General features: G+C 45.5%; 1 protein-coding gene across 3 annotated transcripts; it reads left to right on the top strand.

The window, feature by feature from the left end:
• Positions 1 to 8,393: 8,393 nt before the first annotated feature.
• On the top strand, positions 8,394 to 88,135 carry FAM81A (family with sequence similarity 81 member A). Of its 3 annotated transcripts, none has more exons than XM_058665766.1 (9): positions 8,394 to 8,536; positions 29,277 to 29,344; positions 30,320 to 30,593; positions 52,917 to 53,035; positions 63,288 to 63,417; positions 64,742 to 64,848; positions 73,058 to 73,193; positions 74,716 to 74,911; positions 87,960 to 88,135. In XM_058665766.1, the coding sequence occupies exons 2-9, from the start codon at positions 29,298 to 29,300 to the stop codon at positions 88,007 to 88,009; spliced, it is 1,059 nt and encodes a 352-aa protein (XP_058521749.1). In that variant the 5' UTR covers positions 8,394 to 8,536; positions 29,277 to 29,297; the 3' UTR covers positions 88,010 to 88,135. The 3 variants fall into 3 exon arrangements, with proteins under 3 accessions (XP_058521749.1, XP_058521747.1, XP_004578092.1); XM_058665764.1 differs by lacking the exon at positions 87,960 to 88,135 and adding an exon at positions 79,086 to 79,232; XM_004578035.2 differs by lacking the exon at positions 87,960 to 88,135 and adding an exon at positions 79,086 to 79,232 and having other exon boundaries at positions 8,420 to 8,536; positions 29,277 to 29,373.
• Positions 88,136 to 126,535: the final 38,400 nt, after the last annotated feature.

Genomic DNA, 126,535 nt, shown 5'->3' with positions numbered 1-126,535 from the left:
TAGAACCGGCGCCCATATGGGATCCCAGCATATTCAAGGCGAGGACTCTAGCCACCAGGCTACCGCATCGGGCCCTGCTTCTTTGTTTTTAATCACAGTTTTACCACCTGTACTTTATGTGGCTTGCCATATAGTCAGGTCGATATTTCTCACAAATTCCAAATGGTGTGACATTCATTCGAGTTGTAACACAAAATTACTGAAATTTTCATGATTGACTAGGGTTTCTACCAGCAGGGCCACTGTTTCTTATCCAGTGAAAAAGCCAGGGCTCTGCCAAGTTTCCATGGGGTCACTTCTGCTATCCTGGCATTTCTCAGGCCTTAACATTCATGTGACCCACCGAAGGATCTTGACAGACCACAGGTTGTGATTGTGTGCGCCCCCGCAATCCTGTGCTTCCAATATAGTTGTAGCTTAAGTAGAACTGGAGTTCACTAGAAAAGTTTCTGAGTGCATGGCTGCAGATTCTGATCTGGAAGCTGATGTAATTCCTGGCACTGAAGGTTGGAAAGGTTCTTAAGTTGTGGAGTTCCTGTTTCACAGGCAGGGCTAACTGCGGAAGATCTCCACTTCTGGAGGAAAATGGTCAACTTCTTGGTTGACCTTGGTAGGCTAGGGAACAGTCGCTGCTGGGAGCTCTCCCTGGTGCTGCTTAAAACCCCTCCCAAATCTTTGTTCTTCATGAAAGCTGAATTTCTGATGTTTTGTGTAAAATGTCAGTCTAAATTTTTACATCTAATTTGTCCTACCTTGATGTCACTGCATGACTATAACTTTTATAGAGTGTGTCTTGTATTCAATGCATTGGTTTGGATTGAAATGATAGTCAAATAATGTTAATCACTTAAAAGTACTCCATTCTGTGACATTTAATGTGCTCATATTTTTATCTAGTTCCAGGATGTTTAATGCATATATTTTGAAAGGTACATGAAAACGAAGTTGAGGATTACTTGGGTGATTCATGAGAAGAGTTCTGTCATTTGTTGACTGTGCTAGGTAATTCACAGACTCTGTAACTGCAGTTTCTTATTTTCTAATTTTTCACCCAATTTTAATTGCTTGCTGTTAATGAAGATGCTATTGATAATAACAACTATTATCTACAGAATGATCTTATATGCCAGCTTATGTACATTTGCTTATTCAATCTTCACACAAAATCTAATGAATCAGGTTTTATTATAAACCTTTTTTTTAATTGGAAAGGCAGATATACAGACAGAAGGAGAGACAGAAAGATCTTCTACCTGTTGGTTCACTGTCCAAGTGACAACAATGGCCAGAGCTGAGTTGATCCAAAGCCAGGAGCCAGGGGCTTCTTCCAGGTCTCCCATGCGGGTGCAGGGTCCCAAGGCTTTGGGCCATCCTTGACTGCTCTCCCAGGCCACTAGCAGAGAGTTGGATGGAAAATTGAGCAGCCCATATGGGATAATGGCAGATGCAAGGTGAGGATTTAGCCTTTAGGCTGTTGCTCCAGGCCCTATTATAAACTTTTGATAGAAAGGAACAGTAAAGGTTAGAGTGCAATACATTTTCCAAGGCTACACAGCTTCTACTCCGCTGAGCCGAAGTGTAAAGCAACTGACTCTAGAACTTGATCTGTCAATGACATCAAGGTCATCAATGTCATGCTATTTGCTCTTGACAAACCCCCTGGGAGTCATCGCTTGTGGAGTTTTTCAACAGCCTTTGATCTAGCTGGCCTCGAAGTTCTTGTGGGTTCTGCATCACCACACTTTCCTAGCTTTTTTTTTTTTTTTTTTTAACTTCTCAGGCTCCCTCTTCTCAGTCTTCTTTCTTGGTTTGGTTTCTGACTTCTGGTATCTGGTGTTTCTTTCTATACCCAGCTTGATTCTGGGCCCCGCATATTTTTGGATGTACTTGTCCTTCATACATGATAACATCTTATTCTGTGTCTGTGAGTACCTCTTGTTTGCTAATGCCTGTCAAAGGATATCTTCTCCCTGTGTGTTCCTCCAAATGTTAAACTCAGCTCCACCTTCCACCTTGCTATTCCTCTTGGAGATGTAGGAGGCATCACCAATCTACATCCAACACAGAGATCTCAATTTTTGCTCCTGACCTTGTTCCTCGCACTGAGTTCTACATTTCAGAAATGCCATCATCGATGATCCAGCTGCTCGTGTACAGAAACAACAACAAATCCAAGCTTCCTCTTCCCTCCACCCCTAGCTATGCACCACAAGTCTGCTTAGCTTTACTTTCTCCCAAGTCTGCCTGCTTCTGTTTCCATTTTCCCTTCTACCATCAGAATCCTAGTCATTATCATAAGTCCCATCCACAACCACCTTGACATTGGTTTCTCTACTTTCCTTTATTCCACCTGTTATCCATTCTCCAGTTGACTACCAGAGTAAATCAGATTGGGTGACTCCTGTGCTTAAACTATGCAAGCCAAACTCTTCACTATTGCCTACAGTCTCCACATGGTCTTGCTGTAAACCCATTGAATACCCTGCTCTTGCCATCCCTTTCAAAACACAAGTCATATTAACTTTCTTGCTGTTCCATAGATATGCCTCCTCTTTAGATTGACTGTCCCTTCTGCCTAGAATTTTCTTTCCCTAGACCATTATATAGCTAACTTAAGTTCCCCAAGTGTTATTGAGAACCAAGTCCACCCTAGCCATTCTTCCTAAATTCATCACCCTACTCTACATCAGTTATTATCTTGCAACCCTTGCGTTTTTTCCCTGCAATCCTCATTGCTATTGCGAGTCCCTCCTTAGAATGGTAGCTCCATGAAGCCCCAGACCATGCCTTGATGACTGTGTCCCCATTCCCCTTCAAGCAGTGCTCAACAGATGGGAAGTTCAGACTCAAAACATATTAAATGTCATCCATTGAGTAAGAGATGAAGTCCGATGTGAAGTTCAGTTCTTGACTCTGAAGTTTAGAATCCATTGCATTATAAATCAAAGGTTATACATTCAGCATGTAATTATTTTCATTGTTAGAGTTGTGGAAAAAGGTTAACTGTCTTTTTGTTATTCACAATGCTTACAAAAAAACCAAACTAAACGATTTTATTCTTTTTCCTTGTTCAAAAATGTGATTGTTCTACACTCTGAGAAAAAGCATACTTAAATGGATTCTTTATGCATCTGAAGAAAACATTTTTTATTAATAAAGTATCTTGATAATTCTATTATTCTTTTTTCATTTTTGATAATTCTATTATTAATTCTATTGTTAGTGGGCTAAAACTTTCAGTGAGAAGCATACACTGATCCTTCATCAGAACATATTAAAGTATATGTGGAAGAATCTGCTATGTAGTCAATGGGTTTATTTTTTTGAGTGAAATTAGTTTTTAAATTACTGTCTTAGTCCTAAAATTGTTTCATAATGCCATTCTGAAATGGAAGGATTGTGGTTTGTTAACCACACATTTCAAATGCGCTCAAAATAGAAATGCAGAAATTCATGTCCTAGAAAAAAGGCACTAATAAGACTCTTAAATAAATAACCAGAGGAGTTTAAAAATAATAAGACCTTGTACTTCAAAAATGCTCTCTGATTTTTTTTTCTCATAACTCTGGATTTTTCTGCATCAAATAAAATAGATGCACATAGTTTATAAAGGCAAACTTGTTTACTCTGGTCTTTCCTGCTCTTTGCCTGTCAGATAACATCTACTGGCTTCCTGGTGTTGACAACAAGGATGCTACTCTAGTGCATAGCCTAGCCTCCCTTGTGCTCTGATCTGCCTGCCGACTCACTCCCCAAATGCCTTCATCAACCAGAGCTGGGCTAGGTTGAAGCCAGGACCAGCACACCAGGCACTGCATGCGCATTTTACCAGAAAGATGATAGCTACATACAAAAGAAAGAGATGGCTTGGGGTGTGACAGGCATCAGGAGGGTTGCCATTGTTCCAAGACCAGCAACGCCAGTGACAGGGTGAGAAATGAGTCAATCAGCGTAAAAACCAAATTCTCTCTCCCTTTGTGAGTTGTGAGTTGAGCTAATATTAATTTTATCTGCAACCCTTCTGATTGGGTTTTGCTAACAAATAACAAACTTATGTGTTAGACATAAAGAATAGTGTGATAACTAGTAAGTAAGTTGTTCTTAGCTGTGTCTGTGAGTCTTCAATGGAACCTAATGGAGTAGGAGCTGCATCCCACTCATTTTGCAAAGGAGAGCACTGAGTTAAAGGGAGGTTAAATCACTTGTCCAAGCATACAGAAAGGATTCCCAGCATCTTCACAGCATGAATTTCTCCAAGAGCACAAAGAAAATGTCAGGTTTTTTTTTTTTATTTATGCTTCCACCATGAAGAAAAAGCTATGTTCTGTGGCAGCAGAAATGGCAGCTCCACTACATGGCTAGGTGAGGTTCTAATACCTGATAGAGAATCCTTTCAACTCAACCATCTTTACTAAATCATGTTAATAAATGTAATGTAATTGTTTTGGGGAACCTGCATTTGTGCATGAAAGCTATTATAAGGTATAGATGTTGAAGTGAAAACAAAGAGGATTGTACTTAATGTTTCTCTACTTCAGAGCAACTGCATAATGTTCATTTTGCTTTACTTTAAGGTCAGGATATGTGTTATTTGCCAGTTATGATTTTTTTTAAGTATAATACTTTACCTTTTACTGACGAGCATATTTTCATAAAAACTGACTTTAGTTTGTTAGGAATATAATTACATTTCCAAAATATGTTGTCTCTGTATATTTTACACTAAAGATTCTCTATGTATTTTTCTCTCTTAAACATTTATAATTTATTTATTTATTTAGAGGACAGAGTAAAGGGGGTGGGGCGAGAGAATCAGTGGCTGGTTCCCCCGATGCCTGTAATAGCCGGGGCTGTGGCTGGCCAAACGCAGGTTGTTGGGAAGTCAATCTGTGTCTAAGAAGGCTTTAAGAGGGACCCGGTCACTTGAGCCATCACCCAATGCATCCCAGAATTTGTGTTAGCAGGGACCTAGAGCAGAGGTGGAGGAGCTGGGACTACCTAACTGGGCCCTTTGAGAGCATCCTGAGGGAGAATTTAACCACTGCACTAAATACTATGCAACTCCAAACTTTGAATCCTTGAATTCTCTGAATAATTTCTCTAAATAGCCACTCCTTCACTAATGAGGTGAGTGTGTAAGAGATCACATGGAATGCTAAAATTAAGTTGCTCCTTCAAAATAACTTTTAAAGTTACCATGCATATTTTTTGATGTGTGCTTCCTTGGGGGAAAAGGGGAGAAGGGAAAGAATAAATAATGCTTGCTATGCCACACATTTTATCTACAGAAGATGGTGATGCATTCTTCCTCATCTGTCTCGCGTGGTTTTTTTTTGGGGGGGGGGGAGGCTATTTAGCACCTGGTTAAAGGCACAGGCTATGATGTCAAGTGATGCCCAGGTTTGGATATTGGCTTTAGAATGTAGCAGACCTGGGACTTTCCATACTCCCACACTGCGTCTAAACCTCAGTTTATCCATGAGTTGTTGCAAGCAAGAAATGAAATACTATAGGTAAGCTTTTAGCACAGGGCTTGACACATACACCTTGGCCTCCATAACATCAGGACCAAGTGGGGGTGTTTTAGGTGCAGAATTTAAGGGGGTGCCACAAAATTTCAAAGATCAAGGTAAGTTCTAATTGATACAATACTCAAGAACTCAAAACCAATGCAAAAAAAATTCACAACATAAGAAAACTTTTGATAAGGACTGGGTTCGTATTCCTGATGTTACCACCTGGTCTCAGCATGACTTGTCAGGATCCTGTGTACCTACATAGAGCAGATATTGTCATTTTTTGTTGTGGTTGAAAAGAAGTGAAAGTTGTCTTTTAATTCTAACACCCAAGGAGGCCATCATCCATCAGTGTATTCTCTGGGAAAGAAGTGGAAACAAGAATATCAGCTTACACATAAGCTCACTTTTTAAACCGTGTTGTCATGACTGGCTAATACAAGGTAGTCCCTGAGTGTGTGCTGAACTATACTGAATTCAAGCTTTATGGTTTCAAATTCCAGACTCGTGTGTGTATGTGTAGCAAGGTACAATAGAATAGGCTTTGATGAATCAGTTTTTCACTAAGAGGTTATTCTAGATTTTCTAGCTATATTTTCTTTAGGCAAAGCCTTCTTTATTTCAGACTTCATGCTCTGGTAAGTAGTATGTTCAGGCTCAGTTGTGTGCTACTTAAACATACCCTCAGGTTGAATTTGCCCTCCTCTATACACCAACAATTATCTAAGCTAAGATATAAGCACTATTAGCTGGGATCTTCCCACTAGTTTATGTTTTCTCTGATGGTTACACCTTAATTATAGCTACTTTTAAAAAATCCTTGTGGGACCAGCATGGTGACTCAACAGGTTAATCCTCATCCTGCAATGCCGACATCTCAGGTGGAGAACTTGTTCTAGTCCAGGCTGCTCTACTTCCGGTCTAGCTCCCTGCTTGTGGCCTGGGAAGACAGCAGAGAATGGTTCAAGTCCTTGGGTCACTCTATCCATATGAGAGCTCTGGAAGCAGCTCTTGCCTCCTGGCTTTGGATTAGCTCAGCTTCAGCCATGATGGCCCTTTGGGGAGGGAACCAGCAGATGGAAGATCTCTCTCTCTGACTCTTGTTCTCTCTATAGATCTTTCAACTAGAAATAAAAGCAAATTTAAAAAACTGTGTAATTGGTATACTTCAACAAGTTAATAAGCAAAGCACAGTTTTTGAGAGAACAGTAACCACCTGAAGAACAATTAAGAGCAAGAATCTTTAAATTGGAAGTTTTATGTTAATTGGTATCATTTTTAAAGAGGGAAATTGAAGTCAGTCTATCTACAAGGGTGAGTACAGCTATGCTTTGAAGTCTGCAGAAAACGGCAAGTCTGTGTCCTGTGTTACAGGCGCTCCTCTGGTTTACCTCAGAGACGCACATCTCATGGGGACATAAGTATTCCGAGTCTTCCTGCGGACCGCGGGGAATGTTTCCTGGGGTTCTGCGTTTGAATACGTGTTTTTTGGTGATGCTGGAACACCATTCCAGAAACTGGGGCAAGTTTCATGTGTACAGTATATTTTAAGTGGCAGAAAGTATTGCCTGAGTAATACTGTCATCACCATGACATAGGATCCAATTCACTGTGTGTTTGAGGAGTAGGTATCATGCATTCGACAGTGAGAATCTAAAAGAGGGGAAAAAAATCACTGAGCTTCCACGGTGCCCAGAGATGTTGGTAGGTCCATCTGCCCACATCACAGGACTCAAAACCATGACTCTCTGTCCGTCACATGGGCAGTTTCAGTTGTCTGTGGTTGAATGAACTTGTGCCAGGCTGTAAACTCTGTGAAAGCTTAAGCCATCTCCCTCTTCACCATTGCTCTTAAAGCTTAGCCTAGTTTGTAGCACCTGACAGGTATCCCACAGATGTTGACTGAAACGTCGCAGATGCATTAGCTGCGACTGTGTGTGTGTGCGTGCGTGTGTGTGTTGATGGTGGTGTGGAATTATTGTCCTGTTTCACAGGTGACGAATAGCTGCTGGAACCGGGATACCTGCAGCCCGGATCCCTCCTGCCGAGATGCGCTCCTTTCCCGGGGTTGCACCTGTCTCCGTAAGCGACAGCACCTACGGAAGAGCCGCGCGGCAGACGCACAGGTTGAGTCCCGCCTCCGCAACGGGTGGAAGCAAAATGACGAAAGGACGGGCTCAGGTATCCTGCTGTGAATCTAACACAAAGAGGAAGGCGAACTGGGACCGCAACGGCAGGACTGCGGGTGGGGTTGGTGGGGTAGAGAGGCGAGGAAGGCTGTGGAGCCTCGGCTCTGTAACGGAGACGCGTCCTCGGTCCCCGCTGTGGGGTCCAGGCGCCTAGCTGAGCGACAGGTGGTGGCCCCGGGGGCTCAGTCCCACCTTCCCAGGTGAGGCGTCCACCTGCGAGCTGTTCATCAGACCGAGCTCCCCTCCAGCAACTTCTCTTTGAGGTAGGGAGGAAAGAGAACCATCTTTGCGGGAAAGGGGGCTTAGCTCGGGAGAGATTTCCACGCAGCCAGCTTGGGGCCCTAGCTCCAGCCCTGTGAAACACGGCTGGTTACCTCCAACGGACCCAGCCCGCCCCGAGACACGATCTATTTCCCCATCAGCGAAATCCTCGGCGCTGGGACGCCAGCTCTCCGGCAAACAGCAGAACCCAAGGAGGAAAAAGAGAGAGAGAGAGGCTATTTTGGGTGTGGGAACGAGGAGGCAGCAGGGGCGGCGCCGCCGGGCTGGGCGCGGGTGCGCGGGGAAAGCCTCCAGCTCGGGCTGCCACGGCAACCGCGTCCAGGCAACGCGCCCGGAAGGCGCTCGGGCGGCGCGCGACGGCTCGCGCTCCTCCTCCCCCTCTACCCCGCCGGCGCGGCGAGCCGCGAGCCTCGAACCGCTGATTGGGCGGCGCTCCCCGCGGCGCGGGCCCGCAGCCGGGCGCCCCGCACAGCCCCGCGCCAGCGGCCGCCGCACCCAGCCGCGCCGGCGAGGACATGGGCTGCCGCGGTGCGCCCGCCCCCCGCGCCGGTGAGTGCCAGGTCGGACCGCCGCTGACCTTGGGGGGCAGCCGTTCGGTAGACACGCTTGGGGTGGGGGGGAGAAAGAGAAGGGGGAGAGGGACCGAGAGCGCTGCGTGTGACCCGTGTGACGTGGTGGAAGGCGAGAAGGGTTAACTGCATGCTGACGCGAAGAGATGAAGTTGGGCATGGAGCGCCGCTGGCATGGCATTTTCGCGGGGGCTGCATGCTCGCGGACCCCGCAACAGCTCCTCCCCGCCCCCCGCGCCCACCTCCTGGGCACTGTATGGGGTGCGGAGAGCTGGGGCGGTGCACACGTTGCCCTGGGCGTCGGGGCGAGCCAGCCATCCCTGCAACCAGAGCTAAGTGACCTTGGACAGGTGAGCCGTTCTGCCGCCTCGCAGCCCCTTCTCTTTTTTTCCCCTCGCTGGTTTGGAAGGAGGGGCTTGGGTGTTTTGCAGCTCGCAGGTGCTGTGGTGCCCTTGTGCTGAAGCTGAGGAAGGGCCTCCGGACTCATCCTGTTCTGTAGGGTCTAGGGATACAGGCTTAACCGTGTGTATTCTGCCAGGACTTCCCATTCATTAGTTCTCAGAGCGCCGAAAACAGGGTTCGCATTTTCATGCCAGGTTGTGGAGGTGGGTTCAGAAAGTGGCTTCTTTAAACGCACAGACTAAAACCCCTGAGTTGCCTGCAAGTCAGGAACACACAGAATGAGTACTTCTCCCCTGTAGTTAATTGATAGGAAACTTTGTGTTTGAACAGGTGAAATCAAAACCCAATAGTGGCAGGTAGCAGCAAGTTAAGTGAGTCATAGCTTCAGAGTGCGCACACACACACACACACACAGATGCCTCTCTCGGCTTAGAATCTGTGAATGCTAGTGTTGGAAATTCTTTCATCTGGGTAACCCAACATAAAGCTCAAATGTTTCGCATCTCCACAAGTGCCCTTCTCTGAAATGCAGGGTAAGCATGTACTCTTCGGATAAGAGGTGGGTTTGGGGACAGGAAATATGGTCTTCAGTAAGAACCATCCCTACGATGTGCAGTTTATATCTGCTTTCAGAACCTGTCTGGGTGTGCATGCAAGTGTGTGAGTGTAAGGGGGCTGTTCCTAAGACCCAGTAGGCTGTAGCACCTCTTCTATTTTTGTCACTGGCTGATACTAAAAAAGACAGTCTCTTCCATATTCTGTGTGCACCAGCTTCCCTCTTCTCCCAAGGTAGGGGGAAGGAAGACGGCCTGTGTGCTGTCTTCCCAGAGTGTCTCCTTGCCCCTTCTGACTTTCTGCATCCAGGCTCCCCTTGACATGCATTCTGATCTCACGTGTTTGAGAATGTGAGCTGGGAAGACAGACTTCTCCGTGTTAATGAATAAGCTTCTGCAAGGTTGTTTACTTTGGGGGGGGGGTGTTAATACTCTTTAATGATTTACAGGCTAGAAATCTGACTGCCTACAGTCAGTAAACTCCTTTCTGCTCAGGAGTTCAACCATGAAACCCTATACACCTTTTAAGGAGCCACACCTGGTTGTACTTGAATCCTCCTCCTTAAGAACTGTTCAGCCTTGTGTCTTTGCCGCTGCTCACCGGCACGACTCCCACCTGGGTCGCAGTGGTGTTTGCATCCTGCAGCCATACTTCTATGTTTTCATGTTTTTGTGCCTGAGCCCAGCTTCTCTTTCTCCTGTAGCACCAGCAGCTTTCCTCAGATCAGCCTCTGCTGTCCTCTCCCGTCTTAGCCTAGTGCCAAACCCTCCACCGACAGGTCAGTGTCGCCAGCCAGGTCTTCCCTGAGAAGGTCGTGCTGTCTGCTCGTGCCTCCATCCATCCCTCTTTCCTGATGTTCTGGCTCAGCACTTCCCAAACTTGGAGGCTGCTCAGAATCTCCTGGAACATTTTGAAAAACAAGGCTTTGTAGACGCTCAGATACACTAAATTAGAATTGTCAGGCTGGTGGAGTCCTAAAAAAAAAAAATCCTCCTTTTAAAAACAAACCCAAAAAAGAGGAGGAGGAGTGGTGGAGGAGGGAGGATGACAAGAGAAAACAGAGCTCTCTGGATGATGCGGATACACACCCGGGGTTGGGAATCACTTCACTCGATGCTAAAGTACTAAACAATGGTCCAAAAATGTGAGCCACTAGCTTCCTCTCTTCTCTGCCTTGTCTCCTGCCAGTGACTTTGGGGAGCTGTGTTGGGACTTCTTCACTCATCGACCTTGAAAGCCCTCAACATCCAAAGCTTCTTGGTTCCATTTTCACTTTACTTCAACTGCTGGTTTTCTGGGTTTGGCGTTGTCTTGGGAATTTTCTCTTTCAAGATCTGGAACTTGGACGTCTGCCTACTTTGCAGTTAATTTCTACTGACTACACCTGCTTGTAGCCATCATTGAGGACTGTGTCTGGTTAATCACTTGCTGTCTCAGTTCCTGAGTTCCTGGCGACTCCCATTCTTCCCTCGGAGTGTGTGGGTTGCCACTCGCTTCAATTCTGCTGCGCGAACTCCCGGAATCCTTCCTCCTAATGTTACTGGGTTTTTTATATTCTGGTCTTCAGGTACTCCCCCCAACCCCACCAGCTTGCCAGGTTATCTGGGAGAAAGTCATAAAGCTCTTTGGATCGTTTCCACTGCAGATTTATGCTACCTCTGATTTCATCTAGGTCATGCTCTCCTATGGAGTATAAGAAAGAAAGGTCACCTTGTATCAACTCTGCCTTTAGACACATTGTCTGTTCGGTTACTTACACATCCAGTTGGTTCTCTTTCAGGATGTAGCCTTTTGTCATTGATGAGATCAAGAATGTCCCTGTTTGAGCTTTCTGTGCTTCATTCAGTGTAATTTCTCAGCATACCTTCCTCCCTATTGTAGACTGCTTCCCTCCACTTCTTGTTTGCTGTTTCTCAAAGGAACTTGATATCTGCGAGTCCCTTCTTTGAGATTAATCCACAGACACTGTTCTGTTCAGCTTCTGGACTTCTTCCTTCATGCCTCTCCTCCTCTCTCTTTTTTAAAGATCTGTTTCTCTTTTTATTTGGAAGTCAGAGTGACAGAGACAGGAGAAACAGAGAGATCTTGTCATTGTTTCACTCTCCAAATGGCTGCAGCAGCCAGAACTGGACTGATTGAAAGTAAGGAGCCAGCTGCTTCTTTTGAGTCTCCCTCATGGGCGCAGGGTCCCAAGGACTTGAGCTATCCTCTCCTGCTTTCCCAGGCAGTGAGTAGGGAGCTGGATTGGGAAGGAGAGCAGCCAGGGCTTGAACAATATGGGGTGGTTGGTACCACAGGCGGAGGCTTAACCTACTGTGCCATGACACCGGCCCCCACCACCCTTCTTGCCTCTTTAGGGAACTTGATCTACCTGTTATTCCCTGTCTTTGGTTTTCTTGGTTCTTTCTTACTCTGCTCCAGCCCTCATTCCACCGCATGTTAGAAGAACATTCTCATACAAGACAGTGCTGGAATTCTGGTTCTGCTCAGAAGCACTTTCTGCAGTGAGGAAGATATTTCCTGTCTGCCCTGTCCCCCTGGGGTAGTCAGCCACCACATGTGACTTTTGAATTCATGAAATCTGGCTAGTGTGTATATTTCAATAGAGTTTCAGGCATCCCACGGGACCAATGGCTACCTGTCTGGGACAGCACAGCTCCAGACCCTGTTACTTTGCGGAATAGTTGTGGGGATTCTCTTCTCTCCTTTGCCTGCCTACCCACTCCCTCTGGCTTCACCCCGCCTTTCTGTTGCACCTGCTTCCTCATGGACTCTGCGAGAGGTGTCATGGCCACATATCTGAACCTCTGCTCCACCCTAAGCTCTCTGATCCTATCCCTGTGTCTGTTGCCTCCTGAGCCAGTCTCTTCCCTGCACCTGCTCTCTGGGTTCTTGGTGGGCCTCAGCGGTCTCCTTTTCCCTCCTGGCCCCAAGTCGGGGATTCCCTGAGGGTGTTGGTCTGTTTCTCTCCTATCTTCTCCCTTCTCCCTCCCACCCTCACCCTTATCTCAAGGCCACAGCAATGAAAAAGAGGTGGTGGGGGACACTTTTCTCACCAGTGCATCGTTCCTGCGGTGCTTGCCCGATTCAGTAAGGCAAAGAGCTTTTGTTTTTAAAGATTGATGGATTGATTTTGAAAGTCAGAGTTAGACAGGGGCCTTCCATTTGTTGGTTCTTGCCCAGATGGCCTCAGTGGCCAGGGATGGACCATGCCAAAGCCAGGAGCTTCATCCGAGTCTTCCTTGCACTTGGACCATCTTCTGCTGCATTTCCCAGGTGCATTAGCCGGGAGCTGGATGGGAAGTGGCATAGCTAGGACTTGAACTGGCACCACTATGGCATGCCAATGTCACGGGCGTAGCTTTCTTGCAATAGGGTGAAGTAAGTGTGACTGAAGTCAGGTCCTGCTTATTGAGGAACCCTGGGGTCGCATCCTTGAGCCTTGCTTTGAATCCTACTTTGCTTAGGCATTCAGATGTCTGTACACCATCCATGATATCTGTGCTGATCTCTCTCCCAAATTCTGTTCAAATTTGAATTCCCAGAAGCCTGGCTGCTTTGTCTCTATGTTGTCATTCTGGCTTCCTTAATTATTTCCCTGCTTCCCCTCTTACCCTGTTAACTTTGCATTTGGGAAGGATTCCAATATGTAGACATGCTGTGAGAATATTAAATTGCTCCAACATGCTTTTCAACCAAACTCTGTGAATATGAACTTTTTTTTATCACACTTGCATTATCTTTCTCAGTCCTTCATATTCTCTTTCTTCTGCATGAGTTTTGCCTTCCAAACACATACATAAAAATATGTGTATACTAACAGGTGCACGTAGAATTGTTCTTCCCTTAAATACTAATGTATTTGTTTCCTTTTCCAAAAGAACATTTGCTTTATAACAAGTGTGTAAATTATTTAATATTGATTCTGTAGTATTACCTAGTATGTCTTATTTCAAGGAAAACGATTGTCCTAAAAATGTCTTTTTTTTTTTTTTTGGAGAGAAATGTATGTGTGTGTGTGGAGGGGATCACACACACACACACACACATGCACACACACGCACATGTAAAAGCATCATTTTAGTTCAGGATCCAGTCCAGGACCTGTTGCTGCCTTACTCGTCATGCCTCTATCCTCTCTAACCTGGTATGGTTCCCGCTAACAGTTCCCCGGTCCCCCTTCATCACCTTGACACTTAGCAGGGCTCCTGTCTGGTTCCTTCACAGAATACCCTTTAACTTGAGCTTGTCTGATGACGCTTCTCCTGCGTGGGGGTATTCCTTGATGATTTTAGGTGTGTCATCTTTTCCCCCTGAGACAGGGCCTTGAACCCTTGGATTATTCCTTTTATTTATACCTCTGTATCCGGTTGTCCAAGGAGGCCTGGGTTGCTCCCTGCACCATCTCCACCTCTTCTGTGCCTCCAGTCTCTCTTGCTTGGGCTGTTGTGGAGTGCAGGTCTCCATGCTTGGCCTCAGCCTGCCTTCCAGCAACTACATGTGTGCCTGGTGGTTGTCACTAGTGGAGATCCTGCTCTGTGCCACCCTTGCTCATGCCATCCTGTTTACTTGACTCATTGCTTTGAAGATCCGATGCTCTTTCCTTCTGCCTTGTCCCAGTGGCGATGCCTGGTTGGTGGCACTCAGGCAACGCTGGTGAGCCACTCTACTCGTGTTTGGTGACTTGCTAGTGTCCTCTTAGTGAGTTGAAGTGCTTGCAGTATGGGACCCAGCTCTTGTTCAGGGCTGCAGATGCTCAATGGGTATTTGTTTTGACTGCTCTAATTTATTGGATTAAATCATACGCGACGGTGCAAGTGGCCTTACGTTGAATCTTTGATGGTGGACGGGAGGCCCATCATGTCTTACCTTGAGAGTCAGCTGGGGGTTGGCTCAAAATAGTTATCTCCCAGTAAAGTATTGGATACCTTGCAAAGATATTTCCATGTAGTAGGTGACAGTAATGGTTTTTCCCTGATGACATTTAAAATTTTTTTTTCTTTGTTTTTGACTATCTTTACATGATTAATTAGGGCAAAAAGGCTCAAGGGCTACAGGAAAGTGTCTAAGACTATTATTTCCACATTGTTTTTTTTCCTGTATCTGAGGTAAAGGGGGAGATAAAGGGAGAAGCCACACCTAGTATCCCACCTATCCCAGGTCCCTGGTGTGGGGCATGCTCTGAGGGTGCTGCTGAAGTGGCTTTGATAGTTCAGCAGTTATGAACTGCTGCTAACCTCGCCATTCCAAGCACAATGAAGTCGCTGTAGAATCCACTGATTGACATAGTCCACCTTAGAGTTCCCGTTTGCCCAGTTTTTCTCTGCCACATATGGCTGGGTAGTTGATTGATTTGTTCTGTCCTCTGTTGTGATGCCAGGTGTCCACTGCAGGTTCCGATAGACTGCCATATCCTCCATTTTCCCTGATGATATTTTAATTTTGCTACATATGTCCAAAGAAAGAGTGTATTTGATTTAAAAAAATAAAGTAGAGAAAACTAACACAGCATAATAAAAATGGCCCATCTAGTTCTTCACACCTTAAATGAGCAGTGGAATGTGAGAGACGTTTCTCAGCCATGTTCCTCCATGTGGAGCCTCCAGCCACCTGTCTCCTCTCACCCCTCCGCTCCGCCTCAGCATTGCCTCTTCTTCCTCCATTCGCTCTTTCTCACCCTCTGTCTTCCCTCTGCCCATTCCTCTCCTTGGCTAAACATTTTTTAAAAAGATTTATTTTTAGTGCAAAGTCAGATATACAGAGAGGAAGAGAGACAGAGAGGAAGATCTTCCATCTGATGAGTCACTCCCCAAGTGAGCGCAACGGGCTTCTGCTGTGCTGATCCGAAGCCTGGAGACTGGAACTTCCCCCAGGCCTCCCACACGGGTGCAGGGTCCCAAGGCTTTGGGCCATCCTCGACTGCTTTCCCAGGCCACAAGCAGGGAGCTGGATGGGAGATGGAGCAGCCGGGATTAGAACCAGCGCCCATATGGGATCCCGGCATGTGTAAGGTGAGGACCACTAGGCCATCACTCTGGGCCTTAAGCATTTTAATTAATTAATTAATTATTGTTTGAAAGACAGTGAGACAAAGAGAGATAGGGAAATAGATTTTCCAACCACTGGTTCACTTGTGAGTTATCTCACCAACCAGTGACTGGGCCGGGGCCAGGCAGAAGAAGCCATAAGCCAGCAGCTCTACTGGAGTCTCCAAGGGTGCATGTCAACCAGAATTGGAGGTGAGCTGAGACTCTGCTATGGAATGCACAGGTGCCACGCCAGTCCTTACTGCTGTACCCAATGCCTGACCCTGCCTGTTGCTCTCTCAGTAATTCTTCTATTTTCTTCCCTCTCCCTGTATTATTTATTTTTTACTTACTAGATGTGGTTTTAGGTTCTATGAGTTTTTAATACAAATGTGGGTGATTTTCGAAAAAGGAGAACACTCAGTTGTGTTTTGTTCCTCGGTGGTGTTTTGCTGCTTTTCTGCCATGGCTCAGTGATCCCAGGTATTTCAAAAATGAAGTTAGCTGTGATGATTCCATGGCTTATCAGATCATCGTTTGTTTCTCTCTGGCCTGCGGGGAGAAATGCCTGGGAGTGTGCCGGTTCACAAACCCTGAAAGGCCTGCATTTTTCAGTCTCTGCTAGAGCCACACTGGAACTTGAGGACAGAAACCAGATTTTGGGGTATAGAGTTGTGGGGTTACTGGGCCCTGCAGGATCCCAGGCTCAAGATATGTCTGCACCTGTGGACTGGAGAACCCCCTTGCCCTTTGGGTTGCCCCCCCAGGAGAAGCAGGTCCAGAGCTGAAAGCAGCCGAGGGTCTCTGCTGATGTGTGTCTCTGTGTGGCTTCACTGAGAAGTGTGTTTATGTGGGAGAGAAAGTGTGGGGGTTGCTTTCGTGCTTTGGAATTCTGCACATTGTTTAACCAGGAGGATGCTGTTCAGAAACCCCTGGTGCCTTCAGCTTGTTTTCTGTGTTCAGCACAGATTTCATTTTTCTTCTCCTCCCCTCCCCGCCCCGCTTTTAAGCATCTCTGAACCATCTTGCTCCCTTTAAATAGTTATGCAGTGAATGAGCTGAACTTACCTCATTCCCCCAAATCAGAGGAGCTCTCGGAGATTCCCAGGTGAAGAAGACAGGTACAGGCCCCTCCCTCTGGGCATCAGCTGCAAGCTGCCCCTTTGATCCTGGGCTGTGCACTCAGAGGCACATCCATGGCGACAGGGGAGTGCACAAGTCCCAGGTAGCATGGCGTCATCGGCGCCAGCACTGCCTGCCCCTCCTCTCCGTGAACCCTGGTGCCTTTGAGGGTGTGGGTAGAACATTCTGTAGGTAGAGAGTTTACATCAGCTTTTAATAATATTTTTTTTTCTGTTCAAGCGATTGCATTTGGCAGCTTCCCTTTTTAACATTTGGTTATGTGTCTTCTCTAATGCTCGAAAGAGAAGTTGCCAAATATAGCTGTTGATCATACCAGAACACCCTCGGAGTCAGAGTCACTGACTTTTTTGGTGAGGTTACATGCGCACGTGAGCAGCTTGTTCCCTGCACAGTGACCTGAAGCAGTCTGCCCAGCTCACAGCTGGAAGGCCCCCTTGAGTCAGCTGGGAGGATGTCACTTGGGCAGAACCACTCAATAATTAAAACGATGGGTCTTCCCACATGAGCAAAACAAAAAGGCAAGCGAACAAATATTTATGAGCCTCTGCGAGGAGGCACTGTGCTCAGCTTCCTGGCATTACAGATTCTTGTAGGGGATGGTCGTTGCTGCCCCAAACCAGCTCCATTGGAGAGAAATAATCCTTGCAAAGTTCAAATAACAATAGGAGACTTAAGTAGCATTTCAAAATAGTTGTTAATAATAGAACAAAAACCAATCTGTTTCTGCAAGGGTTCGCCATTAAAATGTTAACATCATTCCAAACTTTGGGGATTGGATTAAAGCAGTGCTAGTGGCCACTTTTGGGGTTTCTAGGATCTGTCTCCAAATCCATCTGGAAACGACAGAAGTCATGTGCGTTTGATGGATTTCCTGGGCCCCTTCAGTTATACAGTGAAGACTGCACTGCCAAGAAGGCCACCGTTTAAAACGTCCTGAAGTACATCTGTATGAATCAGAAACACAATTAGTGGCAGGTGGTTGATGCAATGGTGAAGATGCCACTTGGAATTCCAGCATCCTGTGGCCGAGTGCCTGGGGTTGAGTCCTGGCTCTACTCCTAGTTCTGGCTTCCTGCTAATGCAGATATTGGAAAGCAGCAGGTGATGGTTCAAGTGGGTTAGGTTGTTGCCATCCACATGGGAGACCCAAATTGGGATCCTGGCTTCTGGCTTGGGACTGGTCTGGCCTCAGACTGTTGTGGGCATCTCGGGGAGTTGAAGCAGCTGGTAGATCTCTGCCTGTTTCTGCCTCTCTGCTCATCAGTTAAAACAACAAAAACATAGTCACCCTCGCCTTTCTACCACCAGCACAATTTTCTTCTGCAAAGTGAAATTAGAACCATTTTGACAAATTGCATTGGAAGTCTCCATTGTGGGACCCGGTAGAGGAACTCACTCACTTTCCCTGGAGCCCAAGGCTTGTGGGATGCTTGCTGGTGGCTCCTCTGACCTGCACCATACAAAATAGATCCGAGTCTCTGAGGAACAGGAAAGCCAAGGGGAAAAACTGACAACAAACTCAGTTTAGATGAACCTTACGGGCTTCTAAATCCCAAGGTTTCCTTTTTGGTTTTGGTAGCTCTACATGAGTGACCTGTGTGTATGTGTGTGTGTGTTTGCTGTTCATTCTTTTTTTTTTTTTAAAGATTTATTTTTATTACAAAGTCAGATATACAGAGACAGGAGGAGAGACAGAAAGGAAGATCTTCCGTCCGATGATTCACTCCCCAAGTGAGCCGCAATGGGCCGGTGCGCGCCGATCCGCACCGATCCGAAGCCAGGAACCTGGAACCTCTTCCGGGTCTCCCACGCGGGTGCAGGGTCCCAATGCATCGGGCCGTCCTCAACTGCTTTCCCAGGCCACAAGCAGGGAGCTGGATGGGAAGTGGAGCTGCCGGGACTAGAACCGGCGCCCATATGGGATCCCGGTGCTTTCAAGGCGAGGACTTTAGCCGCTAGGCCACGCTGCTGGGCCCTGTTCATTCTTTTTAAGACATGTTTATTTAAATCTTTGTCATTGTGAAAACAGCGTGCTTTACTAAAGTAGTTTGGAAAGCAGATGAAAAGGACACCAAATGTCACTGTTTATCATTTAATTTATTTCTTTCCACTGTCTTGAAAAATAATACCGTGAGAGCACTTCCAGTGTTGGTTAGCATCCCTGCCTCAAGCTCTCCAGGTGATTGAGGGCTTTCTGGGTTGCCAGGGTTATTTCTGATGGAAAAAAATCAGAGTGTTGATTGGACAAGCTTTATCTGTCCTTGACCTTCTTACAGGTACAAGGACAGACATTCTGTATGAAGATGCCCATTGTCTCAGAGGCCACATAAAGCCCTAATTAGGATGTCCCCAAGTCATCTTCACAACTATTTATATCACTGAATATGTTAGCTCAGTGTATTTCTCCCAAAGAATGCTCACCCATTCCCCAAAATGCTGGCCAAGAATGTGAAGGATGAATTACTTCTTAAGGAGACAGGATGGGGCTAGTGCCATGGCTCAATAGGCAAATCCTCCCCTTGCAAGTGCCAGAATCCCATATGGGAACTGGTTCATGTCCTGGCTGTTCCACTTCCCTTCCAGCTCCGTGCTTCTGGCCTGGGAAAGCAGCAGAGAATGACCCAAGAGCTTGGGCCCCTACATGTGCTGTGGAAAACCAGGAAGAAGCTCCTGGCTCCTGGCTTCAGATTGGCTCAGCTCTGGCGATTGTGGCCACTTGGGTAGCGAACCAGCAAATGGAAGATCATTCCATCTATGTGTCTCCTTTCTGTAAATCTGCATTTCAAATTAAAAAAAATCTTAAATTTTTTTAAAAAGAGGAGACAGGACTTGCTCTTCGGTGCTGTTTTAATTTCCTTGGCACACACTTTGGAGACACTTCCATCATCTAAGCTTTGTTGTGAATATGTGGAAGACTCCTGCTGACAGTGGTGGGTCTGCCTTTGGCCTTACCAATCTGGAGCCATTGTCTTTGGTAATTAGGCATTCTGGACTCAGCTGCACAGCTGCCTTCTTCCCCCTTCTGCCAAAAACAAACAAACAAACAAACAAACAAAAAAACATAGCCACCAAATGGTTTAGCTGGATACCAAGAATCTATACTGAGGAAGTAATTCCAACAATTGGACATGAGAACATTGTATGGGAAGAGAGACACAAGGGAGGGAGAAACAACGCTAAAAGTAACCTCAACTCCATGGACACACCCTCACATGGGAGTAGAGGACTGGAGGGGCGGTCAGTTAGGAAAATGGGAGAGAAGCAGTTAATTGGTTTCTGTGGTTGTCTTGCCCTTGCCCTGTCCTTGGTCCCCTGTTCTATCCATGTCTATTGGTCAGGGTCAGGCAGACTTCTCACTGTGTTGGGGGGAGCAGGATGTGGCAAAAGTGGCAGCCACAGTGGTCAAGATAACTGAAAATTTGCAGGGTCATCAAACTTAGAAAGTTTTCACACAGCCTCAGTTGAGGTGCCATTGAACAAATCTCTGGGGTCCAGGTCTAAATTATAGTCTGTTTGGTTCCTCCAACACATCTTTTTAATTTTTAAAACTTTCATGATACAGCTAACATGTTTATGTTGCATGTGACTTGATAGTCTTTGTAACCATTATTTTAAATAGCTAGTGATACTCTTAAATGGACATACCAGGTTCTAAGGAACTATCTTTGAACTGTTGTGCCCTTAACCCATAGCCATTTATGCAAATGGTATTTAGCTAAGATCCCATGTGAAGCATGGACGAACTGGAGGAAATGAGTCACTACTGCCGTGATTTCCAGTTCTGTGGTGCTGGAGTAGGGCGCGACTGACATCTTTGCATGCCCTGGAGACATAAAAATTTGGGTCTTCTTCAAATTCCTGTGATCTCCTGGTTCTCATATATTTTATCTTTTTCTTTTTAATTGTGGTTTTCTTTCTTAATGATATTATGGAAAAATTAAGTTTAATATATAACACATTATACATTCAGTTGGTGGTCGCTGTATTACTTTATCTGATTCCCCTCACCCAATCCTGACTTTCCCACTTTGAGATAAATATTTAGAGTTTATTATTTACATGTTTGTCTTTAGGTATTGTACATTCAGCATATTATTTGGTATATTGTAATTATTATTATTATTATTTTGGTTGCGAGGCATAGATCTACCATCTGCTGGGTCCCTCCCCAAATGCCTGCAACAGCTGGGGCTGGGGCGGGCTGATGCCAGGAGCTGGGAACTCCATCCAGGTCTCTTACATGTGTGATATGGGCCCAAGTGTGAGAGCCGGCATCTGCTGCCTTCTAGCATGTGCTTTAGCAGGAAGCTGGGCTTGTGGAGAGAGCCACTGTGCACCCCAAGCACTCCAGTGTGGGATGCAGTATCCCAAGCGGTGTCAAACCTGTTAGGCCAAATGCTCAACACTATTTGAAACGTTTTAATTCTAAAAATAGTATCATCTTTTGCTCATATCCTTCTTCCGTTTGCTTCTTTCCTTTAATATATGCGTGAGCTTCATTCACATGGGGACTTTGGAATTCTTTTATTTATTTTCATTTTATTTGAAAGGTAGAGAGACAGGAATGGGGAGAAAGAGAGAGGTTGGTCTTTCATCTGCTGATTCATTCTGCTCATGCTGAAACCGCCACGGCAGGTCAGGCTGAGGCCAGGGGCAGGACTTCCAGCTAGGTCTTCCACATGGATACCTAGGACTCAAGTGTTGGGCTATTATTTGCTGCCTGCCAGGTGCGTGTTAGTAGGAAGATATGTGGAAAGTGGAATAACCAGGACACTCTGATGAGGATATAGATATCCCAGGTGGCTTCTTAACTGGGACTTGGAATTCTATTTTATTTATCTTCAGCACTGTTTATTCATTTATTATGTGAATTTATCACACAGCTGATTCCTGCAGTTGCCTGAGTATTCCCTTCTGCCCTCCACAAAATGCTTTTTGAGTATCAGAAACAATATTACCTTCATTATTATTGTAACTATTTCCTTGTGAGCCCATTCAGAAAGTTCCTGTTTCTTAGTAAGAAAATTATTGGTTCATGGAGTTTGTGCATCTTCTGCTTTATTAGATAGTGAATATTTCTTTTCAAAATGATGTCATAAATTCACAGTTCCATCTGGCTTTTCCATTGCTCTGTGCATATTTTTGGCCAATATTTAGTCTCATCAAGCTATCTTTATACCAGTCTGTGGGCATCAACAATATCTTTTGTGATTTTTCTCCTAGGACAAATTAGGTTTGCTTTATAATTTGCCTTCACTGACCAAAACAGGGCCAATGTTATGAAAAAAAAAAAACCTTTAGAAGTTCTTATGCTTCCTTCAATATCCTTTGAGATGTTCTAACCATGACAACCACTTGGAAATTTGTTCAGTGACTTAAAAGTTATATTAACAAATGTTCAGTTCCCAGTGAATTCTACTGGTGCTGATTGGCGTGGTGTCAGAATGCCAGCTGACTACAGCTACCTGCTGAGTATAGGTGACAGGTGGTGGGCCGATGTCTGGTGCTGTGGTGTGATGGCTAAGTGCACATCCCAGGTCACAGCCATAGCCCAGGGAGAGCAGCACGTGAAGTGTGTACCAGGAGTTGGGGGTCACGGGGGCCATCTTACAAGTCTGCCTTTCCACAACAGGTACGATGTTGTGACCCTCGTGTTTCCAACATTGTGGGTCTAGGTACATTGTCAGGGCAGTCACAGATGGCCAGGCTTCGGGGGGGCTGACTTGCCCAAGTCTTGTTCCCCTGAGAGGACTACTTCCAGTGTATTAGCTTGAAACATGGAAAGAGGCTGGCAGATGGAGTGCCTGTGTTTGTTGATTCCTTCATGACCTTCCTTTCTATACATCCACATAAGCAGGTAAACGACAGCCAAGCTGATGATATGCCCAGGGCAAGAGGGATGGGCAAGGGCATCTGAATGGCTAGTGTTGGGGCATGTGTGCTGCCACCTCCATCTCCCTGCTTCTCCCAAAACTTGGGTGCTTGGAAATACATTTGTGTCTTCATACTCTGTTGTATCTAGATGAACTATGTGGACCAACCCTCCTCATCTTGTGATCAGAATCTAATCCTGTTGATTAAATGCAACATTGGGAAATGACTTTCATTCATTCAGTTAGCCTTGACATTCACTCATCCAGCAAACACGTGAATCAGCCATTGCGCTCCAGGTGCTCAGGATACAGAATGAGCTTGAACCAATGTAGTGAGGCTGTGCTCTGTGGCAGTTCTAGGTGCAGTATTTTTGTCTTCTTACAGTTCAATTAGTTTTAACCTTTTAAAAAAACATTTGTTTATTTGAAAGGCAGAGTAAGAGAGGGAGGGACACAGAGAGCTCTTCCATGTGCTGGCTCACTCCCTAAATGCATGTAGCACTTGGGGTTGGTCCTAGAACCTGAACTCTGTGGGGGTCTCCTTTAGGATTGGCTGGGAACCACATACTTGGGCAGTTCTCTGTTGCATTCCCAGGCTCACTAGCTGGGAGCTTAATCAGAAGCAGAGCGCCAGGGACTTGGAACCAGCATTCTCTGATATGGGTTAGGGGACATCTCATATGGAAGCTCAACGTGCTGTGCCACAACACAGATCTCTCAACCCTTCTTGAGTCTTTGTATTTCAGTGTTAGGGGATTTACCTAAACTTGAGTTTTGAATGTATTTGGCAGTCCACGCCATCAGCTCTCTGTACTACAAGAATGATTTTGTAGAAGAAAGAAAAAAGATATGGGAGGCCAAAAAGCTGAACAATAATTAGCATGCTATACAGGCATTAAAAACAGCAGTGTCTCTCCTCACCTATTGACATGATGTTCCCAAAGTGTATGTTTTTATTGTTTTAAAAAAGGAAAAGTGGGGCCTGGCGGCGTGGCCTAGTGGCTAAAGTCCTCGCCTTGAACGCACTGGGGTCTCATATGGGCGCCGGTTCTAATCTCAGCAGCTCCACTTCCCATCCAGCTCCTTGCTTGTAGCCTGAGAAAGCAGTCGAGGACAGCCCAAAGCCTTGGGACCCTGCACCCGTGTGGGAGACCTGGAAGAGGTTCCAGGTTCCCGGCTTCGGAGCAGCGCAGCACCAGCCGTTGCTGCTCACTTGGGGAGTGAATCATCGGACGGAAGCTCTTCCTGTCTGTCTCTTCCTGTCTCTGCATATCCGCCTTTGCAATAAAAATGAATAAATCTCTAAAAAAAAAAAAAAAGAAAAGTGAATGTGTCCTAGAGCAAAAGATCTCAAAAAAATAAGAAAAGGAAATAGTTACGGGCCCTGTGTGGTAGGTAGCCTAGTGGTTAAACCCTTGCCTTGCATGCACTGGGATCCTGTATGGGTGCCGTTTTGTATCCCAGGTGCTCTACTTCTCATCTAGCTCCCTGCTTGTGATGTGGGAAAGCAGTAGAAGAAGACTTAAAGCCTTTGGACCCTACATTTGTGTGGGAGACCTGGAAGAAGCTTCTGGCTCCTGGCTTCAGATTGGCTCAGTTCCAGCCATTGTGGCCACTTGGGGAGTGAACCTTCTCTCTGTCTCTCCTCTCTGCAAATCTGCATTTCCAATAAAAATAAACACATTTTTTTTTTTTAGAAAAATGGAAGTAGTTACAGCATTCAGTAGAATCTGAGTGTTGATTTGCACTTTATCTTTTATGTCTTCAGATGGAACCTAACTTTAAAATATGACTTCAATCACACAAAGCAATTTTCTTCAGCTTACAAAAAGCTGCTGCTTTTTGAATGTTCCAAATTTCTCCAAACAAAATATGTGTGTGACAGAGTTTTCCTTGCATACGTATGATCTAGTTTCAGAGAGCCAAGGATGGCTTGAGTGCAGCTGTAAGCTCGACTGTTGGGATGGCCAGCGCCAGCTGCGTGCAAGCCTTGGGGTACCTGCTTAATGCTTTTCCCACTGGGCTCAGACAGTAAGCACTAAAATATCTCCTTATGTAAAGCACAGAGAATGCTGGTTGGTAGAAAGTTTTATAGAAAGGTTTATTTTTAAATATTTACATGGTTTTATTTGAGAGGTGCATACGCAGAGAGAGAAAAGACAGGCTGCATATCCTCTGACTAAACCCAAACAAAACAAAACAAAACAAGCCAGCAATGGTTGGTACTGGGTTGGGTCCAAGTTGGGAGCTGGGACCTCTGTCTAGGTCTCCCTTGGGGGTGGCAGAAACTCAGCTTCTTGAGGCATCACCATTCCCTCCGAGTGTCCTGAGGAGCAGGCAGCTGGGGTCGGGAGCTGGAAGTGGACATCCGGCCCGGGGATTCTGGTCTGGACACAGTATGCCAGCTGCCTGTCATCTTCACTGTTAGGCTAAGTATGCCCCCCAGATAAAGATTTCGTTTTTAAAATGGGCGTATTTCCTATGAGATGTATATGTAGGAACATTAAGAAATAGAAAGGAAGCAGGCCTTCCGGAAGGGTAGCTTGCCTTCCCACCACATTGAATCTCGTCCTTCCTGCCCTGGGAGCAAGTCCTGGACCCTTAGCCTGGCGATGGAGACAGTGAGAGAACAGCCCCCACCTATGTTTCCAGACACACCTTCAGCTACTCTCCAACTTTCCACCCTATTTTTAACCATTGTAGAAGGAAATAAGACTTTTTTTAGAACCACCAAATTACAACCACTTTATTCATAAGAGCTTTGGCTGCCTTTTTTTTTATTTTATTCTGACACTCAGCAGAATATATCAACACTGTATTTTAATAGTGAAACTTTGTGTTTATGTGAGTGGCATTCAGTTTCCTATTTGTCAGTTTATTAAATTCATATTGTTTTGCATTAAAATCAGTAGGTAAAATACCCAGTGTCCCGAAAGGATTAGTTGTCTCCTGTTTTACTTAAAATATTCATATGTATATGTGAGTATATCTCCTTCCTGTTTGCCCCTCCCTTCCTCACTGAGTTTCCATTTAGATGCTATTTCCTTTAACTAGTGTGAGAAACGGACAGTCCTGTTGATACGTTGTATGTCTTGAGCAGCGGGAGTGATTTACTTTTTTAAAACACTTGCTTCAATTTTTGTTTCGCTGCATTGCCTGTCTGCTGCTTCTTAACTCACCCATTTTAAACTAATCAAGCAGAGGTGGTTTATTATAACAATGATTCATGGCACTATCAAAATCAAAATGGCCTACAACACAGACCAGCCTAATGAAGTCGTAGGCCCGCTTGCCCATTAACAGTATTAGATGATCAGATTTGTAAATATGTGGGCGTGACAGCCTCAGGGTGGTAAGCCAGCCACAATGGGAAAATTTGGAAACCATGCTTGAGAAGTTATTTGATCTGGTGACTTATTTATTAATCAGTCCTTATTCATTTGTGATATAGATGTACTTGAAAAAGTTCATGAACAAATAGAAGATAAATTTTATTTCGGGGCAAAATATTTTTGAAACCCACACACAGTTTCTTTTATAATATGCGCTTTGTATCGTTCTGTGGCAGGCCCCCAGAGAACGCCCCCTGTTCTGGCCGAGACTCATGACCTGGGCAACCAAGGGAATGGACAGACGAGCAGGTTCCCGGTGCATTCTGAAAGGGCACCCACGGAGCAGGTGTCGGCATGTGTGGTGACCTCACGCCGTGGGAGCCGTAGGAAGCTCCTGCTGGGGAGCGTGCGCAGCACCCGATACCCAGAGTCCTTGCTGCTCAGTAATCATCTCTCACAGTCAGTGGACTCGAGGCTTCCTTTTGAGAAAGTCAAGGCAGGTGGGCTTCTGTCGCTCAAGGAGAGCAGCAATAGATGCTGACTGACTCCCCTGAGAGTCACAACAGCCAGGTGTGGGCCAGGACAAAGCCTCTAGCCAGGAACTCCACTCTGATCTCTTGTGTAGGTGACAGAGGCCCAAGCACTTGGGCCATCCTGCTCTGCTTTCCCAGGTGTGTCAGCAGGGAGCTGGATCTTAAGTAGGGCAGCCGGAAGTCAAACCTGTGCGCCCACGTGGGTTCTTGTGTCTCAGGTTTCGTGGCTTCACCTGAAGCAGCTGAACCCACTGCACCATTGTAATCACCCCCAAATAAAGGTGTCTTGTTTGGGTTATTCCTTACATGAACATCTCAACTGAGGTATCTGACAGCTTTACAATTGCTGAGATTCTAAATGACAGCATGCCCCATCCTGGCTTCATGCTATTGATCAGACATCAGCCATCTCTTTGGTGCTGAAGCACTTGTTGGTTTATCGTCGCTTGTGTGGCATGAACTTACCCCTCCACCACCCCACAAAATGTAATCTGTTGGAATTTTGAAGCTCTTTGTCTAGGAAAGTAAAATGTTCACAGTTTGAAACTCTAAAAATAAAGCACTGATAAGGTGGTGCCAACACAATGGTATCTATGAGAAGCGCCCCGGCAGTCTAGTGGCTAGGTCAGGACTGATGGCTGAATCTGATCCAGGTTGCCAGCAATCAATCAACAGCAGCACTGAGCAAACCCAAAGAAACAAAGTATTTTTAAAAGCCTGCAGTATTTTTAAAAAATATTTATTTATTTTTATTACTAAGTCAGATATATAGAGAGGAGGAGAGACAGAGATGAAGGTCTTCCATCCATGATTCACTCCCCAAGTGGCCGTAATGGCCGGAACTACACTGATCTGAAGCCAGGAGCCTGGAGCTTTCTCTGAGTCTCCCACATGGGTGCAGGGTCCCAAGGGTTTGGGTTGTCCTCGACTGCTTTCCCAGGCCACAAGCAGGGAACTGGATGGGAAGCAGGACCACTGGGTTTAGAACCGGCGCCCATATGGGATCCCAGCACATTCAAGGTGAGGACCTTAGCCACTAGGCTACCGTGCTGGGCCCCAAATCCTGCAGTATTATTCAGATTTCTAACCAGTGGTGGCGATCAAATCATTATATGCAAGATGTTACTCTGATTAATAAGTGAGTGACTGTATCTTATAATACAGTTCTTTTAAAGAAGAATTTATTTATTTTTATTAGAAAGGCAGATTTACAGAGAGGAGAAACAGAGAGACAGATCTTCATTCACTGGTTTACTCCCCAAGTGGCCATAACAGTCAGAGCTGAGCTTATTTGAAGCCAGGTGCCAGGAGCCTTTTCTAGGTCTCCCACCTGGGTGCAGGGTCCCAAGGCTTTGGGCCATCCTTACTGCTGCTCAGACCACAAGTAAGGAGCTGGATGGGAAGTGGAGCAGCCGGGGTTAGAACTGGTGCTCATATGGGATCCCAGCACATGCAAGGTGAGGGTTTTAGCCACTGAGCCATCACATTGAGCCCATGATCAAGTTTTAATGAAAACCATCGTTCTGACCAAGAAAAGACAGAAGACAGAATAGGACAATCATTCATCTCAGCTACATGTTGGCAGCGAAATATGGGACAAATGGAGACTTCATGATGGACCATATCAATCAGTGGACCACCTCATCGAGCGAAACTGGCAGTGACTCATAACTGCAGAACTATTAACTCCACTTGAGCACATATCTCAGAGCATGCCCCACATCCGGGACTTGGGGTGGGCGGGAAACCGGGTGGGGCTTCTCCCTCAATATCCCCTTTTACCTCAGATACATGATGGAAACAATATGGACATAATAGCATTGCCCACCTCCCTATCCCCCTGAACCTTTTTTTTTTTTTCTCTTCTCTTTCTTGATTTTCCTTCAACTATAGTTAACTATGTAAAGATTGTCAACAACAATACAATAAAATGGATTATAAAAAAAAAAAAAAAAAAAAAAAAAAAAAGAAAACCATCATTCTGATTTTTTCTTGTGTATAGGTGGGTTCTTCCCAGTCACAGCCCCACTGATCAAGTTTTTTTTTAAATTTGTTATTATTATTGAAGATGGATTTAGAAACACTTTCCAGCTGTGCCATGGAATTTGCTAAATTTCCTGGGATCAAATTGACTCAGGTTTTTCCCTGCCGAAATGGGAGATGGAATAAGCCATGTAAAGGGAGTATTTTTTTTTTTCCGCCAGGATTTATTTGGTCATTTGAAAGGTAGAGTTACCCACAAAGAGTTTTCTGTGCACTGGTTCTCTCCTCCAAATGGTCGCAATATCTGGGGCTAGACCCAGATGTTAAATAATAAGCCAGAAGCTTTGGTTCTCCATCTTAGCCCCCCCATGTAGCTACAGAGGCCCAAGCACTTGGCCTATCTGTTGCTTTCCCAAGGCACTTTAGCTGGGAGCTGAATGGGAAGTGGAGCAGCAGGGAACTCAAATTGGCACGCCTTTCAGACATTGGCATCGCATGTAGCAGCTTAACCCACTATGCCACAATGCCAGTACTTGTACTTTGTCTCCATAAAAAATGCTTTTCCAAGCTTGAGTGTAGATTCAGTGAGGAAACTTTGGGGAATTCCTATGAGCAAGCTTTACTGATTTTCTCTATCAAGATTTAACAATGTTAACTTTAGAAACACTCTGATTTTGCCATGCATCCATTTTTAAATTAATATTTGGAAACATTTGCTTTTTTATGTCATGTATAAGACATAAGACATTTAATAATCTAATGGATCAGCATGTCCATAAAATTTATGAACCACTTTAGTAACTTAATAATAGCTTTTGAGGTCAAGTTCTAGATACAAGCTGTTAAATAATTGAATGCATGTTTTTTCAACAGATGTGAATTATTAAAAAGAAAATGGCCCAACGGAGCACTGTATTTCCTTCTCTTGTCACCGAGGAAAGGTATAATATATGGAAAATATGCATCTAAGGTATACTTTTCTTTTCCACCAATCCTGTGCGGGCTGCTAGTGGCGAGGGAGGGAGAGTGTGATGGTCATTTGAAAGGAACCCTTGTGGCGGTTGCATTCTCAAGAGTGGCTTTGTTCAAGGGCAAGCAGAGTATCATTGTGCCCCCTCTCCCAGCTTCCATCTGTAGAACACCGTAGCCCATTCAGTGACCTCAAGACATAGAGATGTGAGATGTGGCCGTGTAGGACATTGACCCCAACGGTGAAGGTCCTGCTTCTGGAGGCTTGAGGGTAGTGTGTTGTTAACTGAAATAACAAGCTGCAAACCAAGTTGCCCTCAGACCAGAATTGGCTCTTGGAAGGCGATGCCTTTCCTACGCGATATTACAAACTTTCAATGAATTGTTAGTGGTTACAGATCAGGCACCTATCCCTACAAGTCTGGATTTCCTGGCTCTTTCTGAAATATGAGATGATGTGACAAAATGGACTTGCGTTCTCACGTGGGCACTGAAGAGTGGTACAGAACCGTGCTCCCTTTAGCGGGACAGTGCCCTTCGCCGTTCTCCAGAGTTGCCCATCAAACACCAATCATTTCTGTCACCTGCAGGGTCCTGTCCGTGTAGGAGTTTGTAGCACTGCTTCTGGGCTGGGGGGGGGGGCATGCCATGGAATATTGCTAGAAAGCCTGATGTTGCTTACACTGGGGGAGACATTTTGTGGGCTCTATTCTTGTTATAGAGCCCGCCTCCAGAACTCTTACGGGAATATTAAGGGAATGGATACAGTTATTTAAAGCTACTGCCTGACTCCTCTGGGCAAAAACCCTGCCTCACACCCCCTTAGCTGATAGGGACAGCTCATTTATATTTTCCTGTCTGGGGTGTCTTGCATTTGGAAAAAAAAAAAAACACTACTCTTGCTCCCAGGGAACAATCCCCACCCATCGTGTGATTCCCTCCCGCAGGCGAGTTAGAACTATGCCCCGACACAACCAGTCACTGAGCATGGCACCCTACTCATCTGTAAGCCTCGTGGAGCAGCTGGAAGACAGGATCCTGTGCCATGAGAAGACGACGGCCGCACTGGTGGAGCACGCCTTCCGCATCAAAGACGACATCGTCAACAGCTTGCAAAAAATGCAGAACAAGGGGGGAGGCGACCGCCTGGCCAGGCTGTTCTTGGAAGAGCACATCAGGAACATCACCGCCATAGTGAAGCAGCTGAACCGGGACATCGAGGTAAGGGGTGTGTGAGGTGAGGCCCTGTGCTGCTGTGCAGCCTGGCTGGGGCTGCCCCAGCGCTGACTGTCCTCTGCCGGACAGGAGCACGCTCAACCCCAACCTGCCTGTCTCATCTCTTGTAATGAAGGCCAGGGCAACGATTTGCACAAAGATCCCAGTTAAGTTTATTTCAGTATTCGGTAGCAGTTACTTTTGATGTTATCTATGGCTCATCTAAATTTGCGTTGCTGATTATTAAAATCATTTTGCTTTGTTTGGCTCTCAGTGGAGAACAAGAGAGAGCTAGTCAAGTAGTTTCCTGTAAAATCCTTCAGGTCTTTGAAGATAGCCATTAGATTAATGACAAGGTCAGTTTTTGCTTCTTTGGATGAAATGTTTCTAGGTCATAATGAGGGCATGTAACACGATTTGTCATTCAAGCAATTTAGGATCTGAATTGCTTCTCAGACTCCCCTGTTATTGCTCTATTTTGCCCTGAAATGGGTCTGATCTAAGGCTAATATTATCTATTTTTGGAATCTGTCACTTGGCTGTTCCTGGCTGAGCACTCCCAGGGAGCGCACAATCTAGTTCAGAAAGCTTTCGCTGCCCTGGGGGCTGAGTTCTCCTCCCCGTCGTATTAATGTCTTCCATGTGTGATTATTAGATATACAGATTAAAGATAGTTGTTAAGGAGAACCTTTGTTTCTCATCATGGGGAGTATGTCAAAATGCTTCTTGAAATTAAGTTGCCTTTTTTTTTTTTTTTATCCATTGTCAGGTTTGAAGATTGAGTTGTTTAAAGGCAGAATAACAGAAAGAAGGAGGAAGAGAGGAAATCTGGCAGAGAAGGAGGGGCGGGGAAGGGAAAAGGAAAGAGAGAGAGAGAGAGACATTGAGAGGGGGCTCTCATTTAGTGGTTCATGGTTCACTCTCAGATGCTTGCAGCAGCCCAGGGCTGAGTGAGGTTGAAGCCAGGAGCCAGCAGCTCCATCCAGGTCTGCAAAAGGGGTGCCAGGGCTTCAGGCATTTGAGGCAGCAGCTGCTGCTCTGCAGGTGCATTAGCAGGAAGCGAGGTCAGAAGAAGAGTAAACAGGACTCGAACCAGGCACTCTGATATGGGATGCCAGCATCTCAAGTAGCATCTTACCTCACTGTGCTGTAACACCTGCTGTTTGAATTTATTTGTTTAAATGTTATCTTTTGAAGGTGTATTTATTTATTTGTAAAGAAAGAAAGAGATTGAGAGAAATGTTCCATAGTACTGTTTCATCCCGCTAAATGGCCACAATGACCGTGGCTGGGGTTTGGACTGGCCAGGTCCAAGCCAGGCATCTGGACCTCCATCTGGATCTCCCACCTGGGTGACAGGGACCCACTCCTTGAGCTGTCACCTCCTGTTTTCCCCGGGTGAATGAGCAGGGAGTTGGATCAGAAACAGAGTAACAGGTACTTCAGTAACCTCCAGCATGGGATGTCGGTGGTGACTGATCTACCCACCACAGTATTAGCTCCTGAACAGAGTTATTGGGGTATAATTTGAGTACCACAAAAATCCACTCATTGTAAGTGTGCAGTTAAATCGTTTTTAAGTAATTTGTAGAGTTGCACAATCATCAACAAAAGTTAGTTTGGGGATGTTACTCCCCCGTTCCTGTTCCCCAGTTGACTGTGTGCAGGCATTCCCTGCTTGTACTCTGGCACCAGGCAGTGGCTCATCTACTTTCTGTCTTGGTCAGTTGTTGTGTTTATTCCTCTCCTGTAAATGGAGCTGCTCCATATGGGGTCTTTTGTACCTGGCATCTTTCACTTGTCATTCAGCCAGGTCCTAGTATGTATCAGAGATCTGTAGTGGATAGTTTTCCATTCATTAGTTTAATGTTTGGATGTTTTTCAGTAGTTAGCTATTATCAGTAAAGCTGCTCTGAACATTTGTGGACAAGCCTTTGATTTGGAAACATATTTTTATTTCTTTCAGGTAAATTACTAGGATTGGAATTGCTGGGTCATGTAGTAAACTTCTGTTTGAGTGGCCCTACCATTTTACAAGGCCATCAGCAATACAGAAGGCTTCCAGATTCCCCCTCGCTTGCCATTAGCTATCTTTCGGTTTATTGTCATTCTAGCTGATGTGTAGTGACATCTGTATAATTATTGGCTGTTTGTGTCTTTTTTTTTTCTGGTGAAATGTATATTAAAATCTTTTGCCCATTTTTGTTACAAATTACATTTTTTTCTTGGTGGTAAATTATTATTTTAATCACTTTTAAGTAGATAATTCAGTAACATTAAGTACAGTTAGAATGTTGTACATTCATCACTACTGACTATGTCCAAAACACATTGATCATCCTCAGCAGAAATTCTATTCCCATGAAATAATAACTCGCAGTTCCCCTTGTCATCTCTGTTCTGTCTTCCTTCTCTCTGATTTGCATGTTCTAGCTCCCTAATGTAAGCAGAATTATACAGTATTTGTTCCTTTGCATTAGACTTATTTCACTAGTGTGTTTTTTAAAGTTCCTCCGGATTGTTTTTATCAACATCCATTTTTCAAGTGGGTTATTGTTATTTATTTAGGTTATGTGTCTTACTAATGAGAGCTTTGCACGCTTATTAGGTGGTTTAGATACAAGATCCTTATCAGATACATGATTAGTAAATATCTTTTTCCCAGTAAGTGGTTTCCATTTTCATTTTCCTCATGCTGTCTTTTGAAGCACGAATGTTTTTCATTTCAGTGAAATTCAGCATCGACTTTTTTCTTTTATAGGTTATACTTTTGGTCTTTTGTTTTGAGAATTGCTTATTAGCTCCAATCACAGAGGTTTTCTTCAAAATTTTTAGTTTTTATGTGTAACTCCATGCTCTACCATAGGTTAGTTTTTGTAGATGGTGTGGTGTGGGAGGAGGGGTCTAAGATTATATTTTTCTTGTTTCATATCCAAGGAAAATATGCCCTTTCCCCATTTGTCCCTTTGTAGAAAATCAGTTGGCTGAATTGTAAGGATTTATTTTTGGATTCCATTGGTGTGCGTGGTTTCCCTTATGCCAGTGCCGTGTTGTTTCGCTTTCTAGTTTGATGGCGCGTTTGACATCGGAGCATGTAAGCACTTTTTTTTCTCAATATTGGTTAGGTTCTTTTCTTGTATATAATTTAAAATCTAATAGTAAAATCAAAATAAAATTTTTTTCTTGGTATAAAACTTAAGATTAGCTTGTGAGTTTACATCAAAAAGTTTGTTGTGATTTTGAAAGATTGCTCTTTATGCATACATGGTGGTGAGACCTGGCATTTAAAAAATACTTAGTCTTTGAGTGTTTTAAAGAACCAACTTGGGTTTTATTAATTTTTAATATCTTTCTGTTTCATTGATTTCAACTCTCTATTACTCCTTTGTTTCTGCTTGCTTTGTGCTTAATTTTTCTTTTTCTAATTTCTTAAGATGGAAACTTAGGCAATTGATTTGAATCTTTCCCTTTTTATGTTAATGTTGTTGAATGCAATGCAGTGTCCCCTTTGCACTGCACAAATTTGGTTTATTGTGCTTTTGTTTTCATTCATTCAGAACATTTTAAAATATCCTCTGTGATTTCTTTTTTGGGCCTTGTGCTATTTAGAGGCAGATTGTTTATTTTCCAGATGTTTGCAGTGCCTTCTTTGAGTCCATGTGAAAACATACTTTGTATATTTTTAATCTGTTTTAATGTTTTGAGATTGTGTTGTGGTTTCCTGTATTTTTACTAATTTTCTCTCTTGTTCTAACAGTTGTTGAAATCTCTAATTTTAGACTTGGATTGCCTGTTTTTCCTTTCAATACTGTCATTTTTTGCTTCATGTATTCGTCACTGTTTTGGTTCATGTTTATAGTTACTTATAGTTTTCTGATGTATTGATCTTTTAACATTTTGTCTCATAATAATTCCTGTTTTAATGGCTATTTTGTTTGTTATCAGTATAGTTACTCAAACCTCCTTATGACTACCATTTGCATAGTTCATGCCTTTTTAAAAAAGATTTATTTTGGGGCAGGTACCATGGTGCAATTTGCCTGTAGTGCCTGTATCTCATGTGAGTGCCAGTTCATATGCTGGCTGCTCTACTTCCAGTCCAGCTCTCTGCTCATGACCTGAGAAAGAAGCAGAAGATGGCTCAAGACTTTGGATCCCTGCATGTATGTGGGAAACTTGGAGGAAACTCCTGACTCTTTGGATTGGCTCAGATCTGGCAGGTGCAGCCATTTGGGGAGCAGACCAGTGGATGGATAATAGCTTTATCTCTCCTCTCTGTGTAACTCTGACTTTCAAATAAAAATAAATAAATCTTAAGAAAAAATATTTTATTTATTTGAAAGAGTGACAGAGAGAGAAAAGGAGAGTCAGTGAGGGAGAGATTTTCCACTTGCTTGTGCAAATGCTGAAAACAGCCAGAGCTAGTCAGGCTGAAGCCAGAAACCAGAAGCTTCTAATGGGTCTTCCATGTGGATACAGGGACACAGGGACTTGAGTCACCCTCTGCTGCTTTCCTAGGCGCATAACTGGGAGTTGGATCAGAAATGGAGCAGCTTGTACATGAGCTAACAACCATATGGAATGCTGGTGCCACAGGTAGGGGCTTTTCCCAGTATGCCACAACACTGCCCCCTTCTTGGTAAATATTACCACCCTTGTGGCTTGTGGTCCTGGTCTTATGGTTACCAACTTCAGCTTTTCTTTGGGTTTTCTCACATGTTTACTAGGCGGAGCATTCGCCTAGTGTTGCACCCCGATGGTAGTACCTTTATCTTCCAGGTTCTGACGTGGTGAGTTTGAAGTCAAGGGCTATGTGCTTGTTCTTAAGGGGAGTACAGTGGATCTTTGCTGCATTGGAAAATGGTGGCGTCCATTTCCACTTCTTGTTCACCAAATGTTTTCTTTCCTTTTTGATTTATCTTTCTTCCATAGCATAAAGACAGGGTAGGGCATTAATTGGAGTCCCTTATCAGTCATAAAACGTTTTATTTATTGAAAAGGCATAGAGTGAGACAGAGAGATCTTCATGTGCTGTTTTACTCCCTAAGTGCCCATCACTGCCAGGGCTGGGCCAGGCTGAAGGTAGGAGCTGGGAGCGCATCTGGATCTCCCACATGGGCGGCAGAGCCCCCATTACCTGTGGCATCGTTTACTGTCCTGCAAGGTGCATGTTAGCAGCAAACTGGATGGGAAGCCGTGCTGGGAAGCAAACCCAGGCACACCGATGTGGGATATAGGCTTTCCAGCAGCAACTTAACCAGTGCCAAGGGCTTGATTTTTATCATCCTTTTGGCTAAAAGGGGTTAGGATTCATTACTCAGGCTAGAGCATGGAAGCTCCAGTCCTGGAATTTAAATATTACACAGGAACTGGAGATAACCCCAAGTACCTGAAGTGCTTGGTGCTAAGTGCCTGTAGCCACTGTGCCTGTGGGAGACTGTCAGCTTTGTGTCTTTCTTAGTCTGGGTCCCTGCTTGGATCCCTGTGGAATGCCTCTACCTCTCCTCCATGTCCCTCTAATAGACCCCATGCCCCCACTAAATTTCCTAGAGTCAGGTTCAACTGTCTGCAAGACATCCAATGGCATTGGAGGGCGTAGAAGGCTTCCCAGAAGGCTGTGGATAATTGTTGTTGGGAAGGTGAGATCTAAACTTGAATAGTCTTTTCTGGTTTTGTGTTTGGGTGCCTAGAGCAGTTTTACCCTGGAATGTGAATAACGCAGAAACCTCAAATTCAGAGCTACACAGAATGGAAGGAGACCCACTCAAACGTTTCTGTTTTGAGAAGGGAGGGAGACTGGCTGGGAGGTGGATGGTTCAGCTGCACCCAGAGTGAGAGCGGAGACTGGATCGAAGTGATGAGCATCTGGGATTCCCAGTGTCCATACTCTTCAGCAGTGACAAAAACATGTGTCATCAAGAACGTTACAAACACTCCCCTGTCTCCTGTTAGGAAATAATGTCTCTACCTCCACTGTTTTCATCCGCAGCATCTCCCTTTGGGTGCTCAGCTCAGCTTTGTCTGCTCTGGTGGGCTGAGAGACTGAAGAAAGGAGCTAGATTTGTCTAATGTGACCATCCCCCTCACGCCAAAGTGGTGCATAACTCAACCCTTTAACACTTGACTGTTTCCTGGGCTGGTGTCATGGGCTGAATTACCACCTTTGACGCTGCTGTCCTGGCTGCTCCACTTCTCCTGCGAATGTGCCTGGGAAAGCAGTGGAAATGGCCTCCATCCTTGGGCCCCTGCATCCACATGGGAGACCCCAAATGAAGCTCCTGTTTCCTAGTTGGGGCCTGACTCGGCTGTGGTGATTCTGGCCATTTGGGCAGTCAATCAGCACATGGAAGATCTTTCTATCGCTATGTATCTGTCTCTCTTTGTAGTTCTGCCTTTCAAATAAATAAATGAATCTTACAAGAAAGAAAATAAACTTTTTTTTTTGTCATTGTAAGAGTTGGCAGTTGTACAACCAAGGGATTTTCTCTCTGGTACTGGCTGAGTGCTACAAAGACCTAAATAATAATTTGAGGCTGCAACCCAGCCCTTGCTGCTGTGTATATAGTTCATAAACCCTAGGAAGCCTCCAGACTGCTTCCTGCTTGCTTCTAGTTGAATACCCTTGCCCTTGGTGTGTTCTGAACGCCCAGCACAGCCCCTGTCACCATGGCATTGACTGAATAGGACCACTGTTTATTGACAAGTTCACGTTCACTTCCCCAGGTGGAGTGTGAGCTTTTTATAAAGCCAGGAAACTTGTCTTTGTGATCTTCGTGTTGTTCGGTACAGGGTCTCAGTGTCTGGAGCACAAGGCCGTGGATGCCACCCTGCCCCACTGTGCTCCTCCACCACCTTACCTGTCAGAGAATGGAGGTTTATTTCTCAGTCTCAGAGGTGGGAAGTCCAAGACTGAGGTGTCAGCCTTGAGGACCCAATATGTCTGTGTGTGTGTGTGCGGGGGTGGGGGGGCGTTTTGGTGCTGCATCCTCAGGTGTCAGGAGTCACAAGGGACAAGCGTTGTGCCTTCCCAGAAGGCAGTGTGGAGGACTGTGACCCTGGCCTGGCTTACCCCCCCTCCAAAGGCCCTCCACCTTCATGCCATCACTACAGTGGTTTGGTTTCAGCAGGAGTTTTGCAGAGGGGTCCCCATTGTTCAAAGCACAGCAAATGGTTGTGAAGCCAGTGTCTGCCTGTTTTAGAATAGAGCCATTGTATAGGACTGCTGTTGGCAAAGAGGGTTGGAAGAGACCCTGAGGCACGTGGGCAGAGGACATCCTTTTGGGCAGGTCCAGTGAACAGCATGCGATCCTAGCACCTGCTAGGGGACTACACCCAAGAGGCTTGACTCCCCCAAAGGCTCCTCCCCCTTTTCGGCTTGGTCTCTTGGGAGTTCTCAAACTTTCATCGTATACACCCGACTCTCGAATGTGGCAGGGTGTGTGATTCAGCAGGTCTCTGCTCTCTTGAGTGTTTTTAACCCCTTGGGAAGAACTTGTTCATGAAAGTAGGTAATTCCAGCTTTAGTCCCCCTGGGTTTTCCTCTGCCTCATTATCCCTTTGATGAGCACACACTTGAACTAAGTTAGTAATTAGGGTTATTAGCAAATGTACCTAGGAACCCAGTAATCAATCATTTAGGTTTTTGCTACTTATTTTTTTCTCCATATACAGGCTTTTGAACTATTTACAACGCAGTGAGTTTTAAAGCAATTGCAATTTTTCTGTTTTTCCAACATCTGAAACCCATTTTATGTAATGATTATTCTTGCCTTAACTAGACAGCCCTCTTCTTCATGTATTTTTGGAGCATGCAAATTTTGCCAATGAAAAGATGATGTCTGTTGTAAAAGAAGGAAAGCAGTAAAAATCTAATTTTGGCAAAAAAAAAATTACTTTGGATGTTTGAGTGTCTACTTTTTTATAGCTGGTAATAAGTATAGATCTTGTTAAAGTAACAGCAAAGAAGTCAAATTTAAGATTCCACCGTGAAACTCTAATTATATGAATTTATGTATCATGAACAGAATACTTATAGCCAACATCCGGGAAGTTAGGATACTTCATGAGATATCAGAGTGGCTACATTGTAGAGAATGTGGCTTAAACATCAGAAATTTATTCTCCACACTTCTAGAGACCCAGAAGTCCAAGTTCCAGGCCCTGCTGTCTGTCTAGCAGAGAGAAGCCAGCAAAAGCAAGGCCTGTGTCCTCTTTCAAAACAATTTTATGTCAGAAGTTTGTGCGTGTGTGTAGAAGACAGAGTGGAAGCAAGAGAGAGAGAGTGTGCCTCAGCCAGCCAGCCAGAAGGCTAGGCCAAAGTGGTCTGGAGCCAGAATCCAATCCAGGTCTCCCATATAGATGGCGGGACCCAGTCCTTGGGCCGGGAGCATTGCGTTCCAGGTTGGCAGTGACAGGAATCTGGAATTGGGAGCCAGGACTCCACCCCAGTAACTTCAGGAATAACCAGGGGGTGTCTTTACCACCAGGCCAACACCCATACCCCCTCCTCTGCTTATGCACCCTGATTCCTTTCTGAAGGCTCTGCTCTTATGAACTAATCCCCTCTCCCCCCGAAAGGTCCCAGCTAGGATTGGTGCCCACCTGCACACCAAAGAGTTAGGATTGCTGCTGATGAATTTTAGGAGAACACAAATCTGGATTCATAACAAAAATGTATGACAATCTTTTTAAAGTACTAGCAGAAAGTCTTTAGTTCTAACTCACATACAAATTGGGAGGGTAAGTAATTAGACAGGTGATATTGCATATGTAAAAAGCTAAGGGGTGTGATGATATTCCCATTGTATTTCCATGAAGTGAAAGCTGCATTTTGGCTAGATTCTTCCTGAATTTCTTCTGTACATTGACTGATTTTTCACTGTTGTTTATTTATTTATTTATTTGTTTGTTTGTTTGTTTTTACTGCAGGTCTATACTTGTTTCTCAGTTCACTCAGTAAAATTTTCTGGGTATTGATTTTGTAAGAATCATTCCTGCAGATGATTTTGTATTACAAACCTAAAGCTCATGCCTTTCTCAAGCTACAAAGCTCACTTTCAGCTCCTGATAAAACTAGTCAAATTGTTTATATTTTATAAACAGTTATTTATTTGAGAGGCAGAATGACAGAGCAGGCGACCAAGATTCTGTCCACTGGTTCACTCCTGAAATGACCCCAGTGGGTGGCACTGGGCCAGACTGAAGCCTAGGCTGGGACTCTATCCAGATTGCTCACAAGGGTGACCAAAATACAAACACTTGGGTCATTATCTGCTGTCTCCAGGGTGTGCATTAGCTGGATGCTGGAGTAGATGTGGAGGCTGGACTTGATCCTGGGCATTCCCACATCCTAAGTGGTGGATTACCTCACTATGCCATAGTGCCTGCCCTAAGTAAGGCAAAATTGTGCCTCTGGACACAGTCATATATGGGAAAAAGTTACATGAATTGTCAAATCATTTACCTGTGTGATCCTCAAAAACTGGAACTCTTAATTTTTCCATCTTTAGCACCTACTGCAATGTCCAGCATATAAGAGGAACTCCCTAAGTGTTCAAGCTCTGAAGTCATTGAGCCTTCCAGAACCCCATACTTATTGCCCATAGTCTTAAGCGCTGATTCCAGTATCAGCAAAGATGACTTTTCTGTACTGGTACACAACAGGTGCTTGATAAATGTTGAGTGGAAGAATCTGTTGTTTTAGTACATTGCCACCAATGGCTATTCCATTAGTCTTTTGCCTTGTGATGTGGAATATGTCATCAATTATTTATTCCATAGAAACTTTCCACAAATTATCATTATCAATTTAGAAGAGGTAATGTAGTTAACTATGAATTATTCATGTGTGGATTATCCATACTGACTTTGACTTAAGATATCATCAATATCTGGTGGGCAGCTCTCCCTGTTCCCCCACTTTGATGGCTTGGGATGCAGTTTGCACCCCCACATCTCCTTGGACATGACTGTAGCTTTGGTTTTTGCAGAACCAGGAAGCAGTGTTTGCCCTGTGGCTGGTTAGAATCTGTAAACCTACTGCAGGTGTCCACATTTCTAGACTGCATAATGTCTCGCTGGCTTGGCGTGTTAGTGTTAACCTAGGGATTATGGGAAATTATAGCACACCTTCATCTAATTGAGTGGACTGCACAGTTTTTTAATTGAATAATTTGAAAATAACTACTCAAGAGTTTCCTGAACACAACGAAGGCAACGTTGGGCTTTCTCGTGCCCAAAAAGGGGCATAGATAATGATGTACATGTAGACTTGGACTGACAGACAGGGTGCACTGGTGCAGTGTGTAACTGCCAGTGAATGGGAAGTTCTGGTACCTGCACTTTGTGTGTGTTACCTAAAAGGGAATTTCAACCTGGCTGAGTGGTCTGCATCCTTTGGAGCAAGGTGCAGGAGCAGAGGGAGTCTGATAATTTTCATTCACATTTGTTTGAACTTACTCCCTTGACCTTAGAGGAAGAAGACAGTGAACTGAGTGCAGTTTTGAACTGTTGACAGTGGACATTCAAGGTAAATTAATGCACTGGTGTTCTGGTGTCTGTTGCATCTCCTGTACATTTTAGCTGCTCTGTCTTTGAGGGCTTGATAGCCTAGGGATACCAGTGAGAGATAGTCTGTGAGCTTGCAAACTAGTTCCTTTAACACGGAGCTAAATAGGTCAAACCCCTGTAACGCCCCCCAACAGGGAAAAACCTTACCAAATGTCTCGAGGGAGTGAGTTTCCCCAATGACCACCGAAGACGAGACTTGATGCAAAAGCAAGAGGCTTTATTTGATTACCAGCGCGCTGGGGCCGAGGCCAGTTCCTCACGCAGGAGGTAGGCATCGACCCAGAATCATTAGACAGAGGGGTTTTTAAAAGGCTAAGCTAAGGCTGAAATCATTAACATAAGCAGGGAGGGGGAACCATTAACATAAGCAGGGAGGGGGAATCATTAACATAAGCAGGGAGGGGGCCATGCAGTTAGGGGCGGATGCTAGTTGCAGGTGCCCCTTATCTCTCAGGCCCCCAGGTTCTATCATGAGATATTTCACTGCCCTTCACTGTCCTTCCAATCCCAAATGTTCCCTTTCACCCCTAGTTTGCCACTGAGAGAAACCAGGATGCTAGGAGTGAGCTAAGCAGACAAGGCATCTCTTTCGGCCCTACTCCACATTCTAGTGCGGGTGGGTATAAATAGTAAACCCTAGGTAATCAAGGGAATGGTAGCTCACTGTGTCACGTGCTCAGATAAGTGGATGTGGGGGAGTTACTCAGGTGACAGGAATCAAGACTGCAGTGGCAGAAGAATTCAGCCAAGCCACGGTAGATGAGACACACAGGGAGAACATTCCAGATGGAAGAAAATTCCACGACTGTAAGCAGGAAGTAGTTTGGTGTACATGAGGAGAAGGAGAATCAGTGGACTGCAGTGCGAAGGGCTGGCTCATCAGCCTGGAGAGCCATGCTGAGAAGGTTGGAGTTTGAACGTGGGACACTTCCAGGCCTGTTTGTATTTCAGAAAGGATCACATCAACTCCTGCAAGGAGAAGGAATTGTCAGGAAGTAAGAGTGGAAGCAGGGAGGCCACCTGGCAGCCAGGGAAGATTTGCTGGTGGCTTGGGTGGGGGCGAGGGGGTGGGGACTATAGATAGAGATGCAGATGGATTGCAGATTCACTTTAGGGTAGAACTGACAAGTTAAAAAAATCTTTTAAAAAAGTGGTTATTTGATTGAAAGAGGGAGACAAAGATTGAGTGAAAAATCTTTCATCTGCTGGTTCACTCCCCACGTGGCCACAACAGCCAGGTCTGGAACAGGCTGAAGCCAATAACTAGAAACTCCGTCATGGTCTCCCTTGTGGGTAGCAGGGGCTTAAACATGTAGGTCATCTTCCCTGCCCCTTGAGGCCCATTAGCAGGGAGCTGGGAGGAAAGCAGAGCAGGCAGGACTTGAATCATTGTACCACTATGGGATGCCAAGGTCATGAGCTGTTGCATTTTAATCACTGCACCAAATGCTTTTTCCTCCAGGGAGTATTGAGTCGGGTGGGGAACTATAAAGCCAGATAGGATCCCCACCTCTGCTGGGCCCTCCGCTGCTGCAGTTGAGCCTTTGCGTAGGTGCTAGTGGATGTTCACTTCCATTTCCAAATCCTTACTATCTAGGAAGGGTTAAAAACAGAGAGGAGCGCCTTCTTTCGTGGTCTTTGCTCAGGAATGCTGGCCTGTCTAGGTGACTTGGAGCGCCCAGGGTGTGGATTGCATGACATAGTTCACCGAGGTTCAGGCTGTGGTCCCTGGTGTATGTTGTGTTTCGAAGAGTGGGCCTTTATGGATAGACTCTTTTTCCGGCACTGTGGCGTGTTGGGTAAAGCCATCATTGCCTTGGGTGTTAACATCCCAAATGAGTGCCAGTATATTTCCTGGCTGCTCTACTTTTCATCTAACTTCCTGAAATGGCCCGGGGAAGCAGCAGAGGATGGCTTAAGTTCTTGAGCTCCTGCATCTAGCTGGCAGACCCAGAAGAAACTTTTTTTTCTTTTTTAAGATGTATTGATTTTTATTGGAAAGTCAGATCTACAGAGAGGAGGAGAGACAGAGAAGGTCTTCTGTCCACTGTTTCACTCCCCAAGTGGCCGCAATGACCAGAGCTGAGCCAATGCAAAGCAGGAGCTTCCTTCAGGTCCCCCATGCAGGTGCAGGGTCCCGAGGCTTTGGGCCGTCCTTGACTGTATTTCCAGGCCACAAGCAGGGAGCTGGATGGGCAGCGGGGATGCTGGTACACAAACTGGTGTTCATATGGGATCCCGGTGCATGGAAAGTGAGGACTTTAACCACTAGGCTATCACGCTAGGCCCCTGGAAGAAACTTTTAGCTTCTGGCTTTGGACTGTAGCCAGTAGTCATTTGGGAAATGAATTAGCATATGGCAGAACCCTCTCTCTTTGTTGCTCCCTCTTTGTCTGTCCCTCTCTCTTGCTTACTGTAACTCTGCCTTTCAAACAAATGAATGCTCCGTTTAGAAAAAGTGAAGACTTGGAGCATCACACTTTCAGGGACCTGAGCTTTTCTCTGTGCATATGAAGTATGTTCGCAGTGTGAATTTGAGCTGCCCTGCCTCCTTTGCTGCTACAGTAGAGCCTCCTGAGGGTGTGTTTGTCGCCACCGCCCAGCAACAGCAACAGCAACACTAAAAACGCCGAGTCATACTCTTGGGGGTCCAGGAAAAGCTGGCAACCAGACCTCTCACTGCCAAAAGCGGCTGCGTTTAAAACCTTCTCTCCGCTGCTCCTGTACCCATTGGTCTAAGCTTTCCTACCCGCTTCTTCTGCCACCCTTCCTCCCGTTTTCCGCCACTCTTCTTCCCACATTTCTTCCCGTACTCTCTGCTTCATTCCCCACAGTCTTTCTCCTCGTCACCCCCAGTCTTTCTTTGTCGTCGTCGTCTGTTGTCTGTCGTCTGTTGTCTGTCCATCCATCCATCCGTCCTCTGTCTGTCTTCGTCAGTCCTCCCACTAGCTTTTACCCGCTACTTTTATATAGTTCTCCACCAATCACTTCTCTCGTGGGTCCACTTGGCGCCATGTGATAGGCCAGTAATCACTGCGGGGGAACTAGCCTATCCTGTTTACCTGCTGGCGAGACCAGCTCCGCCTCCTGGCCCTGGGCCAGCCGCCATCTTGCAACGGGCCCCTATCAATTCCGGAGCAGCTTCAGCACCCCACTCCCCACAGTGTTGATGTTCTGTACATAGTAAGTGCTCAAGAAATAGTCTCCTGAATTGACAGTAATGTCATGATGTCCTTAAGAATATAATCTCTCTTTCTTTAAAGCTTTATTTATTTTTATTTGAAAGGAATATTTACAGAGTGGAGAGACACACAGAGAGGTTTTTCATCTGCTAGTTCATGCACAAATAGTCATGATGGCCGGAGCCGAGCTGATCCAAAGCCAGGAGCCAGGAGCCTCCTTTAGGTTTTCCACACAAATGCAGGATCCCAAAGACTGGGTCATCCTCTGTTGCTTTTTCAGGCTGTAAGCAGGGAGCTGGGTGAGAGCAGAGCAGCTGGGACGTGAACCAGTGTCCATGTGGGATGCTGGCACTAGCGGGTGGAAGGATAGCTTGTTGAATCAGAGTGTTGGCCCAAGGAGATAATCTTACAAGTAAGTACATTATGTGATGGATTGTTCTGCAACAACACATTGGGAAACACTGCTGACCTTACGGAGGGGTTATTTGTTGCTTCGTTCTGGAATTCCTTCAATAGGAAACTTCTGTTTTCACATGGCTTTTGAGTAATGTGAACACGGTGTTAAGGCCAGATATAATTCTTTTCTGTATTCTGCAGGGCACTTCTAATACAGTACATTATCCATCAGCATAAGAATTGTGAAAGTTAAATGGAGTTATTTCTAGCACAGAATTAAAAAATCGTATTTTTCCCTGGTTATAAAAGTAATGAATGGCCATTGTTGGCAATACAAAAAAGAAAAATAAGCCATAATCCCACTCTAGAGATAAGTAAAACAGTCACATCCTAGTGTTTTATGAGGCTCTTAATACACAGCTAGAGTCCTGCTGTGTGTTTATTTTATGCCCACTCTTTCTGCTTAATATTAAATTATATGCATTTTCCTTTGTTTTAAAAAGTCCTCCATAATTGTCTTAATGTTGGTGTAATAATACACCTTATAAAATACTTGGTCTGTGTCTCATACTCTGAGGGGATCCTTGTGCAAACATTTTTTTGGGTCTGCTTATTATTTTCCTTAAGATTAATTCCCAGAACTGGAGTTCCTTGGCCAAAGGTTATGAACATTGGAAATATATTTTGTTGCGTCTCTCTCCAGAATTGTAGTAGAATATGGCTGCCTTTTGATTTTGACATATTTTTATTATTACAAATAAAAAATATTTGGTTCTTGAATAAGTGAAATGGTATTTTTTTTTCTAAAAAAAATCTAGACGATTTTTTCAAAGAGTGGGTTTAGATTCATGTCACAGTTGAGCTGAAAGTACAGAGAGTTCTCTTACACCCCCTCCCTCACATACAGCCTCCCCCACTTGCAACATCTTGAGTCGAGTGGTTCATGATGATGGTATGATTTTTATTTCCTGTTTTTTTTTTTTTTTTGCTTAGCAAGGTCGAACCTTTAAAACGTGTTGCTTTATTATTTTTAGCTCCTCTTTTGCAAGTTACTTTCCACTTGCCTTGCTTAGTGATTGAAAAACAGCTCAGATAAAGAAGGGTTGGCTATAGCCATTGCTGTTTCTTGACTACCTAGTGAGGTCTTACTCCAGGAGTAGTCTGCGTATACATTCACATGCCTGGGCTTATGTCCTGGCTTTGATTTTATGGGGACGGGGTTTGGGGATTTGTGTCACAGCCTAACTGCAGATAGCTTTAAAAATCTGTGATTGACACTGTGGCGTGGTATACTAAATCTTCCTCCTGTAGTTCTGGCATCACATATGAGTGCTGGTTAATGTCCCAGTTCCCTACTTATGGCCTGAGAAATCAGCAGAGAATGGCTCAAGTTCTTCGGGCCCCTGTATCCATGTGGGAGACCAGGAAGAAGCTCTTGACTCTTGGCTTCAACTCCAGTTGTTGCAGCCACTTGGGGAAAGATCTAGCAAGTTGAAGGTCTCTCTGTCTCTCCTATTAACTCTGCCTTTTGAATAAAAATAAAAATCTAAAAACAAATTATTTAAAAATCAGGGTGACAGATTTGCTGGTCTGCTCATGCTACAAGTGGCTGTGACAGCCAGGGTTTGGCCAGGTAGAAACCAGGAGCCTGGAACTCTGTCCCACCTCCCAGATGGGTGGCAGAGACTTAAGCACTGAAGTCCTCATCCGATGGGTCCCAGGCATATTTTCAGGGAGCCAGATCGAAAGCAGAGCAGTCAGAACTCTGACAACCGCTCTAATATAAGGTGCAGGGTTTTTAGGAGGAAGCTTAACCCACTGTGCCAGAGCACCTGCACCAGCTAGGAAATATTTATGCACGTAAGCAGTGGTTGGAAACCATTGGTCCTTTGGTTATGTAAAGATTGGAGGCATTTGTTACAGGGAGTATAAATGTTTCTTTCTATTACATGTAGTGAATAGGTGTGACTTCCTATTTGGACAGCTGGCTCGTTCACCAGCTTTTTTTCAGAGTGGGAGAGTGCCAGCGCCAGATTAGTCAGAGCTGAAGTTCCCTTGCGGGAGTCTGCTTAGATGACTAACATTTTGTCATTCACAGGTGATTGTAGCTAGTTAGCATTCTTCTTCATAGAGCAGGTTCATTCAGAAAAAGCTAGAAATGACAGGAAATAATAGAGAGATCTGGGGATTCCAGAATTCTTCAGGTGTAATAGAATTTAAAAAAATGTTTATTTGAAAGGCAGAGTTAGAGAGGGAAAGGCAGCGGCAAAGAGAGAGATCTTTGATCTGCTGGTTTATTCACTAAATGGTTGCAGCAGCCAGGGCTGGGCTAGGCTGAGGCCAGGAGCCAGGAGTTTTCTCTGGGTTTCCCATGTGGGTGGCAGGGACACAAGCACTTGGGCCACCTTGCATTGCTGTCCGAGGCACACGAGCAGGGATTTGGATCACTAGAAGAGCAGTTGGGACACAAACTGCCACTCATGTAGACTGCCAGCTCTCTAGGCGTTGGCTTTGTCCACCATGCTAAAAGTACTGGCCCCTGTAATAGATTTTTCACTGTCACTGTTATGCTACTTGTAACTCCAACCAATTTTACAATGAGAAAAAACCAGAACACTCAAATCCCTAATTTTTGCTGCTTACAAGTTTGAAAATCCTAACAGTTACATGTAAGCATACTTTTTTTTCTGTAGGTATGTGATACTTACAAAAAAAAAAAAAAGGCAAAGATAAAGGAGAAAGATATTAAGTAGAGTACCAAAGAATTTAGGCAAGTATAATTATGTTGTTTGTAATTGGGATTCCTGCTTATGTGCCAATGGGCCTAAACAATGTCAGTGGTGAGGAGCCGTCTGATTTCTAGAAATTAATTGTAACAGGCAGGTCTATTCCAGAATGAATCCTCAAGAAACTCCTATGACTCTATTCCCATTCCTAGTGCCACCTGCCCCAAGGCCTAGATGGGATGGGGACACAGCCAGCAGAGCCCCATCCCCGGCCAGCTGTGTGGTGAGGACACAGGCCCTCCTGCCCAAGGAAGGACTGTGGCAGGCGGCACTGTCCTCGCTGTCCTCACTGTCTCTGGGTTGGTTCCTGAAGAGGGCAGGATGCGATGAGGCTGCCTCCTAGTGCCTGCTGATGGCCCTGCACCCTCACTGACTACAGCTCCAGCCCACACGGCAAGAGACTCCAGTGTGCAGAGACAGACATGAGGAAGGCCCAGGAGAAGTTGTACAACCTCAGATCAGGCATCAGTGAAATATGAAACAAAATAAAAACAAAGCCTAAATATTTTGGAAATCCAAATACAGCATCAAAGACCTTTCTTGAACTTTTAGACTGGGAAGAATTAGAGGTGATTCTTTGTAAGGCAAAGCACAAGAATCGCTGATATACCTAAGTTAAAGGCAAAGGGAAGGACATCAGAAGGAAAGCACCTTGGTGGAGGGATCTATGACCTCCAGCAAATAGATCACCAGAGCTCTGGAAGGAGAGGAGGTGGGGGAGGAGTGTCAGTTACATAGAAGAAGGAATTGTACCTGAGTTGGAGAAGAATCTCAAACTGTGGAATGAAATCATATTGAAAGCCAAGACCCCATAATAGCCTTTCAACATTATAATGAAATAGCCAAGGTTGGGTATGCATAGAGAATGGAGGGTTGCTTAGCTCATGCTTTGGAGTTTCAAGGGGATCTCACTGTTGTCACCTTGGCTCTGGTAAAGGTCTTGTGGTGGCTGTGGCACCTGTCAGGAGGGAGAGATCATGTGACCAGACAGCAGGCTCCTACAGTTCCATCCAAGCACACACCCCTGTTGACCTGAGCCCCTCCCCGTGGGCCCACAGCATCTCCCAACACTGCCCCTCCGGGAGCTAATCTTACAGGACATGGCCCTTGAGGGGACAACCTGCATCCCCAAATTCCTAAAAGCCAAAGATGAAGAAAAGAAAAATCTTCCAAGCTGTAGACATCATTAGCCAAGGTACTTCTAGAGGAAGAAGCCCCACTTAGCCAGAAGCGTTGGAGCTCAAGGAGAGGAAAGGTCTTTTTTTTTTTTTTTTTTTTTTGCTAATTCTTTCTTCTACCCAGTTCTCACTTGCCCATTCATGGCAGAGACTCAGAGGATCTTCCTTCCAAAGTGCCTGTCCCAGGAAAATGCTAGAGAAAGAACTCTAGCTAAAATGCAATGCATCTGGACACAGCTCCAAGTTAGCAGTAAAAAAAAAAAAAAAAAAAAAAAAAAAGGAAGAACTATGCAGAGATCCTTAGAGAAAGGACAATAGAATCTTATGGAAGTGTATATTGATCAGTGCCTGGGGCTACATGATGAAAGTGCTAAGAAAGGAAAACTATTGAAATGCAGGAAATGTTGTGCAAGCAAACTTTTATTAATAGTCCATCTAGAATTCTTGCCGTAGTTTCAGCAAATGCAGTTGGGGGTTGGGGGTTGGGGAAGGGAGAAGGGCAAAAAGGGAAAACAGTCAAATTGTTCCAGATATGTCGCCTGAAATTGAAGGGTGACGTGGGCAGGTGTGAAGGGTGTTGAGCAAAAACAGAGCCGGAAGCAGTCAGGCACGTGTGTGGAGCTCATGGAATGATGACGAACTCTAGGATCTGAAGGGAGGAGAAAGGTCGAACCGGTTGGACTAAGCAAAAGGAGAGGGCGCAAAGATGACCAAGAGCAACATGAATTGTTGACATAAAATAAGCTGCAAGGACAACATAGAGGGATAGAGCCCTATAGTGTTCTCGGGGAGAGCATGTCGCTGGAGCCTGCTTCCCTGGGTTCAAGTTCCAGCTCCACCATTTGTGAACTGTGTTGCTTAGAGCAAGACACTTAACTGTTTAGAGCTTGGGGATAATAGTACCTCCCTCAAACAGTGTTATGAGGATTGAGTGAATCAAGGTGCCCAAAATGCTGAGAACAGGGCTGTGTCCAAACTAGACAGCAAGCAGGGCTGTGCCTTAGTATTTACTTATTTAGTTTTGGTTAAGCATGTATTTCAAAAAATGAATCGTGTTTGCAATGTAGAGTAAGTCTACAGCATTGCCATGCAAAGTTATCATAATGGGATAACACTGTCTGGAAATAAGCTGCCTCCCTGTTTACATTTCCTTGTTTCTGGATATAAATTGGTGACATGTACTGTTTATGCATGCAACTTTTTTTCAAAAGATTTATTCATTTTATTACAGCCAGATATACACAGAGGAGGAGAGACAGAGAGGAAGATCTTCCGTCTGATGATTCACTCCACAAGTGAGCCGCAATGGCCGGTGCGTGCCGATCTGAAGCCGGGAACCTGGAACCTCTTCCAGGTCTCCCACGTGGGTGCAGGGTCCCAATGCATTGGGCCGTCTTCGACTGCTTTCCCAGGCCACAAGCAGGGAACTGGATGGGAAGTGGAGCTGCCGGGACCAGAACCGGCGCCCATATGGGATCCTGGGGCCCCCAAGGCGAGGACCTTAGCCGCTAGGCCACGCCGCCTGGCCCTATGCATGCAACTTTTGAAATAGTAAAATCTACAAGAGATTCCTGGCATAACAAAAATATCTTGAAAATATATGGCCATTTGAGGTATAAAATAATAAGAGTAATAGGATTGCAAAACTACTGAAGGTTTATAAATAGTCAAAAATAGTTTGGCTTTTCTGAGTGTCTAATTATACATTAGTGCAAACACAAAATGCCCTCAAAGTTTAATCGCTGCACATCTTACAGATTCCTCAGAGGTGCGTAGAGTGTCATGTGACCTGAACCCCCATTCCCAGTTGATCCCCCCAAGCTGTCTTCCATGCTGCCTGACTTGCTCTCTGTAAAGTGACTGTCCTCTGGGAGAAGGGGTTCGGCTGAGTGCGTCCTCAGGTGGGTCCTTTTTCCTTTCTAAGTTAATCCAAGAGTTGTGCTGTTTCAGCAAGGCTCCTAGTGTTGGCTGTGTATTGAGCATCACCTCCCTGGGGTGTTAGGAGAACAGGTTCACACTGTTCAGCCCTAACTAGCTTCCTCTTCTCCCAGGCTGCTCTCACAGGTGCTCGCTTCACTGTACTTGGCAATGGATAGGCCAAGAGCTATGATAAATACGGTTGTCAGTAGCTTTTTCTGATTTTTTTTTTCTTTTGATTCATCTAGTGGAAGAAACTGGAGTTGTTTCCACACTATCTGGATCATTCCACACTAAATCAAGTCGAGCTGGACTGCTTTCATTTTTGCTGAGTAATTGACTAAATCCTGAGGATAAGTTTTCTAGGGGGGGGAGGAATGCCTTTGAACCACAATGCACTCCCTGGCGTTAACGTCATTTCTGTTTTGGTTGGAGTGCTTGATTTGGGATTGGAAGGCAGCAAAGGCGATGAAAACCCCATGAAAACCCCATGAAAGCTCTTTTGCCTTATTATTGATAAAACAATAGCTGTATTTGTATCAGGTAAGGTACAACTTGACCTCAAAAGCACTGAAGAGGACAAGCAATGTTATATAATAGAATAAGCACTGTTTACCATAAATTGGGTTGCAACCAATACATAGATCAAATACTAAATAGATCAAATAAAAGGTGTTAAAAATGCCAGGAACTCTTGGTGGAACTCTTTATGCTTTGCAAATTCAAAATTCCCCCATCACAGCTGGAAAGGTCTTACAGACTCAGGAAAATGTGATCTAGAGAAAGTAAGAGAAAAGTCTAATAGACAGTATTTTCCCTTTTGTTCCTCAAACAAAAAATTCATATATTTGTGTGTCTTAGGAATTAAAACAAATGCACAGGCAGGTGTTTTTCCTTGCTGCTGAGGTGCCCACAGTGGAGTGCTTGGGTTCGGTATCAGACTTTGGCTTCTGATGCCAGCTTCCTGCTAGTATAGATGCTGAGAGGCAGAGGGGCGGGCTGAAGTCATTGGGTCATTGCCACCCACATGGGGAGCCTCAGTACTGGCTCCTCCTTTTGGCATTTGGGGAATAAACCAGCAAATGGGGTCCCTCTCTCTCTGCCTCTCAGATGAATAAATTTTTTTTATAAAATCTATTTTATTTTATTGGAAAGTCAGATATACAGAGAGAAGGAGAGACAGAAAGGAAGATCTTCCATCTGATGATTCACTCCCCAAGTGAGCCGCAACGGGCCGGTGCGCGCCGATCCGAAGCTGGGAACCAGGAACCTCTTCCGGGTCTCCCACGCGGGTGCAGGGTCCCAAGACCTTGGGCTGTCCTCAACTGTTTTCCCAGGCCACAAGCAGGGAGTTGGATGCGAAATGGGGATGCCGGGATTAGAACTGGCACCTTTATGGGATCCTGACCCCTGCAAAACAAGGACTTTAGTTGCTAGGCTACTGCGTTGGGCCTTTATGTAAATAAATTTTCAACAAAATAGATCAATCATAAGCCTCAAATGTTAACATATTCAAAAAATTTAATTTCTAATAGGCTATATTTTTTATCATAGGTAAATACAATTGTAAGTAAATAATCTGATGCTAAAAAACAAAACTGCTTGAAAATAAAACATAATTTTAAGTAGTTCTTTGGATATCTGGATATTCTTAGCGTAAAAAGGAACTAAAAAATAAATATAAAAGTAAGAAGATGGGCCTGGCGCGGTATACGTATATCGTATCATGTATATGTTGCAGTCCCTGTGTTCAAGTGTCGACTGGTTCCAATTGCACCTTCCTCCTGGAGTGCACGTTGAGAGTCTCCAGGAAGGGCTCTAGTCCTGCGGTCCCTGCCACTCACATGTGAATGGAGTTGGGTGCTCCTGGCTTCAGTCTGGCCCAACCCCAGCTATTACAGCCATTTGGTAGTAAACCAGCAGGTGGAAGGGCTGTCTCTCTGTCTTTCAAACACATTTAAAAGGGAGGAACGATGTCTTCATTGTTAAGGAAGAAATAACAATGAAAAATGAACTCTGTGTGTAGTTGGTAAATGAAGAGGCTTGATTGGGGAGTGTTCTCTTAGGTCCCTCTCGCGCCCTCCCTGTCTCTCCTCCTCCCCCACTTGCTCTTTCTCTCCTGCTGTCCTTCCTTCCCTGCTTCTCTGCCTGTCTCTCAGCACCCTGAGGTTTTGCACATGGGTTTGTCAGATGACTTAAAGTGGAGCCTCTTGGGAGAGAATGTGTGAAGCACTCTGTTCTGGCATTTGTGGCTGCAGTGAATTCTGAGCTCCCCCCTCTCGGGTGTCTTGTGTTGCTCAGGTGCTCCAGGAACAGATCCGGGCCAGGGACAACATTAGCTACGGAACTAATTCTGCCTTAAAGACCTTGGAGATGCGGCAGCTCTCAGGTTTGGGAGATCTTCGAGGAAGAGTGGCAAGGTAGGTGTCCAGAGGGTGGGGCTGTGCTCGCCTGCAGCTGTTTCCATGTCTCGCACTGAGCGCATCAACTCTTACAGTGACAGATTTGCCAATGACCTTGGTTTGTTTCTCTCACACGTGACTTCTCAAAAGATCACATCATACCCCATGCATTGGCACAATCACTGTGTGCTAGTTAGAAATAGCGTAAGATAAACCTGTAACACACAAAGGAGCAACAAAAAAAATGTGTATCATTTAAGCTCATTTTTTAAAATCTTTTTTTTAAAGATTTATTTATATTTATTAGAGACTCAGGTATACGGAGAGACAGAGAGGAAGATCTTCCATCCACTGATTCACTCCCCAAGTGGCTGTAATGACTGGAGTTGAGCTGATCCAAGGCCAGGAGCCAGGAGCTTCTTCTGGGTCTCCCACATGGGTGCAGGGTCCCAAGGCTTTGGGCTGTCCTTGACTGCTTTCCCATGCCACAAGCAGAAAGCTGGGTGGGAAGCAGAGCCACTGGGATTAGAACCAGGCCCCCTATGGGATCCTGGTGCAAGGCGAAGACTTTAGTTACTAGGCTACCGTGCCAGGCCTGCTTAAGCTCTATTTAAAATAACAAAAACAATTTTTTGGTTTGGTTTGATTGGTTGGTTTTGAAATCAGAGTGACAAAGGGGCTAAGCCAGACTGAAGCCAGGAGACTGGAACTCCTTCTGTGGATGGCAGGGGCCTGAGCACTTGGGGTTATTTTTTTCCTGCTTTCCCAGGCTCATGAGCAGGGAGCTGGATCAGCAGCAGAGCATCCTGGCTTCAGCAGGTGCTCTGATAGGAGATCCCAGCATTACGGGCAGCAGTTCAACTTGATGCACCAGAGTGCTGCACGTTATGGGCCTTATGGCCCCATCAGCTGCATTTTGGCAAAGGATATATTCATGAAGCAGAAAAAGAAATTTCTTGCCTTTTAAAAAAAAAATAAAACTATATCCAGTCCTCTCTTTGTGCATACAAGCTGGGCAGGAGAAGCCAACACTGCCATGATTTTTTGTGTTTCTGTGCTTGGAGCATGTGGTGGGGAGCTCACTCAGCTGACCCCAGTCATTTGGTAGGGGAACATCATGTTTATTGAATCCAGGGATGCACCGTTGGAACTTAAATTGCCCATGTCTTTCCGTGTAAATCATCTTTATTATGCTTTCTAGAAGTACCGGTTTGAGATAGATAGGCAATTAAAAAAAATCTTTTACCCCAGATGATATACGAAGTGCTTTTCTATCTCCCCAAAACGTGTTGTGCAGGCAGGCATCACTGCTTATCTCTGGGGGCTTGTGTGACATGGATGATGTCAGGGCCAACCCCCAACTGCTGGGTTATCCGCATGGCCGTGAGACCCCCATGTCCACATGCAGGTTCCTGTTGGAAGAGCACTGTGCAAAGACAGGGTTGAGGATTATTTCTGTCTGGATGCAACAGAGATGTTCCAACGCATTTGTGGGCCTCTTCTGCCCTCTGCTGCTACTTTCAGCCAAGCACCTGGAGATGCTGCCGGAGAATAGGCTCTTGGGTAGGCCTTGTATTTTTTGGGGAGTGAATGTGTGAGCAAGAACTGGGACTCACAGCCCCCGAGCAGAGAGGAATAGTTTTGCAGTGCGTTTGTGCACACACCCATGAAGGGCTGTGAGTGCTGAGGTTGTGTTTGGGTTTACTGGCTAAGGACTGGTCTTGTAGCTGAAGACTGAATGGACCATTCTCCTGTGATTTCCTGTCTTCATCAGATGAATTCTGGTGTCCAACCCATGACCCTCAGGGATGGATGCTTGCCTCCTGCCCACTGTCTTCCCTCACACTGTGTCTTTCAGCAGGGAGCAGCGGTGTGTCAGTTCCTGACTCGACTGTGCTGTTCCATCACATGCTGTTCTTAAATCCCACGTGCTTTTGCTCCTTGCTTTCCAACTTCCTGTTGAACTTTTTTTTTTCCTTAAAAATTTTGATTTATTTGAAAGACAGAGTCAAAAAGGGAGAATGGACAAGAATCTATCATCCATGGGTTCACTTCCCACATGGCCACACAGCCAGAGTTGACCAGGCCAAAGTCAGGAGCCTATGCAACATCTACAGGAGCACTCAAGAATAGGGTGCAGGCTGGGCTGGGCCATAAAATCCACTGTCTCATACCAAGGCTGAAACAGAGGGGGCAGGTTATGCCAGGTAAGGGCCTAGCACCAGTTAGCACGTGTGAGATCAGGTCTGGGAATGGACCTGGTGCGAGAACTAGGGTAACTTCCTTGTTGGGCTGTAGCTCCCACTGGTGAGCATGTGATTCAGGCCTGGGTGTTGAGCAGGCCAGGCCAGGCAGCTCTACCCATTGGCACATGTGTGGGTTGGTTGTGGGTGGTGGCGAAATGGGCAGGGCCAGGCCAGCCTTCGCTCACTGGCATGTGCAGGAGCCAGACTGGAGTGAGAGTCATACTGGGCTAGGATATCAGACCTACTGGTTTGCATGAGCCAGAAATTGGGGCAGATTGGGCAGGGCTAGGCTGTAGCATTCACCAGTGAGAGTTGTGGCCGGCAGTGGACCAGGCCAGGTCAGGCTGCAGCATCTGAGGGCAAGGGCAAAGATGGGAGACGGGTAGTGCCAGGCTGGGTCAGAGCAACTACTGGCACATGCAAGATCTGTGACTGGGAACAGGCCTGGTTGGGCAGCTAAGGGGATGTCCTGGCTGGATTGTATTCCCACTGGTGCAGGAGCTGGAGTAGGGGCAGTGATCTGGCCTGGACGTGACTGCAGTATCCCTTGCATGGGTGTGGATTGGGTCTAGAGTGTACCAGACTGGGCTAGGCTCCAGCACCCACCTACTGGGCCACTGCTCCCACAGGTGAACATCCGAACTGGGACTGGGGGTAGACCAGGCCAGGCAGGACTACAACACCTGTTTCTGGTGAGAGCCAGGGAGGATACAGGATGGGCTGGACTAGGTCTTGGCATATGCTAAATCATGTGTGAGCTGTGTCTGGGCATAGACCAGGTATGGCTGGGCTGTAGCACCCAACAGTAAGAACTGGAATGGATGTGGGCCCCTCGGGCAAGGTTACTGTTCCTACCAGGACAGGAGTGGACTAAGTCAGCCTGGACCAAAGATCCACTGGTGTGTGTGAAATCTGCCACTGGAAGGAGACCTGATAGAGGAGCTTGGGGAATGCCTTTGTCAGGATGCAGTCCCTGAAGGCGAGTGCAAAAAGCAAGGCTGGGAATAGTCCAGACCAGGCCAGGTTAGAGTACCCCTGGCATATGTGTGGCTCAGGTCTCGGGGCAGGCCAGCTTGGGCCAGTTCATAACACCTACTGGCATTTCTGAGAACCAGGACGGGTACAGGATGGGCCGGGTTGGGCTACAACAGCAACCAATTCAAATTAGGGCCAAAACTGGAGGCTGGCTGGGCTAGGCTGTATCACATACCAGCATAAACTGGAACTGGGAGCAGTCCTGGCTGAGCCAGGCTGCAGCACCCACTGGTGGATGCTGAGACGAGGCAAGCCATTCCAGTCTGGGCCACAGCTCCCACCAGCACACGTAAGACCCAGGGTGGGAGGTGAATCCAGTAGGGGGACTGTAGGGACTCCTCTACTGGGCCACTGCTCCCACAGGTGAACATCCGAACTGGGACTGGGGGTAGACCAGGCCAGGCAGGACTACAACACCTGTTGACCTACATGTGAGCTGGGTTCATTGACCTACATATTGACCTGCATGTGAGCATAGTCCATTGGAGCCTGTAGAGGACATCTAGCACCACAGTAGAGTATGGAGGGCAGAACAAATTGGACAGCTACCCCAGCCAAGCATGGAGCCAGGCTGGGCTATGTGAGCATATGCACTGGTGCATGCATGAGCCAGGCTGGCTGGCCGTGCTTTGCTGCAGCATCAGCTGGCAAGTTCTGGGACTAGGGGTAAGACTGGTCAGACTAGACCATAGAACCACCTGGAAAGTGCAAGATCCTAGGCCAGGAATGGGCCCAGTAGGGAAACTGTAGGCACCTCTCTGATGGGCTGTAACTCTCACTTGTGAGCTTGAGAACCAGGGCTGGAAGCAGGCCTGACTAGATAGGAGGTGGCATCTGCTGGCACGAGTATGGGCTGGATAGTGTGGTCAGTTGGGTTGAGCTAGACTCCAATGCCCATTGATGTGTATGAGAGCTGAATGGGATGTGGGACAGACTGGACCAGTCTGCTGCACATACTGGGAAACACAGGAAACGGCTGGGGGTGGGCCTAGTGGGAGTTATTGGGTGTCACTCCAGCTAGGCTCAGTTTCTGCTAGTGTACGGGCGGACTAAACGTACAGTGGGCAGGATTGGGCTAGGGCGCAGCATCCATTGGTTTGCATAAGAGATGGGGCTGGAGACAGAACTGACCCCACAACTGCAACCACCAGTGTGTCTGTAGGCTAATGTGGGCAATGGACTGAGCAAGCACATGCAAGAGTCAGGTCTGGGGTCACCTCAGATGAGATTTCTTTTGGGATCCCCCCCCAACTGAACTCCTGGACTCAGAACTCTAACCATGGGGAAAAATGCAGAATCTGTAGTGTGACTGTGGAGTGCATGTGTCAAATCAGACCACCTCAGGGGCTGTGATGGAGGGGTGGATGGAACACCCAGATGCACATGGAAGATATGGCAGCCCATTGGAGCCTGTAGAGGACATCTAGTACCACAGTAGAGGAAGGAGGGCAGAACAAATTGGACAACTACCCCAACCAAGCATTGACAGCAATTATCTGTGCAAATGGAGACTCTAAGGTGAACTGTGTCAGCCACTGGACCTTGGAAGGATTTCCTCATCCTTCGATTGGCAAGACTGACAGCATTTCAGATCTATTAAAACCACTTGAGCAGAACCTTTGGAGCAAGCTCGTATCAGGACTCTGGGATGACGTCAGGTGGCCGCCCCTTGTCCCCAGGTGCTGATATGGTTAGGATGCTGGGTATGGCTTTCCCTTTCTCTTCATTTTTCCCCCAGATACAGAAAGAAAGAAAAGGAAATTTAGAAACAATGGTCTCATCCACTTTCCCCTAACCTTCGACCTTCCCACCCAAATCAGTAGTCCACATGAGCATGCATCCTTCTCAACTATGTAAACATCATCGAAAATAAAGTTAAAAACAAAAAATAAAATAAAACAAACAAAACAGTCTGGAGCCTAGAACTCTACCTGAGTCTTCCATGTGGATAGTAGAGTCCCAAGCACATGGAACACATCTGCTTTCCCAGGTGCATTGGCCGGGAGCTATAAGTAGAGCAGCTGGACTTGAACTGGTGCACATATGGGCTGTCAGTGTTTCTGACAGCAGTAGGGTAACCCACTGAGCCACGGTGCTGGCCTCCTTGTTCATCTTTTGATCAGTTCAAATGCCACACCTCTGGGAGTCGTTCTGAACATCCCCATCCACCAAGCCTCTCTGCTGTGTCGTGTCTACCAAGATGGAACCAAAGACTCAGAAGACAGTACCTGCCCCCTGCCCAAGCCCGAGCATAGGCCAGAAGGTCCAGAGGGCTGGGCTGAGTGGGGTGCACAGCCCCTGGGAAGAGGTCTGCATGGCACCCGTCACCCTCCTTCTGGCTGCCAGAGACGCTGCAGTCCTGGCAGCACTCCACATGTCCTCGAAAGAGCATGCCCCAGGGAGTCAAACTTGACTGCTGTGATGTCATCAAGTTCCCCACATCTGCCACAAAGAAGTAGGAGACAGCAACCCTCTGTGTTCCTTGTGGATGTCCAGGCTGGAAACCAGCCGGGAAGAAACTCTGTGAGATTGACCTAGCCAAGGTCAACAACACACTGATCAGGGCTCGAGGTGGAGAAAAGGCATGTGCTCACCTGGCTCCTGCTCGTGATGCTGTGAGTGTGACCAACAAAATTGGGAACATCTCAACTGAGTCCAGCTGGCTAATTCTAAATATATTCTGCTCCCCCTATAACAAAAAAGAAGAGAAAAACCACTGTCACAGGACCAAAAAAAAAAAAAAAAAAAAGCACTAGAGTTCTTATTGTGGAATTTGGGTTTCTAACAAACCCCAGCTGTTTCAGAGCAGCTGGGGGCTGGGAGTTCAGAGGTACAGGCAGAATGGGGCACTCAGGAGAGCTTTAAGGATCTTCCAAGTCACTTTAGTTGCAGATGGTTTTAAGCGAGGGGCTGAGGGGCCCGCCTGGCAGAGAGCAAGCAGGCCACAAACGGTCAACCAAACAACTCAGGGGCAACAGCAGTGACATGAGCTTCATGGTGTTGATTCTGGTTCAGATGGAGAAATGGTCTTAAAATACTTTCAGGAACCTTACCATTGTTCCTTCTCTGCGACAATAATTTGTGCTTTGTTTCCTGGCTATATTTGTCTTTCCCCTAGAACACTAAGGAGGCTTTGACTGTTGTGAATTCCCATGGAATAAAAATTCTCCAGCGAAGTTCTTGCTTGCTTGCATTGATTATGCAATTGTGTTGGAAGGGTATATGAACTTTCAAAGTGATACTCCTAAATGACTAGGATGTCATATGATTTTATATTTTGTTTTATATCTTTATGGAGTCATTCATGATATAATTAATAGAAAGCAGTTCCTGAGTCTTCCTCTTAGATGAAGCTTTAAGGGCAAAGCCAGGTTCTCCATTCGGGAACACATTTATCACATGGAGTGTAGGATACACTAAACAAGACTTGATCAGGCAAATTTGCTATTACATCTTAAAGGAGAGTTCAAGGAGGGTGGTTCCCTGTTCCTACTGGGAATTTGTCCAAGACTCAGTAGCTGCTCCTTCGTGTATGAGGTTGGTTTGCATTGTGTCTGTGTGCTGAGGCAGGTGCACAGGTTTCCTGGTAGGTGTGCATTGGAAATCGTACAAGGAGCCCTTCGAGGATGGCTCAGAAGGCCAGTGGTGATGCCTGCCCTCCTTTATCTTCATTTCCTTGTGTCTGTATGAACCACTTTAATGAGGTAGAATTCCCAAACTGTGTAAGTCATCAAAGTGTACAATTCAGGTGTTTTTAGTATATTCACAGTTTGTAAGCCATTGCTGCAGCTTATTCTAAAGTTTACAAAAATATTGTCATTTCAGTTTGAAATAGGGGAGGGAAGAGGCAGACAGATGGACAAGAAGAGATCTTTTGATCTGTGTTCATCTCTCAACCGCCTACAGCAGTCAAGGTGCAACGAGGCCAAAGCCAGGAACTTGGAGCTCCATTTAGGTCTCCCCTGTGGGTGACAGGGAGCCAAGTGTGTGAGCCATCACTTGCTGCCGCCCTGGAGGCACATCACCAAGAAGCTGGAATGGGAAACAGAGCTGGATCTTAAATGCAGGCACTCTACTGTGGGACGTGGGTACCCTTAAATGGAACCTTTACCACACACACATACACCTTGGGTATTTTTTAAAACATATATTTTTATTGCATTTCATTTTTGGGTATTTTTTTTAAAGATTTATTTATTTTTATTGTAAAGTCAGATTTACTGAGAGAAGGAGAGACAGAGAGGAAAATCTCCCCACTGGTTCATTATCCAAGTGTCCGCAATGACCAGAGCTGAGCTGATTTAAAGCCAGGAGCCAGGAGCTTCTTTTGGGTCTCCCACATGTGTATAGGGTCTCAAGGCTTTGGACTGTCCTCTACTGTTTCCCCAGCCTACAAGTAGGGAGCTGGATCAGAAGTGGAATAGCTCAGACATGAACGGGTGTCCGTATGGGATCCCAGCATATGCAAGGCGACAATTTAGCTGCTGAACCATTGTGCCGGCCCCCTACATTTGTTTTTTTATCTTTGTTAGTCTATACCTGTTTTATTCATATGGTATCGTCTATATGTTTTCAGTAGGGAGTCTATATAAGGACATGTGTTCAGTCAACTACGGTTAACTGAAAGACCAAGAACGTTTGAAATTTGCACCATTTTAATACATAGTGATAAGCTAGCTGGTTGGCTAAATCTTACAAATTATTAGAGAGACCACCAAACACTGGCAGAGTGTCCAACCTTTATTCATGACTGATAAACTAGAGATAAGTAGCACTTCATTTTTTTCCTGCTTTTTGGAGATATGCATTCTCATCTTTTTAACCAACATGCTGTTTTTGATAGTGAATTGCGAATAGTTTGTGCAGTTTTAGCGTAAGGGTGTTTTCAGTATCTTTGTCATTTAGGGAAGGGCTCATAAGCTTCTTTCAGACCTTGATACATATCCGCCCCCTAAGGAGTACATTGTTAATGCTTCCAGAAAAGTATAGATTGGAGATTTGTTCAAAGTGTAACTGGCACAGGCTTCCCCTTCCCGTGTGTGGTTACAGCAAGTTCTTTAGCAAATTCCCAACTAATCTTTTGAGCCCTTTTGTCTCAGTCAGTGGAATCATAAACAAGAGCAGGTGTCAGATGTAATCACCATCACTACAAGGAAAATATACACGTTAGCTGAATAACATTTTCATCACAGTGGCGTGAGAATTTTTTTAAAAAAAATTCTAGACAGTGTGGCATTTGTTTGGAGAAAGAAAGTTTTTACTATGTCCTACTTTTGTGTAATAGTATTTGACACACCCTAGACACTCTGTAAATATTTATGAATGAGTGAGTTGTGGACCGGGGCTCCAGCTGCTGCCTATGCTAACTTGTAGACAGTGACTCTGTCCCAGGTCCCTAGCTAGGGCCTCCTCATAACCCAGCCTCATTTCTAGTTCATTCCACAAAATTACAATGCACTCTTTGTACATAGCTATTAACGGAAAATTTTGCTTGTATAACTGTTTTATTTTTATTATGAAAGAATCACATATCTTCCTTGTAGACAACTTGCACAACTCAGTAAAGGATGAAAAATGAAAATCACAGTGATCCAGGGATGGCCAGAATGTTCTGTGTTCCCTTGTAAAATTGTACTGACTGTGTACATCAAGGTTCAGATGCAGAGAGAACACTGACTGAAGGAAAAAAGTGTCTAATCATTCTGGAAGAATCCATGTATACAACCTCTTTAACCTTGTCACCAGTCGTCCATGTTTCTCCCAAGTTTGTGAACATCAACTACTTCCTTTGAATGTCTGTCAATAAAAGAAAAGGAAAGGAAAAGAAAAGAAAGAAGAAAAGAAAGAAAGTGCAAACAAACAAAATTAATGTCTGGCCATCTCTTGTGCCAGGCAAAATTAATTGCTAGATGTATTTGAAGTCTGCCGTTTTTTCTTTGTCCCTTCCTTAGTGTATCTGTACTCCTAGGTGGATCTCTACATATCAGCGGTCTTTTGCAAGCAGGTACCAGCATATGGGGTGTGTCCACCTGAAGCCTGACCTGAGTTGTTCGCCTTTGGTCCTCCTGGTCATCAGGAACTCTTCCAGAAGCCATGGGTTCCTGTAGAAGCCATAGGTCGGGGTTAGAGGTCAGGCTCAGTAGCTGAGTAGAGGTCACGGAAGCCCAGGCCCCTATGCCATACCTGTGCCAGGGAGCCTGCCCATCCTTTTGCCTTGAAGAGGGGTGATGCTCATCTACCCAGCTTTATGACATGGTGTGTTCATAGTGGCCCGTCCTAATGTCCCATGCACAATCATCATGTACTGGAACCCAGCAGTCAACAGCTGCATTGCAAAGTTGAAAATGATTGTCTTGGAATAGGGCCTGACTCTTTCAAATTCCTAGGAGCCCATTCTGTGATTCTGCTATGGGCCATCATACACAGCTCATCTGCCGCACACACTCTGAACACCACTGGATCTACTGAGCTGCAAGACCCACGGGCAGAGCCACCTTTGCCACAGCCCAGGTCGGCTGCAGTGCCATCCACCTGCAGCTCGGGTCCCCACTCAAAGCATCCAGCCTTACCAGTGATTTGATAAGAAGACTAAAAACTTTTAACTATGGCAGAAGCTGCTTTTTAGATCCTGGGAAGCCTCTGGCTTTGAAGGGTGCAGGGTGGTACAGAGCCACAGCGCTAAGCCAGACCAGTAGATGTGCTTTTTTGGAACTGGGCTCGCCATGTGCACACCGTGTCGTACTTGTAGACATTGTGGAACCCTAGTTTCTCTGATGGTCACATCTCTAATCTTAATTAAGCATCATCCCTGTGGGTTAGCTTAGACACCACAATGAGGGCATCTGTCGGAACCCATTCCTGCCTGTTAAAAAGAACAGTGGATAGCACAGTTTCCTTGCAGGGTGCTTTGCATTTCCTGGCAAGTCAGGGAACATCTGTGCATGTCGGTAAGCTTTAATGAGAAAGGGCTCTGTTCTTTGCCTGGACAGATGTGATGCCAGCATAGCCCGACTCTCTGCTGAGCACAAGTCGACCTATGAGGGGCTCCAGCACTTGAACAAAGAGCAGCAGGCTGCCAAGCATATCCTGGAAACGAAAATCAAAGACGCGGAAGGACAGGTAGGACACATTGCGGGTGGATTTCAAGAGCAGGTAACTTGCTGTTAGCTAAGATGCTGGTCGTTTCTTGAGGGAGAAGCCAACTGGGCCTTGGCATGGGGTTCTGCCACCCAGAAACTCTTCTTTCTTCTGTTGTACTACAATGGCCCTTGGCATTTCTGGTAACCAAGACACCCAGAGTTTTCCATACAGTCCGACTTGTAAAGATTTTTTCTTCTCAAGAGCAACTTATTGTATTCCAGAAAGTCTGAATTATATGTCCCAAACTGCCTCTGGCATGTGTAAGTGATCCAACCTTCTCTGACATACCACTCATCCCAATTTTTGGTTCAGGATATGGTCACTGTGTTCATTAGGGCTCACCACAAGCCAATTAAAATACATACAGAAGTCCATTCTAAGGGACATACTTTACTTTGGTTTGGAGCTGACACCTGTCATGTAAGGATTATTTCCTATCATCACTGTTTCAGAAAAAGCAGACTTTCCACAGAGGATTAGTTTTGTTTATTTTAAAATTTACTAAAAAGGTAAGGGAGACAGGTAGGTAATTAGAAGAAAGAAGCAGGAATGACCATACTCTACACATTTTATTTGCTAGTGACCTACTTGATGCAGAGGTAAATCTGAAACCTTGATGGATTTTTAAAAAGCTTAATTGGAAAGTGAGATATGCAGAGAAAGAAAAACAGAGATCTTCCATCTACCAATCTACTTCCCAAATGCCAAGTTAGCAAAGTACTGGATTCAGCTGAAGCCAGCAGCCTGCAACTCCATCTGGGTCTCCCATGTGGCTGGGAGGGACCCCGCTACCCGAGCTGTCACTGCCTGCCAGGGTCCGCATTATCAGGAAGCTGGGATTGGAAGCTGAGCCAAGACTAGATCCGAGGCACTGTGAGATGGGGTGTAGGTGACCCTTAGTGTTGAATGTTTCCCTCTCCATGCCCTTTGATGGATTTTGTAAGCAGTAAAATTCTATTTTCTCTAACAGCCACATTCTTGGGAGACATTTCCAGGTTGGGAAGACTGTGTTTCATGCTTAGCTGGAAGTAATGGCCCTGAGCAGGAACTGGGCTTACTTCTCCAAGGACCATAAAGTCAAATGATCAGTGTAGGATGACTGTTTTGGCAGTGCTATTGGCCTTGGCCTTTGAGGGATGTGTAAGCAAGAGAATGGAGTTGACAAGATGAGATTTTCTAAAGGAACTTAAGGAAATTAGATGGAATTGAATGCCCTGGGTAGCATACAGTCATCTTAATGTTTTCTAAAATTACATTAGGAGAGATCAGATACAATGCTCATCAGCAGGGTCTCTTTTTCCAGATCTCTCAGCTTTTGAACAGAGTGGATTTGTCAATATCAGAGCAAAGCACCAAACTGAAAATGTCCCACAGAGATAGCAACCACCAGCTGCAGCTCCTGGATACTAAGTAAGTAAATCAGTAATTCATTAAATGAACCCGCTCTTGCTAATCTGTTACAGTTTGTTCTGGTTGAGGCTCTGTGAGCCTATGCTGTAGTTGTTTTCCTGTTGGTTTTTGTTTATTGTAAAGTGCAACAAACAATGGGAGCAGGAAGGCAATGTTTCCTTGTGGCATATTACTACTTGTCCATCATATTTGCGGATTTCAGAGACTATGCATGGTTACTGAGTGCTGGCTAGGGGCCTGTGGATAAAGTAATGGAACAAGAACTGGAGTGTTGCTGGAGGTGATAGTCTAGGGCTTTGATGACCATTGATCAAGCCATGAGATCAAACAAGTTCCTGTGAGGGCAGGAGCTGTGGTGTAGTGTGTTAAGCCACAGCCTGAGACACTGGCCTTCCCTGTGAACACTGCTCCATTTCGGGTCCAGCTCCTGCTAATATTGCCTGGAAAAGCAACAGAGGATAAACAGAGAACCTGGGCCCCTGCCACCCATGTGGAAGACCTGGATGGAGTTCCAGGCCCTGGCTTTGGCTTGTCCAGCCCTGCCTGTTGTCATTTGGGGAGAAGCCCAGGGGATGCAAGATAGCTCTCTCTATATATATCTCTTCTCTTTATTTATAATATAAATGTATAATTGGACCATCATGCTGATTTCCAATCACATTAACAGGAAGTTGGATTAGAAATAAAGTAACTGTAACAGTATCTGATATAGGATACTGCCGCTGAAAATTGTGGCTTAACCACTGAGGCATAATGTTGGCTATATGCAAGTTTTTATTTTTTGTTTTTTTTTTAAAGATTTATTTATTTTTATTACAAAGTTAGATATACAGAAAGGAGGAGAGACAGAGAGGAAGATCTTCCGTCCGATGATTCACTCCCCAAGTGAGCCGCAACAGGCCGGTGCTGCGCCGATCCGAAGCCGGGAACCAGGAACCTCTTCCGGGTCTCCCACGCGGGTGCAGGGTCCCAAAGCTTTGGGCCGTCCTCGACTGCTTTCCCAGGCCACAAGCAGGGAGCTGGATGGGAAGTGGAGCTGCTGGGATTAGAACCGGCGTCCATATGGGATCCCGGGGCATTCAAGGCGAGGACTTTAGCGGCTAGGCCACGCCGCCGGGACCCTATATGCAAGTTTTTAACTCTTTGCACAAATGTGTGCTATGAACACAGTGCATGCATTCAAAATATTTTCTACTGAGACACACCTTTTTTTTAAGATTTATTTTTATTGGAAAGACGGATATACAGAGAGAAGGAGAGACAGAGAAGAAGATCTTCCATTCAAAGGTTCCCTCCCCAAGCGGCCACAACGGCTGGAGCTGAGCCAATCTGAAGCCAGGAACTCTTCTGGGTCTCCCACATGGGTGCAGGGTCCCAAGACTTTGGGCCGTCATTGACTGCTTTCCCAGGCCACAAGCAGGGAGCTGAATGGGAAGCAGGGACCGCCGGGATTAGAACTGGCGCCCATATGGGATCCCGGCACATTCAAGGTGAGGACTTTAACCACTATGCTATCGCGCGGGGCCCTACCTTTTTTTTTTTTTAAGATTTATTTATTTTTATTTGAAAGGCCTTTTTAAAGAGAGAGAAAAAGAGTCAGAGAGAAAGAGACCTTCCATCCATTGGTTCACTCCTCAAAATGGCCACAATGGCTTGAGCTAGACTGATCCAAAGCCAGAAGCCAGGAGCTTCTTCTAGATTTCCCACAGGGATGCAGCGGTCCAAGAACTTTAGCCATCTTCAACTACTTTCCCAGGCACATTCACAGGGAGCTGGATCTTAAATGGAGCACCTGGGAGTCAAACTGGCATCCATATTGAATGCCAGCACTGCAGGTGTGGTTTAACCTACTATGCCAAAGTACTGGCCCTAGCACACTGACTTTTTAATTCCATTTGTTGTAAACTTTCTGAAGTCTCCTATATTGTTATTATTAATGGTGGTGAATGTTTTTTGAGGGAAAAGTACTTGGCTGTAGTCAACTGAGTCACGATCCCCCGAACATCTCCACATCCTGATCTCTGGAATCTGTTAATGTATCATTTTATATGGCAAGGGGCACCTTGTAGGTATGATGAAATTAAAGATTTTGTGATGCATAAGTTATTCTAGGTTTTCCAAGTAAGCTTGATGTAATTATTAGAGTCTTTCTAGGGGGAGGCAAGAGGGGGCAACACCAAGAGTGAAGAGCATTGCTCTGAGTCCTGGCTGCTCCACATCTGATGCACCTGGGCAAGCAGTGGACAGTGGCCCACTGCACTCATGTGGGAGACCTGAAAGAAGTTCCAACCTCCTGATTTTGTACAATTCCTGCTGTTTTGGCCATTTGAGAAGTGAATGAGTGGATGGAAGGTCTTTGTCTAAGAAGTTGCTGGTTCCTGGCTTCAGCCTGACCCAGTCTAGGATGCTCCAGACATTTAAGGAGTGGATCAGTAGATGGGAGATCTCTCTCTCTCTCTCTCTCTCTCTCTCTCTCTCTCTGTGTGTGTGTGTGTGTGTGTGTGTGTGTAAATCTGCCTTTAAAATACACAAAATAAGTGTCAAAAAAAAAGTCAGGACACTACATTGATGTAGAGCTAGATTTCACATTAACCACGTGGTTTGGAACAAAACCCCACATGGTTCATTTATCTTAGGATCGTGCTGCTCTTGTGGTTGCCTGATGTGCCTGGGAAAGCTGATTCAGTCCTCAGTTTTCTCATCTTCCCATTGAGAACGTTCAAAGAATATACAACTAAAATTCACCAAACACACCAGGAAAAAAGCTACATAAGCACCAGTCAAAAGAAGCAGCAAATAGCGGATTCACATGTTAAAAGTCTGCTATAAGTGTTAAGAATTATCAGATACCAGAAGTGTGCACATGTGTGCATGCATTTGTACCAACACACACTTTCAAAGAATAACTGAAGAAGAGGGGGTTGTCAAACATGCCTGGGCAGAAAGATGACCAAATGAAACTGGCCGCAAAATATAATGGAAAGCAAGAACCATGGATGTGTGTGTGTGTGTGTGTGTGTGTGTGTGTGAGTGAGTGAGGGGGGGTTATTAAACAGCAGATCAAATACAACTAAAGAGAGGAGTAGTGAATTGGGAGAGAGACCTGAAGAAGTTAGCCCAGTTTACTACTAGGAGACAGTCATAGGATGGCAAAGAAAGATGTGGGTTGCAGAAGTTTCGAGAGGCACATTAATGCTCCCTGTCCAGGACCAAAAGACATCCACAGTCTGATTTCTGGAACATGTGCCGTGTGGACTTTGCAGAGATGATTAAGGTTCCAGACCTTGAGATGAGGAGAGTATGTTGGGCAGTCAGCTGGGGCCCGTCTGGTCACGCGTGCTCCTTGCAGTGGAGTTGTTCCAGCTGAGGTCAGAGGGATGACTCAGAAGAGAGATCGGGGAGACACCTCAGTGGCAATATGATGGACTTCGGAGGGCACATGAAAGACACCTTTTGTAAGACTGGAGGGGAGAGCAATGGGTAGGGGAGGGAATGTGGGGAAGATGAGGTACTCTAGTACCTATTAAACTGTCATAAAAAAAGTTTAAAAAAAAGGAGGGGGCCGGTGCGGTGGCCTAGCAACAAAAGTCCTTGCCTTGAACGCGCCAGATTCCATATGGGCACTGGTTCTAATCCCAACTGCTCCACTTCTCATCCAGCTCCCTGCTTGTGGCCTGGGAAAGCAGTTGATGATGGCCCAAAGTCTTGGGACCCTGCACCTGTACGGGAGACCGGGAGGAGGCTCATGGGCTCCTGGCTTCGGATCAGCTCAGCTCTGGCCATTGCTGTTGCTGGGGGAGTGAATCATCAGAGGGAATATCTTCCTCTCTGTCTCCTCCTCTCAGTAGATCTGACTTTGTAATAAAAATAAAATAAATCTTAAAAAAAAAGAAGAGAGATTGAAAGTATGAGAAGGACTAGAACCGTAGTTGCTGGTTTGAAACCATGAGCCAAGCCTCGCAAGGGTCTCGGCCCTGCAACGGCCTGCTGGCTTTCTAGGGTTGCCTACAAAATGGATGGCTTAGGATAAGAGAAATGTATTCTCACATTTTTGAAGACCAGAGGTCTGGTGTTGATGCCTTGAAGGAGTTTTTCTCTCTGACAAGCTCTGGGGGAGGTCTTTTCTGGCTTCCTCCAGCTCCTGGTGGCCCCAGGCATCTGCCTCCTCTTCTCCCTGTGGTCTTGCCTTAGGACTTCTGTCATTTTATTGAGAGTTTGCCCAGATCCTCCAGCAACATGACTTCTGCTTGAGATCCTAACTATGATGTCTGCAAAGATCCTTTCCCCAAACACAATCACATTCAGATGTTCTAGATGTGAGGACTGGATGTAGCGTTCAGCCTGCTACAAGCAGCACGGAAATGCACGTGGTCAGCAGGTTCACTGGGCTGTGGGTTATGCCCCCAGCCTGTGGGAGCACAGGTGGGAAAGTGGGTTACGCTCCCAGAGCCCCCAGTGAAGAATGCAACTGAGCTGACACTCTGATTCCAACTTTGTAAGTACCCTGATCACGGCTGAACCTCAATTTCTGACTTATACAATTGTGAGATAATGAATGCATTATTGTTATAATTGAGGCAATTTTTGATAATAAAAATAGAAAACTCATATGAGGTATGAGGGTAAGAAAGCCTAACCCATGCTAATCAGAACTAAATGAGGAGATAATAGAGGGAATGGAAGGGAAGCAATATCTGAAGATAATGATGCATAACTGTATGGAATTGATGAAAGACAACACCCCACGTATTCTAACAGAATAAGCAGTAAAATACATTTAGTGACGTCAGAGTTAAACTGCAGAATATCAGACATAGAAGCTTTTCCAGTATAGACAGAAGATTGTTAATTTCTCAGTAGCATTAGGGGTGTCAAAATAAGATAGTTTAAGGATTTTTTTTCTTATTTTCATTTATTTGAAAGACAGAGAGAGAAAGAGAGAGCTCTTCCATTCCCTGGTTCACTTTCCAAATGCTTACAGCAGCTGGAGCTGAGCCAGGCCAGTACCAGGAGCCTGGAACTCTCCAGTGTGAGTAACAGTGTCCCAACTAATTGAGCCACCCCGAGATCTTCCCAAAGTGTGCGTAGTGTGATGGCTATGGCTTGAATGATACAGTCCGATACGGGATGCTGGCGTCCCAAGTGCCAGTGCTTTTTTTGTACCATTGGCCTGCCCCAGAAGCTAACACCGTCGGAGGCAAAGGTAGAGTCATCACTGACCCAGGGGCAAAATGCAGACATTTAGACAAGTAAGAACTGTCAGTTTACTGGAAAACCTTCACCACAGGTATGTTTGATAGATTTCAGGGAAGAGGGAAATAATGCAAGAGAAAGATCTGAGCTCAGTAAAGAATACCGTGAACCTTGGACAAATCTAAGCTATAGTAGAGTCTAAATTGTAGAGTACAAAGACATCGTAAAACTAAAATATTGGCCAAAAGCAACAAGTAAATTAGGAGGGAGGTTTGTGAAACGAAATAGTTGTAGTAGTCTTTGAAGGACAAAAGGTAGATATTGAATCACTTTAGATAGATCAGTTAAATGTGAATGTTTTGATTTCTATTACAAAAAAAAAAAAAAAAGAAAAAAGAAAAAGTGAAAGCAGCAAAAGTCCTTGTCTTGAATGCACTGGGATCCCATAGGGGCGCCGGTTCTAATCCCAGCGACCCCACTTTTCATCCAGCTCCCTGCTTGTGGCCTGGGATAGCAGTCGAGGACAGCCCAATGCCTTGGTAACCTGAACCTGTGTGGGAGACCTGGGGGAAGTTCCTGGCTCCTGACTTCTGATTGTTGCAGCACTGGCCATTGAGGTCACTTGGGGAGTGAATCATCAGAGGGAAGATACTCCTTTCTGTCTCTCCTCCTCTGTGTAGATCCGACTTTCTAATAAGAATAAATCTTAAAAAAAATTGCAATGAGCAAAAATTCACATCAGTCTTACACAAGTGTTGGCAAAGATTCAGGGAATGGGGGTTGTCTACACAACTGTTTACAGGGTGAAGTGGAAAACAGGTAGTGTTTGGTTCAGTTGTGTGTTCTCATGTCCAGTAGACTCTCCTTCATCTGTGAGCAAGACACTCTTGCATATGTCAATATTTTCGTAATAGCATTGTTTCAAATAACAAGGATGCTAACCTCAAATGGATACAAATTGGCATCAACACAGGAATGGATAAATGATGGTGTACTGATAAAATGACTCAGAATTGAAGGTGAATTAGCCACAGTTATACACACCAGAATAGGTGACTTTTATGGACACCATGTTCAGTGATAAAAGCAGCTGGAGAAAACTCACTTTGGACTGCTGTTCCATTTATGTAAGATTTACAAATACACAACACTGAAAACTAGGTTGTTTTGGAACTCAAATCAAATGGGGTAAAATTACAAAACATAGTGCATTCCAGCTTTTTCTTGGGAATGAGGTGGGGTGACTGCGGAGTAAACTTGGGGCTGCTAGGGTACTAGTAATATTCTATATCTTAATCTGGCCAGGGAGTGTACTCAGATGGATCAGTTAGGGCACTGACTAGCTTCCGTGCTGTGGCTCCCACACAGTGGTGCCAGGGTCAGGAGTCCCAAGTAGGTGATACAGCTCTGACTGATGGCTCAGTGTTTTCTAGGTTGTTCTAGACCTTGCCCTTGGGACAGTGAGAGTGGACAGGGCAGAAGCTTGTTTATAAAATGTGTCCATAGAGTTGCCTTTGTCACATCCATGCATTTCTCATTGTCCTCCTAATCGTGTGGCTGCACTCAGCAGCAAGGGAGGCAGGGAAATGTGTCTGACTAGGTGACGACGCACCTGATTGATCCAAGGGCTTCTCAGCAAGGCAGAAGAGAGGAGACGGCGTAAGGCAGTTCATAGCTCCATCATAAGGGATGTCGATGGTCTTACTATTACAGTCACATCATCTATGTTAGGTTATTCATAACTTTTATACACATCATAATAAAACAATTTTCAAAGAGATTTATTTATTTTTTATTACAAAGTTAGATATACAGAGAAGAGGAGATACAGAGAGGAAGATCTTCCATCCCTTGTTTCACTCCCCAAGCTGCCATGGTTTTGAGCCAATCTGAAGCCAGGAGCTTGGAGCCTCTTCCTGATCTCCCACATGTGTGCAGGTTCCCAAGGCTTTGGGCCATCCCCAACTGCTTTCCCAGACCACATAGGGTGTTGGATGGGAAGTGGAGCTGCCGGGATACGAACCAGTACCCGTATGGGATCCCAGTGTGTGCAAGGTAAGGACTTTAGCTGCTAGGCTACCCTGCCAGGCCCCACATTAAAACGATTTTAAGTAATTAAGGGAAGCAGAATTATGGAATAGTTATGTTAAACAACTTGTGAAACATTTAGAAGAGTTTTTTTTTTTAATTTTCCTTTTGATTTAAGTTAGGAACTGCCCATAATGAGGCAAGAGAAATTTGTGAATCACTCTTTATCATTATTTGAGAGGCTGAGACACACAAAGAAAGACAAAAAGAACTCCCACCTGCTGGTTTGCTCCCCCAAATACCTGTCAAGCTTGGAGCTGGGCCAGGCTATCGTTGGGAGCTGAGAACTCTATCCAAGTCGCCTATGTGGGTGACGGGGACCCAGCCGCTTCTGTCTCGTAGGGCCTATATTGACAGAAAGTTGGCATTGGGACCCAGGGTCAGGAATCAAGACCAGCACCGAGAGGGGATGTGGGCATCATACCCACAAGGCTGTACTACTGGGTCCAGTCCGTTGAGATAAAGGGAGCCAGGCTGCAGTGCCGGGAGATAAGAGGAAAAGGAGAAGGAGTCAGGGGAGGTGGGGGAGCCTGGAAGAGGAGCTTCCTAGGCAGGAACACCGTGGACTCTGGGCACTGCAAAGATGAGCACCTGGGCAGCCGCGTCACCATGTGTCATCTCAGGGACCATCCTGCCAGCTCCGCCGAGGCGGGAGGTGTCATCGGGTGTATCAGCCTAACTGTCCCTCCTTCCCAACCTCGTGCCCAGTGCAATTCTAAGAGAAGACGTGCCTATCTTTGTGATCAGGTGGAGTCTCCTGTTGGTGTGTAATCAGGAAGCTGATATTCATTGTGCCCCATCAGTATAGGCATTTATTATGTGTCCGTGGAAAAGAGAAACAGAGGAGGAATCTAATACCTAAGGAGTGTGATTGCTTCATGTCATTTAAAAAGTATTTTGTGTATAATTTGCTAATTTTCTCTTCCAGATTTAAAGGTACAGTTGAGGAACTCAGTAATCAGATTTTGTCTGCACGGAGTTGGTTGCAACAGGAACAAGAACGAATAGAAAAAGAGCTTTTGCAGAAAATTGACCAGCTTTCCTTGGTTGTGAAAGAAACCAGTGTAGGTATTGATATTTAGTAATAATTTAGTTATGTTATCCAGTAGAAGCCTCCACTGTTTGACCAATACCTGGTGACTTACCAATGACCTATTTGGCATCACTTAAGCTATTTGGTGGTTTCCTGTCTTAGAATCCACTCTGACGTTTTGTATTCTTTTTAAAGAGATAGAGCATTCTGGTTTGTTTTGGTTTACAAAGGCCAAGTGGCAAATTCAGTGCTTTCAGTTAAGATGACTTTACATTGTATACCTGCCTATCTCACAGCTGATAATAACCGACTTGGTCCCAGTTTCCTCTGGGTTCATGCTCCAGTCTTGCTTTTCACCAGTGTCACATAGATCTCTCCCCCAAGACCCCTCCACTGCAGTGTAACCATAGAGGGCGGCATCACATGGCAGCCTGCAAGCCGAATCTGACACGTTCTGTCCACTCTTCCTTTTTCTCCCCCGCCACACCCTGCCTGTCTCTCCCAGAGCCTCAGTGTGTAGAGCTGCTCAGCAGCCATATAGAGAATCCCTTCCCTATATGGTATGCAAATTGGCAAGCAGATTTTTATCGCTTTGGGTTAGTTAGCATGACCACTTCCTTCCCCCTTCTCTTCTTGCACTGCTTCTTCCTGTGGGACTTTAACTTTTCCTTCTTTATTTCTTTATTTTGCATTTCTGACTGTTCTCTCCAGGTGCAAAGCTGCTGAATTGTAGAATTGGCGTTGATAGCTGTCAAGAGACTCCAAAGCTTGCCTGTTGATGCAGATCTCACACAAACCAACCATGGGAGGAAGGAAGGGAGAGAACATGTTTAATGTTTCCAGTGTTTTCTTTTAGTATTTTCCCATATTTTCATCATGCTTACTGACTGATTGACTTTGATTCATGTTAATTCACTTGCAGGCTTTGGGGTCTCTGGGTCCACTCTATTTGTACATGTAGATTGACTTAGTTAATAGCAAGCCCTAGGATAATGGTGGGTTTAAGAAGACAAGAGGCTCATTTCTGTTTCAGATGAAAGAAGTCAGAGGGTAGGTAATGCAGAACTAATGTAATGTTTTTTCAGGCCTCAATGACCTGGGATGCTTTTTGTTTGACTTTTTTTTTTGCCCATCTAGAGAGGTACCCTCAACTTCCTCATTTAAGGTGGCTGCTAGAGCACCAGCCGCTGGGTCTGAATTTGAGGATGTAAAGGGAAAAAAGGAAGGAGAAAGCATATTTCTCATCTGTCTCTTGGCTTTTGTTTAAAGCTGCCACATGTTCACCCTTACATCTCATTGGCAAGAATTTCTTCCCTTGGCCACATCAGACTCTGGAGACAGTGGCAAAGTGTCCTTTATTCTGGGTGACAGCCCAAGCGGAGAGCTGGAGCTCTGTGAGAGAAGAAGGGAAGAGCGGGTGTTGGGATGGGCCATGACCGCTGCCGTGCGATTGCGCTGCCTGTAGATTGTTGCTCGGTGATGTCAGAGCTCAGACACATGCAACACGTGTGCTCTTTGGAGTAACTTGGTGCAATTCTCTTCCTGGATCCCAGGGAGCCAGTGAGAAGGACATGGAGAAGAAGCTCAGCCAGATGTCAGCCAGGCTAGACAGAATAGAAGAGAGTCAAAAGAAGAATCTGGATGGGCAGAGAACAAAGCAGGAAGAGGAGAAGGTGCATGGGCGAATCAACAAGCTGGAGTTGCAGATGAGTGAGGACATGAAGGAAATGAAGGCGGAAGTTCATGCTGGTAGGCTCCAAACAGAACACTCATGCGGCATCTTTTCTATTTGGTTCCTAAACCTATTGGTTGCTATCTCCCCACTACTACCTACAAACCTGGCTAATGGTAGTAACAGGGAAATCTCCTTAGTTGGTTTGCGAAGTAGCTGTGCTGTAATGAATCCAAGTTTTTTTAAGTTCAGGTACGTTGAAGAACCACCTAGAGGGATGGGGAAACAAACTAAGATTTCTTAGCTTGCATCTGCTGCACATTTTCCTTAGTTCCAATCTTTTTAAAGTTTTTAATAATTTTAAAAAACATTTGAGGGGCTGGCATGGTGGCATACAGGCTAATCCTCCACCTGTGGTGCTGGCATCCCACATGGGTAGTGTTTCTAGTCCTGGCTGTTCCACTTCAGATCCGGCTCCCTGTTTATGATCTGGGAAAGCAGTGTAGGATAGCCCAAGGCTTTGGGCCCTGAACCCACGCGGGAGGCCTGGAAGAAGCTCTTGGCTCCTGGCTTGGGATTGGCTCAGCTCCAACCATTGTGGTCGTTTGGGGGAGTGAACCAGGATATGGAAGATCTCTCTTTTCTGTCTCTTCCTCTCATCCTCTCTACAACTCTTTCAAGTAAAACAGTAAATATTTAAAAAGCATATTTGAAAGGTAAAGAGGCATACAGAGAGTGACAGAGAGATATATTGAGAGGGTTCTGATCAGATGCCCATGGTGACTAGGACTGGGCTGGGTCTTCCAGGAAGAACTTATGTACCTGAGCCATGGCCCCCGTCCCCCAGGGCCCATGATAGCCTGGAGCTGGATCAGGAGCTGGGAGCTGAACATGAGTACTGCCAAGTGCAACATGGGAATCTTAGCCACTAGGCCAGACCCCTGCTCTGTGGCAGAGCAGGTCAGAGTCCAGGCCACAGTGTTCAGAGACACACATAATCTTTGAGGGGCTTTTAGAGGACCTACTTGATCTCATTTGTGTGCCTTCCTGGCAATGAATGATTTCCATCCACTCGGACTTCAGCAGGGTCATTCATTCACTCACTTAGAGGAGTGTAGGAGAGCTGACCTCCAGTTCAGAATTGCTGGAGAGAAAGAAGGGCTTGTATTTAGGCTCCAAGAGCAGGAACACAGAGCTGACACCAAGAAGGGGAAGTTACCCACAGACAGATGGAGCTTGCTGCGGGGCCAGGGTGTCTGTCTGCCAATGGGTTCTGAACCACACTGGCGTGTGCGTGAGCTTGGGAGCACTTTGGACCTGGAGTCGGCACGTGCAGGCTGGCTGAGAGACGTCAGGAAGACCATGTGTCATGTGAGAAGAGGGACTGCGTTATCTCCCAGCTCCTCCTCATCTCAGGACTCCAGAGTTTTCCTTTGTGGAGCTGTTCTGTTTTGGCTACATGGAAAGAAAAGTAGCTATTTAAATCTCAAGAAGAATCTTTTTTGTTACTACTAAAAGTTGGCTTTTTTTAAAAAAAAGTAGGAACTGCAATTAAACTTAAGAATTGGGGAACTTACAAAAATGAATTTTCCTTCTGGTATTTTGTGGGGTTATCAAATGTAACATTAGACTATTTCAATGATGTTTGTAACATTTCCTGTGTAAATTTCTCATTAGTGATTCAACATATCGCTGAAATAGTTAATATTTAATTTCTAATAAGACATGTAGATTTATTTTGTAAAATTAAAAGTGACTTGTATTGTGGCCGGTGCCATGGCATAGTACATTAAGTGTCTGCCTCTGGCTCTGGCATCTCATATGGACACCAGTTCATGTCCCGGGTGTTCTACTTCAATGCAGCTCTCTGCTAATGGCCTGGAAAAGCAGCAGAGGATGGCCCAAGTTTTTGGGCCCCTGTACCCAGTGGGAGACATGGCCATTGTGGGCATTTGGGGAGCGAACCAGCTGATGGAGGATCTCTGTCTCTCCTCGAACTCTGCCTTCAAATGAAAAGAAAACTCATCTTTACAAATGTGTCTTTTAATACAACAAAAATACATTTCTCAGTGAATTATCAATTATAAAAAGTTTAAATGTTCAAAAATTTACTTTTAAAAGTAAAATTTTTCTTCTCTTTCCCAGAGGTGATTGTATATTTGTTTATATACAAACAGCACATTTATGTACTTTTTCAAGGAAAAGCACATACTATATGTGCTGACTTATGACCTGTTAATTTTTAATAATAATAATATGTGATATTTCTCCACATTGGCAAAAACATTTTTTTTCAGAGTTTATTTGATTTGAAAGAGAGAGAGAGAGAGACAGAAACCTCTTCTGTGTTGATTCACTCCCCACATGTCTGCAATAGCCAGGGCGGAGGCCAGTCAAGAACAGGAGCCCAGAACTCGGTGAGGTCTCCCCTCTGAGGGGTCGGGACCCAAGCACCTGTCACCTGCTGCCTCCCAGGATGCTCGAATGGGAGCAGGGCAGCACTCCAAGCCAGATGTCCCCGTATGGGATGCAAGTTCCCAAGTGACTTCGTCAGTGCTGTGCTGCATGGCTGTCCCCAAAACATTATTTTTAGTGAATCATTTTATACTATTTTTTTTTCAAGAATGGTTCCGTAATGGAAATACTCTGAGAGGAAAAACTCTAAAATTTACTAATGAAGATGAGACTATTTTTAGAAACCAGGAAACTTGAAAATTTAGATAAGTGGTAGGAATGGTCCAAAAATTCATGAAATATTTAAATTCATGGAATTTTAATAATTCATGCAGTCATTAGCATTTTGGAAATATGGTTAAATAGCTTCCCATTCTTGCTATCATGGACCTTGGTAACATCCATTTGATTTTCTATCTCTATATTTTCAACTTTTTTTTTTTAATTCCACATATGAGATTGTGGAGTTTTTCTTTCCATGTGTGGCTTATTCCAGTTAGCACAGTGTGTTCTGGATTTATCCTGGCTGTGGTCAAGTGACAGGATCTTCTTCCATAAGGCTGAACATCTTGTATGTTACAGAATGGGTCTGTATTTGGGCTTTTCTGTCGCTGTCTCTGTGTGGGTGATGTCATCTCTGCAGTGATGCCCATGGCTTGGCTCCATGTTTGGTTCCTGTGAATAATGTTCTGGTGAATGTGGCAGTGCAGGTAACGGTTGTAGGACACAGTGATTCCAACGTCAGCTGGGTGTAGACCTTAGCAGCGGGATGACTGGATGGCGGGGTAGTTCTAGTTTGGATGTCTCTGGGACCCTCCCTGCTGGTTTCCAGTGGGTCTTCCTTTCCGCAGCTCTGCCAGAAGTGTGCAAGGGCTTCCTGTTCTTCACATCCCACCAGCCATCCTGACAGTGGGGTGCGGGGTCAGAGCTCATTCCCCCGCGACTTGCCTTGAGGATCAAGGATACTGAGCACTTTTCCGAGTGCTTCGGGCTGTAATCCAGAATCAGAGCATCTTCAGTTATCATGTTCCCCTATTTAATATTTTGTTGTGTATTAAATGCCAGGTTTCTTAGTGACCCTGACTTTTTTTTTTAAGATTTATGTATTGACTTATTTGAAAGGCAGATTTGGGTAGGAAGAGAGAGAGGAGACAGAGACAGAAACAGAGAAATCTTCCAGTTCCTGGTTCACTCCCTGAAGAGCCACACTGGCCAAGGCTGAAGCTAGGGCCTGGAACTCCATCTGGGTCTCCAGTGTGGCTGACAGGGCCCCAGACACTTGGGCCATCTTCACCTTCTTTCCTAGGTGCATTAACAGGAAGCTGGACTAGAAGTGGGGCATCCAGCTCTTGAACTGGCAGCTGTAAGGGATGCTGGCACTGTAGGTTGCAGCTTAACTTGCTATGCCAAAACACTGGCTGGAACCTTGACTTTTTTGTAGATTAGTTTGCTTGCTTTGGACATAATCCAGGTTGCACACTTGGGGTAGAAGTGTCATGGAACGGATGATCTGTCCTGCTAGGGTGTCTTTATCAGCAGGTACATGCTATTGCCTTTCCCCATTAGCTATGGTTAGTGTGTTATCTGCCAGGTTCCATCATTGGAATAGTTCCCCTCACTCCCTTGTCAATAGGAGGGATTCCACAGGGAGGTCGTGTGGAATTACTGAGCTCTGTCATTTCCCATCACACTTTTTAGCATCTGTTGATCATCTGTGCCAACATTGACTTGAAGCTATAGAATCTCATATGGCATTTTTTTTTAATTAACACTTGTGAAATTTGCCTCTCCCTAAAGGGTTTACAGCCATCTATGAAAGCATAGGATCCCTCAGGCAAGTTCTCGAGACCAAGATGAAGCTGGACAAGGACCAGCTCCAGAAGCAAATCCAACAGATGCAGAAGCCGGAAGCTCCCGTGTGAAGGAGCAGGGACAAGGACCTGGGGGCGGCGGGGGGGGTGCCAGCGGGGCTGCGCCAGCGGGGCTGTGCCAGCGGGGCTAGGAGCAAGAGACCTCTGTGGCCAGGCCGTTACTACATCCAGCACTGTTCCACCCAGGGCGTGCATGCGCCAAGAAACGTGTTTTCATGGGTCTAAATGTTTCCTCTCCCCCCACCAATCCCAGGTCTTGAAACAAATCTCTCTTGAAACGTTAAATACATGGTCTGCCACTTTATTCCACCTCTCTAAATGCAGTGCTGCCCCCTTCCCCCAGGTGAAAAAAAAAGGCTTTTGTCTCCTTCGTTTTATGAATGAAAAGACTTTGCCGTTTTTCTCTGATGCTCAACACTCTAGCCAAGACCAGTTGCTGGTTTTTTTTTTTTTTTTTACTGTCCTGATGATGCTTTTTTTTTTTTAATTAAGAAATGAATGAGTGGTCACAGGCGTGTGTTGCTTCTCACCCTAAATGAAGAGAATGTCCCAAGAGAATACGATCCAACTTGGAGTCCGTATTTCGGTTTTACTCTTGTATGTGCGTGTCTTATATTGATTATCTTTCTGTATATCTTCTTTGTCTTTTGTAAGGGGAAGAGATTTAACTCTTGGGGAGAAAACTCTATCATTTATATAGTGAAAATAGTTTAAAATTGATAATTGCCATAATTGCAAATTAAACGGAAACTTAAGACGCTTAGATAAAGCAAGGCACAACATTGGATCACATGTCAGGTTTTAATATTTAAAACTATTTTTGAATTATGCACAGCCTATATAGTGACAGCCATACAGTTAGTGATGGGATGGTGGTTTACAGTCTTTCAATTGCACAATTTCTTATTCATTAATCAGAATGTAAGAATTTTTTGGCTTGAAGATCTTTCTAAATGTTTCCCAAATTGGCACCAAGTGCTAGGTTTCTACCCACCTGTTATAAGTGTATTCTTGTGCCTTGGTTCTATCACGTCAATGCACTGTACCCTACAAAAGTTTTGCAGACAAAATAGGCAGCATGATAATGCATCAGAACCATGATGTAAAAATGGGATCCTATGTATTTTTTAAAATGTTCTGCAAATTTTATCACTGTTAAGACATGTTCAGTATTAATGGAATAGAAATTCCTACTTTTGTATGGGATCAAGACTCAAATTGATACTGCGTTTATAACACTGTCAACAGATTTTCGTCTTGCACCACTTTGTAGATAACAGGTGTCTTATTTTCAGTCTCTGTATCTGCTTAGTCTTAAAAATTGGCGACAGAACTGTGTGTTCACCTGTGTGTGTGTAATTACCCATAGTGAGGCGCACTGTGTTAAACTGAGAGGTTACCCCAGGACAAAGAATAGGAATATTTAAAAGTTTCAAAAGACTTTTTATTTTATTTGCTTGTTTGCCAAGGACTCAGGAAAATTTAAAAAAAAACAAACATTTTCTATTTTTAGGATAAATCATAAATAGAATATAGAACTGGCAATTACTGTTTACCCATGCAAAATATGCTGCTGAAGTGCACAATATTTTACCATCCATGGCTTGACAAATAAGAAAAATTTTGTTTTTTAAATTGGGACATGCAAGGGTTATATAAGGAATATGCCATCCAACACGTTTTCCTTATTCCATTCCAAAGCTTTTCATCTGCATATAGTGAGGCTACTTAATTTCACAAACAAAAGCTAAGGCTATTTGGCAGTCTGAAAGTGAATTGCTCTTTATGGTAGAGTGAACCACGTGTCTTGTAGTTCTCCACATGTACGCGCAGGCTCAGCGCAGTGGGCCACGCCCCCCCGGCATCTCTTGCTCTGAGGTCTCTGAGGCAAAGGATCAGCACACCTGGGCAGAGGGACACAGGGGACAGGGCCTGATGCAAAGCAGGGGATGCTTGGCTGTGGGCTGGGTTTCTCGGGTGCTTCTGACCTTACCAGGCCCCTGCCATGAGCTACCGTGAGCTACCACCAGAGGGCTCCACCTGGCTACTTGTTGGATTTGCCTGGGGCAATTAAACTATTGATGCTGAGCTGTGGTGGTACCTGTGGAGTCAGGGTCTTGCAGAAGGTTGGGGGAGGCCCGCCCAGGTGATCCCATGAGCAGCTCAGGTGGGGACCTGCCACGCTCCAGAACTCTTCTCACCAAAGCTTAAATGAGAATCCGCTTCCCCGTTTTTTCCTTTCCCGGAAATTTGCAATAAAAAGAATAAAATTTCCAAACCAATGTGGTGTATGATTTTTAAGTGGAAACTTAATGAGATCAAAGCCAATAGGAAAGGCTTCCCTTCGGCCTCTGCATAAACCCGCTGGCAGTTGTGATAGAAAGTACTGGTGTCCCTGTAGGCACTCTGGCGTCTGGGGTTTCCCTGGGAGCTGCCCTGCCGTTGTCAGGAATGTGCCAGCTGAACATTTCTGGCCATGTGCTGTGTGCCTGTTCCCCGTGGGTGTGAACTCCTGTCATTTTAAAAGTGACTTCACTTCCCTGTTTTGCAGATAGGAAAACAGAATCCTGAAGGTTAAGCTGCTGATGACCTACAAGTTAAGCAGTTTGCCCGTTTCTACAGCACATAAATTGGGGTTACGATTCAAGCCGGGCAGCCTATATTCCACAGTCTCGGGGTCCCCCTGTGCACTATGCTATGACTGAACACCCTTCCTTTCCTCACGTAACTGACCTGCTAGGCCAGCAGATCCAGCCCTGTCTCCATAGAACCCATCTTATATTTCTGCTGTCTGCTTACTTTTGCCTTATTTTAAAAAAAATACTTGTTTTATTTATTTGAAAGGTAGTGTGGCAGAAAGAAGTATCTTCCATCTGTTGGATCACTCCCAGATGTCTAGAGCAGGTGGGGCAGGTCAGGCCAGAGCCAGGGACTCTGTCTGGATCTCCCACATGGGCGACAGAATCCCAAGCATTTGTGCCATATGCTGCTGCTCTCCCAGGCGTCTCTGCAGGGAGCTGCATATGAAGCGGAGCAGCCAGGACTTAAACTGACCCTCTGGACCTGGGATGCTGGCGTCACTGAAGTGGTTTAATTTGCTGTGCCACTATGCCAGTCCCTTCCTACCTGTTTTTTTTTTTTTTAATATTTTAATTCTTTGGGAGGCAGAGTAAGAAAGAGGAGGAGGAGAAGCACACTGAGAGGGAGGAGAGAGAAAGAGCTTTCATCTGTTGGTTTGCTTCCCATGTGGCTGCAGCAGCCAGAGTTGGGTCAGGCTGAAGCCAGGAGCTTCATCTGGGTCTCCCACGTGGGTGGAGGGGCCTAAACATTTGAGCCCTCTTCCGCTGCTTTCCCAGACACATTAGCAGGGAGTGTGATCAGCAGTGCAGCAGCAGAGACTTGAGCCAGTGCCCCTGTGGGGCGCCAGTAGCACAGGTAGCAGCTTAATCCACTATGCCACAGTGCCAGTCCCTACTTTTCGTCTTGTAATATCCCAGTTCTCAATACCAAAAGGGCCAGTCTTCCTGGCTTCGCTCGGGTCACATAACTTCCTTTTGTTATACCCTTGGAGGCAGAAGAGGTCAGTCGATGTCACAGGATTGTAGGGTCACACAGCCTCCTGCCCTCATCTTATATTTCTGCTGTCTGCCTGAGGTTTGGACCGTGGCTCTGTCCTCTGAGAGATGAGTTGTGTTGGGTAGGTAGAGAGCACAGCGGAAAAGCTGGCTCCACCTAAACTGTGACCATCGCTCCAGGCTTGCAGCCTGAAAGCAAACAAGGTGAATCGGGGAGCACTCGCAATGCCCCAGAAACCCGGTGAGAACTGCAGTGTTTCTGATCCTCCCCACCTCGGTGTGACCTTAGTGTGACTCCTGGTTTTTCTCATCTGCAAAATGGAGATTACAATTTATATTCTGGAAGATTTCTTTTGCTCATTTAAAAGACTGAATTAGAGCAGGAGAGATCTTTTATTCACAAGTTCATTCTTTAGATGGCTGCAACAGGCTGGGCTGAGCTAGGGACCTGGAATTCCATCTGGCTCTCCCACTTGGGAGCGGGGACCTGTGTACTTGAGCCACTTTCCATTGCTTTTCCAGGTGCATTAGCAGGGAGCTGCGTTGAAGTCTAGCCAGTGTCTATATGGGATGCCCACATCATTAAGTAACAGCAGTTTAACTTGCACTACACAGCACCAGCCCCACGTCATCATCATTGAAAAGGGATGTGGAGGGGAGATAGGTGATGTGCCCCAGGATGTGTGTAACAGCCATTTTCCGGTCCACAGCGATCCACCGTCTGCTGGGACCACATATGAGAAGTGGCTCTTAACATCCAAAGGAAGTGCTAGTCCAGCCTGAGCCACAGGAGGGCAGTAGAGCCTGGTTGGAAACGAGACCAGAACAGGAACACCAGGATGCCTCGCTGGTTCTGGTTAGAACTGGTGCAGGCAAGGGCATCCCCAGGCCAGGGCCGAGAGGGGCTGGGTCTCCTGGAAGGGCCTTCTCCGGGAGAGTAGACAGGTAGGATCAGAGGTAGAGGAAACGTCAGCTCCAGGTCAGAAGGGGGCAAGACTGATTTGGTGGCTGGGGGTGCACAACTCCAAGTGGAGAAATGACAGCCACAGCAGATCATGCCATGGCCCACGTGGCCAGCTGGCCTCTGAGACAAACTGGGAGCTCCTGTGGAGGCCAAGTGCACTGATTCAAGAGTGTGCCTTGTGTGCCCCTGACTGTCACCTCCAAAATGAGGAATAAATGCAGCTGACTAGAGCCTCACGGAATGGTGGCATTAAAAAAAAATAAGAAGAAGAAAACTCATTCCTTTAAAAATGTCCTTCAATTACTTTGATTTTATGTGACAAGAGATACCTTCCACCTGCTAGTCCACTCTCTAAATGCCCACGTATGCCAGGGCTGAGCCAGGCCTGCGCGAGGAGGCTGGGATTCAACGTGGTCTCCTAGGTGGCTGGCACCGACACCAGCCACGTGAGCCATCCTTGGCTGCCTCCCAGGGTGCGCGTTAGCAGGAAGCCAGCACTGGACCCCAGGCATTCTAAAGTGGGATGCATCAGTCCCAGGTGGCATCCCAATCACGGTGGCCAACTCCCACCCCTGAGCAGGCGCTGAACATGTATGCTCGTTGGCACTTCTCATTCTGCTTTTTTATGGTCCCATTGATCTCAGAAATTCATTTTGTGTCCTACATGAACCCTAGAGGTCAAGGACCTTTCGGGACATCCAGACTCACGTGTTAAAATTCTGGCTGGATCTCTACAGCGCCGGTTGCTGGAGTTACTCCCAGTCATCCCTTCCTGCGGGCAGCTGTCCCCTCGTGGGGTCTCTTCTGAAATGAGATTATAAAAAGACTGTGGCTTCGTTTTCACTCTCTTTCTCATTACTTGCATGGGTGAAAGCCAGCGGCCCATGTTGTAAGCCACCTGCAGAGAAGCCACGTGGTGTGGTGAAACTCAGAGGCCCTCCACACGGTCTCTGCAAAGGAGCTGACCCTGTCCATTCATCCCATGGGCTTGAGCTTAGAAGGGCTCCTCCTGCCCAAATGAAGTGCGAGGAGGGACTCTGGCAGACCTGTGTACACACATGTTCTTGGCAGCATGGTGCCCAATAGCTTGAAGTCCATCACGGATGAATGGGGGCAAAATGCAGCACGCATATGCAAGGAGCTATGATTCAGCCTTGGAAAGGAAGGCAGTTCTGGTGCAGCTGCCGTACAGATAGACCTTGAAGACATCATGTGGGGTAAAATAGACCAGTGATAAAGGGGCAAATACTGCGTGACTCTCTTTACCTGAGATGCCCAAAACAGATGCATAAAAACAATAAGTTGGTTTCTAGGGGCTGGGGAGTAGCAAGTGGGGAGTGAGTGCCTGCTGGAAACAGGAAAGATGTGAAAGCTGTGGAGGCTAGAGGTGGTGGTGGCCTAACTCAACACGTGGGAGGCTATGAGCTGCGCGCACTTAAAAATGGTGGCGATGGAAGATTTGTTTGATCTCCCACTCCACAGGGGGTTAGAAAAGGAAATGCCTCCGAGCTGAGCCTTCTGATGAGGCTGCGGCTCCAGAAACCTGGCTGGTGCCTCCTGACGGCCTCACCCTTGGACCAATCTCCGACGCACAAACACCAACAAATGCTCGTTTGCTTTAACTGAGTGTCCTGTAGGGTAATCCATGATATGAGGCGATAGATGTTAGCACTGGGAACCCCAGTAGATTATGTAGTAAAAGGTCATTTTGGGGAGTGCCCCAGGTTACACAAGCAGGAAATGACTGGGGAAACACGCCATACGGCGTTAGTTTCTACACTCTAGTGTCACAGCTAGCATTTCCAAGGCTTCTAATCTGGTATGCACTGCTTTTCCACTGTATGAATAGAGAGAAGTTCATGGCTGTTCAAGACCATCCAGTGAGGTCATGGAGGAACAAGGATTGGTATCCATTCCAAAGCTGGGGCTGCTGTCTGGCTTTGAGATAAGAAAATGAATGCCTGAGACGTGAAGGGATTGGCTGGTCCGCTGTCCCACAGCTCGGAAGCAGAATGCTGTGTGTCCCCTCTGCTCTCCCAGTGCAGTGAGCACAGCCTCGGCATTACCTGGGACATGGGTGGGAATGCAGATTCCCAGGCCCCCTCCTGCCCTCCTAAGCCCCAAGCTCTGAGCTTGGGCTCAGCCATCTGTTGTTAAAGTTAACACGTCTCGCAGCTGATTCCAAGGCAGGGTAGAATTAGAGCATTGTTAATCCGTGGTGTGCCATCTACTGCAGTAACATTTATTCATGTGAGGCTTTTTTTTTTCAAACAGGTCAGAGGTCTTTATTTTTGGTTTATTTATTTTATTCTTATTTATTTGAAAAGCAGAGCAACACACACACACACACACACACACACACACACACAGAATAATCTTACAAATGCCTGTTTACCTCCCAAATGCATGCAACAGTGAGAGTTAAACAAGGCTGAATCCAGTGGCCAGAAAGTCTTTCTTTCCTTTTTTTTTTTTTTTAAAGAAAGGTAGATATACAGAGAGGAGGAGAGACAGAGAGGAAGATTTCCCATCCACTGATTCACTCCCCAAGTGGCCTCAACGGCCAGAGCTGTGCTGATGTGAAGCCAGGAGCCTCTTCCGGGTCTCCCACGCAGGTGCAGGGTCCCCAAGGCTTTGGCCCTTCCTTGACTGCTTTCCCAGGCTACAAGCAGGGAGCTGGAAGGGAAGCAGGGCCATCGGGATTAGAACCGGTGCCCATATGGGATCCCGGTGTGTGCAAGGGGAGGACTTTACTGCACCAGGCCCGCAGCCAGGAATTCTACCCAGCTCTCCACATGGATGGCAGGGAGCCAAGCACTTGAGCCATCACCTGTTGCCTCCAAGGTGTGCTCTAGTAGGAAGCTGGGTCAGAATTCTAGGCTCTCTGACCTGGGATGCAGGTAACCCGGGAGCAGCTTCACTCGCTGCAGCACACTGCCTGCCCCTCTTTTACTTATTTTTGGATCCCTGGTTTGCCATAAACTCTTAAGGGCCTAGTCCCAGTAGCCTGGGTGGCCCTCCATCCATTCTCACACGGTGTACCTTTAGGGGTGGAGCAGCCTGGAGCTGCAGCGGAGCCAGGTACCTGTATCTTTGGCATGCTTGTGTTTCTGGGCCTCTTCCTTCACATACCCTGAGAAGCAGTTCTGGCTGCCGGAGTACTCACCGTGCTCTGCTTTTGCCTCGACTCACTTGACATGGACTCTCCCCTTCGTGCATTTACATCAGTGCCAATAGCATGCTGGCGCCTCTTCCGGCTTTGTCACTGTGCATGCATTCTGGCTTCAACAGGGCATTCCTGTTTGAAGATGGCCTGGTCTCTTGATGGATCTGCAAGCAGGGAGAACGCTCTGTGTTCCAGAAGGCCCAGGGAACATGTATCAGGGTCCTTTCCTCTTTCCCTTCATCTTCCTCATTTTGGTAAAATATGGGAAGATGGTGTTTCCAGATCCAAGTACAGGGCTATTAGAATTGAGATATAAGCCATTCAGAGGAAATCCATTTTTAGGGGCTGGTATTGAGGCATAATATATACAGCCATATGGGTACCAGCGTGGGTACTGACTGCTCCACTTCTGATGCAGCTCCCTGCTAATGTGCCTGGGAAAACAACGGAAGATGAGGGCTCCTACCATCCATGTGGAAAACCCAGGTGAAGCTCTGGGGCTCTAGGCGCCAGCCTGGCCCAACCCTGGCCATTGTTGCTCTCTGGAAAGTGAACCAGCAGATGGAAGATTTCCTTTCTCATTCTCTCTGTAACTGCAACCAACTTTCCAAATAAATCTTTCAAAAAAAAAAAAGTTATTTTGCAAGTTGTGCTCTCCTAAGTTGCAGTAACCACATTTCAGGTGCTCAGTGGCATGTGGGAAGTGACTTTAGTATTGTTCTGTGCGGTTGTGTAACAGTTCTGTGATGTCAGGAAGCTCTATTAGGGAGCAGGTAATTGGCCTGGAGGCTGGGCTGCTGGTGAGGCGCTCTCACCCTATAGAGAGAGCCTGGGTTCACGTCCCAGTTCGGTTCTTCCATCTTCTCGCTGTTGTACTTCTGGGGAGGCACCAGGTGCTGGCTCAGGTCCCTGGCATCCATGTGCAAGAGCTGAGCTATGTTCCCTGCTCTTGGCTTTGCCCATGGCTGAGCTGGCCGCTGCAGGCATTTGGGGGAGCAGGCCAGTGGAGGGAGCTCTGTCTGTCTCTGTCCTTTTGTCCCCAAACAATAAATACAACCCTGTTGGGCTGTTAACTTCCTCCCGTTTGGATTCCAGACCTGTCAACAACCTTGCGTCTTCATCCATGGGCCTCAAATGAGCTTTGAACTCAAAACTTCCTTCCAGCTTGGTCCCTCTCACGGATACCTTCCCAGGCCTGTACTGATAATATGTTGTCCCTAAACGAGATGAATAAGCTCCGAAGATCTGCTGTATAGCCCTGTATTGTCAACAATCATGTATTGTGCACTTCAAATTTGTTAAGAGTGTAGATCTCATGCTGTGTGTCCTTCCACAATAAAATGCAATTTTCAAAAAGTTTTTTTTTTTTTTATTGTATCTGTCAGTTCTGATCAGTAGATAAAAGTGCCTGGAAGATTGTGTGGAGAAGAGTCCAGACTCAGCAGGAAGAACCAGGGTGTGGTAACCCTGGGGAGGACAGCAGCCTGTGTGCTGAGTGGCTACCAGGAGTGCCCCTGGGCATGCTAGGTGAGCAGGAGGCCTGGCAAGGGGTTGCTGGCAGGGCCCTGGACTGGTCCTGAGGCTCCCTGACAGGCCTGGTTAAAGGTGGGGCACAAAAAGGCACTCACCCTGGGAAGTTTAGAGGCCCCCAAACTCTGTCATTAAAATTGTATACAATAATTTTTTAAAGATTTATTTATTTTTATTGGAAAGGCAGATATACAGAGAGGAGGAAAGGGAGATCTTCCGTCTGCTGATTCACTCTCCAGGTGACTGCAACGGCTGGAGCTGCGCTGAACCTAAATCAGGGGCCAACTTCTTCCGGGTCTCCCACACAGGTGCAGGATCCCAAGGCTTTGGTCCATCCTCGACTGCTTTCCCAGGACACAGGCAGGGAGCTGGATGGGAAGCGGGGCAGCCGGGGTTAGAACCAGCGCCTATATGGATGGGAGCCCAGCGTGTAAGGTGAGGACTTTCGCCGCTAGGTTACCACACCGGGCTCAATTGTATACAATAATTTAAGACATTTATTTATTTATCTGAAAGGGAGAAGGAAAGAGACAGAGACCAAGGTCTCTGATCCATCGGTTCACTCCCCAGATTCCCACAACAGTCGGAGCTGGACCGGGGCAGAGCCAGAGGGACCCATGTCCTTGAGCCACTGTCAGCTGCTTTCAGGAGTGTACATGAAAAGGAAGCTGGCGTTAGAAGCAAAGCTGGATCTCAAACCAGGGACTCCAATATGGGTTGCAGCCCCCTTTTAATTGCTGTACCAAACACTTGCCATTATTTGGTGTAAAGATAAAAAGGAAAGATTGGTATCAAGTATGCCTGAGGCAGGTGGGTCTTTTATGCAGCCATTATGGTGGTGCTGTGGATACCCATGTCCTGTATTGGAGGGCCTGGCTTCAAGTCTCTGTTTTTATTCCAGCTTCCTGCTGGTATGTGCCGGGGGAGCAGCTGCTGAAGGGCCCTGCCACCCCTGTGGAGTTCCTGGCTCCTAGCTTCAGCCCGGCCCAGCCCCAACTCTGGTGAGCATTTGATGGAGTGAACCAGTAGATGGAACATCTCCAACTGCCCCTCTGCTTTTCACATGGAAATAAATTTACAAAGTTCACAGCAAGCATTGTGGTACAGCAGGTTGGCTCACTGCTTGGGATGAGTGCTGATCTGAGCCCTGGATATTTGGCTTCCAATCTAGTTTCCTGCTAAGGGATCTTTAAAGGCAGGGCTTCAGGCCCCTGCTACCCAGGTGGGGAGTGCAGATGAGACTCCTGCTTTTCACCTGTCCAGCTCTGGCTGTTGTGGACACTCAGGGGGCTGAGCCAGTGCGTGGAAGAGACCTCTGCTTTTCTGTTTCTTTCACTCACTTATTCCTTCAAGTTGATGAAAAAAACACATTTTTTAGGAATGTAAAAAATTGTATGATGAACAAAAAATCAAATCCTGAAGGACAGACCTGACTGTTGTGTTGGTCTTAGTGCTATTTTTTGGAAATAAGGGTCAACAAATAGTACACATGCCCCCACCAGGTCTTTATGCAATCTTGTGTAAAAGCTGAGAGCTTCTTTATCATAATTTTCTGCGGTAGAGTAATTTTGAATTTTGAAAATAATATCCTAAAATATTCAAGTTGATAGTAGAGGTTTTAGCTGTCGCTTCCTTCTGTTCCACATTTGGATGGCTGTTTTACTCCCCTGGTCCAGATGTGCCCTCACCCCAACCCAGCCGACGTGTGGGGCTAAGTTCAGTGGAAGGCTTCTCAGATTGCTTTAGGTAATCTCGGGTCTGTTTCTATCCCTAACTGCCACGTTGTGTTGCATTTTCAAACTTGTGACTCAGTTCTTTTTGGAACCAAGTTGGGCCACAAATGCAGCAAAGATCTGACTCTCCCGGGATCGGTCAGGCATCCTGTGATTTGTCCAGGAGAAGAGTGAGGGGAGCGTGTGCGTGGATCCCGCCTTTGCTGCCACCATCTGGAAGCAGTGGAAACGTGCAGGGAAGAAGCTTCACAGGCTAAGGCAGGAAATGGATTCGTACACAGGTTACAAGTGGGCTTTTCAGGGGCGTACGCACCGTGGTATGAGAAACAGGCTGTAAGTGCAGCATCAACAGCACCCACCCGTGAACAGCTGGACAATGTCCTGTCCGTTTTTCATTCTAGCAAAGCGGCGGAAGGTAAACATGTAAGCGAATAGCAGGTTTGGTGGTAAGAGCTCTGGGATGAGCTGGCAAGGACCAGGACAGGAGGCAGAGTCAAAACTGAGGAAGACTGTGCCAAGCAGGTGTCTTCTGAGCCGAGCAGGTGTCTTCTGAGCTGAGCAGGTGTCTTCTGAGCTGAGACTGAATAGAAAGGATGGTGGGGTCGGGGGCAGAGCCAGACTGATGGCTGGGAGAACACTCCAGGCAAGGAGCGCGTGCAAAGGCCCTGGGGGCAGAGCAGGGCTTCATTTAATGGTCAAATCAACCAAATGTGTGGCTCACACTTCATGGGTGATGGTCAGAGGGAGGGGCCTCCTTAGAGACCAGGTTGGGTCAGCATCATGTTCCTGGACATTCTCCTCACCGTACCAATGAACTGCCTCCCATGTTATCATGGCATTTATTCATTCATTTGAAAGGGAGGGGGCGAGTGAGATGGCCCATCTGCTTGTTCACCCTCTAAATCCGTGAAGCAGCAGGGGCTGGGCCAGACCAAAGCCAGAAACCTGGGATCAATGTGGGTCCACTGCATGGTGGCAGAGACCTAACTATTTGAAGTATGTCTTTGCAGGAAACTGGAAGGTAGAAGTGGGACCCAAGTCCACATATCCCATATGCAATGTAGGTTCCTAGGCAGTATCCTAATGGCTACCCATGCACTGTGTTCTTTCTGTGTTCCTTCCCCCCCCGCCCCCCGGCATCCTCAAGATTGATTTATTCATTTAAAACTTAGGGTTACAAGGAGAGAGAGAGAGAGAGAAAGAGAGATATCTTATAACCACTGGGTCACTCCCCAAATGGCTACAACAGCCAGGGCTGGATGAGGCCAAAGCCAGGAGTTTCTTCCGGTTCTCCCATGTGGGTGCAGGGGCCCAAGCACTTGAATTGTCTTCTATCACTTTCCAAGTTGTGTTAGCAGAGAGCTGTATCAGAAGTGGAGCAGCCAGGATTTGAACCAGTGCCCATATGGAATGCCATGTCACAGGTTGTGGCTTACTCAGCATTGCCAAAGTACCGACCCCTTCAGTGTGGGCTTAAAGATGTTTTGTACTGGACTGGCATTGTGACAAGGTGGTTGAGCCACCTTCTGTGGAATGCTGAGTGCTTATTCAGCTGCGTATCTGGGGAGAGATGCAGGCAGACAGGGCCAGGCTCCTTACCACTGTCATGAGAGAAGCACACAGGAAGAATGAGGAAAACACAAGTCGCCCCCTTTTTCTCTGAAGAGTGAGTTGTGGTGCTTGCCTTGACACATTGACATGTTTTTTGTGATGATATAATTCCATACGCTCAGGGATTTCTGCTTCCACCCTCCCTAGCCCACCATTTCTTTCTACCCCCATTTTATTGCAATAGTATAGTCCTTCAGCAACAGTCTCGAGTCCATCATTCTGCTATTTAAGTATACTGTGATACTGTTGGGTATGGGCAATGGTAGAAAGTCCAGCATCCTATTGTCAACACATATTTAACAGTTTCACTGGGACTCTGCCCTTCCCATCCCCTCACCCACTCACTGATCCCTCAGCCGTCTCAGTAAGCTTTGCCTGTCACGGCGCCAGCATTACTGCTCTTGCTAAGGTTGCCAGACAATACCCTCAGGTACCGTTTGAGTTATCTTCACTGAGCACCTCTGTGCTTGGGGCTGGAGTTTCTGTGGCCCATGAAGCGGCCTCATCTCCACGAGTGTTCTGCTCTTTACTCTTGAACCTGGAAAGCCACCGTTGTGATGGATATGCTAATCACGCAAAGTGAAAGAGACTAGCACAACTGTCGGCAGTGGGCTCTCAAGCTTGATTACAATCGCCTGATCTGGTGTCCCACCCATGTGGCTTAGGTGCTTCACCTCGTGGACGCTCTGACATTTCACCTCTTTGCTCTAATGAGCACAAGCCGGTGCTGCCAGTTGTCCCTTGTACCTGCTGTCCTGGAGAGCTACTCTGTTCCCGCTGGGAGCCAGCTAAGGGCCACATGTTGCATTTGGTTGCTGTGTTTCTTGTTTTTTTTTTTTTTTAATTTTTCATGGTATGTTCTAGGCTCTAGAAAAATCCACCTGACACTGAGTTTGTAAAGGCCTCCAGCTTCTTTATCTTCTGGATAAGTACCCACCATTCTGAATTTGTTTGCATCTCTGTGTTAAGTTGTATGTAGCCTGTTCCTCTGTGTGTGTGTGTTTTCCCCCTGAAAATGGAAGTGAAACCCACAAGCCCAGTTAAGCACTTTGGTCACCCCTCTCTCAACCAGGAGACGGACTCTCTGGATGCTAACCTTGGTGGTGAGGGGAAGATGCTGGTGGTCTGGTTTCATCATTGCCATACCTCACTTGTTCCTTCCCTTCTGGCCAGCAGTTAGAAGGGATTTCTTGCACAGTGTGAATATCCTCCCGGTGTTCACTTCTGTCATCCCTGACCTGAACCAGTGTCTCTATGATCATGTTGTTCTTTCTTGCTCCATTTATCAATGAACCAGCTATTTCTTTCTTAGATGTTGACATAATCTATCTCCTTTTAAAAATATTTATTTATTTTTATTGGAAAGTCAGATTTGTAGAGAAGGAGAGACAGAGAGAAAGATCTGCCATCTGCTGGTTCATTCCCCCAGTGGCTGCAACAGCCACAGCTAAGCTGATCCGAAGCCAGGATTAAGAACTCTCTTCCAGGTCTCCCATGTTGGTGCAGGGTCCCAAGGCTTTGGGCCATCCTTTACTGCTTTCCCAGACCACAAGCAGGAAGCTGGGCAGGAAGTGGAGCAGCTGGGACAAAGATTTAGTCATTTGCAAGGCAAAGATTTAGTCATTGAGATATCATGCTGGGACTGACATATCTATCTCAAAAATTGTGGGTTAGTAGTTTTATTTTTATTTATTTGAAAGGCAGTGATGGCACAGAGAGAGAGAGAGAGAGAGAAAGAGAGAGAATCTCCCATCTATTGGTTCATTCTCCAAATGCCCACAGCAGCCATGGCTGCGCCAAGTTGAAACCAGGGGCCCAGAAATCCAGGTCTCACATGTAGGTGGCAAGGACTGGAGTACTGGGACCATCACCTGCAGCCATCTGTGCTGTGCGTTAGTGGGAGGCTGGAGATGGAAGCTGAGCAGGGACTGAAACTCAGGCACTGTAATATTGGATCCAGCGTCTTGAGTAATATCTTAACTGCTGTGCCAGATGCCCACCCCTGCTCTATGAAGAAGTGGGGACATTCTGTTATGCCGCACTCTTATTTGTTTTAACAAGGTTTATTGGAGCTGTTGCTGTGGTATATGAAGTAATGCTGCTGCCTATGGTACTGGCATCCCATATCGGTGCAGGTTCAAATCCTGGCTGCTTCACTTTGATCACGCTCCCTACTAATGTGTTTGGAGAAGTCATGGATGATGGTCCAAATGCTTTGGCCCCTGCAACCACATTGAAGATCTGGAAGAAGACCCTGGCTTCAGCCCGGCCCAGCCCTGGCTGTTGCAGCCATCTGAGGAGTGAATTAGCAGATGAAAGATCTTTCTCACTCCCTCTCTCCTCTTTCTTCCTCTCCCCATCCCCACCCATTGTAACTCCAACTTGCAAATAATAAAGATCTTATATAAATATATATATTTTTGAAACAGAGATATTACCTCTGCTGCTTCATTGCCTAAATACCTGCAGCAGGTGGGGCAAGCCCAGGCCAAAGCCAGGACCCAGAACACTGTCCAGGTCTCCCCCGTGGGTGGCAGGGTCCCAAGCTCCTGAGTTATCTTTTGCTGCTTTCCCTGACACGGTGGTGGAGACCTAACTACAGGGAGCTGCAGCGAAACCACAGCTGCTGGGACTCAACATGAGCCTCTGGATTTGGGATGCTGGCATGATGTGTGCTGGCTTATTCTGCTATGCTACAATGCCAACACCTGCCTACCTTTGTTTATTTTAAAGCATTTATTTATTTCTTTAAAAGCAAGAGGAGAGAGAGAGGAGACAACCAGAGAGATCTTCCATCTGCTGATTGGTTCCACAAATGGCTGCTGTGATAGCTGGGGCTGAGTCATGCTGAAGCCAGGAGCCCAGAGCTCCATTCAGCTCCCCCGCATGGAGGGCAAGGAAGTCACACACATTGACAGGAAGCTGGATGGGAAGTAAAGCATTGGGAATTCAAACCGTCACTCATATGGAATGCTTGCATTGCAGGTGGCAGCTTAGCTCACTGCACCACAACTCTAGCCCCAGGCCTCACTTGAAGGAGAGTTAACAACTATCCATTTCCAGGCCCTTGAGAGAAAGCTCTTACCTGAAAGGAAAGGAGAGGTTTCATAGAGGCAGCCCAGGAAGCCCTCCAAGCAGTTAGAATGGAAATACTGAGAGATTGAAATCAGAGGGATAAGACAAGGATCAGCCCAGGAAATCAAACATCCAAATGGAGTGGTTTCAGGAAGACGGATGTCGAGGAGACAAAATCCATCTTGCAGGATTTTAAGAACTGAAAAACGAAGGCTGCCATGGAAAGATGATATCATAATAGCCATGAAACAAACAAAGCAGTTCTGCACAAACACCCATCACTTTAATGTTTCTACCATTGAGGATCCATGCAGAGCAGTGCAAGCTTCCTGGGAGGAAAGTACACATTAGGCAGAAAACACACCAGTATACCATTGCAGACAGACTCCCCCAGGGCATCCCTGGAGCTGGGAACAGGGGAGCAGTGTTCCTTAAGGGCCTGTGGGAAAAGAATCCCACCTTGGGATTCTAGGCACAAACTGTCAGAGCAGCATTGGCCAGAACTGAGATGGTTTCTGATGTGCGAGAAGGCAGGTTTAGTTTCTTGGCAGTTCCTGAGGCAGAGCAGAGGATGTGCCTCACACCAATGACAGCATGCACAGAGAAGAGAAAGGAGCGTGATGGGGCTCGGAGACCACCCAGCAGGAGCGGGCTCCCGGACCGTGGTCTGGCTGCAGCACCTGTTGCCATGGATTAAACCAACACGCTCAGAGGAATGTTGGGCTCTTCCTCCCTTACAACAACAGAAGCACAACACATGCGAAAAGCTGTGGTTTTCATTTCAAGATCGAAATAAATGAATTTGATTGAAATGGTTCAATCGGAGTATTATGATAATGAGGCAGTGATGTTTAGAGGATAAAATAAAGCTGTATAATATAGAAACTATTGTGTGTTCTGTAAAATGTATTTTTCTTTATTCAGTGATTCACTAAATAAGTTGTTAGTGTTTTTACATAATTTCTATTTTATTGCTAATAAGGATATAAAGGTTTAAAATCTAATTATATTAAAATACATCAACATTCAAATTTATTTTCATAAACCGAGTATTAAAATTGAAGCATTCATAACATTTTCCTGAAATATTAAAATATTAAAAGAAAAGGCAAAATATATTAAACTATATACTATTTTTATTACTATAAAACTTATTTTTGGAAAGGTTTATTTATTTTTATTGGAAAAGCAGATTTACAGAGAGAAGAGAGAGAAAGATCTTCCATCCACTGGTTCACTCCACTAATGGTTGCAGCGATCAGAGCTGAGCTGATCCAAAGCCAGGAGCCAGGAGCTCCTTCCACGTCTCCCACGTGGATGCAGGGTCCTAAGGACTTGGGCCACCCTCCACTGCTGTCCCAAGACACAAGCAGGGAGCTGGATGGGAAGTGGAGCAGGTGGGACTGAAGCAGCACCCACATGGGATTCCAGCACTTGAAGGTGGAGGATTAGTCAGTTGAGCCATTGCATTGGGCCCCATAAAACTTTTTTTTAATACATTTTATTATTGTTATTATTTTATGATACAGTTTAATATTCCCTTATCCCCTCCCCAGATCCTTCCCCCCCACCTAGTTCCTCTATATCATTACTAACATATAGTTCTTCATACTCAGTCATATGTCCATCATTGCGGGCCTAGACAATGGCAGAGAGTCCAGAATCCTATTGTCAAGATATAGTAAACAGTTTCATTGTAAGTCCATCTTTGTCTAGAAGTAGAAATGCATGCCACACTACATCCTCACCTCTGGATGTTAGTCTCCATTTCACAGCTACTGTACATCCCCTTAAGTGAAAGTCATCATACAAAATCAACAATAAAAAGAAAAATAGAAATTTACAATGCCTGAAATTAAATGACATGTTACTAGATATGACAGTCTCCATTACACAGTTACTGTACATCCCCTTAAATGAAGAGCCACAAAACAAAATCAACATCCGGAAGAAAAAAGAAATTAACAACATCAAGAAGTTAAATAACATGCTACTAAATGACTAATGTGTAGCTGAAATGAAAATCAAGGACCTTCTTGAAGAAAATGATGCCACTGCATGATCTATGAGTCACTGAATGATTTAATCAGAAGGAAGTGTTTTGAAGAGATGAAAACAACAGAAAACAACAAAACCCGTGTGACCATAGTTTCTGCTGATCTTTGTTGAAGTGTGTCTCCTTCAGCCAATAAGCAGATGGGTTTTGTTTTTTAATCCAGTGTACAAATCTATGATATTTGATTGAGCTTAAGCCATTTACATTCAGAGTTTAATATGTATGGGTGTTACTTTGGTCCTGTCATTTTAGGAATGGGTTGTTCATTGGTTTAGTCTTCTGTTGTCATTTTACTGGGATCTTCTTCCCATTTGCCCTTGGTTTTGGTAGGTGCTATTCCTCTTCCCTGTCAAGAGAACATCTTGAAGTATCACTTGTAGGGCAGGTTTGGAAGAGGCAAATTCTTTTAGCTTTTCTTTACTGTGGAAGAATTTTATTTCATTTTCAAAGACGAAAGAAAGCTTTTCTGGGTATGTTATCCTAGGCCAACAATTTTTTTCTTTTAGAATCTGAAATATGTCACTCCATTATCTTCTTGCCTGTAGAGTTTCCTGTGAGAGGTCTCCTGTGAGCTTAATTGGCATTCCTTTATATGTCAATTGATTTTTTTTCATGTGCACATTTAAGGATTTTTTTCCTTATCTTCAATTGAAGAGAGCTTGAAGATCATATGTTGTGGTGAAGATTGCTTTTGATCAAGCCTGTTGGGAGTTCTGTGCCTCTCCTGGAACTTGTTTCCCAATTCTTTCTCCAGATTAGGGAAATTTTCCTTTATTATTTCATTAAATACATTTGCAAACTCAGCTTCTCTTTCTGCACCTTCTGGGATTCCCATAACTCTTAGATTTGGCCTCTTAATAGTGTCTTTCAATTCTTGAATACGTTTCTTGGCCTGATCCAGCTCTGCTTCCGGCTTTTTGTTTGCTTTCCCCTGATGACAGGAAATATTTTCCAATTCTGAGATTCTTTCTTCTGCTTGCTTCATTCTATTTTGGAGACTCTCCACTGTACTCTTAATTTGCTCTACTGTGTTCTTAATTTCTGATATACCAGCCTTGATTTGCTTTATTGCTTCCCTAAATTCTTTGAACTCTTGCATGAGCTTCTCATTGTTGATCAGAATCTAAAATGAGTCTTATGAATTCTGTGTGCCCCATTTTCTCGATTGTCTTCCTCAGTTAACTCTGAGGTTGGCAATGGGTTTTGCTCCTTTGCAGGGGAGTCTTCGGTAATATTCATTGTGCTTTTGTCTCTTCTTTTGCTCTTGGTCATTGCACTTCTGGTTAGCAGAGTCTTCTCCTGGGGCAGGTTACTAAGTTGTGTCACCCACAGGGCTACAATGTGATTTTACTTATTGCGGTTGGTACACAACTCTTTGCTTGCAGCCACTTGTGCCACAACCTCCAGCGAGTTCCAGGTCTGGGTTCTTACGTCAGATTTCCACCGTGGTCTCCACAGCCCCAGCTCTTGTCTCACCACTCTCCTCCTCCTGTGATACTGTGCTGAGGCTGCACTGTTGTCTCTGCTACCTTTCTCCCACTTCCGGTTGGAGCAGGTCCCAGGATTAGAGAGACACCAGGTATCCTATATAATTAGGTTGTTGGTGGCACTGATCTTGCTGGAACCTGTTGGACGTTAGGTCTGGGTGCCACACGGACCTATTTTGGATGGTAGGCTGCCACAGTCAGTATTATTTTCCTGCGGGACCAATGCAATCACGGACCTCAGCAAGTTCTCGCGAGATCAGCACATGCGCAGTTCGCTATTGTCCCCTGCAGTCCCAAAGCTATCGCCGCAGTGCCCAAAATAGCGCCTGATGTACAACCACTAAGGTTCTTGATTTGCTGGCCGTCAGATCCGAGGACTATCCAGACCTGCCCTGGATGGAACCCGTAGAATGCCAGGTCGTTGCAGTTCACTGAGACAGAAATGAGCTCACTCCCAGCTCAGCGCATGCTCCGTCCCTTCCCTTGCCCTTTCCTCCTTACGCAAAATGGCGCCCAATTCAGCTCTAGGGGGCTGACTGGGCTATGGAATCCACTCTGTTCTTGCACTGCCCGTCTGAGGTCTGCTGCTCTGTGTCTGCTCCTGATCAAATCAAACGTACCAGTAGAACGGACAGTTCTTTGTCTGGGTTCACCACCCGAACTCCCAGTGAAAGTCCCTTCCCACCTGGTTGCTGGTGGAGTTCCGGCTGCTGTGGAGTTCAGAGCGCCATGCTGGAGTATCAGTCTCTGCAACACCACACCGTTGTGTCTGCTGCTTTCCTGTGTTGGTCAGTCTCCAGGTACCCCTCTGCTGTTGTTCTGTCCCTTCCTATTTCCTGAAATATGTCCCCTCTGCTTCATCCTGATTAAATGTTTTTCCGTCTGCATAAACATGTCCTTACCCTATTCCGCCATCTTGATTCTCCAAAACTTTTTTTTTATATTAATTTATTTATTTTGAAAGTCAAAGTCTCCGAGAGGGAGAGACAAAGAGAGGTACTTGGGCCCTTTGAGAATGATTATCTTTGTTACCTGGACAGGCATGTCTTCCCCTAGACCGTGGTTGAGTTGAAGGACTCATACTTGTCGCAATTCTTCAAAATGCCTGATGGCCATCGAATGAGGCCCTAGAGAAGACTTGCAGCTCGCCTCTGGCTTCCAGGGCTTTCTGAACATACTAGGGAAGCTTCTTATCCCTTCCTGCCCGGAAGCCACAAGCAATAGTCCCAGATGGGCTATGAGTTAGTTGCTGCAGTTTTATTCATTAATTCTTCTGAAATGCCTATCTTTGGAATGGAAAAAACCATTCCATTCTAGCCTCATTCCAGCTATCTTTCTGTAGCTAACCTAGCAACCTATTGAAGCTGTCACTAGGTGGAGCAAGAAGCTAATTTTTTTTTACCTGCTTAGCGCCCTCAAGTGTCTTCAGTAATGATGATCTGAAAAGTACATAGGACTTTGTAATACTTAGATTACTTTCCTGAGAGCTTTAATCCTGTGGTGTCGTCATTCTCATTCTCAGATGAAGAAATGGAAGTTCCTCACTTCCCTTAAATATCTACTATGTATCATACACTTAAAATACATAGTATTTAATTTGGACAGCAACCCAGTGAGGGAGAAATTTTAGTTTCTTTCTTTCTTCCTACCTCTCTCTCTTCCTTTCTTTTCTTTTTTCTTTTAAAATATTTATTTATTTTTATTGGAAAGGCAGATTTACAGAGAGGAGAGACAAAGATCTTTTGTCCACTGGTTCACTTCCCAAGTGGCCGCAATGGCCAGAGCTGAGCCAATCTGAAGCCAGGAGCCAGGAGTTTTTCCAGGTCTCCCACATGGGTGCAGGTTCCAAAGGCTTTGGACCATCTTCTACTGATTCCCCAGGCCACAAGCAGGAAGCTGACTGGGAAGAGGAGTAGCCAGAATAGAAACCAGTGTCTAGATGGGATCCCAGAGAATGCAAGGTGAGGATTTAGCCACTAGGCTATCACACCAGGTCCCGTTACTCCCTTTTTCTTTCTTTCTTTTTTTTTTTTTTAAAGGGTTTATTTAGTTAAAACAGTTCCTGAGAAGCAGGGAGAGACAAAGAGGCAGAGAGATTTTCCATCTACTGCTTCACTCCCCAAGCGGCTGTGATAGCCAGGGCTGGGCAATGGGAGACCAGAAGCCAGGAGCCCCACCTGGATCTCCCAGGTCCACAGACTGTTAGAGCTGCAGAAGCGGGGCAGAAAAGAGCTACAGCAATGGAGTCTGGTGCTTCTTCCTAAGTGAAACGGTTTGGATAAGACCCAGCAGTTCCTTATCTAGATGTTTCCTCCAAAGATTTGAAAACACATTCACACACCTGTACGAGATCATTCCTAGAATAATTCCTAATGACTAAAAGGTGGAGACAACGCAGTCACCCGGCAAGTGATGGTGGGTAAATAAAGTGTGGTCTGTTCATACAACGGCTTCTCTTGCTTGCACAGCCTGCTTTTATGGAGCTTCTTCTGGCTCCTTCTGGTTTCTCTTGTAGAATGGGCGTCCCCTTGTGCTGTGAGGGCCTAGGTGAAGCTAATTGACAGATCCCTTATCTACCAGCAGATGACCCTTGTTCAATCTCATCAAACTCTGACACCTTAGCCAAGCAGCCCAGGGAAACCACGGGCCTGAATCCTCGTGATAACACCTGAAAGTTTGCAGCCGACAGTCCAGGAGCTGGCCGCCTTCTTACCCTTCAGTTTGGGTACAGTTTTCTAATCTGCCCCTCTCCTGTTTAGTGTGGGCAGATTTGGTTAGACAGGAGTTGTTTATAAAAGGGAGCTCACCTGATTTAGGTTACGTAGAGTGCTTAGCAGCCACACCTGCAAGCTGTAGCCTCCACAGTCGCTGGAGGCAACCATGATGTTCTGGGCACTGCGCTGCTTCTCACTTCATTTCAATCCTCAGTAAATTTAACAGTAAGTGCTATCTTGGCTCCAGTTGGCATCCTAAGGCCTGAGCACAGAGAAATTAGGTAAATTTTCTGAGGTCAGGCAGCTAAGGAATGTGGAAAGTAGGATTCAAATCAAGGTCTGTGTGAGTTGAGGCTAGAGCTCCTAGCCGCGATTCTGAACTTTCTCCAAAAGGAGCCAGCCATATGTGGATGGCTTCCCAGAGCAAAAGGGACGTACATCTTCATGGAAATGTTCAAGGTAACAGAGATACCCTGTGTTTTTAAGGCAACACTGTCCAATGTGGGGCATGCGCTTTAAGACTTTGTAGCTGGGTTCTCAGTCACAGCCACACATTGGAACTGTCTAATGCTATAGTTTGAGTAAGATTGGATTCCAGAACTCCTGTAGGCTTTAAAGCCCCATAAGTCACAAGTTAATGGACGGAGAGGGTCAGAGCTTCATGTGGCTGTGGTGTGTAGGAGGTCGGCCTGGTGGGAGGTCCTTTGGGAGACAGTTCCTGGAGTTTGCTGCTTTTTCCAGTTAGCACCATATGCTGAGCCCTCAGTCAGGCATATGGCATTCTCCAGTCATACTGCTGTGGTTTAAATGGGACACTGCAGACATTTTGGTCCCTGCACTTACACATTCATGGATCTGAGGGTAGGAGTGATCCAGCTAAAGATGTCTGGGAGGTGGGCCGCCCAGCGGGAGGTTGTGGGGGAGGGGAGCCCGGAGCGGTCCTTAGCCTCTGAGGAGTGTGGCCCTGGGAGGGTGAGCACACCGGAGGGTTTGCTGTAAAAGCCCAGCTGGGTTTCACTACTCTCCGCCTCCTAGCTTGTCACGTGTTTCGTTCTGCGCTTGCTCGTCGTCATCGTTGGTCTCTGGCCTTGCTACATGACTGAGCCGACTCAGCCCTCCGAATCTTGGACTGCGAACTTCCAAAACCGTGAGTTAAAAGAAATCTGCTTCTGTCACTAGGGGCCTGTCCTGGGCATTTCATGGTGATAAGATCAGCTTGCTCATACAAGTAGGAAGGTTAGAAACCCTGATGTCCAGCTCACACCTTCTAGGAAGGCACTGGGCCTTGGGGTTGCTTTCTGATGTCCTCGGAGATGCTCATGGGTCATCGAGGTTGCGACTTCTCTCATTTTCCAAACATTTCAGGGTATTACTGTGCGCCTACGGAGCTTATGAAAATGCAAGGTTCTGAAGTAGGAGGTCTGGCTTGGGGCCTGGGAATCATGTCTCTAACAAGCTCCAGGAGGTTCTGAGTGGAGAACTGACTCCTGCTGAGAAGTCACTCACTACCCACAGCTGCAGGCCAGGGCACTGGAGCCACCTGGGCGCCTGCTAGGGTTATGGCTGCTCTGCCTCCCAGACCCCACACCAGGTCTTCAGAGTTGGAAAGTGAACGCCAAGGGCGGTATAGGTGATTTGTCTGCAGGTTAAAGTAAGAAGCGCGGTTTGAGAGAACAGTGATTAAGGGAATGAGTGAGTTCAACATAGAAGTATATGAGCAAGATAGAAGAGGGCAAGGAATTCTGGATTCCTCTGGAAACATTGCCCAAGGACGTCTGAGGAATTGACCTTGTGTGGTTCTAGGAAACATGGAGTGGCCAGGAGGGTTCCGGTTAGCCCCAGCAGCTGGGCTGGCCTTCTCTGGGTGCTGCACGGAGCTATACTTGCAGTTTAGATAGGATCGTGTTGAGTCAGTTTTGTGTTTCCTCACTATTGTGAAGGTTTAAGTTTTATGGGACCAACATGACCAGGTGCAGGGTTACCTGGAGACCAATGCTGAAGTGAGATGGGTCTATGATTGGGAAAAAACAAAATGTAGAACTTGGGGGATTGAAGCTGGTTTAAACTAGCAACCGAAAGTGTGGAAGTGTGGAGTCAATTCAAGATTGTGTGTGGGGAGAGTCTGTGGACACCCCCACATCCACCAAGGGTGACCTCAATGTTCTCCTCAGCCCCAGTGCCCACCACCATGCTGGGATCTGGCTCCATGGAAGATAATGATGTGAACACAGAAGGCCTACGGGCTATAGTGAGTGCATGGAGACCAGGACTGGGACAGGGAGTGCATCCTGCAGCTGCCTGGTGGTGATGCTTTACACCGAAGATGGAGCCAAAAGGGTGGCAGCGTTAGAGTCGTGTTAACTGTGTTAACCGGGCAATGCACCTCACTGTTACTAACAATGAAGCCACTGGTGTCCCCAGCTTGACTTTTCAGATCTTCCTTCTGGCTCCACCCATCACATCTGGCTGTGTGTCTGCTGCCTTTAGTTTCTTCCCATTTTGTGGCTTCTGCAACCCTGGGAAGCAGCTGAGAGGGGATGGGGAGTCAGCCAGACGGGGAGGGGAGATCCTGGCATGCCCCCTGCTTCCAGCCCAGAAAGATTTTGCGTATTGAACATCCAGGTTCATTCTTCTCTTCTGGACTTGCCTTTTTTCTATTTTGTGCTGGTACATGAAATTTTTTGAGACAACCTTGAATTTTCTTTGGTCAAGAAATTTAAAGAACTGTTTCCCAGGCTTCTAGGCATGTGGGTTTGCCTGGTGAGTTGAGTTGAGCTGTGCTGAGCTGGCGCCTGGGCTTGAGTATTTCTGTGATGCTCTGTCTGCCCTCCCAGGATGGAGAGAGTCAGTGCTTGAGGGCAGCCCTACCCAGGGAAGGCATTCTCCACGGTCATGGCTGTGTTTGGGTAAGGTCAGCTCATGGAGGGTCACAGTAAGAATGAGCTGGGTGCCATTTGGCCTTCTTTAGAAACAGCTGAGGGAGTCATTTTGCTCAGAGCTATGAGACCCAGGGCACCTGCCGTGGGAGTAACTGAGAAGGCAGGTCTGTTTCCTCCACTGCTTTAGGAGTTTGTACTCAGTGCTTGCTGTAGCCCTGCTCTGGGGGCTGCTCTTGTCCTTTCCATACATGTTTTAGAGCAGAATTAAATTAGTGCCCATAGAAGAAACATTCTAGAGACCAAGAGTTCTGTGCCATGAAGTGTTTTACTGAGCTATGACTCATGCTAGCCAGGAGGAGAGGACCGGTCCCTGGGACAGATTCCCTAAGTCACCAACAGCAACTGGGAGAATACCCACTGGATTGAAGAAGCCAGGGTATTGTAAAATGAAGACCTGGGGAGAAGAAAGCTTAAATTGCTTCATCAGAATCTACAGTGGCTTACGGAGAAAAGGGTTGGGACAGTATAAGGCAAATGTGTTGCACTGGAGGGCCACCCGAGGAAGTTCTTGGGGCCTTTTGGTTGGGATTATAGGCAGAATGCAATGCTACTGCGATTGTCACGTCATGGACTTGATGGTCTTGAGTCAGGGTTTCAACATAGCTTGGGAAGGTAGAGCTTGTTCGTTGGCTGGTTCAGAGCTGTTAGCTGCCTTTTTAATATATATATATATATATATATATATATATATATGTGTATATATATATATATATATATATATATGTAATTGGGAAGGCAGATTTACAGAGAGGAAAGACAGAGAAAGATCTTCCATCTGCTGGTTTACTTCTCAGATGGCCATAATAGCTGAAGCTGAGCTAATCTGGAGCCAGGAGCCAGAGCTTTTTCTGGGTCTCCCATGTGGGTTCAGGGGCTTAAGGAGTTAGACCATACTCCTCCTCTTTCCCAGGCCACAAACAGGGAACTGGATGGGAAGTGGAGCAGCTGGGATGTGAACTGGTTCCCATACAGGATGCTGGTGCTTGAAGGTGGAAGATTAGCCAGTTGAGCCATTGTGCCGGCACCTAGCTAACTTTCTTGTTTCCCCCTTAGGTCTATATTCTTATCTGTAATTCAATTTAGGATGTGTGTGAATATTTTGTTTCAACCACTCTGCTCACCTCTGTGTAGGAGAAGAGTGGTGATCTCCTCTGGCACTGCCCTGGGTGTGCTGTTTCCCTCCTGCTCTTGGCAATGTGGACTGTTTAATTTCATGGCCTTCCTTGGGCTAACCATACCACTGCTGTGTATCAGGGAACACGGTCACAAAGTCTTTAAGCAAACACACTTACAGAGCAATTTGTGAAGAAGATTCACTTCCTGTGGTTTTCTAAATCAAGGAGTGGTTGGCTCTTGCAGTGTAGCCGGAGCCCGAGGTGTCCATTAGATGGTTAAATCAGGTGCGGTCATTTCTCATGAAGCAAAATCCCTCCCATGGCATCCTCCAAAGCACCCACAGTGATCTGCCAGCCCCTGCGTGCTCTGTCTCAAGTTTCACCAGTTCTTCGCGCCTTAGTATTTCTTCACACACCCTTGTATTTTACGTTGATCGTGTTAGCGCATGTGCAGTTTTTCCAATAAAGTAAGCATCAGCCGTTTGCCCAGAGACCCATATAGGATGCTCACTGTTTTCAGGTCATTATTACCAAGACAGTCTCTCTGGTGCAGCCTTCCCTGACTCTACAAAAATTTGTTTTCTCTATTACTCATGTATCCTTTTTTCCCTCTAATACTCCTGTATCCTTCCATGCTTTATTTTCTGCTACATTTACCCATCTTTCATAATATAGCAGTTAGTATGTATTACCGTTACCTTTCCACTAGAATGTAAGCTTCTAAGGCAAGATGTGCTGTTGGCTTCTTTGTGGAGAACATGGCCAGTGGATATAAGGTGCTGAAAAATACCTATTGAAAGGTTGGGGGAATGGATGGTGTCTCCAACACATGAATGTCTCGTGAGGGATCAGTTATGTAACAAATGGGTGAAATGATGGAACAGAAAGCAGTGGAGAGTAGAAAACTGAGACATGCATGCTGCTCCTAAAAGCATTAAGTTTGTTACATTTTAATTTTTGTGTTACATAGTTAATTTATGTATTTGAAAGTCAAAATGACAGAGGAGGGATAAAGATCTTCCATCCACTGCTCCATTCTCCAAATGATTGCAACAACCAGACCTGAGCCAGGCCAAAGCCAGGAGGCAGGGACTCCATCTGGATCTCCCGTATGGATGGCAGGGGACCAAGCACTTGAGTCATCTTCTGCTTTCCTGAGCACATTAGCAGGCACTTGGATCAGAGCAGCTGGGTCTTCAACTGGTGCCTGTTTGGGATTCTTGTGCCGTTGGCCATGCCTTAACCCCCTGTGCCAAAATGCTAATCCTAATGGCAATAATTTTTCAAAAAAGATATTTTCATTGGAAAGACAGACATACAGAGTAGAGGAGAGACAGAGAGGAAGATCTTCCATCCAATGATTCACTCCCTAAGTGGCCATAACGGCCAGAGCTGAGCCAATCCGAAGCCAGGAGCCAGGAACCAGGAGCTTCTTGCGGGTCTCCCACACGAGTGCAGGGTCCCAAGGCCTTGGGCTGTCCTCGACTGCTTTCCCAGGCCACAAATAGGGAGCTGGATGGGAAGTGGGGCCTTCAGGATTAGACCTGGCACCCATATGGAATCCCTGTGATTGCAAGGCAAGGACTTTGGCCGCTAGGCTACCACGCTGGGTCCGGCATTAATTTTAGAACATCAGTTAGTAACGGTCACTAAAGTGTCCCAGCTTAAACAAGGCCCACCCACAGATTGTGAGTCTGTCTGCATGTTGTTCAGACCAGCAGGTGTGCAAAGCCTGGTCCTCCCTTGGACTGGTATTAGTAGGTAGCTCTGTGGGGAAATGGGAAGTTGCCCTTAAAGAATCTTTTGCAGAAGATCTGTGAAACCTGTCGCTGCCCATTCTGAAGACACATTGAGACATTGTTCACTAGTTGTCTAAAGAAATTTTGGGATGGTATTGTATGCGGTGTTTGAGATGCCACTTGGGACACCTGATCTGGCCTCAGAATGTTCCCTGTTGGCTTCAGCTTCCTGCCACTGCACACCCTGGAAGGAGGCGGCTGATGTCTCAGATACCTGGGTTCTGCTCACCTGGGTTACCTGAGTTGAATTGAGGGTTCCTGGCTTTAGTCTGTTTCAACCCTCGCTGCTGCAGGCATTTGGGGAGTGAAGCAGCAAATGGAAGACCTCTGTCTCCATTTTCAAGTAAAAAAAAAAGATATATATATATGTGTGTGTGTGTATATATATATAAGCTATATATATATATATATATATATATATATATATATATAAGCTATATATATATATAGCTTATTTCTTCTTTAAATGATGTAGACCCTGGGTTTCCTCTTACTGGTTTTCAGCTAGAAAACTCAGAGCTGTATTTGTTGTCCTTTATCTTAAAGGCAACTTCATTATCATAAATAGAAAACACAAGAAGCAATTGTTTTGGATTTAGCTCTTGCTAAGTCCTGGATGGTTGTAACCATGTATACACTTCTGGCAGCTGAAAGCCCTTCCTAATAATTAACGGCAAAGCATGACGTATGTCTGCCCATGGGATTCTCTTCCTCTTGCATTAGGCACTCACGTACATGCCTGTGTGCACACCCTTCTTCTTTTAAAAATTTTTTATCTTTATTTTTGATGTTTACATAGTTAATCAAGGTGGGAAGGATCAAGTGTTAGGGAAAATTGGGTGTAATCATTGTTTCCAAATTTCTATTTCTTTTTCCTGTATCTGGGGGAACGGAGAATATAAGGGAGAAGCCACACCCAGCCTCCCAACTGCCTCAGTACCCAGGGGTGGGGCACGGCCTCCTGATGTCAATCCAGGTTCCCGATGAATCATACACTGAGTGTGTCCCAAGTGGTTTCAATAGTTCTGAAATGCTGTCGAGTTCGCCAATCAAAGGATGAAGGAACCCTTCCAATGTCCATTGCCTGACACTGTCTACCTTAGAGCCTCCATTCACCCAGATTTTTACTGTCATCATTTGGCTGGAGCAGTTGTCTAATTGTGCACATCCTTCTAATTTTAAAATGTACTCAAAGTACATACACTGGTTTAGTTAGGCTGTTCCTTCCTTTTGGCAGATGGCTGAATAAATGAGGTCAATAAGCTATTACATATACCTAGGACCAGAATTCAGTTCAAACAAATTATTAAGCACTTCGTGTATACTACATGGTAGGGTCTGGGCATGTAGCACTCAAGCAAATGATCTCTGCATTCATGGAATAAAACTTGCTCTGGGTAGAGATGAGTAACAAGCAAAATACAAAAGTCAAATACATGATGAAAGGTTCCACGGACAAGGTGAACCAGGAAAGGTGCTAAGTTGTGTCTGTGTGGAAGCGGGTAATTTTGCAGCAGGTGATTTACCAGCCAAGGTTTTACTGAGAAGCAAGCATTCACAGAATTGGAGAAGAACCTCAGGTTACAAAAGAAATCATTGGAATGAAAATGGAGTTACTTAGGCCAATCCTAACAAAATGAAGTGGGGAGATATTTAAAAGAGGTTCTGACACATGATTGCCTGATAATGTTGGACACAAAAGAGTCTATGAGGATGGCAAACTCATTTATACAAAAGGTACTCAGACAAGGACATCTAACATTTGTTTGTTCAGTTGTAGATTAATAGTTCCATGGTTAATACTCAGAAGGTCAAAGATGATTGTTCAGAATTGTTGATGTCATCCTCATTTGATTTTTTCATTTTTAAAATTTTGATGATCTATACATAGCTGATTAAGGCTCAAAGGGTCAAGGGCTATAGGAAAGTGGGTAAGACCATTGTTTCCACATTCTCTTTTTTCCTTCCTGTATCTGAGAAGAAGGGGAGAGACAAAGGGAGAAGTCACTTCCAGCCTCCCAACCATCCCAGGGTCCCCAGCGTGGGGCATTGTCTGAGGGCACTGCTCAAGTGGTTTCAATAGTTCAACATTTCTGAATTGCTGCCAGTCTTGCCATTCCAAGCACAATGAAATCTCTCCAGAATCCACTGGCTGATACAGTCCACCTTGGAGTCTCCATTTGCCCAAATTTTCACTGCTGACACTTGACTGGGGTAATTGATGAATTTGTTCTGTCCTCTGTCCTCTGCTATGGTACCAGGCATCCTACGCAGGTTCCAATGGACTGCCATATCCTCCATGTGCACCTGGATATGCTGTCTGCTGCTCCGTCTGAGCCACTGTGGAGGCTCAGCTTTGACACATGCACTCCATGGTTGACCATGACACCTGCACTTCTCTTCATGGTTGGGGTTCTGAGTCCAGCAGTTCAATTGGGGGCTTCCACAAAGAAACTCTGAGGTGATTCCAGAGCTGATTCTTGTGTGTGCATGCCAGTACAGGGTCTGACACAGACCGTCGCCCCAATCAGTTATGCATATTGCTGGTAGTTGCAATTGCTTAGTCAATTCTGCCATCCTCATTTTAGAAAATGTTTTCATTTATTTAAAAGTAAGAGAGAGGGGCAAAAGGGGAAGAGTGGGAGAGAGAGCAAGCATGTGTTTTCATATTGTGGTTCACTGTCAAAATGGCCACAATGGCCAGGCTGGGCCAGGCTTAAGTAGGTGATGGAACCCTTGTGGGTGGCAGGGAACCAACTACATCAACTGCTGCCTCTTAGCATGTGTGTTAACAGGAAGTTGAAATGGAAGCTGAGGAACCAGGCCTCATATAGGGATTTCAATGTGGAATGTCGGCATCCCAAGGCACCTACTCCCTTCATTTTGCCCTCAAAAACTTTCCTTTCCCTCGGCCTCTTTGAATGCATCTTTAGCTATGGAGTGATGCTTTCCATTCTAATACTCTATGTTCCCAAATGATTCCATATATATTTATATATAACATATACTTACATAATTTCTTTCTGTAGAAGATATGTTTTGTTTGTTTTGTTATTAACAAGGTAGTTGGGACCCAAGTGTAGAGGCTGCCAGGAGGAAGGTTGTCTGGGAGAGTCGGAAGACTCATGGAGGCAGCCAAAGGGGAGAGGACAAGAGAAACTATCCATGACTCAGAAGAGCTGGAGGACCAATGGGGTAGCACAGGGAATTTGATGGAACACAAGTTGCCAAAAGGCTGTGAACATAGGAAGGAAGTGATCAAACTGGGTACCCTGTTACTGCCTGGTGGGGACTATTTGGGACCAGGCTTTAAGCAGGCAGCCCAGTTAGATGGTAGTATGGCAGAAAGGTTAGCTTGTGCAACAATTTGGGCTCAGTTTAAACCAAAGATATGAGAATGCTTGACAGATGAGGGTGAGGTTGGGGAATTATCCCAGCCACCTGCCTTGTGTAGCCTGTGGCAATGGTGAGTGTGTGATTGTGAATTTACCTTGAAACAACATCTTGGAATACGATAGCAGAAAGAAACCAAGGCCCTGTTCAGCCCAAACCTTGACATTTCAGACCTTTTGATTAGACAATGAAACCAGGGCTCCAGGAACACGGTTGGTGGTGCTCACTGCTGTGGGTGAGACTCTGGTTTGAGCACCTCCAGACTCAGGCCCGCGAACCCCCTGACTTGTCCATGACCTGTGGGAAGAGCCCTGAGCCTGGCACTGGAGGGCAGGGTTCTGAGTCCATCTCCGCTCCTGGCTGAGGCCTCCCTGAGTCCCCCAGGTTTGAAGAGAGAGATTTTGTGTCTTGGCTTAGGTTACAAGGTGAATAAAAGCAGACCCTAAGGTTTTCATTCTTCTAGTAACATTTTCACTAAGCCACACCCCTGAGATAATTTCCTTTGATGTGTTAACTCAGATTTTTCTTCAAACAATACACCCACATTTAAGTAAGGATTAATATGGGTTTAACACAAAGGAGAGACTTTATGAATTTAAGAAGAGAGATGAAGGAAAAACTGATTAGCTTATGATTTGTGTTCTTCCTGTGCTGCTGTGCCACTGACCCGGCTGCAGTGTTTCTGTTTCTCTGTTCATACCCATGAGATCCAATAACACAAGGTTTTTATTAATGTCATCACAACCAGCTGAAAGAGTGTGTCTTCCTAGGCAAAAACATTACCATTGTATTTATATGGGACAGGCTTTTCAACTAAGAATAATTTAGTGGCAGTGGGAGGGGAATACAGGAATGAGTTTATTGTGTTACTGTGGCAGCCTGAGAATTCAGAATGGTGTCAGTTTTGTCAGACCCTCTACGTCTACACGAGTCCCAGGGCGAGCAGAAAAACAAGTGATCTGTTAGGGACATATATGCGGGACCAGAATATTAGCAAGACGTCTGCTGTGTGCTTTAACACTGGCTTCCAGAAACCAGGCTTGCTTGCTTGTTTCAGCTGCTTGCTACCAAGCTTAGTCTATGTAAACACTTGCCCACTGGATAGTGTAACATAATTAATGGTGTTATTGTTTCTCTTAAAGGTGCCTGGTAGTTAGGAGGCTGAGGTGGTCCTTCTTCTTATCCTTAGATTAGCACTCAGCTATAAAGTTTCCCCTGACAGCCCAGAACCAAAACACATGTCTTTTACAACCCTGGAAAGAGTGTTCAACCTTGAGAAGATAAGAATTTCTGATGATTCTCTCCGCTCCCCCGCCCCCCGATTTTGTCACATTTTTCAGGCCAGTGTGACTTTATAAAAATTTGTTTTTACTGGAAAGGCAGATTCATAGAAGGACAAAGATCTTCCATCTGCTAATTCCCCCTCCCTGCCCCAAGTGGCCAAAGCTGAGTCCATCTGAAGCCGGGAGCTTCTTCCAGGCCCACCACATGGGTGCAGGGTCTCAAGGCTTTGCGCCGTCCTCTACTGCGTTCCCAGGCCACAAGCAGGCAGCCACAAACCGGTACCCACATGGGATCCAGGCACATGCAAAACAAGGACTTTAGCCACGAAGCTATTGTACCAGGCCCACCAGTGTGAGTTTAAAAGTGGCTCACTGCAGCCTGTCAGGGTGGCTGCTCCCCTCTTCCACATGTGGTGGTATGGGACAGTCTGCCAGCCGATGAACAAAGACTCCTGAGCTTCTAAGAGTTTGCCTCTAACTCATTTTTGGGATAGAATCTATCAGCTCGCAAGATTTACTTGATCATGCTTGTAAACTTTTTGGTCTACATAATCTTCAGACTTAGAACTTGCAACCAGAACGTTTTGGCTAGGTTTAGGGAAATTCATATTTCCTCTGATGGTTTGGTTATTGGGGTTGGTGAGACAAAGTGATAGGTAAACAAGAACAAAACTACTCATAACTTAACATGCATAGACACAGGTGACTTATGAAAGGGCCATATGAAACTCACAAGGTCAGATGTTTGAAACTTAAATAACCTCTTCATAAAGGAGAGAGAGTGGGGGATAGATGCCAGTTTAAAGAGCAATACACATCTTTAGGGGAAATGAATGAGTCCAGAGAGCCCAAAATGCTGGGAGATAAAGTTCTTCCGGTTTCAATCTTCCTCTATGAGCTAATTTTAATCTTGCTTGGTTAATGAAGCGTCGGTAGGTTGACAGTTTCGTCCTTTGGTGTGGATTAAGTATTGATTGAGGTAGATGAGGAACTTAGAAACACTTTCTGTCTTTCCAACGGGGAGAGGATCCCAGATGGCGGAGAGACAAGAGGGAAAGGGAACTGTGAGAAGTCACTTGAATGTCGGCCCTGAAGGCCCCTGCCGTTTTGGACTTGGTACTATTTTAAGTATCTTCCCTTAGGTCAGCTTCCTTAAGATTCGTGTGCTTTTCAGGTTCACTTTTTGTTCTCTGCCAGTCTGCTGTACCTTTGTAGCCCTGTTCCCACTGAGCCACTGTTACCTCATGGCGCCTTACCTGATGACCCCATCCACCCATCCCTCGCAGCCTGCCCACCTACCAGTCCCCAGCAATCCTATACACCAATCCCTCACGGCCTTGTGATACGCATCCCTGGACACACACACACTCACACTCTCTCTCTTTCTCACCCCTCCCTCACCCCCCTCACCCCCTTTCTCGCCCCCCATCTCTCTCTCTCTCTCTCTCTCACCTCTCTTGTACCTCTCTTCCTTTGGCGTGCTGCCCCTCCCCCACCCAGCTCTTCGCCCTTCCTGTTTCATCTTGCCTCCTTCCCCTTGCTTGCAGTTCCTCCTGTCACCATGACAGGCGAGACATTCCCTTCTGTCTCCCTCTGCTCCAGTCCTTAACCTGCTGGAATAAAGGACCTCCTAGATTTCTTACTGTGAATGATATTTTGGCTTATTGTAGCAAACTTTACCCAAAAAAGGACTAACAGCTGCCTGAAAGGGCTAACAGGAATGCCAGAGAACCTCTGCTCCAAGCTGTGTCTCCAGTCTGGTGTGTCCAAGTGCTACACTTACAAGTGCAACTCTCTGAGTTGGGAAGCCAGGGGCACGGCACTAACTGGCACCCTGAGACTGATTCATTTCTTGGGAAACACTTTCATTAACCTTTAACAGGAAGATCAATGTCGCTTTTCATTTTCATTTAGAACAGAGTTCATTGCAGGTACACGGAAATGTTGCTTCTATCTTTGTAAGTCAAGGCACGGAATAAGTTTAACTTGAAATGCTATCTTCCCAGTAAAAATTCTTCATCTTGCTCTGGAAGAGTCAAATTAGGATACTAAACAAAACTACACAGTAACAGATTGTTCAGAATGTGGTCAGGAAACAGTGGGTTACATTAAAGAGAACTTACTAAGTTGGGTCCGCATCTCATTGACTAAGCTGTATTCCAAATGGATCGAAGATTAAGTGTAAAAATTAAAGTCTTGTACCAGAAGAAGCTGTGGTAGAATTCCTTTTTATGTCTTGAGTACAGAAGACATTTCTGGTTACGATTCAAGCCAGCATCCAAAAAGAGAGCATATGTAAGTTTGATCATATTAAAAACACACAAATCTAAGACAATTGGTGAAACAAAATGTATGTCATGAAGAAAAGTTAAAAAACCAGTGGCAACATGGGAAAAAAAATAGCTGCAGCTCATACCACAGACGCGAGAGGTCTGCTTCCCAAATATGGAAAGAACTAGAGAGAGGAAAAGGATCAAAAATCAAAATAAGGGTGCTACAAAGAATGTGAGCACTTTACAGGAGGGAAATCAAAGTGGATATTTTAAAAAATTACTCCTTTGAAAGGTAAAGAGGCACCCCGATGGTCGTTCCCTGGTTGCCTGGACTTCAGCCATTTGAGCCATCAGCCGATACCTCCCAGAACATGTGCTAGCGTTAAGATAGAATCAGGAATGGAGGTAGGATGTGTCCCCAGGCATTTAGATTTGTGAGGCTTTCTAATAAAATAAATAAATAAATCTTTAATAAATTCTGATAGGCTGGCTTTTAATTAATTGGGATGATACTCTGCCGACTCTACCTTCAGACCAGAGATGGTCTCCCCAAGAAACCGTTGAACTTATCTAGACAATAAGATGCTGGACTTTATTCTTGGTAGATGCTTGCAATGAAAGAATCTCAACTGAATTTGAACTGTGGTTATGCAACAAGGTGGAGGAATCCACCATGGTGGGGGGTGTTAGGGAGGGGTGGTGGGGAATCCCAGTGCCTATAAAACTGTGTCACATAATACAATGTAATCAATAAAAATAGAAAAAAATTCTGATAGACTTAATTACTAAGAAATAATTATAGCTTTTTGTAGCTGCATTGTTACATGATTTTTCCATAAGTTTAAAGATTTATTTTATGTTTTTATTGGAAAGTCAGATATACAGAGAGGAGGAGAGACAGGAAGATCTTATGTCCGTTGATTCACTCCCCAAGCTGTGCCTATCTGATGCCAGGAGCCAGGAGCCTCTTCCAGGTTTCCCATGTGGGTGCAGGGTCCCAAGGCTTTTTGGGCCGTTCTCTACAGCTTTCCCAGGCCATAAGCAGGGAGCTGGATGGAAAACAGGGCCACCAGGATTAGAACCGGCACCCATACGGGATTCTGGTGGTGCGAGGTGAGGATTTTAGCCAGTAGGCTACTGTTCCGGGCCCTCCATAATTTTAATTCAATATGCTTTGACTCTGTTAATGAACACTGAAGTTGTTTCCATTAGCTGGCAATTGCAAACAATTCTTTTCACAAATTCTGTTTGAAATGCAGAGAAGGAGAAAGACATCTTTTGTCTACTTGTTCAGCCCTGTAAATGCCTACAATTGCCAGGGTTAGACCAAACACGTGCCAGGAACTGGAAACTCCACGTGGGTCTCCACGTGGGTGAGAGGGACTGAAGTATGTGAGCCATCACTCGCTGCCTCCCAGGATGCACAGCAGCAGGCAGCTGGAGCACAGGTGGAGCTGAGACTCCAACCCGGACACTGATGTGGGAGGTCGGGGCCCCTGGGGGTGATCTGCATCCAGCACCTGCCCCAGTACGTAATAGTAGACACGTTTTTGCATACATTCAATTACTTATATAGGATAAATTCCTGGAAGGGGCATTACACAACAGTAAGGCATTTGTTATTTCGATAGTAATGGTCAGATTGCTCTCTTGATGGGCCCCAGTGCCTGTTTCTGCACAGTTATGTGGTTCTGTCAGGCTTTTTGTTTTTCAGATAGAATAGACAATAAATGGCAATCAATGTGGGGTTTTGAAGATTTATTTCATCAACCTGGATTAACGTTTAATTGAATTTATTTTAAAGTTTGTATTTGCCTTCAGATTGATTTAAACGACATAGAGATGGAGAAAGAGATTTCTTATTAGCTGGCTCACTCTCCCAGTGCATGTAGCTACCAGTTCTGGGCCAGGCTGAAACCAGCCTGCAAGAGCTCCCACGTAGAGGGTAGGAACTCCAATCTGGGCTGTCATCTCTGCTGCCTTCTAGCAGGCAGCTGGAGTCAGGAGTGGAGCTGGGACTTGAACCCAGGTACTCCCGTAGGGGATGCAGACATTAGAAGTGGCAGCTCAGTTACCGTGCCAGACGCCTTTCCTCCCCGTAAAACTTGCACATTTTTTGTAAAGTGCAAAATTTCAACAGATCATATCATGCAATTTTCATTTCCTAGACTTTTTTTTTTTTGTATGGAGGGCCCACCAGTCCTCCTCTTCCAGTTCTTTGAATAGCATGTAACAGTACGAACTACAGCCATCCCATTGTATTGCAGTACCTGGTCACTGCGCCCTCCCAACACTTTGATACCTAGTATCTCAGCTTCCATGTGGCACCTCTGAATTTTTGCACCCAAAATTGATACCTATGCCAATGGTTGAATTTGCTGTTTTGTTCTATTTGGTCTGTTTTTATGCAAGAACTATGCTCTTGTAGATTATGTAATTTTTAAAAAAGACTTCTTTGTTTTTTTATATTTGAAATTTAGGTTTTTAGAGGTCTTCCATCTGCTGGTTCACTTCCCAAATGGCTTCAACAGCCATCCTGGGCTGACCAAAGCCAGGATCCAGGAGCTCCTTCTTCTTGGTCTCCCACACGGATGCAGGGTCCCAAGGCCTTGAGCCATCCTCTGCCACTTTCCCAGGCTGTCAGCAGGGAGCTGGATGAGAAGTGGAGCAGCAGAGACATGAACTGGCGCCCATGTGGATGCCAACACTGCAAGGTGGAGGAGTAGCTTGCTGCGCCTTGGTGTCACCCCCGAGATTAGTCAGCGGTTGTGATGCCTCCAGCTTTGTTCTTTTTGTTCAAGATTGGCTTGGCTGTTGAGGGCCTATTGTTCTATATGAAATTGTGTTTGATCTAGTTTTGTGAATAATGTCAGTGGCATTTGGACGGTGATTTTACTGCATCTGTAAACTTCTTTGGACAGCAGGGACATGTGAATGGTATTTTGCCAATCTGTGAACAGAGCAAGTTTTTCCATTTCTGAGGTATCTTCTTCAACTTCTTTCATTAGAGTTTTGAAATTTTTCCTGGGGAAGTCTGTTTCATACTTGTTAAATTTATTGCCAAGTGGTTTTTGTAGTTATGGCAGATGGGTTTGTTCTCATAAGGTTTTGGTGGGTTTGTTATTGATGTATAAGAATGCTGCAGATTTTATGTTGGTTTTTGTATCCTGCCATTGAATTCATTTATCCTTTTTTCTCCTTTTGAAAAAAGATTTATTTACTGGGCCTGGTGTGGTAGCCTAATGGTTAAAGTCCTTGCCTTGACTCTCCCCCTCCCTTGCTGGGATCCCATATGGGCACCAGTTCATATCTCGACGGCTCCAATTCCCATCCTGCTCCCTGCTTGTGGCCTGGGAAAGCAGTCGAGGATGGCCTAAAGCCTTGGGACCCTGCACCCACATGGGAGACCCAGAGGAAGCTCCTGGCTCCTGGCTTCAGACTGGCTCAGTACTGACCATTGTGGCTACTTGGGTAGTGAACCAGCAGATGGGAGATCTTTCTCTCTGTCTTTCCCTCACTCTATAAATCTGACTTTCCAATAAAAATAAAATAAATCTTAAAAAATATTTATTATTTTACTGGAAAGTCAGAGGAAGGGGAGGGAGGGAGAAACAGATTATCCATCTACTGGCTAATTCTCCAAATGACTGCCATGGCCAGAGCTGAGCCTGTCTGAAATTGGGGGCCAGGAGATTCTAGCAGGTGTCCCACATGGGTCTAGGGGCTCCAGGACTTGGGTCATGCTCTGCAGCTCTCCAAGGCCCTTGGCAGAGAGCTGGGTCAGAAGTGGAGCAGCCAGGATACAAACTGAAGGCCACATGGGGTGCTGGAAATAATATATAATTTGTTTGTACAATTTTTAAAGATTTATTTTTTTATTGGCAAGGCAGATTTACAGAGAGAAGGAGAGACGGAAAAAGATCTTCTGTCCACTGGCTCACTTCCCAAGTCACCACAATGACTGGAGCTGAGCCAATCCGAACCCAGGAACCAAGTGCTTCTTCCAGGTCTTCCACACAGGTGCAGGCTCCCAAGGCTTTGGGCGGTCCTTGACTGCTTTCCCAGGTCACAGGCAGGGAGCTGGATGGGAAGTGGAGCTGCTGGGATTATAACTGGCACCCAGGCCCGGCGGCGTAGCCTAGCGGCTAAAGTCCTCGCCTTGAAAGCCCCGGGATTCCATATGGGCGCCAGTTCTAGTCCTGGCGGCCCCACTTCCCATCCAGCTCCCTGCTTGTGGCCTGGGAAGGCGGTCGAGGACGGCCCAAGGATTTGGAACCCTGCACCCGCGTGGGAGACCTGGAAGAGGTTCCTGGTTCCCGGCATCGGATTGGCGCGCACCGGCCGTTGCGGCTCACTTGGGGAGTGAATCATCGGACAGAAGATCTTCCTCTCTGTCTCTCCTCCTCTCTGTATATCTGACTTTGTAATAAAATAAATAAATCTTAAAAAAAAAAAAAAAAAGAACCGGCACCCACATGGGATCCCAATTCATGTAAGGCAAGGACTTTAATCATGCCTGTAATTTCTATATTGGATAAAACTAGAAGCTAGCAACAGAAGCTTTCCTGGAAAATCTTCATTTCTTACTGATTTATGAAGGTTTTTTTTTAACTTGTTGGGGGCTCAGCAATACGGTGCTTTGGTTAGTTAAGGCCTGCTCTGAATCCCATCACATTCCCTGCTAATGGAAAGACATGGGGCAAAAGAGGCTCCAAATCCTGGAGTCTTGCTACCCCTGTGGGAGATTGCAGTAGAGTTCCTGGCTCCTGGCTTCAGCCCCCAGCCCTAACCATTGTGGCCATTTTGGGAGGGAGCCAGTAGATGGAAGACCTCATTTTCTTTGTCTTCTCTTCCCCACCCCCCCGTCACTTGTCCCTTCAAGTAAATGTCTTTAAGGAAAAAAAAGAGTTTACTGGGTAAAGAGTTTTTAAGACCTTGAGTGTATCAGCCATTCCCTTCTAGCCTATATGGCTCCTGGTGAGAAATGTCACGCTAGGGAGGATTCTCTTAAAGCTACTCGGTCCTTTGGTCTTGCAGATTTTAGAATTTCTTCTTTGTTTTGTCTGGCTGTAATGTAACACAGTGTGGATGTTTCCTGGTTATGTCTGTTAGAGCTCCTAGAGGCTCTGGTGCTGGCATGTTCATAATTCTGTGTGTTTTCAAGGAATTATTTTACTGTTAAGGTTTTAGGTTTTCTATGCCTCTACTCCTTATTTCCCTTGAAGATTCCCCAAATTCAAGTATTTGTTCAGTGGTGTCTCAGAGGCTATTAATTTTTGAAAAATCTGAGATGTTTCAAAAAAACCTGTCTTCAAGTTCAGGTATTCTTTCTTTTGCTTAATCTAGTGTTATTGCTGAGACTTTCAAATGTATTTTTTAAGCTTTATTAGAGAGAGAGAGAGAGAGAGAGAGAGAGAGAGAGCGCGCGCGCGAGCGCGCGCGCGAGCAGATCTCCTATTCCTTGGTTCCCTCCTGAGGTGGCTCCAACAATTAGGGCTAATGCAGGCCAAAGGTGGCAGCTTTGACTAAATCTCCCACATGGTTGGTAAATGCCCGTATGACTGGGCCATCTTCCAGTGCTTTCCTAACCATTAGCAGAGAGCTGGATTGAAAGTGGAGCAGCTGGGATAAGAACCTATATCCACACAGAAAGTGGGGTCTGAGGTAATGCTTTACTTACTATGACACAGTGTCTGCCTGCCAGTTGTATTTTTTTTTTAAAAAAGGTTCAGGGGGTATAGGGAAGTGGGTAATACTATTATGTCCATATTGTTTCCATCATGTATCTGAGGTAAAGGGGATTATTGAGGGAGAAGCCCCACCCGGTTTCCCACCCACCCCAAGTCCCGGATGTGGGGCATGCTCTGAGATATTTGCTCAAGTGGTTTTAATAGTTCTCCAGTTATGAATCACTGCCAGTTTGGCTTGATGAGGTCATCTGCTGATTGATATGGTCCATCATAAAGTCACCGTTTGCCCATATTTCGCTGCCAACATATAGCTGAGATGAATGTTTGACCTGTTCTGTCTTCTGTCTTTTCTTGGTTAGAGTTCTGAGTCCAGCAGTTCGATTGGGGAGATCTCCAAAGAAACGTTGAGGTATTCCCAGACCAGATTCTTGTATGTTCTAGCAAGCACAGGGCCTGGCACAGTCCATCACTGCGATCAGCTGGTGGTTGCAATTGCTGGGTTGGTTCTGTTTTCAGCCCTGACTTCCACTGGAACCAGTGGGTGTTGCAGTCCAGCTTGGTTCTGCCCAGAACCACTCGACCCTCACATCAACCAGTGGGAGCTGCAGCCTAGTTGGGATGACCCACAATAACCCCCACCAGGCCAGCCCCCTACCCTGATTTGCCAGTATGTGTAGCAGTAGACCAATCTGTCCCACATCCCATTTGGCTCTTGTACTTGTCAGTGGGTATTAAAGCTTAGTTCCATCTAACCAACTCAACCATCCAGCCCTCACGGATGTTGTTGAGTGCCTCTCTGTCTAGCCACCCCAGCCCCCGTCCTAGTTTTCATGCCCTCGCGCGGGAGTAGTGACCCAAGAGGGGGGAACCCACTATTTCCCTCCTAGGTCTCTCTCAGTCCCGGTTTATGCTCTCTGCGGGTGGTTCTGTGGTTTGACTCGACAGAATGTATTTTTTTTTAACTTGACCTACTGTCTCCTTCATTTATAAGATTTCTGTGTTGTTCCTTTGAAAAACCCTATATACATTTGCTGAATTCTCATTGATACCATATATTCTTTTCCTGATTTCACTTAACTCGGCTCTTAAAACTCCTGAGTGTCCTTATAAACAATACAGAATTTTCTATCAGTCTTTTTGTCTATATCCTGTTCTTTGCAATCTGATACAAAATTGTTGTGTTCCTTCTTAAAAATATTTATTTTTTATTGGAAATGCAGATATACAGAGAGGAGGAGAGACAGAGAGGCAGACCTTCCGTCTGATGATTCACTCCCCAAATGGCTGCTACACCGATTTGAAACCAGGAGCCAGGAGCCTTCTCTGGGTCTCCCATGTGGGTGCAGGGTCCTAAGGCTTTGGGCCATCCTTCACTGCTTTCCCAGGCCATAAGCAGGGAGCTGAGTGGGAAGTGGGCCACTAGAACATGAACCAGTGCCCATATGGAATCCTGGCACATGCAGGGCAAGGACTTCAGCCGCTAGCCTACTGCACTGGGCCCTATTGTGTTCCTTTTGTGATGTCCCATTTGCCCTTTTCTTCTTGTGCCCTTGTGCTGGGATCTGTAGACTTTCTGCATTAGTTATTTTTCTGTTTTAATGGGTAGCCTTTGTCGATTTGAGACTTCTTCCTGAAGCAGTGTCTTTGGGTGAACATTTGGTATCACCACTTGGACATAGGAGCCCAGTTTCTCATGTTTATTTCTTGCTGTAATTGGCGGGAGCAGTGGGGAGGGGTTACCATGCTCCCAGGGCTGAGCAGAGTTGCTTGGATTTCTGGAACAGAGTCCACCAGCAGCTGAGCAAGAGACCAGAGCCGTGGCATTAACGTTGGTATTGGGAGGAAGTTAGGCTGCATTGTAACTGGGTCAGATGCACAGGTCTCTTAGCCACAATCTGAGGGGCCCGGACTGTGGGGGAGGCACTCACACTTGGAGTGAGCTTGGCATGCAGCTCCCTAGCTCTTGCCTAAGGGAGGAGCTGAAGCCTCAGGATAGTGCTAATACTAGGAATAGGCAGTGTGTTCATGGGCCCTGGGGAGGCTCTGGGCTGCAGGAGGCATGCTGGCAGTGAGCCACCAGGAAGAATCCTAAGCACACACACACACACAGTCCCAAGGGTGTGCATGCATTTTGTGATCAGTAATGGACAGAGTGTCCTAGGGTCCTGGTCGTGGAAACTCTGGCTGTGACATGGATTAGTTGATGAAGCCCTGGGTGGCAGGGGAAGGTGAAGCAGTGGAGTGAGAATGGTTCTCAGAATGGAGGAGGCAGGAGTGTCTACTTTGAATGTTGGAGACAGAGTTTCCTAGCTGCTTGGATGTCGATGTCTGTCTCTGTTTCTCTCTCTCTCTCAATGCAGCCCCCTGCATGGATTGGGTGCTGGAGTCACAGTTACTCTGTGGAATCTAGTTATACTCCTGAGGCTTTAGTCTTGCGACTGTGGTGGAATAGCTGTGGCTGGAATATCCTGGGGATAGGGACATGCAAGCACTTCAGTCCCCTATGCATTACTGGTTCTGATATTGATGCTTCTGGGACAGTGCCACACGGTATAGCCTGTGCTGTGTTTGGGAGGGTGAATGAGATGAGGATAGAACATGAGTTCCGTCACTAAACCCAAGAGCACTTATGAGTGCTTCTGGAGACTCTCCTTTCTAGACTCCTAGTGGGTAGCAAATGCAGATTCCTCTGAGATGTTGGATAGCCCATGGACATGGGCTCAGCTGAAGCTCCCTGTTGGCCCAGTGTCTTGCAGTGAGGCTGCTCCTGCTGTGGGGCCAAGGTCCCAGTGTTCAGTTGCATTTTTTCCTTTTTCTCTGTTGCTGTCCCAGTCTGCTCCTCCTCCCAGGTTCCTATGACCTCTTTGCTGAGTTAGCTGTTGATGTGTGTGTTCATTCTTTCTGTGAGGGAAGAGGTCAACACTGGGAACATCTAGTCAACTCTACCTTGGGAACCAAAGCACTCAAGGAAGTTTAAAAGAATGTTTTAGTGAGTGTGATTGACATAGAATAAATCTTACAAACTTAAAGTACTCAGTAAGTTTGAATATTTGTTCATGTATGTGAAAGCATCAGTGCAGTCAAGATCAAGAACAGAAACATTATCCCAAAGCTCTCCTGTATCCTGGTTATCCTCTCTTCTGTTCCCTCCCCTCCTCTCCCATAAATAACCAATGATCTGCTTTCAAACACTGTAGACAAGTTGCCTTTTTCTAGTTTGTCTATCTGCTTAACCTGTTTATGAACCCTCCCAGGCTTCTAGTGTTTCTTTTTAAAATGTTATAATAAATTCTACCATGAGTATTCACATGCAAATTTATGTGGGTATGTATTTCCTATCCTGTTGGATAAGCACCTAATAATGAAGTTGTTAGATTACATTGTAGGCATATGCTACTTTTTAAGATACAGCCAAATTGTTCTCCAAAGTGGTGGTCTCTTGCTCATTCTCACAGTACAGTGTCAAACTTAACTTTGTCACCTACTCAACAATACTTAGCATGTCAAGGCTTTGTAGTTGTGGCCATTTTAATAGACATGTAGAGGTATCTCTGGTTTTTAACTTACATTTTCCTATTGACTGATGGTGTTCCCATCTTTTGAAGTACCTTTCTGCCACCTGTGGATCTTCCTTGATGAAGTGTCTATTTAACATGAAGGTTTTTTTTTTTAAAGATTTGTGTATTTTTATTGCTAAGTCAAATGGACTTAAGACATAACAAGGCACAAGTATTCAGGTTGCTGTCCCTGCTGGGAACATTGGTTGCGGCTGGTTCCCAGGTAAAATGAACGTTCAGAAACAACAGGGGAGTCCAAGAAATCATCTACAGTGCCTCAATAAGGAGGGAATTTTCCACATTCAGGTCATTGTTGGAATAGTGATTAACAACCCTATTGTTTGCTGTTCCCTTGTATAGATTACATTCTGTGTGGGAATGTTTCAAATTGTTTAATCAATAATCGAATCTTCTAGGAGTTCCTTAATTTTAATGAAGCATTGTGAAATCCTCACTATGATTGATAGCTACACATAAGCCTGTATTGTTTAGCCTGCATTCAATGCACATACTGACCCTTGTAAACAGCATGAAACCTGTGACCCAACTGAGGCTTGACCCTCGGTCAGCTCAGGGAACTGCTGATTGCCTCTGAGTGCTTCAGTTTGACCAGCTGAACGATTTTTGTCTTTGATTTTTTAAAATCAGACTCTTATTTTTTCAGTTAACATGCAGTTTTCTTGTTGTAGGGCTAGTTCTTGATATTATCTGAATTTAACACTTTCAAACTTTTTGCAAAACTATTTTGTAGTCTGTCTTTTCATATTCTTTCCTCCCCATCCTCTGATTTATTTATTTCAAAGGTAGAGCTAGAGACAGAAAAAGATGGATCATCTATCTGCTGGTCTACTCCTCAGTTGTACACAATGGCTGGGGCTGGGGCTGGGCAAAAGCCAGAATCCAGGAACTCCATTGGCCATCTCCTGCAGCCTTCCCAGATGTTAACAGGAAGCTGGGTTGGAAGAGGAACAGCTGAGATTTGAACCAGTGCTTATATGGGATGTGGGTGTTGCAAGCGGCAGGTTAATGCACTGCATCACAATGTTACCTTCTTTTCTCCCCCACCCTTTTTTTGGCCTAAGAATATTGTTTGGGCCTGGCACAGTAGCCTAATGGCTTAAGTCCTCTCCTTACATGCACCGGATCCCATCTGGGCGCTGGTTCATCATCCTGCTGCCCTCTTCCCATCCAGCTCCCTATTTGTGGCCTGGGAAAGCAGTAGAGGAATGGCCCAAAGCCTTGGGACCCTGCACCCACATGGGAGACCCAGAAGAAGCTCCTGGCTCCTGGCTCTTGGTTTCAGATCAGTTCAGATTCGGCTGTTGCAACCACTTGGGAACTTAACCAGTGGATGTAGGATCTTTCTGTCTTTCCTTCTCTCTGTAAATCTTAATTTCCAATAAGACAAATCTTTAAAAAATAGTTTAAGGATCAGTTGTTGAAGAGACTGTTTTCCTGTTGCATTGGTTTGGCACACATATAAAAATTCAGCTAATAAGTGACTTTTTCTGGATTCTTCTGTTCCTTTGATCATTTGTCAATTACATGAATATTACACTTTTTTTGATAATTATAGCTTCATAAGTCTTGAAAGTATGTACTGTTAGCCCTTCAACTTTGTTGCTCACTTCCAAAGTTGTTTTTGGCTATCTAGGGACTTTGCTTGAATTTATGAAGTTTTTGAGTAGATTTTAGAATCACTATGATCATTTTACAGAAAGAAGTTGAGATTCAACTGAGATAGAGTACATAGAATCACCCTCCGCTCGTGATGCTCAAACACAGGTGACATGGATGGTGTGGTCCCGAAGGACTGTATTATGAGAGCATATGGGGGTGTATTAGACATCTTAGTTTGCTGAAGTTCACTCTGACCTCACAATGAGAAGAATGCTTGACTATGTTTCTCAGAATGTGTAACTACTGCTACGTGGCACATGATTGCATGAGAATATCAATGTGGAAAGCTAATGTTAGTTGGTCTTTTTTATTTCCACCCTTTTGCTGATAACATTACAACCTTAAAACCGTTTCAGTTAATTTACATCCTACATGGCCTGTTATTGCTGGCAAATGTTTTAGTAATACATGTGTTTTAAGTCCCACAAGGTGTTAGTATTCTTTATATTTATTTATATGTACTGGTTCTAATTTTTGTTATTTTATCCTTCATTTTTGCACTTTCCTTTGAGAGTGATTTCTCTTGCCTCAGGTGGCTCTTTGGAATTTCCGTTAGCATGGTCTGTCATGTTCTGGTTTCTGTTTTGGTCTAGACATTATTAAGCTTTTATTCTTGAAAGAGGATTTCACCTTCTTTGAGAAACTCCATTTTCTTCTAATTTCAGTCATTAAAGTTGAATTGTCAGCTCTGAGTCTGACTGGTCTTGGAAACAAAAGTTTTATCCTCAGAATGCTTTTTTTAAATTACATTTCAGTTTATGGCACCGTTTCATAGGCTCTGAGGTTCCCCCAACCCCTCCCCGTACCCTTCCCCCATGGTGGTTGCAGTATTACAGTTCAAATCCAGTCATGATTCTTTCATTGCAAGCATATACCAAGCATAGAGTCCAGCATCTTATTGTCCAGACAAATTCAACAGTTTCTTGGGGAGACCATCTCTGGTCTGAAGGCAGAGCTGGCAGAATATCATCCTGACCATTTAAAAGCCACAACATAACATCATCAACAGTTTACAACATTATGGAGTTAATTGACATGGTATTGAGTGACTGGTATGTTAGAAAATACAAGTTCTTCACCACACTCAGGATGCTTTTTTCGATTTGGGGTTTTACTCTTTCTGTTGTCTCTCTGCCGTTTTCCTACCATCTGCATTGCTTAGGGTCTCTCTTGTTCTGCTTAAAGGGTAGAGATACGTAAACTAACACTGATTTTGGAGGATTCTCAGTAATGTCTTTTTGAAGGTTGCTGTCATTCCACTTTTCTGTCTTCTTCTAGAAATACAATTAAAATTAGGAAAGACCATTTTCCTGTGACTTTCTTTTGCCTGTTTTCATACTTGGACGCTGTGTTTTCCTATGCTTCAGGAACGGTGTTGTCCTGTAGCCAGCTCATATTATGAGAACCTACTATTAAGTTTAGTGAAAAGGAAAATTGTGAAGTGGTTGCCAAACCATTGATAACTTGAAATGGATCACAATTCAGAGTACTTGCACCGCTGGAATGGACTACTCTACCAATACACCATTATTTGAGACTTCTGGTTTATAAATAGTCTTGTCAGCACTGTCTGATAAGAAACCTACTGAATTCTTAATCATAATGATTGCATTTTTTTTCAGTACTTCAATTCTAAGTGTGATTTTTCAAAAAAAATTTCCAAGTTTCCAGTTCTCTGCCGGTGTGTTTGATGTTACGATGTTGCTGTTAGTCTACCTGGTGTTTCCAGCATCTGA

Source organism: Ochotona princeps, chromosome 6 (genome assembly GCF_030435755.1).
Source record: "Ochotona princeps isolate mOchPri1 chromosome 6, mOchPri1.hap1, whole genome shotgun sequence".
NCBI lineage: Eukaryota > Metazoa > Chordata > Mammalia > Lagomorpha > Ochotonidae > Ochotona > Ochotona princeps.
This window is presented reverse-complemented; position numbering and strand designations above follow the sequence as displayed.

Excerpts from the sequence above, each read along its gene's own strand:
- FAM81A (XM_058665764.1), top strand. The coding sequence starts at position 29,298 with ATGGCCCAACGGAGCACTGTATTTCCTTCTCTTGTCACCGAGGAAAG. Across the intron at positions 29,345-30,319 it reads TCTCTTGTCACCGAGGAAAG|GCGAGTTAGAACTATGCCCC; the intron begins GTATAATATATG and ends TCCCTCCCGCAG. Across the intron at positions 64,849-73,057 it reads CTGCAGCTCCTGGATACTAA|ATTTAAAGGTACAGTTGAGG; the intron begins GTAAGTAAATCA and ends TTTCTCTTCCAG.